Raw genomic sequence first — 144179 nt, forward strand, 5'->3', positions numbered from 1 at the left:
ATCCAGTCCTGGCAGCAAGGGATATTTTTTTCCCTACTTCCAGATTACTGGTCCAAAAAGTATCTACAATGTTTTTCTGCTCTCTCCAAAAGCTCCTTGCCTCACACTGTGAAACAGGAAACATATCCACCTCCTCATTTGTCTACTGTGAAACAGCCAAGACCTCATGCTCATTGGGGAAAATATATATCCCCTGAACCTGCCCATTCCCCAAAGAGGGATCCCAAAATGTACAAACCCTGCTGGAAACTGGGTAAAACTGTAGCAGGTGCTACAACAACAACTGTAGAATTTGGAATAAAGCCCCATAAAACCAAGCCACTAAAATTCGAAATAGATATCCCCATTTCATCCAGTGAAATTGTTTTTTCTGTGTCAAAGCAGGGTTGGAGTGGCAGAGATTCTAGATAATTTCACACATGCAAGAATATTTTTTGTATGTTAGTATTAGTAATGGGTATGTTAGTAATGGCTGTTTCACAAAGCCCACTTGGTTTTCTGAGAACAAGGAGGGGAAAAAAGGGGGTCAACCTATTTACCATGACTTTGGCAAGAAGTTTAACATCAAAGTTTAAGAGGGAAATGGGCCTCTAAGAGCCTGGCAAAGGTGGAGTCTCTTCCTTTTTTTTTTTGGTAAGACAGTGATGATGACCTTATTCATTTGGTAAGGAAAGGTTTCGTTTTCTAGTAGCTGATTATATAACGAAAGTGAAGGGGCAGCGATCCAATCAGATAAAAGTTTATAATAGCTCCAAACCCATCAGGTGCTAGTGATTTTCCTAATTTAATTTAACCACCTTTATATGCAACAATTTCCATATTGCTGCCTGCTGTATGGCCACAGTTTCTGAGACTTAGAAGGGACTCTTCAGTTTTAGCAATTGTTCTGGAGACAGCTTTGGTAGCTTCGGCCATCCAAAAAAAATGATCTAAAGATGCCAGATTGGGTGAGGTGGATTGATAAAGAGATTAGTTAAAAAAAAAAAAAATTAGCAATCTCTTTATTGGCATTAATTAGTCTTCCCTGTTCATTCTGAAGAATGAACGCACAATTGCGTTACATGCAGAATATAAGTATTTATCAATAAATACATAAAATTATTATATTTAGAGCCTGTCCAGGTTTTTACCACAGATGTCACTAAACATTCCCAATTTGTTACCAAATTTGTTTAGTTTACATCTATAATGGAGTAAATTCTTTGAAATTCATTGATGAATCAGGCTATCAGCCCCTTGGGTCACTATAAACCTTTCCTTGTTTTGCACCTTATTGTTTGTCGCAAGATCCCGCTTGTTCTTTCTCAACTGTTTTTCTAGACAAATCAGGTGTTTAGCCATATCTCTTTTTCTTCCATATACTAAAAGCTATTATCTCTTCTTTGATTGCTGCTTTCACAGTCTTCCAGAGGGGAAAGAAATGCCTCCTTGAGAATTATTGGAAACAAATAGATCCTATTTTTGCTGTAAATATTTATGAAATTTGGGATCATCAGCTAAAGAGGGAATTTCTTTGATGCCCCAGAAGCTAACCCAATCCAAATCTATCCATACAGGCACATTTATTTATTTATTTAAAATCTTTTCTATACCGTCGTTAAGCAAGCTGCCGTTACAACGGTTCACAATAAGGCACATAATTACGTTTGCTTAAATGTGTTATAATATATTAACTAAACAGGTGCCAACAAGTACTGTAACATAGTTTCATATTAAATATTACTTAGTGGTTGTGATAAGTCATGTCTATTTCTAACTATAGCAGCTATAAGATAAAATTCACACTTAAATCTCATCCTATGTTGTTGCAATCTAATAATCACATAGTCTGAGACAGCTATGACCCCTCAATCAGCAGCAATTACTGTAAAAAAAATAAGAGGTTCTCACCAGCATATAATCAATTCGAGATAGTGAAGAGCTTGCTTAAGCAAGTTGTGTAAAATCGGTCTAATTGGTGCAAAAGCTGCCATGTGTCAAATAAATTTAGGTGATCACATAGATATGGGACACCTTTGGTAGAGTCTCCCTCACAGGCAAGGAGATCTATCTAGAGTTGAATTGAGCATGCAGTTCAGATCTTCCACCAGAAAAAAGGGGTGCCTCCTCAATAGGAAATCATTTTTCATGATAGTCTCAAAAAAAAGAATGGTCATAGGTATTAGGAGCATAAATGATGCATAAAATTGGTTGGCCAAAAAAGCTTTGCTTCCAGAATTGGCCTGCCGTATCTTTAATTATATTCACAGCTTCTAAAGATACAGAACTATGTATAAGGATAACCACTCCAGCATTTTGTTTGGGACAGTTGCAAACCATATGGCTCTCACTCACCAGCATTTCAATTTCTGGTCTTCTAAGTCACTGAGATGAGTCTCATGGAGCAGCATGATATGAGCTTTCAGCCTATTCAAGGCACTCACAACGTTTTGTCATTTAACAACAGAATTAATACCTCCCAAGTTCCAAGTGATAATCTTAAGTGCGAAACTACCCATTTTCCATGTTTAACTAATAATCTAGAAGCAACAACTCTAATATGTCAAATCAGGACACACCAGCCTAGGCTCCCCCCGTTATCCCTTTGCCCATTGTCAAACCATAAATGTATCCTACCCAATTGACAAAGACCCTCATCCTGTCCCTCCTCACATTTCATCATCCCCTTTTATGCTCCATTTGCCACTCCCTTCCCTTCCTATAAGCCCAATTATATTTTGTCTCCTACCATCCATGTTAGGAGATCATATATGTGAGGCAGGGTGTCATCCCATTATATCCCATCAGACAAAATCCCCTCAATAAAATTGGAAAAAGGCAACCACGAGAAGCAATCATAGTCTCTAAAAAGGGATGCATGAGAAAATATTAATATAATAAAAGCAGAAGCATTGTGTCCCAATATTAGTGAGCCAAGAATGCCAAAGCTTAGAACAGATTGGAGCAAATTCACGACACAGGCTGCCACTTAGTTGACTAGTCTTGGAAGATGAGGATCATCTTGTTGTCTTGCATCAGCTGCTTCCCACAACAAAGAGCCTGTAGAATAGCTGTTTTTGTGGCTGAAATTAAGCAGGCATGCGCTATCACCATGCAATTGACTTGTAGCCTTCTTGCCGTTTTTACCTTTCTGTATCAGTGCTTGGGATATCCAAGCCTCAGGGAAACTCTGAAGCTTCATATCTGCTATGCTGTCTGGCAGACCAATGAATTACAGATTATTATGTCTATATCTATTATCCAGTTAAACTAATTTGTCTTCAAATTTTTTTGCCAACTCCTTTCACATTATCATTCAAATCAGAAACATGCTGCTCTACATCAAAGACCTGATTCCCGAAGGAGGACAATGTTGCTGTTACTTCATCTAGTTTCCCATAAAACATCTCAAATTTGGCTTCTAACAGAACCATCACATCTTTGATTTCTGAAAATGCCATTTCAGTTGGGTGACTGTCATCGCAAGATGGTGGATTCTTCCATCATTTTGAGGTCAGCATGCTTCTCTTCTTGAGGTCAGTATGCTTCTTTGTCTTTTTTTTCTGCAAGGTAGGTGGTGGACGTAACTGGGTAAACTATGCACTGTCAGCTACCCAAGCTTTCAGCAGTCAAGAGAGAGTCCTTTTAAACTGGTTGCATAAAAATAGAAATAGTTAAGGCAGATGGAGTAGGAAGGCACCTGGAACAGCAGGTTCATACGTCCTGCTTAGCTCAGGTCCATCACATGATTCACAAGGAAGCATTTTAAAGGAAATTTTCTTTTTCCAAAATTGGACCAATGATTACAACTGCTCTGAACCTCAAACAAGTCATTTAAGTGCCTGGATCCAGCATATGATGGTCCTTATATAATACATATATTTGAGAATGCAAGTTTGATTTATTTTTTCTGATATATAGTTTATTCCAAACTTACACAGTATTGGGATTTTTTTCATATTAGTGTTTGACATAACATACCATAAGAAAAGATATTTGCCATGGACATACAGAGGTCCTTATTTAGAAGCATTTAGCCGGCTAACTCAGACGTTTGCTCGCTAAATGAATATTTGGATACCTATTCAGTTAAATTCATCGCTGAATGATGAATCCAGCAAAAACAGGGGGGCGAGGGGAGGGTGGTGTCTTTGCTGCCGGCTTTCACACCGAATAGTGCCACCGGCAACAATAACGTTACTAAACTTATCGCCACCAGCGAAGACACCGCTGAGGCCGCCCCGAATCGATTTTGCATGCTATCACATGCGAAAAGGGCCTTTTCACATGCAATTAGAGGCTTATCGCACGCAATACGGCCATATCGCGTGTGATAGGTCTTTAGAAAATAACCCCATAAGTTAGGCGTATTCTAGGGGCATAACTGGGAGGAGCTCATTTAGCTGGCTAAGGTAACAGGCTAACTTTAGAAGCATTATTGAATATGCTTCTGAAGTTAGCTGGATAAGTTTATGGGACTAACTTTGCTATCCAGACTGTGTCTGAATATGGACTGCCTCCTTTCTGGCTTGGTGAGAAAACACCATAAATTATCCCCCACAGAAATTATTCCAGTATTATAGCACCACCGAGTCCCTCTGATGTGATATGTACTGTGAGTTAACAAGAAAAGCTGTTTTGTTTTTTTAATGATTTTATTACTTTGAAAAATACAAGGTGCGATGCAATTCCAACTACAGTAATTATAATACTGATGTGTTAAACAGACTTTGCACTTCACACAATGATCATATATAACCATGCAATAAAATATTTGTTATATAACACTCCATTCTTATAGATTACATATTTGCGTTTTGTTTTTTTTAAAGTGAGGCTCTCCTGGAGGATACTGCATCTCATATAAATACACATATCTAGAAATTTTTCAGTCCCTACCTTGCAGACCCAGTTAGTTTGAATAACAGTTTAAAAAAAAAAATTGGTGCTTGTAAATGTGCAAAAATCCCTTGTCTTTCCATTTTTGTTTGTAACATCAGAAATTGATAATGTTCTACAGTCAGGAAAAATGAATGCTATCTAAATAGCTAAGGGGCCATCCATATCACTAAGACAGTATACTGCAGGAGGAGGCCCAGCTAAATTTTACCTGAGCACCTACTTATATTACACTAAACAAATCTTCCCAAGGCTTGGGGCCAACTTGTAAAAAGGTCTCACTGGGTAGTAAGTCAGCAAAAACCATACACCTTAATTTACAGCTCTCAAAACAGTTGTGCTTTGGGTGCTCTTAACGCAAAATATTCTTCTGGAACCACAAAAAAAAAAAAAGAATTGGTAATTCCAAATAAAAAACAAACATTTTTTTGTTTGTTTTAATTAGGACAGGGTTGCACCAAGAGAAAAGCAAGCCTTTTGGCTTAGGGCAGTCTGATGATGGTTTTACTGTAAGCTCGAGAGCTTGCTTTGCACATAGCAGAATAATGCACAAATAATGCAAAAGCCCCTTTGTTTGTATATGCATCACTTTTCTTTTTACTTTGTTATTCAAAAGCCATTAGTTAACCTTTGTGAAATTATCAAAAATTCAGCCCAAATGCCTCTCAATACCTAACCTGAAGATGTTCAGGATTTTCTCCACCACTGAACCTAGCCTGCCTAGAATAGTGAAATAGTTGTCTTTAGACTACTAACACTGCAATATAGGGGTGTGTGTGTGTGTAATCACAGTCAAGGTCGGGAGGAGTGTGGGCAGTGTTAGGACCCGGCAGCACCGCGGGAGATAACACCACCTTTTCCCATGGAGCTACGGGAGCAATAGTGTGTGGCATGGCCATACCGCAACAGGCGAAACCGCACCACCACAATGAGGCAAGCTGCAAGCTATCAACCCACCCCCTTTTCTGGCCACGGCTCATCATTCCCCTATATTTATAGAGGAATGATGAATCTAGGCCAGTAAAATGCTCGTTAATCTGTTATTCAGTCTAATAGGGTCATTTTATATATTAATTAATTTAATTGCAGTAGTTTAATGTCATCACATCTCAGCCTTAAGACATGGCAGTGGTCTCTTTTTTTTTTTTTTTTTTCTTTCTTGCCCGTGTCATCCCTTTTCATGATATTCACCTGAAATTCTTGAATCATTTTCACGTATTTGAAGAGCACAGTCTACCACATGTTCTAGAGACACTGAAATCTCTGTTTGTGATATTTTCACAGAGGTAATGTTTTAAATGCATTACATTTGATATATTTAAATATCACTAATAGTAATATAATAAATGTATTCATCTATTGTAAACATTTTTAGATATAAAATCTTTCTATCAAATATTCAGTGATAAGAATATGCTAATTATTGCTTGAAGATCATTTGTGTACCAGTTTGCATGGTCCTGACTTATTCTAACAAAAATGTTTTACTTATTTTCCCCTCTTATATTTTTGAAATATGTCATTTGAATGCTGTGCTACACAGGGAAGGATATAAATACAACTTGCAGAACAAAGGAGTGGAGGAGTAGCTTAGTGGTCAGAACCAGAGTTCAAATGCTTCTGATATTCCTTGTGACTGCTATTGTCTGAATGGAAACGTAGATTGAAAAGCCCCTTCTGGGCAATGGAATATAACGATTATACCTTCCTCTGAGCTCGAGTTTAAATCCAAAAGAGGTGATAGCACCTCTGTTGAAATCACTGCTGTGAGCTCTGGAATACTGCATCCAGTACTGAAGGCCAAACCTCCAGAAAGATACCCGCAGAGTACAGGCGGCGAAGGGGCTTTCTAAATAGTGCAGAGCTGTACCACGTGCATTAAGATGTAAGAAGTAGGGACCCTAGAGGGAGGGATAGGGGAAATAATATTCCAAAGACATTCTCAAACATATCTGAAAGGTATAAATAATGCATTAAAAGTAAGGATGTTTCAGTGGAAGGGAAATCTTTAAACAAGAGGACATAATATGGGCCTAGGAGGAGTCAGAAGTAACATGAAGCATTTCCTCACAGAAAAGGTGATGGATACAGGAAGCAACCTCCCAGTGGAGATGGTAGAGGTAAAAAAAAAAAAAAAAACAAAAACAAAAAAAACCCAACAGTATTAGAATTTAAGAAAACATGAGAAGGGAAGGTAAAGTTGGAGATCAAGTAGGGCCAGTGGTATTGCAAAAAAAAAGTGAAAATGGCCTTGTAGTGACTAATTGCCATCATAGTCTGTGTGTGTGTGTAATCTGAAGGCGAAAACGTGGGTGAAACAGAGAACAGCAAATCATCGAATGGAAAGGTAAACCACAACACTTATGTCAGATGAATACAGGCTGCAAGGTACGGCTTATATCCTTTGTCTTTTTTGGGTATTTTTTCTCCTTAAATATCTTTTCCACAATCTGGGCAAAGGATATCATCTCTTTCTGTGAGGAAACCACGGCCCACCAAGGAAACAGAACACTTTGTACAGTTAAAACAATCGTTGTGCCACTGCCGTTCTTCAAAGGAGATATACTTAGATCCTCCAAGCCCTGTCAACAAGAGAAGAAAACAAAAACCATCATTAGCCTAAACAAGGGGTATTGTGGTCCCTGCTAGGTGATCCACCTTATTCTCTGCTATAACTCCTGGCTGAAAGATTTTCTTCTACATGCCTAGATGTGCCGATTCTTTAACTGAGGGTTGCAGCCCTCAGTTAAAAGACATGTAATGGACGTACAGTACATTCAATGCAGGATTGCATCAGTAGTTTTCATTTAAAAAAATGATTTCTTGGGATCCCTAACCATATGTTCTCAACAAGAAGTGTAATTTCCATGGGAAAGATGGCATTAGGATTTTGGAATGCTGACCTTGCAAGGAAAATCAACATGCACACATGCTCTCACACTCACACAATAGGACCCCAATTATTATTTGAAAATAACAGGATCACAATGACTACATTCAATTTAAATGAAAGACTAGAAATTATTTGAAATATGTCATACTTACTAATAATGTGATATTACTAGGCCATATCTTTGAGTGTTTCCCTGCTTTGTGCCACTATACTAATGCTGTGAATATGGCAGTTCATCTGTGTAGTACTATTATTATACATTCACAGCATTAATTTCTTGATGTTATGGATGCTTTTCAGAAATTTGCTTTAATTTCTGATTAATATTCCACCTTTAAAATAATTATATTGAGGTACCATAGGAATTTCTCTGTCACAAGAGGGTTTGCAATCTAAAGGATTTATTTACTAAGTCGCATTAGCAATTACCATAAGGTAAACTGTGTTTATCGTAGGTTAAATGCCTTGTGGTAGCCATAAAGCACAGAATTTTAAAAACCATGTATGATTTAGCCCAAATATCACCTAAATGGATAATGAACTGCTGTGTATGCAAATATTTTGCAAATGCATGCAAAACAGCTCATTACTAGGCAATTTTATGCAAATAAAATAATGTGCCTTGCCCGAAAAATCACAAGCAATGTTATTTTCCCTGAGAGCACCGGGATGCTAATGCACAACACATCCTGATGCTTCCAGGCAGTTTCTTAAAGGCCCTTAGCATCCCAATTGACCCCCTCCCCCCCAAAACATATGAGATCCATGCCCATTCACCTCTAAAGTCAGCTGTAATGTAAAAAAAAAAAAAATTGTTGCATTCGCAAACACCCATTCCTCTTCCCAACCCAGTCCTTTTGCAATAAAAGACACTTCCCCCCCCCCCCCTCTCGGGTGCCTAGCCCTAACCCCTGGCCTTAGGACACCCCCCCCCCCCAAGTTTGGGGATCCTGCATCATCTGAATCGAAATGGCACCAGCTGGCCCCCATACATGTTATTCCCTGTCACGTCAAAGGGGTACAACCTCTGTAGCAGCCAACCAGCACCATTTTTATTCAGCTGGCGCAGGGCCACGAGCCTAGGGGGCTATCTGAATCCCACTAAGCCACCAGCTTTTTAAAGGTATGCCTGATGGTGGGTTGGGGGCCGAAGGCCAGAGATGGGGGCTTGATGACTGGGGGGGGGGGGATTTTATTGCAAGAGGATGGGGTTGGGAATGGGAGACAGGTATTCACCGTATGAGTTTCAACTTAAATTAAAAACAAATATTTACATTAGGGCCGCCCCTTGAGGCAGCAGGAGGGGGGGGGTGGTGGATGGTGTAAGACTCAAAGACCCCAGAGGGTTTCAACACTTTAAGCAAGGAGGTTTTCAGGACTCTATGGCTCTTTAACATTTGGGTCCCGCTAACCCGCAACATTTTTCCCAGTGTTATTTCACCACTGAGGAGAATACTTCACCGTTTCCTAGGCTGCGACTTAGTAACTAACCCCCTAAGGGGGTCATTTATCAAAATGCGGTAAGGCGTTTTCGCATGCGTTAAGGGCTTATCGCATGCGAAAAAGCCCCGTTTTCGCATGTGATAGGCCTTTAAGACATGCGAAAACGTGTTTACCGCATGCGATCGCACCATATCGTATGGTGCGATGCAAATGCAGAAACAGGGAGGAGTAGGGGCGGAGAGAGGATGCAAATGCAAAACCTGGGCGGAGAGTGGGCTGGGTTAGCCTGCCTGCGAAGAGGTATCGCAGAGCCATAACGCCAATTTTAACAACACCTCTTTCAGATGCGTTAGGCTCTGCGATAGCAGCCGGGACCATGCGGTGAGTACCTTCGCCATTTGCGATGCGGTCCGTTAGCATACACCACGCCCCTTTTGCTATCGCATGCGGTACCTACCGCATTTTGATAAATCCACCCCTAAGTTTGTACCTGAGGCAGTGGAGGGTAAAGTGACCTGTCCAAGGTTCTCAGCCTGCTGTTCTAACCACTACGCGAGTCCCCCATTCCAGAAGAGCGCGGAATCACCGAATAATGAGAAGAACTCTGTCACTCTTGGTGCACTGGTTAACCTTTAATCTTTGAAGGGGAAATATGCCCTCTAATTTGTAAACAATAGGCAGCACTATTCAGTGCAGTTTGTCTGGCTAAATTCGAACAAACACTGACCGGCCCCGAGATAGCGGGATAAAATATTATTGACTGAAAAGTTACCTGGTTAGTTCATGGTGGGGCAGGGACATTCCAGAGTGAAACCAGTTATCTGTAACACCTAGAGCCACTAAATCGCTATCTTTTTTTTTTTTCCCTCTGCTGAAAAAGCATCACGGCTCTATGGTACTTTGTTGGGTCTCATGGCCAAACACCGTGGCCCTTTAGGTGCGAAGACAGCCCTGACCTCAAGTGACCGCCATCGCCTTAAAAGGGCCGGCCATTTAAAAATAGCCTAGCAAAAACTAAGAGTTGAGCGGGGGTCAGAGCTGACCACCAGCTCAACCTGGGGCCACCATGAGAGGAGGCCTCGACTGTTAAAACCTTGAAACTTACCCCCGCATGGTTTCCTCCCCAGAGAGGACAAACAGCCTTTTCAGTTTCAAAACATAACATTTATTAAGTAGCTTAGAGATCTATAAGAGCTGGCGGGATTTGTTTATTTCATGCATGCATGCAAAAGTTAAAATAGAGGAAACTGTAAGGAAATCAAGATTGTGTTTCCTTAAGGAAGTAAAGGGAGCCCAGCTTACAGAATGTACTGTTTTTCTGAGCAATGCCAGTTTACTCATCGTTTTAAATTTGCCTTAGTCTTTTATACACTGTTAAACATGGCTCACATATGCTTCCCCCTCTCTCATCCCCTACATGGTTCACATATGCCTCTCCTCTCTCATCCCCTACGTTTGCTGGTACTTTTCCTTCCTGCGCCTCTCAGACATCATATATTATGCTTACTCAGTAGTTCTTTTGTTCTTGTCTTGGCACCTTTTTTATCAGGAATTCACTCTGCACTCAAGAGTTGAGCGGGGGTCAGAGCTGACCCACCAGCTCAACCTGGGGCCACCTTGAGAGGCGGCCTCGACACCCCAAAGTTAAAAAATAAAATAAAAAAATGATACATCACGTGTGGTGATAGACCCCCCCCCAGTCCTGTTCTCACAAAATATAGTCCCCCCATTCCCTATTCCACATGCATACATCATGACACTGGACCTCCCCCACCCCAATAGTGATCTAAAATCATCGGGGTATAGTGCTCCCCCCTTCCCCCTACCTCTCCCCAAGGCAGTGTGTCAGGTTTTTATTGATTTTAAACAGCACTGAATTTAGTTCAAAGTATTAAATTAAAAGTTGTGCTTTCTGGAAGAGGCATTTATGCAAATTATTTGCATATTACATGGACATTTTTGTGTAAAATGCACATTTTCGTGTATTTGGAGAATCCTTAAAACTGTTTGATCCTTTGTAATCCCAGCAATTACATATTACCATACTTTATTACAGTAAAATATTATTTAGGCCACAGGTTACTGGTTCTGCTAGATCACTTGGCTTAGTAAACCCATTTTCCACATGCACAGCCATAAAACTGTATGTGTTGGTCAAGAATGTGGTGTCCCTGGTTGAGGATCTTCATGAGCAAGTGATCCTAAGTACCAGTTTCCATTATGGTTTGATTTTGCATTTACTGTTGACTTCGGAGTTCTGGAGAGATACTTTGGTCTAAGATATATTGAATTTTGTTGACAGGAACAAAACGTTACTTTCAGCTCTCTGTAATTCTAATGTGTGCAGCAATAATGTAGTTACCGCTGATGGGGTTGGTGCATCCAGCACATTTTTTGGCATATAGGTTGCAGAAGCAGTTTAGACAGTAAGCAAATTCATCTCGAGAGGTGAAGCGTTGTCCAGACAACTGCTTCTTGCATCCAGTGCAGACAAAGCACTCCTTGTGCCACGGTTGTTCTCTGTAAGTCACTCCACCAGTAGTGATGGCCTAAAACATTAAACAGTGAAAAAAGGTTTTAAAAAAGTAAGAAAAAGAAACTCATTAAGTAAGGAACAGAGGATTTCAACCTGGCTTGCTGTTCTGTGCTCTAAGCACCACCCACTACAATACACTGATTATCTAAAGATAAGTTTTCCTTAAAAAGACCTTTTTTCTGGTTAAAAAATGTGAATTTTCTCACAGTCTATTTTAATTGTGCTGTTATGGTGTCTTCTTTCACTCTCTTCCTCAGTACAGATATGCCTGTGGGTTGTCTCACTATTTAGAAATAATAACTTGATCAAGATGCAGTAAGATAATTATATGGATATACAGTGATGGTCATTTCCCCCTGGATATCATGTAGAGAGAGAGTTGTTAGTTAATCAGAAGAAATATTGACTCAACTGACCTCTGGTCTTTTTTTCAACCTGGTCAACTATAAGGGGAGATTGATTCATCCCTGGTTGGAACTTAGAAACTTTTCTGTCAAATTCAGCTGCTATTTGAGCCAATTAAAATGAGTCATTTATTTATTGAGTTTTATATACCGTCATTCGGTTTCGCCATCACAACGGTTTACAAAAAAATACGAAGGTTTACAAAATTAATATGCTATATTTGCAAAAAGCGGTGCCAAGAGGTCCCACGTATAATCAGTAAACCCAAACATCCCTCCTCCCTTTGTAGGTTAGGCCTGCCACATAATACATTATTGACATCATTATAATATGCACAAAGCTCATTCTCTTTTTTTTTTTTTTTTTTTTTTTTTTTTTACAGAGGAAGGACTGGCAGCAAAGCTCTCAGATGTTGAGAGTGGTTCAGTAGCTTCCAATGAAAGAAGTCAGGAAAAAGGACATAGAATTTACATTTTTGCTACCAAACTTTTATCAGTAACATTTTTATTTTTTGTAAGAATATACGATGTGGTGAGATTTTTTTTTTTTTTTTGTAAGTCTAACCTGTGGGCGAGTATGAATGAAGAGTGTGAGTGTAAGAGAGTGCTGCCATCGGCTATGTAGAAAGTAGTTCTCTCATTAAAAAAAAAAAGTGCTTTTTTCTTTTCCCTCCAGGAGAGAGCGCATTCAGTGATTTTAGCCAAGCTGAAAGATTTGTTCCCTTTCACTTCCAGCCAGGAGAAAAAACGGCATTACGTCTGTCAGCTAAATTTGCTGATTTGGTCAGATGAGGGCTCAGGGAGATAAATAGGATCTTTGATTGTAAAGAAGTGAAGGGACGTTTCCTGCTCATTATACATTTTTCATTTCTGTTCGCTGGGTTCTAGAGACCAGGTACTATGTACCACGCTCTTTCACCCATTGGAAGGCTATAAGATAAATAAACGATGATGATGATGATGAAGGGAAAGCCAGTGATCAAGTGAGGGCAATGGTATTGTAAAAGGAAGACAGTAGACAGACTAGATGGGCCTTATGAACCCTATCTGTCATTACATTCTGTATTTGTACAGTGCTGTGTATATTGTGTAGTGCTATAGAAGTAGTAGTATATTCTCTATTTCTGTGTGTCTGGATGAAAAAGCCCTTGTAGACTTCCATGGGTGAAGCAGAAGACATAATCAGGAGTGTATGGTGGCTCTGCCTCCTGCACTCTCTAAATATCTTTCTTGAGCCTTGCTGAAGGTTTATTTACTTCCTCAAATCGTCAGGTGATATTCCAAAGTCCAAAACGACCATGGGTAAATTGGTCCCTATGTAACTATGCAAAGAGACTTCAGATACTTCAGTCTCTCTCATCTGACGTGTTTCGCACATCATGGTAGCATCCCAGTACTTCAGATCTACAAAGCTTCACGAGTGCAGATCCTCATTCACCCAGAAGAGACGTGCAGTTCTACATTAGGTAAATCAGTCAGCGCTATGCACAGTGGGAACTAAAAAGAAATCTAAAAGTGGAAGAAATTTATACTCGATTAGATGCGCAAACTGAGCTAATCTGAATGTTTTTCAAAGAAAAAGATATATTTGGTTTTGTGCATTCGTACTACAATGTGAACAAAGCACTCAGTGACTGTAATATGAAACCAATTTATCTGTAAGGTAAATTAAGATGGAATGGTACCTTCTTGCACTGGACACACTGCATAGCAAATTGCTTTTCATAGCAGGGCACACAGAAGTTCTGATTGTCCTTGGGGATGAAACTCTTTGTTCCAATGGGCTGTTGGCAGCGAAAACAAATGAAGCAGGTCTCATGCCAGCTACTGCCCTTGTACTCCATCTTACGGGTTCCTGTTGTAAGATCAAAGAATATCATTTATTTTCTATCCATTTTTATGCGCACAAAAAATGTGACGATCTGAGGAACGCACCGTGACAGCTTAAAATCACTACTTTCTAGCCAGTCTCAGTTTTAGTTGCCAGCGATGTGAACACATGCTGGCCACTGACCATTTAATTTGTCTCTGAGACGAATTTTCCTGGTAGTGACTCTGTGTTGGATGTACTAAATCGTTTTCCTCAATTTGTGCCTATGGGAAAAATGTTTAATGTAGAGACCCCTTAAGTTTACCAAATTTTGTATGCTTTATTTCATGACCTATAGGACCATCACTCATGATCAGCAGAGTTGTAAGCCAATAATTCAAGACCTGACTCGCTGAAAGGTGAATTTTAAAAGCCTGGTGCATGCATCAATTGTGGGATGTGCGCCGACCGAATTTTAAAAGCCACCCGGATACGTGCACATCTCCCGCTGCGTGCACATCTGAAAGTTTTCAAAAAGAGGCGGGGTGTAGGCATGGTCTGGATGGGGCGTGGCCAAGAGATGTGCACGTAAATTCTTGTGTGCCTGGGCGTACACCCAGGTCTATTATGGAGGAGGTGTAAGTAAAGTAAAATAAATAAATAAATAAAAAGCCATAACTAAGGTGTTTTAAGGATCTGCGGTAACTGGGGGGGAGTGACTGTTATTAAACTAGGGAGTTTAGAGGACCTAGCTGTTGATTGGGTGAACTGATGGCCGAACTGGTAATAGCGAGGAGGCGTGCCTCCTTTTAAAATCTCTCAACTTGCGCAGTAGAAGCGAGATTTGTGTGCCCATATGCAAGCTGGATAGGCTATTTTAAAACGTGCACATATATGCACGAAAGTTATAAAATGGCCATGTATCTGAGCGTGCGCCAAAGAGTGCAAGCACGCTGGTTTGAAAGTTATAGTCCAAGCTTTTTTTCCATTCTGCATCTATAGGAAAAAAGCTTAAATGAATCAGGCCCTTAACCATTCATAATGAATAAAATAAAATGTGTGACTGCTTGGAGAGATGGGGGAACAAGGCATCTTCCCCCCCCCCCCCCCCCCCCCCCAAACTACATACAGCATTGTACAAGGCAAATCTAGAAAAGTGAAAATATGGATCACAAAAGTATAATAAGTGAGCACCTTAATGCAAATAATCTACATAAAAAGCTAGATCTAAGAGTGTCATAACAATGAGAAGTGGTAGCAAGAATGTTTATCTGGGTGTTTACAACACTAAAACATACATAATCTTATAAGATCATAATAAGACATATAAATATCAAATTTCACCCATACTAAACAAACACCATAGATACCCTTTTTCCAGTATTTCAGTATTACCATGAAAAATCACAGCTTAATATAGTAATCCATGAATGTGTCTTAATCCTCTTAAATATTGTTAGTCAACCATCAAATGCTTGAATAAACAACCAAGCTTCAACTCATTTCTTGAATTTTAGGTTATTAACGTCTATGTGGATGTCACATGGCTACATGTTCCAAAGATATGGTGTCTGATAGCTAAAAGCAGTTTGATGAGCACATTCAATCTAATCTCTCCACTGATGGAGGGACCCTCAAAAGTTAATTTTGAGAATATCATTGTATTCTCTGATTCTGAGAAGGAATTAACAAACTTGATCCATCTGCATAGCTCAAAAGACTTGGGCGAATGATCTTAAATCTAGGTCTTGGAAAAAGTGGTGCAATAGTAGGCCACAACAGATAAGGAAAGGGTAAGTAGAGATTGGGTTCTGCAGGTTGTGAAGTGTACGAAGATGGGATTTAATGGAAACTAATGAGTTGTCTCTTAAGGCAAGCATTTGGTGGGACTTGGAAGCAATGAGAAGGAGATGATGTCATGAACATCAAGAAAAAAAGGTTTGGAGAGAAGAAAAAGACAAGGAGCCTGTGTAGAGCTGCTATAAGAAATGAGGGCCAAGATATAGAGAAGGGGCAGCACAGCCAAGCAGGACATTGAAAAGGAAGTAGAAAAGTTTAACTTTAATGTAGAAGAATTCAAGGAAGACGCTTACAGAGATTCATTGGGGAGAAAAATTATCATCGCTGCTAAATGAAGAAAGGGGAAGATGGGAAATGAACAGGCTAGATGATAGGAAATAGGGTTGAGCAGGAACTTTCAATGAAGGCACTTAAAAATCAGAAAAATTTCAGGCAGGTATTTTGATGAAGGCTGAAGTTTACTGCACAGAATCTAGATTGGAGTGGATCAAGGTGAGCATGAAAGGAGAGGAAACTAACAGTGCAGAATATTCAAACTACTGAAGGAATCTGAAGCCGACTAGAAGGAAAAATAAGTGGATAGGAAGTGAGAAGGTAAGAGGTCAAAGGGGTAAGGCTTGACTGGGATGATTAGGTTCCCTTTCTTCTTTACCTTCAGACAAGGAGAGAGTGAAGAGGTAGGTAAAGAGAAGACAGTAGTGTGGAAGAGACTGCTGAGCTGGTAAAGAGAGCATTAGAGGGGAATAAGAAGACCAAGTTCTATGACAAAGTTGAAGATAGCTGGGAGGATAATAGAGAGGATGAAGACTTCTTACCAAGCCATGTCATAATAAAGTTTGAGAATTATGTGTATGACTATTAACAAAACAAATTATGTGTGGTGTTCAGCAAGAAAAAGAATATACTGTAGCAGGCAAATGGCAAATTTATAGTAAAGAAAGGTAACACCACAAAAGTCTTGTTGATCGGGAGGCAAAGTGCCTCCATGTTGCCACATGATACTGCATCATGTTCTACCAGGTAGCACTTTCACTATGTAAAAAAACAAATTTTTAACATTAGTTCATGTTTATAATAGAGAATTTGATTTACACGGCATCTTCCCTCAAAATAGGATCTTAATGTGCTTAAGAACTGAATGCCTCAGGAACATATGTATACCTCAGTAGTGGATGAGCAGGGACCTTCATTTTCAGTTTTTATTTTATTTTTCCTGGTCATTTATCAGTATTTATTTCAACAATAACGAGAGAGTTTAAGGGAAAAATTATTTATTTTTACAGGTAGATATCTTTTTTTTTTGTTCTTGTAATAAATGGTGATAAATTCCTAGGAGAAATAAAATAGAAACTGCAAACGAAGGTCAGTATAGATGACCTTGCAGTACAGATCTGGCCCAGGCCACATGAAGGTTCTCAGGAGCTGGATGCTAGAAGTTTTTCAAGTAAAAACAATGGAAGAAACCTTAGGGGTAGATTTTATAATGTGCAGGCGGTTCCCGGCACGCACACATGGACGTGCCAAACTTATAATCTGTGTGCGTATGTGCGGGTGGCATGCGCAAGGGGTGGTGAATTTATGCAAACTCCGCACGGCGACGCGTTCGGGCCTTCCCCAGTTCCCTCCCGGTCCACCTTGAGGGACCTTCCCTAACCCCCTGCCTAACCTTCCTTCCCCTCTCCTCCCCCCCCCCCCCCCCCACCCCTAAAGCTACCTACCTACCCTGAATTTTTTTTATTTCATTACTTCTGCTCCTGAGGAGCAGCGAGTAATTTACGTGCGCCAGCCAGTAGCTAATGGCCGCTGTCCCGGCCGCCTCCTCCCCACCCAGACTCCGCCCCTTTGACAAGCGTACCGGGGTTTATGCACGTAGCCGGGCCCCTTTGAAAATTTGCCGGCGCATGCAAGGCCCGGCCACGCGCGTAAAACCCTGGGATTTACGTGCGCAGGCCTTTTAGAATCCAACCGTTATAATTTTAATTGGGGGGTTTTTTCCCCATACCTTGCCCCTGGCGATACACTTTAGAAGTAGAGTTCCTAATATTTAACAGGTAATTTCATAATGTGTGCATTCGGGTACAGTCTGCATATACCTTTAACATGCAGACTTTATCCCAAATTTTCAAAGTGGATTCATGCATGTAAGTTCATTATGAAAATTTGCGGATAATGGGCCCAGTACGCGCATGGATCAACTCTTCGCAGGGCATAAGTTGTACATGCATACTTTTTTTTTTTTTAATTTAAAAATTATGGGGTCAATTTTCAAAGAAGCACGCGTGCGTCCATGTGCGTGCGGTTCCCGGAACACACACACGGACGTGCCGATTTTATTGCGTGCGTGCGCTGGCACGCGCACGTTATAAAATCGGATGGCCACGCATACATGTGCACCAGATTTGAAATCTACGCTCGCATGTGTGGGCGGTGTTTGCTGTGGGGGGGGGGGCACGAATTTTCTGTCAATACGTTCAGCGACGCAATTGGGCCTCCCCCAGTCAGCTCCAATTAAGGAGCAGAGTGGAAGGGAACTTCCCTACCCCCCTGCCTAATCTTTCTTCCCTTTCCCCTCTCCACCCAGACCCCTAAATCTAGCCTAAATTAACACTTTTTTGTTGTTTTTTTTTGTTTTTGTAACTTACCTGCTTACGTGCGCTTCCCCCGGGACAGCGTACAATGGTGGCCGGGCCCATTTTAAAAAGCGTGTGGAGCGTTCGAGGCCCAGCCACGCGTGTGTAAACACTGCTTTATTACGCGCGTGGGCCTTTGAAAATCCACCCCTAAGTGCAAAAGTTACAACTCCTCCACAACTCCGCCCCTCTCTGTGGTTCATGTAAAAGTGCGCACTTAACCAGGTTATGTGTACAGCGCTCTGGGCTGTTTTCTAGCAGCCACTTATGTGCAGAAAACATGGTTTTTATGTGCGTAAGTGGCTTTCAAACTTCAGCCCTTGACAGCCAATGAGTTCACCGGTCAAAAATTAACTTTCATCTTCATGGATCTTCATGTATAGTATTATAAGCAGACATGTATAGCAGCTTCATGTATAGTATTATAAGCAGACAGTATAAGCAAGAGTATCTCCACTCCAAAGAATTAGCTGTACTAACAAAATCAAATTTTTAATACTGGCTTGAGTAAACTTTGATTTCTAGAATTCCTTCCTTCCTTCTAGATGAAGCAGTTTAGACATTACTGGTTGTAACACAGCTGTAATGTCTTACAATTTGTTTTTCTTCTCTTTTTTTTTTTTTTTTACTGTGTTTGCTTGACACAGCTGTTGCAAAGTAGTGTGTGAGCGTCACGATGGAGTCTAACCTGGCATGATCGTCTTCTTGCATTCGCTGCATTTGGATGAATACTCATTGGAGTAGCAATCGGTACAGAGTAAGTGATCCTCTTTGGCTGCAAAAGGCTTGTCCACCAGTGAATGCTGGCACTGGAAGCAGTGGAAACAGGACTCATGCCAGTGGCGATCTTTATAAGACAGATCCTGTTGAAATTCAAAACCACACTGATAAGCAGGAGAGAATGTCTCTGATGGATAGGATAGCGTGCAAAAGCTGGACACTGGAATAATTTTGCATGCCAGAAAGCAGGATTTATGATCAAACAAGAATTCTAAAAATACAGTTTCCTGACTACAAAGTAAAGCAGGTAAAATGGGTGTATTAGACCTCTTGATTGCATGTTGCATTCTAGAGTATTAATTAACATTTTCATAATTGCTGCCTTGTTATTAAATAGACTGGGTTTTTTTTAATTCACTGTAAAACTTTATGGGAATGGGATGCTCAGCCAGTCCAGCAATCTGTTTGGCTGAATATCCTCTGCTGTGCTGTATGACCCGTACAGAGTAATACTCTGGAAAAATAAAATGAAATAGATTTACTGTTGTCTTCGCCAAAAATGCGCAAGGAAATAGAAAAAGCAAATGTGGCTTACCTGTAACAGGTGTTCTCACAGGACAGCAGGATGTTAGTCCTCACATATGAGTGACATCACAGGATGGAGCCCAATCACGGAACACTTCTGTCAAAGTTTCCAGAACTTTGACTGGCCCCTACTGGGCATGCCCAGCATGGCACTAACCCTGCAGCCAGCAGGGGTCTCCCTTCAGTCTTGTTAAAAAGCTACAGGTAGTGCCGAAAAGAAAATAAAAAAACATTACAAACCCAACACCGCGGGGCGGCGGGCGGGTTTCATGAGGACTAACATCCTGCTGTCCTGTGAGAACACCTGTTACAGGTAAGCAACATTTGCTTTCTCACAGGACAAGCAGGATGGTTGTCCTCACATATAGGTGAGTACCGAGCTGAGGATGTCCGAGTATGCACCAAATGTACCCAGGCATGCAAGGCATTAGGCCTGGGATGAAATTTGGCCGAGGGCATCCTGAACCCCACCGGGCAGGTGGAAGGGTGTTGGTACATCACGTTGTAAATAGGTTGCGCAAGACAGACTGGCCAAATGATGGAATCTTGTCTTCCGGCTTTATCGAAGCAATTATGGGCTGCAAAGGTGTGGAGAGAACTCCAGGTGGCAGCCCTGCAAATGTCAGGAAGCGGCACCGATCGTAGGTGTGCTACTGAAGTCGCCATGGCCCTCACAGAGTGCGCTTTAACACGGTCTTGAAGTGGAATGCCTGCTTGCTGATAGCAAAAGGATATGCAGTCTGCTAACCAGGAGGAGAGAGTCTGCTTACCCACAGACTGCCCCAATTTGATAGGATGGAAAGAGACAAACAATTGAGTGCTTTTCCTGTGGGCAGCTGTTCGGTCTAGGTAGAACGCTAGAGCCCGTTTGCAGTCAAGAGTATGCAGAGCCTGTTCTCCTGGATTGGAATGGGGCCTGGGAAAAAAGGTAGGTAGGATAATGGATTGGTTGAGATGAAACTCCGAGACTACCTTAGGTAAGAATTTAGGGTGAGTGCGGAGTACTGCCCGGTCCTGCAGAAGTTTAGTGTAAGATGGATAGGTAACTAGCGCCTGTAATTCACTAACTCTGCGAGCGGAAGTGATTGCCAAAAGGAAAATCACTTTCCATGTGAGATAATGAAGGTCACAGGATTGAAGAGGCTCGAATGGTGGTTTCATGAGCCGACCCAAAACTAGGTTGAGGTCCCAAGAAGGGGCCGGAGGACGCAGAGGACGCTTGAGGTGAAGCAAGCCTTTCAAAAAACATGTTACAAGGGATGGTACCGATATGGGAACATCCTCGACACCTTTATGGAAGGCGGCTACCGCACTGACATGCATCCTGATGGAGGAAGTTTTTAGACCTGACTCTGACAAATGCCAGAGATAGTCCAGAAACTTCGTGATTGGACAGGTAAAGGGGTCAAGGGATTGAGAAGCGTACCATGACGTGAACCTGGTCCATTTGTAAGAATACGATTTCCTCATGGAAGGCTTCCGTGAAGCAATCAGGACACAGGAAACTGGTTCAGAAAGGTTAAGTGGCTGAAGGATTAACCTTTCAACACGCATGCCATCAGGAACAAGGCTTGAAGATTGGGGTGGTGTAGGCACCCGTCGTTTTGAGTGATTAGAAGCAGGTCCTTTCCCAAGGGAATGTGCCTGCGAATTGAGAGATCCTGAAGTATTGGAAACCACACTTGGCGCGGCCAGTGAGGTGCTATCAGGATCATGGTTCCCTTGTCCTGACGTAACTTCACGAGAGTCTTCGAGAGAAGTGGAAGTGGAGGGGAATGCATATAGGAGACCGGTTGCCCATGATAGGGAGAACGCGTCACTTGGCTGATAGTGTTGGCTGCGAGTGAGAGAGCAGAAGTTGTCTACTTTGTGATTTTGAGGAGACGCAAAGAGGTCTATTTGAAGTTAACCCCATTGTTGGAAGATCGAGTTCACTACTGAGGCATTGAGAGACCACTTGTGCGGTTGAAAGGTGCGACTCAGCTTGTCTGCCAACACATTGTCCACTCCCAGCAAGTAGGTGGCCCTGAGGTACATCGAGTGGGAGAGGGCCTCTGCCCATATCTGTGCAGCTTCCTGACACAGAAGGTAGGAGCCCGTCCCTCCCTGTTTGTTGATGTATCACATGGCCACTTGGTTGTCAGTCTGGATCAGGATGACTTGATTGGAGACGCGATCCTGAAATACCCTGAGAGCATATCTGATTGCTCGCAGCTCCAGGAAATTTATTTGGTGTTTGGCTTCCTCTGGAGACCAAGATCCTTGTGTTTGCAGATCAGCCACGTGGGCTCCCCAGCCAAGGTTGGAAGCATCGGTGGTGAGAGTTATTTGAGGGTCTGGAGCCTGGAAGGGCAAGCCTTGGAGGAGATTGACCTGATTTCTCCACCAGGTGAGAGACTGACTGAGTGAGTCTGTTATGTGGATAATGGTCGACAGGGGCTGAATTAATTGAGTCCATTGTGACCTTAGAGTCCACTGCATGACCCATTCTCAAAAAACCTAATCTAGATCCTAATGAACTAGCCAATTATCGCCCAGTATCAAACCTCCCATTCCTCTCCAAAATACTGGAAAGGATAATCAACAAACAACTTACTGAATACATTGAGGAACACAACATACTCTCCACATCCCAATATGGCTTTCGCAAACACCATAGTACAGAAACGTTACTCATCACCCTCTCAGAATCCATACTTAAAGCCATGGACAACGGACAATCCCACATACTTGCACTATTAGATATCTCTGCGGCGTTTGACACCGTCTACCACCTCACACTCATCAAACGTCTCATGGAAATTGGCATCGCTGGCACAGCCTTACTATGGTTCCAATCATACCTCTGTGACAGAAGCTACAGTGTAAAAATTGGTTGTAACAAATCCAACCCTGTCAAGCTATCTCAAGGAGTACCTCAGGGTTCATCCCTCTCTTCTACACTCTTTAATATATACCTCCTCCCCCTCTGCCATCTCCTCTCTAAACTAGGTATCCAGCACTTCATATATGCTGATGACGTGCAGGTACTAATCCCTATCACTGATTCCATTGAAAATGCAATGATGATCTGGAAATCTGCACTAGCTGAGATAAATAAGTTGCTCTCCGATAACTTCCTAGCACTCAACACCAACAAAACAGAGATACTCATTCTTTCCCCCCCCCCACTCCCTACCCCTGCACTACACAGTTACCCTACCACCCCACAAGCCCGCAACCTTGGCATTATGATAGACAACCAATTCAACCTCAAAAAATTCATTTCAGGGACCATAAAAAGCGGATTCTTCAAACTCCACACCTTGAAGAGAATCAAACCTCTCCTTCACACCTCTGACTTCCACACAGTTCTGCAAGCTATGATCCTATCCAAACTTGATTACTGTAACGCCATCCTCCTAGGATTACCAAAAAGCACTCTACAACCTCTACAGCTATTACAAAATGCTGCCGCACGTATCCTTACAAACACTCACCGTCATGACCACATCACACCCGTCCTTCAATCACTACACTGGCTCCCCGTAGCCTCAAGGATTATATATAAAGTACTCATGCTCATACACAAAGCCATTCATAACCAAGACATGCAATGGTTCCCAGAACATCTCCTGCTCCACACTCCAACAAGACCCACAAGAACACATCACCAGGCCAAACTCCAAATACCCTCTCCTAAACTCATGAAGCATTCCACCTTTAGAGATCGATCTTTCATCATCACAGGAATCGCCCACTGGAACAAAATGCCTTCCCAACTACACCAAGAACCCTGCCACAAAAAATTTAAACACAACCTTAAAACATGGCTTTTCAAACTAGCATTCCCTGACTAACGAACTATCTCTCACCAAAGATACCTCCTGACCACCTGACCGATCCCCCACCTCGCCTCTCCTTCCCTACCCCCCACCCCTGTAGGTATTCTCCTCCTCCCCCCATCCATCCATCACTTTCCCACCAAATACCGTCACTGCCTTATTTAACTCATTTGTTAAAATTAACATGTACATTTGTATATTATTCCTGTATATAATTCATGTATTGTCCCCTGTTAACCCTCTCCCTGTTAATGTTAATATTGTAAAGCTGGTTGCTAAGTTATGTTATATTGTGAACCGAGGTGATGTTTTTTTTTCAAACGTGCCTCGGTATATAAGAAACCTCAAATAAATAAATAAATAAATAAATGACTCTCATGGCCAAGCAGGCCATTGGCGTGACCTGAACTGAGGATGCCATGTGTCCCAGGAGGATGAGAAAGTGGTGTGCAGTCGTGGAGTGCTGAGACTGCAGCTGGTGTGCAAGAGACACGAGAGTGAGAGTTCGCTGTCGAGGCAGAAAAGCCTTTGCCTGCAAGGTGTCCAAGTCTGCCCCAATGAACGATAAGGTTTGAGATGGGACTAAGTAGGATTTGTCGTAGTTGACAAGAAATCCGAGTGAAATTAGAGTGTGTAAAGTAAGATGCAGGGACGACAGAGCAGCTTGCTGAGTGGGAGCCTGATTAACCAATCGTCTAGGGGTAGACGTGACCATCTTGAGTCCTGAGGAAGGCTGCAACTACTACGAGACATTTTGTGAAGACTCGTGGTGCAGACATGAGGCTGAATGGAAGCACTCGGTACTGATAGTGCTTGGGGCCTACTAGAAACCTTAGGTATTTGCGATGAGATGGAATTATCGCTATATGAGTGTATGCATCCTGGAGGTCTAGAGAGCAGAGCCAGTCTCCTCTTTGTAGAAGAGGAAGAAGAGAGCCCAAGGTTACCATTTTTAACTTCTCTCTCTGGAGGTACTTGTTGAGGGCATGTAGATCCAGAATTGGACGAACGCCTCCCAATTTTTTTGGGGATTAGAAAGTATTGGAATAGAACCCTGGGACGTGCTGAGAGTAGGGCACTGGTTCTATTGCCTTGGCCTGGAGGAGGAGGGAGATCTGTTCCAGAAGGATGGAATGATCGGATGTTCTCCTCGTCGGTAGAGGTGGGGAGTCCGGTGGAATGGAGAGAAGTTGAGATGATAACCTTGAGCAATTATCACTAGAACCCACTGGTCTGAGGTGATTGAGTGCCACTTGTTGTTGAAATGGCACAATCGACCTCCCACTGGTATGTGGGGCAATGGAAACTGCCCCACATACCATATGCAGGAGTCAAAAACCGGAAGCAGGGCCCGGCTGAGGAGCTGCTTGTGGTTTTTGTTTTCGAGTCTGACGAGACTGGGCTTTTTGAAACGGTCTCGTAGAATGGGTTCTAGTTGGTGGCGGGTAGGACTTCTTCGGGCGGAAGAATGACTTCTTAATAGTCCTTCCAGAAGGGCTGTTTTGAAGAGTACTCAGAAGGCATCAGAGAGAGCTGTCTTAGGGTCTCATGATGGTCCTTGAGTTCCGCCACTGTTCGTTGAATCTGCTCGCCAAACAGATTATCTCCCACATAAGGCAGGTCGGATAATCTGTCTTGTACTTCAGGGTGAAGGTTGGAAGACTTGAGCTAGGTCCATCGTCTTGCCAAGATAGCAGCTGCAGATACCCTGGTAGCAGTGTCAAAGATATGGTAAGATGATCTGATCTCATGCTTCCCTGCCTTAAAACCCTTGTTTACTAGGGTTTGGAGTTGCTCTTGAAATTGCTGAGGCAGGGAGTCTGTTAAGTCTTGTATCTGCTTAATAAGACCCTATTATATTGGGTCATATAGAGCTGATAAGAGGCAATTCTGGAGATGAGCATTGATCCCTGGAAGATACGGCGACCAATGGCATCTAGAAATTTCTGTTCCTTGCCTGGGGGAAAGGACGTGTGAGGTTTTGATCTCCTTGCTCTTTTTTGGGCAGATTCGACAACTGCAGATTGGTGATCTAATTGAGGTTTGCGAAAGCCTGGAGCTGACTGAATGACATAGGTGGTGTCAGCTTTCCTGTGGACTGGAGCAACAGAGCCAGGATGCTTCCAGTTCTTTTTGAGGAGATCCAGAAGAACCTGGTGGATAGGGATGAAGGTTATTTCCTTGGGAGCATCCAGGAATTGTAACAGCTCCATCATTTGATGCCTGTCATCTTGTTCAGTCTGCAATTGGAAGGGAACCAATTCAGACATCTCCTTCACAAAATTTATAAAGGAAAGGTACTCTGGAGGAGAACACTTTCTGCTTTCAGTAGGTGAAGGTGGTGAAGGCAAATCATCGGTGTCTGGTGAAGAATCATCAGTCCAGGTGTCGTAGGGATCAGCACCTGTTCCTCTAGGGGCTACAGGAGGACGGGACGTGGGATCCCTGAAGGTCCTGGTCGAGGCTCCGAAGGACTCAAAGGAATAACTGGAGGCACCAATGAGGGCATCGAAGGCAGCTGTGCAGGCATCGAGGGCATCAATGGATGGCTCGGTTGTGCCGAGGGTCGTGTCGGCACCAATGGGTGGATCGGTGGCACCGACGACGTATCGGCATCTGCTGAGGCATCGGCAGAACTCCCGATGGAGGGATGCGGAATGGTGTTTCTCCTCCCAATGACCAAGCAAGCGGGGAGGGCACCGAGCCATCTGTGACCCAGGGTCCATCGGTGGAAAAGTGGCCATGAGCGCTTCCATCCTCGAGAGCAGTGGTGCCAACGCTGCTGGAATTGGGTCGTGATCAGTTCCGCAATCGGTACCGGTGTCTGTGCTGGAGGAACCTGGAGTTGATGCATCGCCTTGTCGATGGCCTCCTGAACCATCCGGTCCAGTTCTTCTCAGAGACGTGGAGCAAGCAGCCCTGGCTCTGGAACAGAAGAAGGAGGCAGAGGCATAGCTGGAGGGACCACCATTAAAGGCGGAGTCGCGGATCCCGATACCCTGTCGGGTGAGGGTTGCCTCGGTGACCCGGTCGCCAAAAAGGTTGATGCCTTTTCTGGACGGGGTTTCTTCGGCGGCTTGGATGATGGCGAGGTCGATGATTTTGTTCTCTTGATGATCTGAGACTTTCGATGCCAGTGGCGATGTTTATCTCTATGATCCCCTCGATCCTGAGGGGGAGTTGAGGGTGTCAAAGGCCAAGAAGTTGTCGATGCCAGATGGACACCAGCCGGAGGTCAATGCTGGCGTGAAGTTGACGGTACCGGTTCTGAAGACGTCGATGCAATAGACGGCATCGGGGTTTGAGCAAGGAAGAGAAGTTCCATCTCCAGTCTAGCCTTGTGACCTTTTGGTGTCATGAGGGCACATTTGGTGCAGGTTAGGACATCGTGCTCACATCCGAGACACATTACACAGACTTTGTGAGGGTCTGTGATGGACATGGTGCGATTACAGTCCAGGCACCGGCGGAACCCCCGATGCCATGGCCATGAAAAAATTGAGCCGTGGTATGGTCGATGGCCAGTAGGCTTCGAGGGCCAACCTCAACAGTAATCGATGGAAAATGGGTAAAGAACTTACAAGTACAGCGGCTTGAGAAAGTTGAAGGAGGGACCCCTGTGGGGTAAATTAAATTTTAGTAATTCCGTGAGGAAAATTCCTGTCAGGAATCTCTGCAGAGCTCCTTAACTGCGTGGCTACTGCTGCACGGAAAAAAGAAAACTGAAGGGGGAACCCTGCTGGCTGCAGGGTTAGTGCCATGCTGAGCATGCCCAATAGGGGCCAATCAAAGTTCTGGAAACTTTGACAGAAGTGTTCCGTGATTGGGCTCCATCCTGTGATGTCACCCATATGTGAGGACTACCGTCCTGCTTGCCCTGTGAGAACAGTTTTGTTTAATTTCTCTGAATATCATAATTTTGTTTCTGCCCACTAGGTTTAATCCAATTTTGAAAACATAATAATATAATCTATTGCATTTTCGGGATGATAACATATAGCCCATATACTCTTCAGAGTGGAAGCGTCAAGATGCCAAGATTGCTATTGAGATTGAGGATTATTCGGACTACTGTGTTTATGGTTGGGTGTTCTGGCTGGGAAAGGTGTTTGATCGTGTATCAACTTTTTTTTCATTTCATCTCCCCAGAAATTTCAGTGGTAAGACTGATTGAGGTTAAAAAAATGGGTCAATATTGAGCTGCTGGGTGGCTGGCAGGTAAACTTATCTGGCTAAAACTTGGGATATTCAGCGATGCAGGTGCACAACAAAATATACCCAGCTATATCAAAATTAGCCGGATGTTTATCCACCTAACTTTAGAACTGGTCTTAGGCAGTCTTTAGCCAGATAACACTGAAAACTGGAGATATTTGGCTTCCTCAAACACTCCTGACTACCTGAATCACCCCTGGAATACTTCCGACTTATGCAAACAAGTTTTAGCCAGATAAGTCCTTAGCTGAATACACTGATAAATCAGAGGCATTGAGAGCAGAATTTTTAAAAAATGAAAGTTTGTACAGTCAAGTCCACGCTTAGCTGGACAACACCTTTTGAATACTGCCTGCAATAAGTTGCACATCGGCCTGGATTTAGACATAGGCAACTGCCCACCAAATTTTGTTAGGTGCCAGGGCACTGCTGCTGCTGCTGCTCTACTTCTATGTGGGGGCCCTCCCGACCAGCCACTTACCTAAAGTAGCAGTGTCCTCATCCTGCGGCAGCAGCAACTTGAAAAAAATAAATAAATTCAGTGGAGGCCTGTAGCTGCCCGTAGCATGCTCAAGGCTCTTTGCAGAAAATCCTTGTGGGAGGGGCGGCCTTCTGTGCAATGGGTAGCTGCAGGCCCCACACTAAATACATGTTTTCAAGTTGCTGCCGCTATGGGATACAGGGACACCACCACTTTAAGTAAGAAGCTGGGAGGGGTTGAGTTGGGAGTGGATACCCCACCTTTTATCAAAGGGGAGGGAAAGGGGAAGTTTCCACCATGCCGTTCCCTGCCCCCCCCCCCCCCCCCCCCCCCCCCCGGCACACTACCTATGGGTGACAGAAATGTAAATGCAGCCTTGGTTACACACAGGACTCATGGAGCCTACTTTTCATGACATGGGAGCATCCATGGATCCCTAAAAATATTACCCCTGTCTGCTCTTCTGAAAAATTTGGTGTGGCTGGGACACTAAACACAAAAGTTATTGGTGGTGGGGGTGAGGAGAGGATGAATACGGGCAAACACACTTTTCTTCCTTCAGAAACCGAGCTAAAAAAAAATGAAACCATGATCTAAATCTATAAAGAATTTATAACACACACAGATTATAATGATATGTTTATATGATGCTTGTCACATGCTTCTTTCTTTCCTCCACACTCAGCTGAAAACATATCAACAAGCACATCCTCTGTGTCCCTTGGATCGCAGTTGCAGTGCTCTCAGAGAGATTAATGATTCACCACGGCTTTTGTTTTTTTTTATTTTTAATTCATAGGTGTACAAAAATATGCCTACAAGTGAATTTCCACAAAATAAATATCGCCCCCAAGCCAGCATGAAATCCCCCCCCCCCCCCCCCCAGCATTAAAAATAATGCCGTGGAGATATGCAGCTAATTGTGCAAAACAGAGGCCCATGGTTACAAAATGCTTTGACAGGAAGCTGCTCTGTTCAGTGTCACCAAAATCGTTCTGGCCCAAAACAGAGAACTAATCTCTAAACAAGATGAAATACATCTTGAAAACATTACTATTGACATGATTTTTTTGCAGCAGGAAACTGAGGAATGCAAGCCTGATAGGGGAGGATTAATTTCTTTTTGAAAAAATTGTAAGTTGGGGCCGAGGGGGACGTTTCCAAAGAATGCAAATGACCTGCTGGAGGCAGAGACCTTCTATTTAAATTAAATTACTGTTATTCTCACTTCCCTTTTCCCCCTTTTCTCATTTGCTATTCTTTTTGCAAAGTTGATCCATGTGTTAGTCGAGGACAGTAGAACGTTTTTGTTTTTTTTTGGTTGGATGGACAAGCTAACCAACCCCCCCCGCCCCTCCCCTTATTCTTTAATTTACATTTACACTTAAGAAAGTCATTTCCCTGTGTACATGGTAAAGGGCTTTCTGAAAACTGACCCAGTCTGAAGGTTGATAAATGTAGGTGGATCGCTCCATGATGCGCCTTTTACTGGTATTTTTTTGTGGTGCAGTTCCCAGGGCAGAGTTAACCGACACAGGCAACAGTGTGCACTGATTTGTAGTTTAAAAAGCATAAGGTGAATTTTAAAAAGCCCAACATGCGCCAAAACCGGGAGATAGTCAAATATCTTGGGCTGGCGCGTGCCGAGCAGATTTTAAAAGCTGCTCGAGTAGGTCAAATACCATGACCCGGGGGGGGGGGATGTTCAAGATGGCATCCTGAGCTCCAGCGTTTCCTCTTTTTTACTTTGCATTTTCTCATTTTCCTTGACGCTATGGGGAAGAGGAAAGGGGCTTTTACAACTTACCCCTACGCTGGAGCTACGCGGCAGACCACCACGCCCGAGTTCACACCCGCATTACCCTTCCAGATGTCAACCGCAGACTTGGCCGGTGGGGCTGCTGGCCCATCGATTGCTGAGGTGTCGCTCAGCTCGGTTGCTTGGTCATCGCCGCGGCCACCTGGATTCGCCGCCTGTGTGGGAGCAGACTCGGTGGAGTAGGCGCAGTTCTCCGGCGTTTCTCCAGCATTATCAGGCGGCTTTTGTGTTTCTGCTGCCACTGAGGGACTGCAGCTGAAAGCGGAAGAGCAGTTCCAGGTACTCCAGGAGGCAGATGGTTCATTTGAGGGAGTGGTTCCTGGCGCTCTGGTAGCAGGTGAAGTCCCCTCACTTGGCAAGGTCTCTGGTTCACAGGAGATTCGGGACGCATTCAACATTCTCCAGGTCAGATCTGCTTTGATTTAAACCTACCCAAGTGACTCTGGATAGTTTATGGGGCGTCCTGGCATCATTTGAGAAGTCTGTTTCATCCCTGGTCACCATAATATTAGATATTTACACTCAATGTTTGAATCAAGAATGGATGGCTACATGTGAAGGTCTCTCTCTAAATTGGAGACATCAGCCTTTGAGATTAAAGAATTGCAAGCTAAACAAGTAGTGAAATCTACTGTGGTATCACAAATTAGAAAGCTTGGAGAACACTTAAAAGAATTTGAATCTACATATCTTGAATTTTCCTCAAATTCCATTACTTTCTCTTATTGAAATGTTTAAGCTTTACATGAAAGAAGTTCTGCAAATTCAGGAGTCTGCTTATCCCCCATCTACTAAGATCTATTAGTAAAAATTTGTAACCTATCATTAAAATCATCCATTGTACCTGAAGACTGGAGGATAGCTAATGTAACCCCAATATTTAAAAAGGGCTCCAGGGGCGATCCGGGAAACTACAGACTGGTTAGACTGACTTCAGTGCCAGGAAAAATAGTGGAAATTGTTCTAAACATCAAAATCACAGAACATATAGAAAGACATGGTTTAATAGAACAAAGTCAGCATGGCTTTACCCAGGGCAAGTCTTGCCTCACAAATCTGCTTCACATTTTTGAAGGGGTTAATAAACACGTGGATAAAGGTGAACCGGTAGATATAGTATACTTGGATTTTCAGAAGGCATTTGACAAGGTTCCTCATGAGAGGCTTCTAGGAAAAGTAATAAGTCATGGGATAGGTGGCGATGTCCTTTCGTGGATCACAAACTGGCTAAAAGACAGGAAACAGAGAGTAGGATTAAATGGACAATTTTCTCAGTGGAAGGGAGTGGGCAGTGGAGTGCCTCAGGGATCTGTATTGGGACCCTTACTTTTCAATATATTTATAAATGATCTGGAAAGGAATACGACGAGTGAGGTAATCATATCTACAGATGATACAAAATTATTCACAGTAGTTAAATCACAAGCAGATTGTGATAAATTGCAGGAGGACCTTGTGAGACTGGAAAATTGGGCATCCTAATGGCAGATGAAATTTAATGTGGATGTGCAAGGTGATGCATATAGGGAAAAATATCCCATGCTATAGTTAGGTTCCATATTAGGAGCTACCACCCCGGAAAAAGATTTAGGCATCATAGTGAATAATACATTGAAATCGTCTCAGTGTGGTGCAGCAGTCAAAAAAAGCAAATAGAATGTTAGAAATTATTAGGAAGGAAATGGTGAATAAAATGTAAAACGTCATAATGCCTCTGTATCGTTCCACGTTGAGACTGCACCTCGAATACTGTGTACAATTCTGGTCGCCGCATCTCAAAAAAGATATAGTTGCAATGGTGAAGGGCGACCAAAATCATAAAGAATGTAGACACTGACCCATGTGGGCTCTCCCAGCAATGTACCGGAGTCAGACAATACAGAGTCCAGTAACCCTGTCCAAAGTTGGTCGGGTCATGGAGTCTGTGGCCCATCCTACTCCAGTGCCTATAATTAAAGTACTAATATTCCATGAGGCACTGTGCTAGCATGCTTATATAACCCTTCTTGTTAATTCATCTGATATTTTTGGGTAAGTTCTGTGTGGGAATACGCTGTACTCATGGATAAGATACTATCTCAGCTTTTCCTTTCTTCCGCTTCCATGGGGCCATCGGGGCTGACATGCTACATTAGCAGCTTCATCCAGAGAAACGGAAACAGTTGATTTGCAGTGGGCTTGCCATGGGAGTTTGAATCAGCCCCACATAGGGGTAAGATTTTAAAAGGTGCCGCGCTACCCGGCACGCGCACATGTACATCAGATTTTATAACTTGCGTGTGCAGGCGCGCGCAAGTTATAAAATCAGGGGTCGGCACACGCAAGGGGGTGCATCAAGCTAGGGTGAGATAACATAGTACAAAATGTAATCTTTGTGAGACATTCATGACTCCAAATGAGGTCAAATCTTCACCAAGATGTACTGTGCTATTCATACATCTTACTCTACATGCGAAACTGGCCCCTAAACCACCACCAGCACCTCACCTCGACCTATTATAGATGGTCCTCCTATAGAGATATAAATACTTTACTATGAGAACCTTGTAGATAGTTTCTCTTTCTCTCAGCAAAATCACGGGTGTTACTAACACTTTTTGATGAATCTATGTAATAGATTGCCCCATAAACAAATGTTAACTGGCCTTTGAAACTTTAAATCTTTTCCTTGATTCAGCCCAAATTTTTGTTTACTGTCTGTCTGTCTTCACAGGGACTCTTATGTGCATCTGGGCAGCTCTGTCAGAGCTTACACACTGTAACACTTTATAAATGTTTAGAAGCAGCAGCAGTAGTATGCAGTGAGTTATGGCGTACCTAATACAGTAGATGCTTTTTCACTTTGGGCTTGATTCAAACCCTGATTCGGCAATTTTTTTTTTTTTTTTAAATTTCAATTGGGCTCCATTAACCCTGTCCACATACCCATACCTACAGTAAGATATAGGCACCTCCTCCTCCTCCAGAGGGATACTACTCAACAGGCAAAAATTCAGTGCTCTGATGTAGCTATTATTTAGTGCGAATCTCAAAAACTATCAGCAGGATGTGATAAAAGTTTACACATACTGACTGTAAAAGTGGCCAATATTCAAAGGAATCTAAAACGGACAGGTTTTCAGGGATATTCAGCAGGATAAAAGTCCTACTTTATATCCCCCGAATAAAGTTATCTGACTACCTTTAGCAGGTTAACGTTGACCCTAACCAGCTTTCATTGAATATTGCCAGTTAGGTTTAAAGTCATCCAGCTGAAGGAAGATAGATAACTTCAGGCTTAACCAGCCATATTCAAAAGAATATGAGAACATAAGAACACAGGCCTCAATATTCAAACCGGAGGCGGTAGTTTTCAAACGGGCATGCAGGCACACATGTATATGTACGTGTCGGCGCGCATCCAGAGACACGCAGTTTTATAACATAGGCACATACATTATAAAATAGCCTCGGTGCATGTTTGTGCACACCTAATATTGCAAGTCAGCAGGCACAACCACGCATGGTCATATTTAAGCTGTGCCAAGTTGGAGAACTTTAAGCTGTGCCAAGTAGGAGAATTTTATCACAGGCACGCCTCCATGATCAGTTACAGCAGTTCATCCACCAGTTTGCCCACTCTAGAGCTAGGTCCTCCAAACCCCCCGCCCTGGTTTTTTAGCCTGCATTCCCCCCCCCCCCCCCCCCAATTACCCCTGAACCCTTAAAACACTCAGGGATGATTTTTTTTGTTTTTTAACTTGCACCTCCTCCATAGCAGAAGTAAACTTACGCGGCACTGGTCCTGGGCATGTGTACAGGTACTCTCTTGTCCATGCCCATGCCCCACAACATTTTTTCTCCGATGCGAAATATGTGCACGTCGGCACATGCATGCACATACCCCCACTTTATAAAGTTGGGCGGACACGTGCATGTACTAGATGCATGCCCATCTCCCGATTTTGGCGCGCGCATCTTTTTTTAAAATTCACCTCTAAACGTGTAAGCGCTGTCCAGCTAACTTGCAAGGGATATTCAGCAGCATGAGTAATTACTTATGTAACTTAAGTGGAGACCACTGAACACAGCCGGATATTCAGCTTCTGCCACTTAGCCGGATAAGTCGCTACTTATATGGCTAGAGTTGAATATTGGCCTCCCAGAAGATAAGAACTGCCAAACTCGATCAGATCAAGAGTTCATCAAGCCTAGTATCCTGTTTCCAACAGGGGTCAATTCAAGTCACAAGTACCTGGCAGTAGTTAGATGTTAATAGACACGATGTCAATCTCAGTACACTCCATCTACCAGTTCATCTGTATCTACATGCTTATTAACCCCTTCAAAAAATGTGAAGCAGATTTGTGAGGCAAGACTTGCCTTAGGTAAAGCCATGCTGACTTTGTTCCATTAAACCATATCTTTCTATATGTTCTGTGATTTTGATCTTTAGAACACTTTCCACTATTTTCCCTGGCACTGAAGTCAGGTTAACTGGTCTGTAGTATCCTGGATCGCCTCTGGAGCCCTTTTTAAATATTGGGGTTACATTAGCTACACTCCAATCTTCAGGTACAATGGATGATTTTAATGATAAGTTACAAATTTTATTTTTTAGTTCCTTCAGAACTCTGGGGTGTATACCATCCGGTCCAGGTGATTTACTATTCTTCAGTTTGTCAATCAGGCCTACCACATCTTCTAGGTTCACCGTGATTTGGTTCAGTCCATCTGAATCATTACCATGAAAACCTTCTCTGGAACGGGTATCCCCAACAACTTCTTCAGTAAACACCAAAGTAAAGAAATTGTTTAATCTTTCTGTGATGGCCTTATAAGTGCCCCTTTAACCCCTCGATCATCTAATGGTCCAACTGACTCCCTTGCAGACTTTCTGCTTCGGATATATTTTAAAAAGTTTTTACTGTGAGTTTTTGCCTCTACAGCCAACTTCTTTTCAAACTCTCTTAGCCTGTCTTATCAATGTCTTACATTTAACTTGCCAGTGCTTAAGCATTATCCTATTTTCTTCTGATGGATCCTTCTTCCAATTTTCGAATGAAGATCTTTTGGCTAAAATAGCCTCTTTTACCTCACCTTTTAACCAGGCCTTTGTTACGGTATACCACAATTAATGGTGTCTTGTCATTACTGGGATTAGAGGAGTTAACCTCCCAGTGTTACGGGGAGCGGGGGGGGGGGGAGAGAACAGGTTCAGGTGTGGGAGGGTCTGGGATGGGGATGTCCTGGCTGCCAATGTTATTCATATTGGGGGGGGGAGGAATACTATTATTCAATAAAATGGTTATCGTACTAAAGATGCTGGAAAGTTCCAGCCTATCATCTTTGTCATCAGGATATGCAATCCATCAAAATTACAGCAAATGTAAGAGGGATAGGAAGAAAAACTTCACTAGAAAATCTTGTGACCAGCCTATGCCCAGAATGGAACCAGAGATCTTTAACAGTATTTGCTATCAACTTCTTACCAAGGGGCAACTGGCAGACTTAAAGCAAATCATAGGAAGTATTTTTTCCACTCAGCGCACTATAAAGCTATGGAATCTGTTGCCAGAGGATGTGGTCAAGGCAACTAATATAATGGGATTCAAAAGAGGGTTGGACAAGTTACTGAAGGAAAAGTCCATAAACAGTTATTGACCTGGAAGACATGGGAAAGCTAGCACTTATCTCCAGGAGTGAGGTACAAGAAATAGATAAACTGTTGGGGATCAATCAGGTACTTGTGACCCAGGCTGGCCACTGTCGGCAGCAGAATGCTGGTCTCAGTGGAACTTAGTCTGACCCAGCATTGCACTTACATTCCGTTGTTCCAAGGGACACTCATAAAATAGCTCCTGGGAGTCCCTCCAAACATATCTGACTTTTAGTGTCTTATTGCATGAATCACATGTATCCAAGCTTGAACTAGGAATCTGGAGTTTGTTTTTCATATATTTCAAAACTTTATTGAAAAATTCTGCTATATATAAAACCAAAAACTTCACAGCATCAAACAAACAAAAGGAGAAAAAACAAAATCTGGAAAAAGAATAACGTATCCATCTTAAGGACTAAAAAAAATAATTATAAATCTCCATTCCAAACCTAATCTAAATCGTAATGAGTAAAAAAAATGAAAGCTGGTTTTGCCACCATATATTTCCTTGGATTATACCGGCAGTTTGAAGAAAGATCTTTATTTAAAGTATGGAATATTCCAAGGAGAGTGCAAGATTACCAGCAAGACAATTCAGAAGCAGTCTCAGAAAGCATTGTTTATACAACAGATTACATCCAATTTACACACCAATGAGTTAGTTTGCTTTCATAACATTTTCCTCCATTACCATTCTCATGTTAATGAAGCTGGGATTCTTGTAAGTCATGTGATTTCTAGTAAATTGAGCCCAGAGGGCCGGATTGAAACTTAAGACTGAACTGAACATACATTTTTACTTTAGGCCTACATTCTAGCATTTCAGCATATTTTGTCACGTTAGCAATCTCAAATAATTCTACGTCTAATCAGTGTGCATTCACAATGCAGTAATAGCTTCATAGGAAAACCTTTTCAAAGCACCCTAACAATATAATCCCCATATCAGAACTCTCTATAATATAAATAATAGAAAACCATAAATGTAACCCAGGGGAAGTGCTAATTTAATCAAGTTACATATTTCAATAACCTTTTAGCTTACTTTATCCAGAAAGAGTCTCCAAATTCACGAAACATCAGGGTACCTGTCTATAACCTGGTAAGTTAACTTTTCCATAGCACAAATGTTCCATAAAAAAATTTTGAAACAAGAAAAGAGGCAAGGTCTACACAGAGAATTCAATGGAGAGCAGAAAGACTTCTAGCAGTCACCAACATATGGGTGACCAATGTAATACAGTTAGCACTACTAGATATAAAGGTATTTAACCTCTATCTCAGCAACACTACTACAAGATCTGGCAGTAGTTTAATTTTAGTTATCTTATAGATCCACAAAACGAACTCTGCCCAATATATTTTAATTACAAATCATAACCACCAAATATGCAAAAAAAAAAAGTCCCCTTTTCACTTCTCCAGCAAAAGTGATGTCTTTTAATTTCTATTTTAGGAAGATTTACCAGCATATAATACCACTGGAAGAAATTCTTATATCCATCCTCCTTAATAATATCACTTATGCAATTCCTTCTTTACAGTCTGAGAATTATGTTTTAAGGTAATTCATTTTGTACTCTGATACCCTATCAAATAAAATGATAAGCAGCCATCACTGCCTTTTGAATGTAGTATAATTTTGGGGTTTTTTTGTAAATAAAAAGAAGCATGTCATCAGCAAATAAGTCAATTCTATTATCAGATCATCCATTCCCACAATACCTGAGAAATTTGGGCGCCTTGTGATCAAAACTGCAACTGGTTCCATAACTTAAGACAAACAAAAGGGGCGAAAAGGGAAAATCTTGTCTTGTTCCTCTATTTAGTGCAAATCTCTTGAGATGACATACTATTTATCCTAAACTCTGGAACTCTCTCCCTCCTGACCTGAGATTGGAACAATCGACTCCCACCTTTAAAAAGAGACTCAAGACTTGGTTGTTTAATCAAGCATTCTCCTAATCCCAATAACTATTCTGATCTTTTCAATATTCGACCTCAGGCCCAACTCATTCAATTCCGAACATATATTCTCCTAAATTATTTTGTTGTTTAAATTGTACTCTCCTTACTCCGTTGAAGTTATTTATTGTTCTCATTAAGTTATTTTATTTTTCCAAGTTAAATCTTCCCTGTTCTCTGTAAGACATTATTCTACATTCTGTCAATTTTATTGTTACAATGTAAACCGAATTGATTAGTAACTTTGTTGCTAGAACTTCGGTATATAAAACTGTTAAATAAATAAATAAATTTGTGCATCAGGATTCTGATATAGGCATTTAACCCATTTCAGAAAGTTGTATGTCTTCTTCCCACTCCCTGAATCCAAAACTTTTAAGGCGTGAATACAGATAAGGCCATTCTATGTTACTTGAAAGCCTTTTCAGAATCAAGAGAAACTAGTACGGCACCCACAATATATCAATATATTACATTTAAGAGGCACCAAATATTATCTGCCCCATGTCACCCCTTGATAAAATCAGTTTGAGCTCTGTGAATCAGAGACGGAAATACATGTCCTATACTTAGGGACCTTCATTTTCAGTTATTTTATTTTGCCTGGGAATTTCAATGTTAGGGAAAAAAAGAGAAATCAGTGGTAAAATAACACTTTCCCACTGATTTTTCTTGTATGTGTTATATCAAAGTCATTTTCCACTGATTTCTCTTCTCTTATAATAGTGAAATTCCCATGCAAAATAACAAAAAATGAAAATGAAGACCTCCCTACTCATACTGCATCTTAGCTAATGTAATTTAAAAGGGAGATCACTCTATAAGAGAGGTACTTAAGGTTTTTCCCATTTTATGAATTACAGAAATCGCAGCCAATAAGGTACAGCACTGAAGGGAACGTTCGTTTAAGACACTGTTATACATCGCTGCTAATTTTAGAGCCAATGATTCAGAATAGGTCTTATATAATGAAAAAGGGTAACCATCCTCCTGCCGAGTATTAACACTATTTGTAATTTTGTGAGAGGTGACCAAAGACTAAAGTTTCAGAAATTTTCCTTGGCAGCGCAAAAAAGTCTAAAACTTGCAAAAAAAATTAACAGTTTCATCTTCATTGGCTATTAATTCAGAATCATATAAAGATGTATAATAATTACAAAAAGTCTCTCAAATTGGTTTATTTTCATAACATATCTCACCGCTGATGACCTAATTTCTTTCACATAATTTGAATTCGATGTAGCTTTCAACTTACAGACTAAAAATTTATCAGCTTTATTCCCTTGTCCATAAAATAACTGCATTGCCTTTCTCAGATCTCTTCCCACTTTGATGGTAACTATATAGATTTTAGCTCAGCTCTTTTATGCCTATGACCTCCTTTAAATATGTGGAATAATATCTCATATTCAAAAATCCAACCTTCGTCAATTCAATCCTAGTTTTTTTCCTCTAATTTGGTAAAGTAATGTTTTCTAGCAGCAGCCAACTATATTACCTTTCCTCTAGCAGGTGCTTTTATTGCTTTCCGTAATGAATGCATGGATACTTCTCTTTTATCATTTATTTAAAAAATATTCCTCAATAGCATCAGTCACAGATTCACAAAAAGCCTTCATCCCTCAACAGACATTTATTTAATTTCCCCACCCTCTTAGTGTCTGGGCCTGAATATCCATTGCACACTTCAGCACAATTGGAGCATGATCAGACCATGTGGTTAGGCCTCCCCAATAGGCAGAGCTAATTGTCGACGATGTTCTTGTGTCAATAAAAATAAAATCTATCCTCAAATAACAACTAAGAGGAAAAGAAAAGTGAAGTCTTTTTTTTTTTCTTTTAATCATGATACAATTAACTCCACTGATCTATCAGCCCACTTTCATTTATCAAAAGTTAAAGCAATATTGTGATTGTTCAGTCCAGGTCTGGTCATATCAGGTTGCTTCACTGGTATTCCAGTTCAAAGTCCAGGCAATACCCTGCGGCAAAAGAGCTTTACTCTCCGGTGCCAAAATGCAGCCCTCGGCCATTGTTGCCTGAACACCGGGCCTTTCCCAGAAGCCCCCTTTTTCTGAGCCTCCCAAGAACCAATCCATGTCCTCAGGAGCAGCGATGTATTCCCAGCTGAGGCTGTCTAATTTACAGTCATTCTGCGGCCTCACTCAGAGGGCACTCATTTCTAACCAGCAAACCCCGATTCACAGCCACCAAGCATAATTTGTTTGCCCTGATATTCCCCTCCCTCTGAAATCCTTTTTTTTGGGGGGGGGGGGGCAAAAAAAAAAGAAAAGGGGGGGGATGCAAAAATCTGCCATCATTCAAACCAAAGCAGCCTATGTAAACGAGAACGTGTTAATATTTTTTGGAATAATACAAGACATTCCAGGAACAAAGTTTATTTTATTAATGCAAGTCATTGAGAAACTATATGAGATGCAAATCATAAGTCCACTGTGAAAGAGGGTTATTGGCTTTGAAATGCGAGCTTTTATTTCCTAATAAGGGACAACCGATTGCACAAAGTTGTGTTGACATATGGATAATACGGACTGAATGAAAGATAAACAGCATACATTATTAATAATGTCTGCCAAAGCCTTCCGCCACAGGATCTGTGAGGTTCTGTAATCTGCCCATCAAGAGTTTTATAAACATTGACTAGGAATAATTGGCCTTCTGCCAGATACATTATCAGGACCACATGTTCATACCATTTAGTTAACAAGATAGATGCTAAACCACTGGATACTGATATTGGGCATTTCATCTTAAAGGCATTTGCTTGGATATTAAATTGTATGAACTATTTAACGAAAGCATTACAGCTAATAGAGCTTGCCACCGGCTAAATTAGTTTTCTGTTTGAGGAACAAGCCAAAAAAAAAATCAAAACCCAGTAAATCCTGCAGTAAGATTGCTATCTCTTCCAAATACTTACCTTAAGAGAGAACTGTCTTGGCTAGTAATTGGGCAATGTAGAACATAAGAACATAAGAAATTGCCATGCTGGGACAGACCAAGGGTCCATCAAGCACAGCATCCTGTTTCCAACAGAGGCCAAAAACCAGGCCACAAGAACCTGGCAATTACCCAAACACTAAGAAGAACCCATGCTACTGATGCAATTAATAGCAGTGGCTATTCCCTAAGTATAATTGATTAATAGCCATTAATGGACTTCTCCTCCAAGAACTTATCCAAACCTTTTTTGAACCCAGTTACACTAACTGCACTAACCACATCCTCTGGCAACAAATTCCAGAGCTTTATTGTGCGTTGAGTGAAAAAGAATTTTCTCCAATTAGTCTTAAATGTGCTACTTGCTAACTTCATGGAATGCCCCCTAGTCCTTCTATTATTCGAAAGTGTAAATAACCGAGTCACATCTACTCGTTCAAGACCTCTCATGATCTTAAAGACCTCTATCATATCCCCCCTCAGCCGTCTCTTCTCCAAGCTGAACAGCCTTTCTTGTTGTCACACGGAGCCAAAACATCCATATAAGACCTTCCATCAACACAGAAAATAACTGCTGGCAAGAAAACTGAAACCTCTTTTACCTGTTCGATATTTATTGAAGAAGAGATTGGTGAAAGGACCACCGATTATTGGCAAGGGCGCAGCTGGGAGTGGGTTAAATTCTGCTCTATTCATGGAAGAGTCTGTTTGTGAGGAGCTAGCAAAACTGAAAATGGACAAAGCCATAGGGCCAGATGGGATTCAGCCTAGGAGAGGAGCAGGCAACTTCGGCCCTGGAGTGCCACAAACGGGTCTGGTTTAGGGCATCCCAGAATGAATATGCATGAGATAAGTTTGCATTCAATGAAGGCACTGCATGCAAATATTCCTCATGAATATTCACTGTGGATGTCCTAAAAAAACCAGACCTGTTAGTGCCATTCCAGAACCAGAGTTGCCTACCCCTGTCCAGGGATATTAAGGGAGCTGAAGGAGGATTTTGGTGGGTCTATTGAAGGACAGGATCTTTAGGGACGGGCCTGATCCTGCAAAACTGGAAAAGGGCAGAGGCTGTCCCTCTTTATAAAAGGTGTAATAGCGCCAACATGGTGCCTCAGTGGATCTACACAAGGAAAGAAAAGATGGGGATATGATAGTCCTATAAATGTATACATTTATTTATTTACTTCAGCTTGTAGTCTGATATAGAGTCTAAATAAGAATGGTTCTAGTAGGTAACAGGAGAAGAAAACCCGTTAGGTGTAAAAATATCATAAACAGTAATAGAAACCAGTGCAATCAAAACATTTCCATTCTGAATATAAAATAAACCAAACATTAAAGGAAAATAACATCCACCATAATTACCCTAAACTCTTAAAGTACAATGTTAAATAATCCCCACAGTACTTAATTTTAAATGTAGAGCATTTCAGATCATTGTGCTAGCACAACTAAAGAACTTTTCCCTTGTCTCAGTATGTCTTGTGGTTTTTAATAAAGGAACAGATAATCAAAAGGTCGTAAGGAATGGAGTAATGATAACAATGAGGGTTGTAGCATAAATGCCTGGAGTCAGGTGGCACCTTATAGACTAACCAGCTTATTGAAGCATAAGCATTGGAGGACAGAGTCCACTTTGTCAGATGCATGAGGGTTGTACTATGGGTGGCTGGTGGGCGTGAGGATCGCCTGGTAACTTGCCTGCCTGGTGTGAAGGAGGCGGACCTCACACGTCACCTAGATAGGATTACAGACAGTGCTGGAGAGGTCTGTCTTGGTACATGTGGGCAACAATGACGTAGGAAAATGTGGGAGAGAGGTTCTGAAATCCAGACCCTCCAGGGTGGCATTCTCTGAAATGCTCCCTGTTCCACGTGCAGATCACCAGAAGCAGGCAGAGCTCCGGAGTCTCAATGTGTGGTGGAGACGATGGTGCAGGGAAGAGGAATTCAGTTTTGTAAGGAACTGGGCAAACTTTTAGGGAAGGGGGATACTTTGCCAAAAGGACGGGCTCCACCTTAACCAGAGTGGAACCAGGCTGCTGGCACTAACTTTTAAAAAGGAGATGGAGCAGCTTTTAAACTGTCGGAAAGCCGACAGAAACTCAGCAGTGCATGGTTCGGAGGAATGTATCTTTGAAGGATACTAATGAAACAGGAGAGTTAGGGCATCCCAACAGAGAGGTTCCAAACGTAGTCCATGTGCCTAAAAGTAAAAGAATCATCTGAGCTAAAAAAATTCCAAATTATCCCTATCAACTGAAAAGCAGGTTGTTAATACAAGCAAAAAACACACTTTGAAATGTCTGTATGCCAATGCCAGAAGTCTAAGACGTAAGATGGGAGAGTTAGAGTGTATAGCAGCAAATGATGAGATTGTCATAATTGGCATCAGAGACCTGGTGGAAGGAGGACAACCAGTGCTGTATCAGGGTACAGTGCTGTATCAGGGTACAAATTATACCACAATGATAGGGAGGATCAACTTGGTGGGGGTGTGGCACTTTGTCTGGCAGGGTAAAGAATCCAACAGGATAAAGATCATACAAGAGACTAAATGCTCAGTAAAATCTATGTGGGTAGAAATCCCATGTGTGTTGGAGAGGTTGGTGGTGCATGGCACCTGGACAAAATGGTCAGACAGATGATGAAATGCTAAGAGAAATCAGGGAAGCAAACCAATTTAGCAGTGCAATAATAATGGGAGATTTCATTTACCCCAATATTGACTGGGTAAATGTAACATCAGGACTTGCTAGAGACACAAAGTTCCTGGATGGAATATACAACTGCTTCATGGAGCAATTGGTTCAGGAACCAATGAGAGAGGGATATATTTTAGATGTAATTCAGGAATTGGTGAGAGAGGTAACAGTGACGGGGCCACTTGGCAACAGTGATCATAACAAGATCAAATTTAAACTAATAACTGGAAGGGGGGCAATAAGTAAATCTACAGCTCTAACACTAAGTTTTCAAAAGGGAAACTTTGATAAAATGAGAAAAATAGTTAGAAAAAAACTGAAAGGTGCAGCTGTCAAGGTTAAAAGTGTTCAACAGGCTTGGACACTGTTTAAAAATACAATCTTAGAAGCACAGTCCAGATGTATTTCACACATTAAAAAAGGTGGAAGGAAAGCAAAATGATTACCGGCATGGTTAAAAGGTGAAGTGAAAGAGGCTATTTTAGCCTCTAAGGCCAGCTTATTTTTAAATTCTTTTTTAGCCTACCTTATCAATGTTTTACATTAACTTGTCAATGCTTATGTTTTTTCCTATTTTCCTCAGATGGATCCTTTTTCAATTTTTGAAAGAAGCTCTTTTGGCTAAAATAGCTTCTTTCACATCACCTTTTAACCATGTTGGCATTCAATTAACCTTCCACTTTTTTTTAAATGTATGTGGAATACATCTGGACTGCACTTCCAAGATAGTATTTTTAAACAATGACCACACCTGATGTAAACTCTTGACCTTTATAACTGCAATTTTCAGGGTTTTGGTTTTTTTTTAATCTATTTTCCTCATTTTATTACAATCTCCCTTTTGAAAGTTTAATGCTAGAGCTGTAGATTTACTTAATGTCTCCCTATCATTAAGTCAATCTGATCGCCCCACAACCTGTGTTCCACTAAGTGTTAGGTCTAAAATGGCTCCCTCTCTTGTTGGTTCCCAGAACCCCAACTGATCGATTTAGGAGCCGTTAATTTTAATCTAGAAACGTTACCTCCCTAGCATGTCCTGATGTGACATTTACCCAGTCAACATCGGGTAGTGGAAATCTCCCATTATTGCTGTGCTGCCAGACTTGTTAGCTTCCCTAAACTCTGTTATCATTTCATTATCCGTCTGTTCATTTTGGTTAGGTGGATAGTAGTATACAACCCCCCCCCCCATCGCTACTCTCTTCCCCATCATTCATGGAACTTCCACGATTAAGGATTCTCCTTTTTATTCGGTGTCCTGCAAGATTGTCATCCTGTTGGACTCCGTCATCGTTAACATAAAACGTCCCACCCCCCACCCCGCTAAGCTGATCCATCCTGTCATTACTATAATAATCTGTACACTGGTACTGCATTGTCCCATTGGTTATCCGCTTTCCACCAGGTCTCTGAGATGCCATTATGTATACCTCTTCATTCAGTGCTACACACATTCTAGCTCTCCCATCTGGCAGTAGCATACAGACATTTCAAAGTACGTTTTTTTGTTGGTATTCACAATCTGCTTATCAATTGACAGCAGTATTTTGGAATCTGTTAACTCAGGTGGTTCTTTACTAATAGGCACAGGGGCTACTATTGCTTTTATCGGAACCTCTCTGTTGAGATGTCCTAACTTTCCTGTTACTTTCGTATCCTTTGATCCCTTCAAATGATAGGAGCCAGCTTTGGAAAATGATTGGGGATGCTGAACTCAGTGCAAATTACAGCGCCCCCAGCAAAAAAAAGAAGAAAATAGAACACCGTGGGTTATGAGTGCGACTGACCAGCCTGCATTTAAATGTCCAGACAGAGCAGGTAGCGTGGACACGAGGAAGACTCGTGTGGCCAAAACAAAAGCCAACGAAGCACTCAAAGTCCCAAACTCATTCTTCGCCCCCATGCCATCTTCTCCCCACCAGTCTCCTTCCTCCTGCTCATTCCCTAATCAACAACCCATCCACCTCACAGTCACCACCCCACTCTCTCAGCTTTCCTTTTCTCTCATTCCCTCTCCCCTTCTTACTCCCTCTACACTCTTAATTCTCCCCCTCTTACATGGGCATACTCTGAAGTTTATATTTGGGGGAAAGAGTTTCATTCTTCTCTTCCAGCTCCACTCCTTGCATCCCATTAGAATGTTTTATTCCTCATTTCCCACTGACCTATCCTTCCCTGTTCTTTTTGCCACCCCTGCACTCCCCAGCAGGCTCCTTACCCCTCCCCACCTCTGCAGGCTTGGTTCACCCATACCTCCACTAATCCTCATCAGCATATTAGGCTTCCCAACATCGGCAGGCTCAGCCACCCTCTCAGTTTGTGATTTTCTCCTCCTCCACAGACTTGGATCACTTGCCTGCTCTGTACTCCCTGAGACCCAGGCACTTTTTTTTTCCCCCCAGAACTGCTCCTGCCTCTCCCCCGCCCCCCCCCCCCCCCCTCCCCGGCAGCACTTTCAGATTCCAGGCCAGAGCTAGCCCCATGTCTGAAGAGTCCATGTAATATGTTCTACCCCTTGCATGTCCTTAGCCCTAGCAGATCAGCAGTCAGTATGTCCCCAGCATGTAGTGCTTCCTACTCTCAATTTGGAAACCCCACAGATAACTGCTATTTTATGGGATGTAACAAGGAAATATTTTATTTTTATAAACAAGGGGGAAATTGTTCATCTTAATTCAAGTCCTGACCACAGCTGCCAATTATTAAGAACATTCGACCTGCCATACTGGGTCAGACCAAAGGTCCATCCAGTTCAGTATCCTATTTCCAACAGAGACCAATCCAAGTCACAAATACCTGGCAGAATCCCAAGGGGTAGATAGATTCAAAGCTGCTTATCCCAAGAATGAGCAGTAGATTTCTACAACTCTACGTTAATAATGGTTAATGGTGTTGCGTCCGTCGCTGCTTGACGCCCTCACTCCGCCCTCTTTACCTCTGTGGCGACTCCCTCCGGGTCTGATGGACGGTTAGCTGCCGCGGCATCTTCTTTCCGTCTTCCTCCAGTGTGCCCGGACCGGCTCGACGGTACGGATCCGCCATGTTGCCTGATGATGTAGGGCGCGTGTGCTCCGATTGATGTATCAGCATGGGTGCGAACCTCGGAGGCGTCCCCTGAGATGACGTCATCCGCTTCCAATATAAAAAGGTCTCAGTATTCACTAACGAATTGAGTTAGCAAGGGGATTGCTTTGGCTTTACTCCCAAGCTTCTCTGCCTCCTTGGACTTACCAGGGGTACCTGCTCCTTGAGGGCCTCGCTCTTTCTTTATTTCAGATTGCAGATAGGAACCGGTACTCACTCCTCAAGGGCCCATGTTCCTGGACACTCTGAAGATTCTCTACTGCCTGGAAGCTATCGCAGATACAGACTTTTGTGAGTTACCATCGCACTCTCAGAGCTTTCCCTGGAACCAGGTACTCGCTCCTCGAGGGCCTAACCCTTTCCAGCTACTGAGCTTCCTAAAGACCTTATGTGAGTTTTGTCATCAGTTCTGGCTATGAACACAGCATACCCTGTCTACTCACTATCTATAGTTTCTCTACAGCTCAACAATCCTGGGATCGCTGTTCCAGTACCTGAGGGACTTCAGCCCTGCCGAGCATACCAGCTCACTACTGCCACCTCTGGTGGTTCTACCAACCTGACTAATAAAAGAATTATCTGTGTCTGTCTCCATACCCAAGCCTAGCCGGTGGTCCCTCTCAGGATATCCTCCTGAGGGCGCAGGCATCTGCCATCGGCCCAAGGATCCACCTATCTACATTCCTCTCCATTCCTCTCCTCTCCATTCCTCTCCATTCCTCTCCATTCCTCTCCATTCCTCTCCTCTCCATTCCTCTCCATTCCTCTACAACTCTCCATTCCTCTCCAAGCACTCCGCTGGTAACAGATTGCTACTCCTTCTCCATCAGGAGTCTTTAGCAACAGATTCATAACAGATTGCTACTCCATAGTCTAAAAAATCTAACAGATTATTTACTACTCCCTCCACTCATGCACCCATTTTATCTCACACACACACACACACACACACACACTCTCACTCACTCTGTGTGGACTGTAGTATACATGCTGTTACAATTTCACCTGCTACGCAGCCTCATCGTACCCTGACTGTGTCTTCTCCCCACCAGCAGAGGTCTCTTTGAAGCTCCATCCCATGCTGTCCCCATCAGCGCCTCAAGACTCATCGAGCTCAGCTTGTGGTACAGTCACCCAGCCACCGGGAGCCCTCAGTGAGTCTGACCGCCTGCCCTGCCAAGCCCCTCCTCCTTGCCTGCACCACACCCAGACTCCAGCCCTACATAACCCTGCCTTACCAAACCCAAGATGCTTCCGCATCGAGTTGCCCTTGGCCCCATTCCCTAGCCACTCTTGCCTTGTGGCCATCCTGTCCTCATTTTGTGGCCATCTGGCCTCTGCTCCCATCGAGCTTTGCCTTGCCTTATTGCTCTTTCCCCTGACCTGCGGCATATCTAGACCTCTCCTTGCTCGCCCTTGGGGCCTTTCCTTGTCTAGTTCCTAAGGGCTTCCTGTATCACTGCCTTCGGGCCTGTATGTTCCATGTTCTGTCTTGTCCTGTCCTGTCTTAGTCTGCACTTGTCCAGTTCTCAGTTCCAGCTTTAACCTTGCATGCTGTTCCTGTTCAAGCTTTAATTCCAGCCTTACCCGCACTCTGTTCCTGTCTAGCCTTGTTCCAGCCTTACTAGCCTCTCCAAGCCTTGCTCGAGATTCACCATGCTGGCCTTCCATTGCAGACTTACTGGCCCCTGGACCTCAAGGTCTCAACCTATGGGGGAGGGGGCTGGGTAGGCAGAAGACCAGCCCTAGCTTTGTCCTGCTGGTCCTGTGCCACTCCGAGGGTGGTGTCCCCTACACTCTGCCTGGACTGGATCCATAACATATGCAAAAAATAAGCAAAGCAGTAGGGGGATTAATCCACATGGATCTGTCAGGTTTTTTGTATCCCCCCTCCCCCCTGAGTTATTACTCCATAGATAATGCTAGGCTATATTGTAATATTTTGCACAAAGCTAAGGAAGTGAACTATGTTACTATGATGTTCTGGCTGTAGAAATTTCTTTAGATGCTGAAAAGGCTTTTGATTGAGTGGAATGGGAGTTATTTCCTTCAGGTTTTACATTGGTTTGGTTTCGGATAATATTTTGTGCACCATAACATCTCTTGTAAAGTGTGTCAGTATCATACTGATAACATCAAGTGAATGTGAAAGGGGTATCTCGCACATGAGCATAATCATTCTCCCTTTGCAATCATATCTGCAAGTGCAGACCATATTAACAAGACACTTCATTAGCTTGGCAGTCCCTCCTCTCACAATGTTCAGTCCCGAGCCATATGCGAGATCCTGGACTGAAGAAGGAAGACATGCTACAGCTGACATTAGGAGCCAGGTGAGAGAAGGAAATACGTACGGAAACAAAAGTGATGCAAATGTGGAGCATCCTCGAGTAGCTTTTTATTAGCCTTGGTAGATGGAGATTAGGAGTGGGGGAAAGTGTAGAGGGCACCTGGAAATAATCTACTAGAATTTGAGCCCTGATCTCGGGCAATGGTTCAGCCCTGGAACTCATTTCTATCTTTCTCAATACATTTTTTTTAAGTCCTATGTGCCTCTGATTCCTTCCTTGGTGAGGGATTCTATACATGTGATTAGAATTCTGGATGCTGCTTTGGATGCCGTCAGGGATGCTCTGATGTCTCATGAGTTCACGCACTGAACTCATTTGTGAGATAGCTGGCTGCAGTTGCTTTGTATAACAACTTTTTTCCCCCTTGATGGCTTGTTCTATCAACAAGTAAACTGAACCGCAATGGGTGCTGCAGGGGACCCAGATATCATGAAACTCTGGGGCCAACTTTGAATGGGTATGATTGGAGCAATCCCTTTAAAAAGAAAGTACTTTTTCAGAAGAGTTATACAGTCAACAATGTGTTCTGGTACCTGCTGATGAATGGACTGATTTTCATTCATGGCTGAACGGGTGCAATAACAATCTGAGATTTATTATACACTCTGACACAGGAGAAATACCCTTGGATGTAAGATAAATATTGTTTGGTTTCTATAAAAACAATTGTTAGAAAAGTTTCTGATCAGAATACACCGCTGCATCAAAACAATTTGCCTATCAACCAGTATTTTTCAATTTTAGAGGTTATGCTGTGACACGGAGGAAGACGAGGAAAAGTCCTGAGATTATCTTCTTTATATCATGGGGTGTAGTTAAGTAAGCAGACACTTTACTGTCTGTTGTCAAAACATCGAGGCGTGTGATACTAAAAATATCGATTGAGAGAGATCAGGGCGTTTGTTGCTAAAACATTGTTTGAGAAACATTGGGGTGACTGGTATAACAAATAGTGCTTTGTAAAGAATTATTAGCTGTTCAATAACGTTATAAAATTATTATATATATATATATATATATATATATATATATATAAACATATGATAATATAAAGGATGTTATTTTTATGGGGTTATGGTTTTAAGTGGATGAATGAATTGAGTGCGAATGTGTGATATTAGGGGGTTAGGGTTGGGATAATGAGATGATTATGAGTTAGGACTTGTCCGGACCGGGTGTATTCAACATTGTGATTTAACATTGAAATTATTGAAATAGACATTGTGATAAATTACAGGAAAGTTGAGGGGTATTATATTTATGTATGTATTATTGAATATCATGTTATTAGAAACAATATATTTAATGTAATTTAAATTATGTATTTAATGATTGTTTTATTAAATATGAGATAATATATGTTTATGTGACATGTAATAATAAAGGATACAAATAGTTGAAAGGTGATATGTATTTAATGATTGTTTTATTAAATATGAGACAATATATGTTTATGTGACATGTAATAATAAAGGATACAAATAGTTGAAAGGTGATATTGAAGATCAATTTGATTTGTGATAATACTTTGGGAGTCCCCAAATGTGCTGGATTGTGCGATATATTAAAACACCATAGTATGCTGGCCCCTTTCTGCTCTGTATGGCAGTCAAAGGGCTCTGCTTAAAAACAAGGAAGTTATATACAGAACAACAACATTTATACTCCAAAAATCCATAAATCTGAGTTGAAAAGTTCAGTCTGATTAATACTGAATATTTTTTTTTTTGCCTCAGATTTCTTGAGCACAGTCCAAGTGCTTGGATTCTTAAAATGTCAACACGGCAGAAATGTGTGCCGGAGGGGACTGCGAACAAGGCCTTACGTTAAAGGAACGTGTACGTCAGCACAAAGAGGCCGCAGAAATAAATATTCCTTCAGCTTAATCATCCTTTCAGGCAACATCACCCTTCTCCCATTCCTTTCGCTATAATAAAAGATCATTACTAGTGGCAGAAGGATGGCACTACGCTTCTACAGTTGCTCCACAGTTTTCCCGGCTTTCCTCTCACATGTCCAGCCTTCCACCCCTTCTGACCCCTGCAGTCTCGACTATTTCGCACCGGTGCTGTCACGGCAGCGCACGGCCCTCATGCACAAACAATTGCTTCACTGAGTTTTCAGTAACTTAAAAAAAAAACATGCACATAAAATAATTGTAAATATCCTGTTCCAAAAGTAAACCCCACCCTTCTTTAGCACCCTCCTTCATCCTCTTCCTCAAGGGGGAACTGTCCTTACTCTCTCACTAGCATGCCCGCGCCATCAAGACATCAGTGCGGTATCCACTGCATCTTATACAAAACTGAACACAGATGTTTGTGTTTTTCTAAAGTAGCTTATTATTATTATGCCAAAAGGAGATCCACATACTTTTATTTTTTTGGCCCCGGCAATTTTCTTCTGCTTCTCTGGGATTCCAGATCAATCAGAACCGGTTTCCGTTAGGCTGTGGTGCCATCAGTCTTCATTAACAGCTATCAGGGTTTTCCTCCCTATTTTACATCACACATCCCCCACCCCCCTCTACCACCGGCAAACTCATCCACGCCATCGCAGCCAGAGTTATCTGCAAGGGCGCCACAAACTGTAACTTCACCAGAATCTGGCCCCTCTGGAACCTAAGCCCAAGTACCAGGTGTCACTACTGCATGAAGCCTGAGCCCACCACCACCATCACCACCACCACTTCCAATGGCTGTAAATGCTACCTCTGCAGCATCCCAGTAAGCAGAAGACCTGACCCAGGAACTGAACTCCCCGCACAGCACTGCCGCTGAGCCACCGCTTCGGTTTGAGAGACTCGCCTCCATTAAAGTGAGCAGGACAAGCTAGACCTCTCCCTGTCAACTCGCGCGCGTTTGTAGCTCTCTTCCTTCTTGTTCAGTCTACCTTTTTTTGTCCCAATAGGCTTAATGTCTCATATATTTTTATAATTTTTTTTCCCCCTTCTTCCTAAGCTTAAAAAAATAACAGCAACAAATTGGCGTGTCTGTAAAAATATGGACTTAATAAACTGAACTTAGCCCCGGGTTTAAAGAGGCACATTTTGTTCTCAAATGTTTTCATTTTCATGACTATAGATTTTTTTTTTTTTCTTGTAGAATTTATTTTCCATGGACAGCTAAGCCTGGCCTGGACACCTGCCCTGACACCAATGTGACAAACCTAAATCAAGCTAATGCACTGAACAGAGCTAATAACTTCTCTTTCTGTTGGCTTAGGCTGGGATGACTTGACTGTATTTTCCTCTGGTCTCAGGGCCGGTGCTTCTATTAGGCAAACCGGGCGATGGCCTAGAGCACCAAGATTTTGGGGGCGGCAAACTCCCGCCAGTGTGATGCCTAGAGGGATGCTGTACCACGGCCAATACCGTCAAAGAAGGGAGTGCTGTGCTGGTGCCACTGTCACCGGTAGTTACGTTGGGGGGGGGGGAGGGAGGGGATGAATGAACAAAGGTTCGTCCTAGGCCAGCGGTTCCCAACCCTGTCCTAGGGACACCCCCCCCCCCCTCCCCAGCCAGGCATGCAAATTTCCTCTCATGCATATTCATTGTGGATATCCTGAAAACCCAACTGGCTGCGGGGAGTCCCCAGGACAGGGTTGAGAACCACTGGCCTAGGGCAACAAATATACTTGCACTGGCCCTGTCTGGTCTGGGACAGTTTCTTATGTGAGGTGAAGGGAGAGGGGAGCAGTTTTCTCCTTTCAGCTCAATCAGAACACAAGGGTGGAAGTCAGCTCCTAAGCCTTCATTTGCAACTAGTTAAAGAGATTTTTCCCTCTAATTTATACTCCCAGCTCTTTTAGCCCAGTTATCACAGTGACAGTCTTCAGCTGGGGGGGGGGGGGGGGGGGGCATGCACCAGGGCTCCTTCCAGGATCCTACAATCATGGGCCCTAAATTTGACCACTAGTTGCCATGATTAGGGCTCCCTCTCCTCAAGGGGCTGTAAGTGATGCTTCCGCAGCATCCCGGCCCCGGCTAACCCGGAAGGTCTGACCCAGGAATTTAACCCAGCAGCACTGCCACTGGGCCAGAGCCCTGGGGTGAATTCTTGAATATTTCTTTTAGGGAGAATGCTGCTTGTCCCCAGTCATATATTTGCCTACTGGCCGGTTTCACAGAGACAAATGGCTGTGAAGCAGTCGTGTGACATACAACAGTTCTCATTAGGTGTGGCCGGAGTGACCACACAGACCCAAATCGGTTTTTTCAGTTCCTTGGGGGAGCTTATCTAGCACAGCCCGAAAGGAACATCCCTTTATCAAAGACCCTGCAAATCTGCCCACTCTCCTTCACATATTTATAATTGTCATGCTTTAGAATTCGACTTCTGTGTAATCAGGACAAACACATGCTCTGGCCAGTGCTTCTGCTGCACAATACCCCATCTTTATAAAAAAAAAAAGGAAAGTTTTGTATGATTGTATCAATCTGATTGGTGCACAAAGTGTCCAGGTGCGTGTTTATATTGTTTGTATAGACAGCTGGGGAGCTTATTACATCACAGATCACCTTACTGTTCAGGCAGTGTCTGGAATGGGATAGCCTTCCATCGCTGACTAAAATCCAGAGTGGAGGAAAATTGGACTCTTTTCAAAAAGAAAAAAAAAAAGTGTCCAGCTAGATTAAAAAGTCTTGAAACTTTAAACTCGAATGCAATTGGAAAAAAAGAAATTTAGTTGGTTTTTTTTTTTAGTCAGGTTTGTATACAACTAATCATTTCTATTGCACTACTATGTTACTGTGTAATCACACTCCAAGCCCATCAATTTTTAAACTGCCATTCGGCCACTTGCACTCATTGGCAGAATTTTCCAAACTGAAGGATTTGTGTTATGAGGAAAGATTACCTTCACTAGAGCTTCTTCAAAAGAAGGAATGTTGAAGGGACAAGGAGGATTGAAATCCATTTGTGCAGAAGCCAAAATCAACGTAATGATAACATCCATAATATATCGGGCTTGGTAGTGTGTCCGTCGGTGCTCGCGCATGTTCCCCAGCCCGCCGATAGATGGCGCAGGGGAACATGCGCCATCTATCGGCGCATGTTCCCCAGCCCGCCGATAGATGGCGCAGGGGAACATGCGCCATCTATCGGCGCATGTTCCCCTGCGCTGTACGGCGCATGTTCCCCTGCGCTGTTCCCCTGCGCATGTTCCCCTGCGCTGTTCCCCTGCGCATGTTCCCCTGCGCTGTACGGCGTGTTTGAGCCTTGGAGGCTCAAACACGCCGTACAGCGGCCATGTGACAACACCACCTACAACAGGTACGAAGGACAGCGGCCATCACGGGACAGGCAGAATATAGCAGCGGAGACCCCGGCATGCCGCGAACGGAGCGCGTCCCGCGGCACACGCTCCGTTTGCGGTGAGGCTGAAGGCCCGGTGCGCCGTTCACGGCGAAAAGGGAAGGCCCCCGTGTGCCGCGATCGGCGCGCCCAGGCCTTCATCTTCGCCGCGAACGGAGCGTGTGCCGCGGGACGCGCTCCGTTCGCGGCATGCCGGGGTCTCCGCTGCTATATTCTGCTCAAGGCGAAAATGGAAGGCCCCTGTGTGCCTCGAACAGCGTGCCGGGCCTTCATCTTCGCCGCGAACGGCACGGGTCCCGCGGTATGTCGGTGAGAGAGAATGTGTGTCAGGGAAGGGGAGGGTGTGAGAGAGAGCATGGGGGGGGGGGGTATGTCGGTGAGAGAGAATGTGTGTCAGGGAAGGGGAGGGTGTGAGAGAGAGCATGGGGGGGGGGGTATGTCGGTGAGAGAGAATGTGTGTGTGAGAGAGGGGGGTGACAGAGAGCATGGTTAGTGAGAGGGGGTAGGGAAGTGTGAGAGAGAGCATGGGAGGTAAGAGAGGGTGGGTGGGGGGATGCTTGAGTGTGGGTTTCAGAGAGAGGGAGCCTATATGAGGGGAGGGGGGATCCCGGTGAGAGAGAATGTGTGTGTGTGAGAGAGGAGAGGGGGTGTGGGGGAGTGCGAGAGACAGCTTGGTTGGTAAGAGGGGGAGTGCGCGGGATGCGTGTGTGTGCCAGAGAGTGAGGGAGCCTGTATGAGGGTGTGTGTATGTGGAAGGGACACTTAGTGAATTTCTAGGGAAATTCTGCTCAAAACAAGAGCAGATGTGCCAATAAAAAGGCTCGCATCCCGGGCGTAGAACAGGTAGAGTTGATAGTATAGATATATATAGAGAGAGAAACGTGGACCAACTGGATTGCAGAACTCAGTTTGTCAGTCACTCTCCATGGTTCTTGTTTATTTAGTTATAATACAAGATACAAGACATAGCCCAGTCAGTTCCCTTGCAGGACTGGATGGGGAGTTGAGAGGATGAGAGAGAGTTTTAGGGGTTTTTTTCTCAGTTTTTGGAGTCTTTTTTTTCCTTGGCAGACCTGTGCCTTTCTGGGCAGTTGTTTGCCCTGCCCAGGATTCCCGGAAGAATTTGTTTACCTCTTTGCTCAGACCAAGAGGAGGTTGCAGCAGTGCCGATGCGAGGGTCTGCAGCTGCCCTAGGCGGCGACGTCACCATGTCACATGGTGTTCTCTCTCTCTCTCTCTCCTCTACCACACGCGTACCGCGTACCTCCATCCCTTCCGCCCGATTCGGCTCTCATCCCTCCTAGGTGCATTTGAAAATTGGCACCCTTGCATGCCCCTATGACACTCTAGATGGTCGCCTAGTCCCACCTAATAATCATGCCGGGCCTGGGTTGCAGTGACCAAGAGGTGAAAAAAGAGTTTTTGTATACCTGAGTTAGGGAAGGACATTCTTTTTCCTACCACTCTTCCTTACCCTAGAGCTGGAGAGAGCTTTAAGAACTGTTTTCCAGTGAGAGCCCTTTCCCTCAAGGAAGGTCTGCATCCATCTATTTTTGGAGGAGGAGGAGTTCAAGGGAGAGAACAGGAGTGAAGAACATCTGGAGAACCCCAAAGGAATTTCCACTGGCGGACAAAAGGACACGGCCAGGTTGGAACAATTAGGAGTTACCCTTGGACCTCAGGTACTGTGAGGAGGGGGATCTTATCCACATCTAGGACACCCCAGCCACTTTGGGACACTTGTCATGCCACCCTTATGGAGGAGAAGCAAGCAAGTCTCAAGACCCAACTCTGAGGGACATCTCCATATGGATAGAAAAACTTAGTTTTTGGGTACTTGCCAGGTTCTTATGGCCTGGATTGGCCACTGTTGGACATAGGATATTGGGCTTGATGGACCCTTGGTCTGACCCAGTATGGCATGTTCTTAACTATACCCTCATACCACCTTAAACCTAAAAGTAACTGGACATTATATTATTTATGCATCTTAATTATTTTACAATAAATCACAGTAAATTTTTATTTGAACACCCATCCAGTGGGTCCAGCCTGGCTTGTCAGTGCACCTGCCCCAAAGAGCCATAATAACACATAGGATTTCACCTTCCCTACAAGAGATCAAGAACTCACACTTCAAGGCAAAAGGAACAGTAACTGTAATATTAGGACTTAGCCCTGGGATTGCTATGGACCCAGTAAGATTTCGTCCATACACTGACTTGGAGTTTCACAAGAGTGGATTAAGATGATCTTTTACTATCAGAAGTTCATAACACACCTGGGCTGACTGAGGTCCTCACTGAGGAGTCCATGAGCCACCCTGAATTCCAAGAGCTTAAGATATCCAAACCTCCCATATTGTCCTTAAGTCCTTCTATTTCCAGGATTCCCTTTCAGGGGGAGACTAATCTCCAAGACACTGAGCATTGAATAATGCTTCAAAATCCAGGTATTTTCTGGCTGGGTAGGGTCAAGATTATCATGGATCTGAGAGACAGAAAAAGATATGAATAAAATTAGGGCATAAATATGTTTCTGTAAGTATCAGGAATGTAATTATTAATATCCCAATTGTACTCAATTTAATTAGATCTTATAACTAAATAAATAAGAACTATGGAGAGTGACTGACAAATTGAGTTCTGCAATCCAGCTAGTCAACATGTTTAGTTTGTTTGCCAGTTCGTGATGTTCTCACCAGAGAGGGGGGGAGATTTGTACTAAATCAGTCTGGGTGATTAATGTGGTTCCAACGTAACTATTGATAATTAATGTAGAAATGAAATTGACAATATACAAGTCTTTGATCCATGAAATCCATTACATAGTTCACTTCCAATAGTTCCAATTACAGGGGTACTTTTGGAACGCCCTCCCAAAATTGGTGGAATAGGATTCTTCACTGAATTTCGATGGTATTCAGTACAATCCTACTCCTTATCCAAACTCCTCCAGTATATCCTGATGACGTGTGGTGGTCAACACCAGACAGATGCCCCAGTTCTCTTTTCTTCCATTTTCTATTCACCTCCCAGGAATGAATGTGAATCCACTCCGCAGGAAGATCTTTGATAGGTCCTTGGATCTCTCTGAGTGGGCAAAACTTCCTTCAAAGCAAAATCCAAAAAGGAAGTCAAACAAGTTTCTCAAAAGAGATAATGAGGTTACCCTTTCTTCTTTCCAACCCAGACCTAAAGGATGAAGGGTACTTCCTTCTAAATAAAAGGAACAAAACTGGTGCAGGAAAACTCCAACCTGCCTCCTCATCGGTCAACTAAAAAAATCCACACCATTTCTAGATGATTCTCCTTTTTATGGTAGTAAAAAGCAACCAACACAACTCGCATGGCGGAGAGCTGTACACCAAATAAAGATTCTTCTACCTACACAGTTGGTATAATCCTACTAGTAGAAGAAACCCAGTGGGGTTCTCCACATATAAAATGATTAAATCCCTGAAATTGGGGACTTTAATAATGCTTCGAAATCCTGCCCAAAATCCAGGTATTTTCTGGCTGGGTAGGGTCAAGATGATCATGGATCTGAGAGTCAGAAAAGGATATGAATAGAATCAGGGCATAAATATGTTTCTGTATCAGGAATGTAATTAATATCCCAATTGTGCTCAATTAATTTAATTAGATCTTATAACCAAACAAACAAGAACTATGGAGAGTGACTGATAATTGAGTTCTGCAATCCAGTTAGTCAACATGTTTGGTTGGTTTGCCAGTTCATAATGTTCTGCCCAGAGAGGGGGAGATTTGTACCAAATCAGTATATAATTTTAATCTAAAAATCATTATCCCTGAACTACAATATACTGTAAATCACAAATACTGACCTGCTGAATCACAACTGGCAACACACGTTGCACAGTTCCATTCATATTACTCCCACTGTCAAATTTAGGTTAAAATCTGTTATTGTTATTCTTTTTGAGTAACATAATACTATTATGTAAATATGAAGAGATTATTTGTTATGCGTTGATCTATCCTCAGGATATTCAAGTCCCCTGTATTCAGCTAGCACTTTCTTACTTCAACATGTGCTCTCTTCTACCTTTTAATAGGTCCACACTTTTTAAAAATTCAGGTTGAAAAAGTTTACTAAAAAAGTCAATCATGCCATACATTGGAATATATTATTCATAAAAATGATAAACTGTTTGTTTCATATCTTTTTACGCTACTAGAATCTTGTTTCCAGAACTGAAACTTTTTTTTTCTTCAGTTACTTAAAATTTGATTGAAAAAGTTAACACGAATTCACAAAATAAAATCATGAACTCTAACTCCTCGAGCTCCTACTACAAACCTCCAAAGGCTTTTTCTTCAGCAAATTGTTCACATGCACTAGACATATCTTCATACATTGGGCAGGGAGTGTTCTACCACATCTATAGTGGTAAGAGAAGGCTCCTGGTTTCTTTTGTCTTCCTGGGGGTAACCTGCACGGAGCGGCAGTTACTACCTTGGGAAGCTTGCTGGGCAGGCTAGATGGACCATTTTGGTCTTTTTCTGCCGTCATTACTATGTTACTCTCATGACTTCTTGGGCCTTCAAAGCTATAAGCCTTTGGTAGTATCTGTACAATCCAATGACCTAGCTATCTCTCTTTGGAGCAGCAAAGATGTTATAAAAGTACAAACATTTATTGCTTTAAAGTTATTGATACTCTAAGGTGCTTCTTATAAAAAATCCCTTAGTTTCTTCTTATAATTTTGAACATGTAACTCTGTCAAAGATGTAACAGATTTTTGTCTCTGGTTTTGATTGCTGTTCAAACCAGTAGCACATGGTGAAAAACACTTAAAAACATAGCACTTTCTTTAGTATGTGGATTGCTAATTTTAAAGCTATTGCCCCTATGTAGACAAAGATATTCATTATCTGCAATACAGGAGAATATAGTTTTGGGAAATGCGGAATACATTTTGGGGTGGATTTTAAAAAAAGCGAACGCACACAGATGGAAGCGCCGATTTTATAACATGCACGCCAGATTTTAAAATCCGAGCGCACATGTGCGGGCAGCGCGCACGGGGGGGGGGGGGGGAATTTTAGTAAATTACGCGCGGCGACGCAATCAACCCCCACTCCCCGCCAGTTCCCTCCCAGTCTGCTCCAATTAAGAAGCGGACTGGGGTGGAAATTCCCTACCCCCCTATCTAAACGTCCTCTCTCTTCCCCCTCTCCTCCCCACTGCTAAAACCCTATCTACTAATTGTTTTTCTGGAGCAGAAGTAATCTCACGCCGGCCGACTGCCAGCGTGCGCTTCCCCGGGACAACGTAGAATGGCGCAGTCCTGCCCACCCCCCCCCCCCCAATCCGCCCAGATCCTGCCCCTGGCCCATCCCTTCAGAGAGCCCCGGCACGTGTGCATGTACCGGGGTTTACGAGCGTGGCTGGGCCCGTTTAAAACGCGCGCGGCGTGCGCAAGACCCGGCCAGGCGCGTAAACCCCAGTTTTTATGTGCATGGGCCTTTTAAAACCCGGCCTTTTGCGAATACTGCAGAGGGAAAGAAAGAAGATAAACGAGCTTGTGTCTGTGATTTTTTTTTTCCTTGACAGTAGTTTTTCTCTCTTCTGTATAGGCTTCCTGTAGTATTTTGCAAGTTCTAGAAGTTGCTATGTCAAAGCATGAGCTTGATGGGAGAATTTTTTTGCAAGTAAAGGGTGGCTATTATCTGTGTTCCATCAGCATAAAAGAAAGGTATTATGCTGAGTCGTATCATATTATTGTAAGATTACAGAGGTGTGCTTGTAATCTATGTCAGCAAGTTTTATATATATCTTTTTTTTTTCCCCATCTCTATTACATTAGTTGTTGTTTGTTGGATAATTACAGAACATGTACTAAAATAGAATTTTAAAAATGTATATCCGGCATACCTTTCCATCACAGCCAATCGGTTGCTTGCATTCCTCACAAGGGTTGGAGTAAAGGCTCTCATAGCATTTCACACAGTAAGGGTTCTCCTCTCGCAGGATGTACTTCTTGCCAAACAGCGATTCCTTGCAGTAATGACAGTCAAAACGCTCCGTCATATTGATACCAGGGGTTTTTTATTAACCTGCCATTAAAAAAAAGAGGCATTAACTTGATAGCCTTAGCAGAAAGGGAAGAAAAACCAGTTCTAGACAATAAACCAGCATCCAGTGGTTATGTTAACCTCCTCATTCACAATGATCTTGAAAGAGAATATTTTGTTGAGATTAATATAGCTAACATTCATTGCATTCCCTGTACATACAGAAGATAAATTTGCACCTCTTTTCCATGAGATTTTCTTGACCCTCAGAATGTAGAATCAGGCGAATTTAGCTTAGTTTGTATTGTAGTTTCTCAGAAGGATGTGCAAGGAATGTTTTGGGTATTTTTTGTTCATTTCGCTGGGGGAATTTTTTTTCTGTTTTTTTGTTTTTAGTGTCTGTTAAATGACAACGAATAAACAAAATGAAACTGTCTGATTTTTCTTTTGTTTTGTTTTGAAAATGACACAAAACCCAATTGTTGTTGCTGTTCCCATGTTGTTTTCAAATGAAAGCACATTCCCAGTTTCTCATGGTCACAGGTATGGCAGTGGAGCTCAGAGGAAAGGCTTTTATGGGGTTTTGTTTTGTTTTTTTACTAGGTTCAGTGCTGTGAGACAAAATTCAGTGCACAGCAGACTGTCTCTAGGTGGCTTATTATCATAGACAACTTCCAGTTTTCAGTCATTCCTATTTATGTAGGCATGACTAGTGCCATAATGGCTTTATATAGAACACTGTTTCTTTTTAGTATGTATCTGTAAATATTCTTCCTCATGCTGTGTCTTTAGAAATTAGAACAGCAAAGCTAGTCTGGCCAGAATATTTAGAAATATGGTTTGTCTGAATGTCTACAGCACTGAGAGATGATAACTAATAAATATTTACATCAGGAAATTTATCTTCTAGCAGGGCATATTGAAAAAGGGGTGGGTGCAAGAACATCGTTAAACATTGTTCTGCAAAGATTTAGCTGAAGAATGAATTGGTACAGGGACATTTCATGATATTTTTGGTTTGAGGTATTGGGGGGTTTAGGGTTTGTATATAAGTAACCGCTGTTGAGTGCTCCCCCTTACTGGTGTGGCATGAGAGCTGTGATGTCAACCACTTTTCCCCATCTAAAAGTCCTCAAGCAGAAGGAAATTAATATTTCATGTAAAACATGGATCTCTTTGCTGCGCTTAAATCAATTTCTGTTCTAACACAATTATGCAGTAAAAGATGCAATTTCCTTTAAAATATAAAACTCAATAAAATTATACATTTACAGATCACCCTTAAACTCCAATCGCTCTCGCTGAAAACGAAAGGAGAAAAGCAGGGATATGCTGCCAATCTTATATAAAAGGGTTCTCGTGAGCTCTCTTCTGCTTTTTGGGGTTGATTTATTAAAGAGATATATGCCGGTATTGCTCTGGTGAAAAACCTGCACCGTATTTATTAACAAAAATGTCCCATTACTTCCAACAGTCAAACCTCTGGTACAAAACTGAGCAACGCTGGCTCAAGCCATTAATAAATCAGCTCTTTAGTTTTCCCCAAAATAATTTAACAATGGACACACCACTGAAGGAAAGAACCACTGATATAAACTGAAAATATATGTTCTGAACTGACTGTAAAAGTAAAAAATGTGTTGGTTATACTGGTAATGACAACTTTCCAAATATTGTATGTTTATATAACAAAATGATTATCCTGGTATTAGTAATTCAATCATTTGTTGCATTTCAGTAGCAGTACTGGAATTTTTCTAGGTTGTGATATTTTAAGAGGCCAGCAAAAAAAAAAAGCTGTGATGCATTAGCTTTCAGGTCCACACAAATGCCTTTTTCAGCTTCGTTTTTTGGACCTCTAAAAAAGTATCACAACTTACAAGGACTTGGTAATAATTTTGCATTTCTGTTCTGCCTTTTCAGAGTAAACTCAAAGCAGATTACAACAATTCAGGTATGATAATCCCTTTCTCCCAAACTGATTACAGTCTAAGTGGCTACCAGAAGCAACAAGAAATAATGACGGTAACTCTGAAACAGCCGAGTGTGCACACACGTATGTGCATATGCTGGTTCATGCCAAAGGACGTGGCCGTAACATACATGCGTGTATGCACGCATGGTATAAAACAGGCTATCCGCGTGTACATGTGTGCGCAATTTTATATGGCCACGTGCATGTGTGCACAAATGCAGCCTCTACCGTGTAAGTGGGGGCATTGTAGTAGACATGCATGCCGACGCAGTTACCAGTTCATTCCCAGTTGGTCCAGGTAAAGGATAGGACTCCCTATCTCCCATAGTTAACTAGCCTACCTTTTACCCTGTAAGCCCCAACCTTTAAAAACCCTGCTAGTCTTTTCAGATTTTTTGTTTCAGAACTTAAGTGCCATCCATAGCAGAAGTAAAGTTACACTATAGGGGACCCCAGCGTGCCCTTGTGCATGTAAATACTTACGTGCAGTTCAATGACAAATCTAGGAATGCCCACACCCTGCCCCTTTTTTTCGGAAAAAAAATGTTGCGCGCCTACCAGGAGATACACATGTACTCACATGCTTTTTAAAATCTGCACGGCGCACACTGGCCCAACTTCACACTTTGGCGCACGTAGGGCTTTTAAAATTCTCCTTAAAGTGACTTGCCCAAGGTCACAAGGAGCGTCAGTGGGAGAAGCCGGATCTGATCCCTAAGGATCCTTGGTTCCCAGCCTACTGGTTTAATCATTGGGCCTCCTCCTTCAGTTTGCTCCAGTACCGTTACTAGAATTATACCCTGTATTAGTAGAGAAAAATGCATTTAGTAAAACAAAAAGGGTCGATTTTTCAGAGTTATGCATGTAAAAATAGGCACAAAGGCATGTTAGTAGCATGAACTCGTGTAACTGCTATTTTATAAACATCGAAGGTATGCATGTATTTTAAATTTCGTGTGCACATACACATGCAAAAAAAGGGGGTGGTCTAGTGACATTCTAGGGCAGAGCCAAGTTGCACACTAAGTGGCTATTTTATAAAAGACTTATGTACATACATTTGGCAACTTACTTGTCTAAATTTACATCTGCTAATTATCTTGCATAATTGAAAGACTTGTTGATTGTGAACTACTGGCTGGATGGCAGGTCTGGGAGGAGTTCAGGCTGAAGAACCAGTAGGGTCTTGATTACCTGGAAAAGGATGGGGCAAATGGAGAGGCATCAGAAAACTGGTAATTTCTATTAGATGCGCACGTTTTAAAATATACCAACTTCTGCATGTAAACTGGTTTTACACAAGTCCTTTATTTTCGTGAGTAAAATATATGCATGTATATTTTTAAAATTTGTAGGAAAAGTAAGTGCTTTCAAAGCAATGAAATACGTGTTCTCAATGCGTATTAATATGAAAGCATATATATTCACGTGTATTGCGGGGTAGAAATACATGTATTTTATAATACGCGTGTACCTGATATGCACGTGTTAGAAGGTACTAATGTACATCTCTGGGAGGCCATATGCACACCTATAATTTGAAAACTATCCTCCTTCAACTTTATTCAAAAGGTTTTTTTGTCTATTCTTTATTGAATAAAGCCCGAAGGGGCCAATGTACCAAACTGCATTAACATCAGCCATTAATGTGCCTGTACTAATGGATAATGACATGTTAATGAGGCAAATGATATAGTATGCTATGCATGCACTTTAAGCATGGATGTTATCGCAAAAAGTTAACTACACTTCCCTGCAGTGAAGTATTTTGCATTATCTGCGAATCAATTAGCATGCTTACTCTTTTGCTGTGCTACTAGGTAATGAGTTGTCTTGCAAAGTTCTGCATTTCATTAACTCATTAGCATAGTTTTTGCATTAAAACTCTTGCAATTTAAATTTATGCACATTAAAAGCTCTGTTAACACACAGGAAATAAATGGCTTATGTTAACATTTGCAAAAGCATTTGCACACTTTACCACCCTGGCCAGGGGCGGTTCTATAATGAGGCAGGGTGAGGCGGCCGCTTCAGGTGGCAAGATTTTGAAGGTGGCAAAATTGCCCGCCTGAAACCTTCCTGCCACAGCCGCCTCACCCTGACTTTATTATGCCTGCTCTTAGAATCTGAAAATGGGGGGGGGGGGGGGGGGGGGAAGATTGCCCTATCAGGGGGGAATTGGGCTTCCCCTGGTGGGCCGGTCGCTCACGGCCAAAGAGAAGAAAAGGGGCTGCTGGCACTGCAGTCCAAAGAGAAACCTGAGAAGTCGTGGCAAAGCCATCCTGCCACAGCTGGAAGACAGCCATGCAGGGCCGGAAGAGACTGCGGCCAAACGTGTGCGGTAAGGTAGAGAAGAGGAAGCAGGTGGGACAGTGAAGGAGGGAGGGCGCCATTCTGGGTAAGGGTTCTAGGAAAATGAGGGGAAGGGGAAACAGAGGTAAAGGGGAGCAGAAACAGCACAATGGGGATAAAAGAAAGCTGGCAAGAGAGAAGAAGGGGTAGAAGAGGCAGTAAACTTGGAGGGGGGGGGGAGGCGTACTGGAGTAAGAGTCACCTTGTTTTGGTAATGGCTTTATAAAAATGAGAGGGGGAAAACAGAAAAAGGGGATGAAACAAGGGAAAAGGCAGCACAACAGTCACCACGGTGTGAAAATTAAAGTAGTTGAGGGCGCCACCCTCTAGGTTATGCACTTAGACATAGGACTGGAGAGAAACACAGAAGGAAAAGGGGGAAACGATGAGGCACAGCTGGGATGAAACAAGGGTGTGGAAGAAAAACGTGAGAAGATCTGGGAGAAAGAAACAAAGTGCAGAGAAAAGACTAAATGCAAAACACTACACAAGATGCAAACAGATAAGGGGGGTTTTCTCCAGCGTCACGTAAAAGTGAAAGTGTTTCCTGGAGAGGCAGTCACATAGTGCACAATTTGATAGAAAAGACCTGAAGGTGTTAGGGGCAGAGCTGAGGCCACTCCCATTAGGTAGCACAGATACTTGTGCGTACCTGCTGAATGTGAAGGAAACCCTGAAAATACTTTTTTTTTTTTAAGTTCAAAACCCCAAATATCTCTTAATATTTTCTTATTTCCACCAACTCCGCCAGCCTGCCCCCTAAATTTGGCAGAATCAAACCCAGAGTGCATAAGAACACTGACTGCATTATTCACTATTTTGCAATTTGCTCTGGTGGTGTTGCTGGCAAGTGAACAACCAGATATCTAAGTGATGCTTGAATGATGCATGCTGCTGTGGATGATGAACAGCTTTCTGGCACTGTTCTACTACGTACATTAAGCATATTTTTCATCCCATGTGTGCAGATACCTGAATATCTGAAATATGGTCGTCATTTGACATGGGAGCTCAATCAATAAACATATTCATAATAATTACCTGGAATCACAAATGCATGCAAATGAAATGCTTTTTGCATATATGTGTATGTTATCAAATTAAGACTACTTATCTCACATGCCACGGGACAAGAAGATTACAGTCTGGCATTTATAAATTCCATTTATAAAACCTGACTAAAGATTATGGCAGGGCCATAGCTAGCCTATGGCAGACATGGCCATAGATGCCAGCCACCATGGAGCGCCATTCACAGTGTGGCTTACAAATTGCCTTCCCTTCTCCCGATAAAAAACCTTGGTCCTCTAAACTCTGCCGCAGCTGAGAGAGGATGCTCAGTCTGCTCATGGTGTGTTCCCCTCCCCTCAGCGTCCTCTTTGGAGAGGGAGGCAGGAAAATGCCGTCAGAACACAACATACAAAACGCTACCACTCAGCCGAGGCAGCTTGCACAGGACACGCCTTCCTCTGCAATCAGTCATGTGCGTCTTCCACCTGGCCCTCAGCAGCAGAAGGAACAGCACGGGCCACGGGGGCCACCAGAGTAATTGTTTTTCACTCCTCCCCCTGCAGTCAGAAGCAGGAGGAACAGCATGGCCCGCCGGCCAAAAGATGTAAGCTTCAGTCAAGAGCAGGGCAGACTTGAGGCTAGGAGGGCTCTGGGACTGGAGGCTGCTGCTCTGCTCCTTGTGCTTCCAGAGGGAGGAAATGAGAGAGGTGTTTGTGCATGTGTGATTGAGCATGGCACACAGAGAGCATTTGTGCGATTGAATATGAAAAAGAATGTGTGTGCATGTGATTAAGCACTGCAGAGAGCAAGTATGTGTGTATGACACTGATCAAGTGTGTGTGTGTACGTGCTGAGGGGGGATATGATAGAGATCTTTAAGATCATGAGAGGTCTTGAACGAGTAGATGTGACTCGGTTATTTACACTTTCGAATAATAGAAGGACTAGGGGGCATTCCATGAAGTTAGTAAGTAGCACATTTAAGACTAATCGGAGAAACTTCTTTTTCACTCAACGCACAATAAAGCTCTGGAATTTGTTGCCAGAGGATGTGGTTAGTGCAGTTAGTATAGCTGGGTTCAAAAAAGGTTTGGATAAGTTCTTGGAGGAGAAGTCCATTAACGGCTGTTAATCAAGTTTACTTAGGGAATGGCCACTGCTATTAATTGCATCAGTAGCATGGGATCTTCTTAGTGTTTGGGTGATTGCCAGGTTCTTGTGGCCTGGTTTGGCCTCTGTTGGAAACAGGATGCTGGGCTTGATGGACCCTTGGTCTGACCCAACATGGCAATTTCTTATGTTCTTATATTCTTATGCATGAGACTGAATGTGGCAGAGAGCATGTGCCCATGCATATGTGTGTGTGTGTGTGAGAGAGAGAGAGATTAAGTGCAGCAGAGAGTATGTGTGCGTGCATGCACGTGAGATTGAGCATAGCAGAGATCAAGCCTGGAAAATAGAGAATTTGGGTGCAACAATCCCCTACTTTCCCCTGTTAATCTATGATAAATATCAGGGCATCTGGAAATCAAGTTCCCAGGTATGAAAAGTGAAAGTTGTTTTTTTTTTTTTTTAATTCTTACATTTTTTAAATATTGGGTGTTATTTGATGTGCTGCTGTTTTGAAATAATTTGATGTTTGGAAAGGTTTTATAATTTTATAATTATTGTATGTTCTATTCATCAGCTGTTTTGAAATATTTATTATTAGTATGGTTTTACTATTATGATATTTTATATTTATTGATTTTAATTTGTTTTTATGATGAATAGTGATTTTTCTGTTTTTCTATTGTTACACTACCTACAGAGTCTGGCTTGTTGTAGTTTCCAGTTCAGATTTTGTCTGCATGTTTCTATTTATATTTTATAGTCTCTTTATTCTGTATTTGAGAGTCTTTGTATTCTGAATGTGTGACTGAGGTAAGGGATTCTTCTAGCTTGTTGTTTCTGTATAGAAATCTGTAGTAGATTGGCTTGTTCTGTTTTCCTAATAGAAGGTGTATTGGTGTTCCAGGACCTGGTGTAATATTTTGCAGTGTTGTTACTTTTTGAGTGCTGGCAGTTAGTGCTGTTTTGGTACAGTAGGTTTACTGTATGGTATTGTAATTCAGTTTACTCATAGCATTCTCAGGGCCAAACACGCGTTATGATTGGCTTAATACTATGTGGGATCCAAGATTCTTTTTTTTTGCAGGTTTGGCACCACAGCAGAGAGTGTAAATATAATACACATGTTGTGTGTGCTATTTTTGACTCAGAAGACTACTTTGAATGTTCTTTTTCGTGTATTCTAAATGAATAATTTTTAATTCTCTGTGGGGAGAGTGTGACTGGAGCGTGGCGCAAGGTTTTAAGGGTTAGGGTGTAACTGGCAAGCAGCGTGCTGGGATTTAATTTTGAAATTCCCGCATGTGCTTTATGATAGCAGGTGCAAAGTCTGTGGGTGTACCCCCAGACTTTCAAAAAGAAACTTTGTGAGCAGTCGCCCAGCTTCTTACATTAGGTACATTGGATATGTCTGATATTAAATCTTCTGATCTCTCCATAAAATACAGATACAATTATTTTCCATGCTTATTATTCCAGCATTAGAAACCTAATTTAAATATGGTGAATATTTGAAGCATGGATGTATATAAATATTTGTCTTATCTGGTAATCTTTTGATAGTTATGAGTTGTAATCTTTATGCAATTTTGCATTCCACATAAGGCTCATGGTGCCGGGATCCCCATACTGGGTCCAATTGAACTGAAAACACAAAGGAGCAGGAGTATACTACTGGGTTAAAATTAAAAATAGAAATTAAAGCCTCCTACATTTAACAGAGGCTCCCACCTTGTGGTGTGGTATGTTGTGTTCATGGGGAGGGCACACTTTTTCACTTGGCCATAGGTTCCAAATGGGCTGGCTACAGTTCTGGATTATGGGACTTTAAAGCAGGTGATGGAACTAGCCCAGTGGCTTGTGGTAGTGCTGCAGAAGACTCAAGTTCAATTCCCAGGCTAGGCTTCTGCTCCCTAGGCCAGACAGGGCTGGCAATGCTGTGGAGGCAGCCTTCACAGTCCATTGCTGAGGGGATCTCGACCCTCACTCAACTGATGATACCTATTGACCACACTTAGGGTCCATAATAGCCCAGTTGTAGAAGCAAAGGGGAGGCAAATGGGCAACTGCCCGGGGCAACGGGTTGAGGAGGGGGATGCCATATCACTCTTTTGAGTCAATCTGTGAGCCTGGGAGCCTGAAAGGAAAGGGGGATACCGAAAGCAACCCTTGCCCAAGGCGCCATTTTGTCCGAATTCTCCAGCCAGATGGAGCTGCAATTTGTGGCCCCGGGTTGAAGACTGTCTCTGTGATGGCTGGACTGAGCTGGGAGGGGCATATAAAAAACAGGGAGAAATCCCCCTCCTCCAACTGGATAGTTGCAAGTGAAGGCTCAGTGCTGTAGCCCAACAGATGTCGATTCTGATTAAACAGGAGAGCGGGAGAAAAACAGCAGGCAAAAAACTCCCAATAATTGCATAATAATGTATATTTATGTACTCAGTCATTCAATTTGATATACCACCTAATATAAAAAATCTCTAGGCGGTGTACAGTTACAGTAAATTTGATTCTCTGCCCATCCTTCAATTTCTACCGTATATCCATTCTAATATAGATATATTATTCATTGGAAAACAAATGCATGAAGATTTATTATGGCCTTCAGAGTTATTATGCACTGACTGGAAAATAATTTCTTTTTCCAATAACTTAACAGTATAATGCTTCTCATTCTTTGAATGACATTTTTCCAGGAGCACCTTAAGAATACCATGACTGTCTAAAAGTTAGTTTTGTTAGAAGACTAGATCAGTCAACCTTTGGTGGTTGGTTATCTGATCTATTTTCAAGGTTCTGATATACAATTTGCACTTCTAGGCTCAGAGACATCAGAATAGAAGGATTTAGGAGTATAATGCTGCTAACACTTTCATCCTCCCTTAGACAGTCTACTCAATATTGCATCTGAGCTTGAAGGAAAGATATCATTAAGTTCAGCAAGTGCTACATTTGTTTCAACATCCATCATACCAATATGATTTCTGAATATTTAATTGAATAACTTTATGAAAGTTGACCAACTATCCTGTACATGGAGGAACAATTTTCATTTTGCTTTAAAATGACAGAGGGGTTTTTTTCTACTCTTTCCTGCAGAGAAATCCATCCATTCCAGTGAATTAAGAACATAAGAACTTGCGATGCTGGGTCAGACCAAGGGTCCATCAAGCTCAGCATTCTGTTTCCAACAGAGGTCAAACCAAGCCACAAGAACTGGCAAGCCCCCAAACACCAAGAAGATCCCATCTACTGATGCTAGTAATAGCAGAGGCCATGCCCTAAGTCCACTTGATTAATAGCAGTTAATGGACTTCTCCAAGAACTTATCCAATCCTTTTTTAAACACAGCTATACTAACTGCACTAACCACACCCTCTGGCAAAAAATTCCAGAGCTTAACTGTGTGTTGAGTGAAAAAGAATTTTCTCCAATTAGTCTTAACATGTGCTACTTGCTAACTTAGGGGTTCATTTATCAAAATGCAGTAAGTACCGCATGTGTTACCGGTTTTCAAGGGGGGGGGAGAGAGAGAGAGAGAGAGCCTGGCCATGATAGCATGTCCCATACATAAGTATTTATATCCCTAGGATAGGCCCACCTAGTAACTCGAGGTGGGGATTAGATAAGGGTGTAGGGGGTTAGGGGCCACTGTCACATTCTACATGAGACGTACGAACAGAACAGTGGTCTCTTGTGAAGATTAGCTGGCCTTCGGAGTGAGGTAACTCACTCCAAGATGAGATTTGGGCAAGGGTCTCTCAACCTACCTTGATGGACTCTCTACCTGGGTAACATCAAGCTAGGCTGAGAGACCCTTGGCCAAATCTCATCTTGGAGTGAGTTTCCTCACTCCGAAGGCCAGCTAATCTTCACAAGAGACCACTGTTCTGTTCGTACGTCTCATGTAGAATGTGACAGTGGCCCCTAACCCCCTACACCCTTATCTAATCCCCACCTCGAGTTACTAGGTGGGCCTATCCTAGGGATATAAATACTTATGTATGGGACATGCTATCATGGCCAGTCTCTCTCTCTCTCTCTCTCTCTCTCTCTCTCTCTCTCTCTCTCTCTCTCTCTCTCTCAAGGTTTTCACATGTCTAAAAGGCCTATCGCATGCAAAAACACCTTACCACATTTTGATAAATGACCCCCTTAGTTCTTCTATTATCCGAAAGTATAAATAATCGATTCATATCTACTCGTTCAAGACTTCTCATGATTTTAAAGACCTCTATCATATCCCCCCTCAGCCGTCTCTTCTCCAAGCTGAACAGCCCTAACCACTTCAGCCGTTCCTCATAGGGGAGCAGTTCCATCCCCTTTATCATTTTAGTTGCCCTTCTCTGTACCTTCTCTATCGCAACTATATCTTTTTTAAGATGCGGCGACCAGAATTGTACACAGTATTCAAGGTGCGTTCTCACCATGGAGCGATACAGTCATTATGACATTTTCCGTTTTATTAACCATTCCCTTCCTAATAATTCCTAACATTCTGTTTGCTTTTTTGACTGCTGCAGCACACTGAGCTGTCGATTTCAAAGTATTATCCACTATGATGCCTAGATCTTTTTCCTGGGTGGTAGCTCCTAATATGGAACCTAACATCGTGTAATTACATCAACGGCTATTTTTTCCCTATATGCAACACCTTGCACTTGTCAATATTAAATTTCATCTGCCATTTGGATGCATAATCTTCCAGTCTTGCAAGGTCCTGCTGTAATGTATCACAATCCATTTGTGATTTAACTACTCTGAATAATTTTGTATCATCCGCAAATTTGATAACCTCACTCAACGTATTACTTTCCAGATCAAAATTGGAAGAAGGATCGAACAGAAGAAAATAGGATAATGCATAAACGTTGGCAAGTTAAATGTAAGACATTGATAAGACAGGCTAAGAGAGAATTTGAAAAGAAGTTGGCCGTAGAGGCAAAACTCACAGTAAAAACTTTTAAAAATATATCCGAAGCAGAAAGCCTGTGAGGGAGTCAGTTGGACCGTTCGATGATTGAGGAGTTAAAGGGGCACTTAGAGAAGATAAGGCCATCGTGGAAAGATTAAATGATTTCTTTGCTTTGATGTTTACTGAAGAGGATGTTGGGGAGGTACCCATACTGGAGAAGGTTTTCATGGGTAATGATTCAGATGGACTGAACCAAATCACGGTGAACCTAGAAGATGTGGTAGACCTGACTGACAAACTGAAGAGTAGTAAATCACCTGGACCAGATGGTATACACCCTAGAGTTCTGAAGGAACTAAAAAATTAAATTTCAGACCTATTAGTAAAAATTTGTAACCTATCATTAAAATCATCCATTGTACCTGAAGACTGGAGAATAGCTAATGAAACCCCAATATTTAAAAAGGGCTCCAGGGGCGATCCAGGAAACTACAGACCGGTTAGCCTGACTTCAGTGCCAGGAAAAATAGTGGAAAGTTAAGCTCTGGAATTTGTTGCCAGAGGATGTGGTTAGTGCAACATGGAATAGACTTCGGTTTTGGGTACTTGCCAGGTTCTTATGGCCCTGATTGGCCACTGTTGGAAACAGGATGCTGGGCTTGATGGACCCTTGGTCTAACCCAGTATGGCATGTTCTTATATTGAAAAGTACTGGTCCAAGTACAGATCCCTGAGGCACTCCACTGTTTACCCTTTTCCACTGAGAAAATTGACCATTTAATCCTACTCTCTATTTCCTGTTTTTTAACCAGTTTGTAATTTCTGTGGAACTTTGACAAATCTTCTTACCATAAAAAATGTCCCTCAAAACAACATTTGAGAATTGGTCACCTTCATAAATTAGTGCCAGACCCATGTGTTTATGCCTCTAGAACCAAGGTATAACTGTTTTTCTTTTTGAAGAGTTTTAAGTTTTAATATTTTATTGAAAATGTAACAGTTCATCAACAAGAAAACACAAAACAAAAAATATAGGAGATTACAAATAATCATAACCATCTATTACAAAATTTGGACAAGGAGATTTCAAAATTATTTTTAGGAATTTAGATAATCTAACAAGGGTTTCTAGATTATGTAAACTTGTTTCTTTTAATTCAATTTTATAGCTACTGCATTTCACATTTATGCACCATAGATATAGTATTCCAACAATAAGTACTACTTGAGGTCACTATTTTTCCAATTATTCAGAATCATTTGCAGGGCACATGCTAGGAGAATGTCTAATAATTTCCTCTGGTTGATGGTAAGTGTCCTATTAATAGCATGGGACCACAAAATTATTATTTTATATGTTATAGGTATAGATAGTGGAAAAATTTAAATTTGTTCCCATACATGAATCCAAAAAGGTCGTATCTTAATGCAATCATATAGCATATGCTGTAAGGTGCCTCCTATTTGCTTACAGTGCCAGTAATTACCAGAGTTCTGCATGGATGCTCTATACAATTTCATCGTGTCCAAAAAGCCCCATGCATTAAAAAATATAAAGACTGTGTAAGACTGGCTGAGTATGGAATTCTCTTAATATGCACCCAATAATTTTCCCAGTTAAAATTTCCCCTCTCTAGTGACAGTTCCTTCTCCCAAACTCCCTCTAGTCCTGAACACTGGGAGGCAAAGGAGTTATGGAGAATCTTACAGAATTTGGATGCTACATGACCACCAAAGTTGAATTTTAGACAGAGAATAGAGCTCCGGATTTTCGGGTAATGTATCTTTCATTTTGAGACTCTGTTCTATATGGAGCCTTAATTGTATCCATTTATATACCTGAGATTGAGGCAACTGAAATCTTTGGGTAAGCCCTTCAAAAGGCCGTATGATTCCACAATATGTTGACGTGACCAAATTCCCTTAGCTTGCTATTTAACCCAGTTGATTATCTTTCCATTAATAAGTAAGAGCGAATTGTACCATATTGGAGAATGTTGGCTTGGGTTCCATTCAATAAACCATCTATGGCACCTAGGACCAAGTATGTCACATTTAAATTTGGAGCATTCTTAACTGAGTGGAAAATTTTCATCTCAGGCACTAAGCTAACGGTAATGGTGCGACATACTCTTTTCAAGAGTTAGCCAGTTTGGTATATAATGTAGATCATCATCGTTTAAAAGCCATTGAAATCCATGATGATATTTTTAAAAGTCTGGGAATCCAATTTCACCTTTTCCTTTATCTTGCTTCAACTTTTGTAACGCTATTTGAGGGGGTTTCTTTCTAAACAAAAACAATATTAACATTTTTATCTATCTTGGCATAGAATGTTTTAGAAAAAAGAGAGGGGGACAATACCTAGGATTTGAGTTGTCCCTTCTAGAATCTTTGTGATTGACAACAAAGCTTCGAGTGTGAAATCAATGTCTGACTTAAACATCACCCCTAAATATTTGAAACCATTAGAGAACCACTTAATATTTAAATCAAGAATAGAGGATTGGACACACAAAGTATTAAGTGGCATAAGTTCAGTTTTATCCCAGTTCACTGGAGAATGTAGAAAATTCTTGCATTAAATTTAGCAATTCATTAAGGGGAAGATTTTAAAAGCCCTACGCACGCCGGGCCTATTTTCAAAAGATCCGGCGGTGCGCATAAAGCCAAAGGACGCACATATGTCCCGGGGCTTGAAAAAAGGAGTGGGGCAGGGGCGGTCCGGGGCATGGCCAGAGACCTCCATACGGCCACTGGGCCGGTGCATACAACCTACGCCTGCCCAGAGGCAGGTGCAACATAAAATAAAGGTTGGGGGGGGTTTAGGTAGGGGAAGGGAGGGGAAGGGCAGAGGGAATGGGGAAAGCCAGCAGGGCTTCCCAAGGGCTCAGCGTGCGCAAGGTGCACTATTGTGCACCCCGTTGCGTGCGCCAACCCCAGATTTTTGTAACATGCGCGTGACTGCGCATGCAAGTTATAAAATCGGGCGTACATATTAAAATCCGGCCCTAAGGGTGTCTTCAGGATGAGATAGAAATAACAGTATGTCATCAGCATAGGCAGCAGCCTTATACTCTCGATCACCTAATGGGACTGACAATTCTCTCATTTTGTTGGATAGTGAGCAGAAGCAGTTCAAGAGTTGTAATGAATAATAATAATAAGAGTTGTGGAACTCTCTTCCCGAACAAATCCGATTGTTACCAAATCACAAAGAGTTTTAAAAAAACGCTGAAAAGTTACCTGTTTAATAGCGCCTATAGAACATAATAATCTCAGTTATATATTACTATGAATATAATACTACCAGAGTCTAAATCTTAATGTATGTATTTTAATTGTGTTAATTTTGCTTTTTATTTTAAATTATGTTTGTATTCTTGTAAACCGCCTAGACGGACATATAAATGCCTTATTGTGCGGTATATAAAAACTTTTAAATAAATAAATTAAATAGTGGCGATAAATTCTATTCTATATTCACCTGTTATTTAATGATTTGTCTACTTGTTTCAATGTAACGCCATAGCTGCAACTGTTCAGTTTCAATGGAAACCGATATGATTTGATATTTTTATCAAGAATGTCAGTATATAAAAATTCTAAATAAATAAATAAATAAATAAATAAATAAATAAAAGACATCCCTGCCTTGTTCCTCTGCTTAAAGGTAAAAGTATTAGAGTAAATGCCATTGGCTAAAATTCTTGATTGTGGAATACCCCTGTATATTTAGTAAAATACTATCCAAAACCAAACCATTTAAGTACTCTAAACATGTAGACCCATTCAACACGGTCAAATGCTTTTTCAGCATGAAACATTGCCATTATTTGATTCTTTTGAGATTTGGCAACTATGATAAGATCATAAAATATTTGAGAATTATCATAGATTGGTCTACCCTTCATAAAACCAACTTGGGTCTAGATGAATCAAGTTCCTTAGTACAGAGTTCAACCTGATTGCTAAAACTTTAGTGTATATCTTGTGATCTACATTTAATAATGAGATGGACTGTAGTTGTGAACTTGTAAGGGATCTCTACTGGGTTTTTCTAGTAAAATTGTAGCCTTCACAAAATTGCTCAATATTTTCCCTTTCTGAGAGAAGTGAGTATCATTTTTAGCCTAGGTAAAGCTGTTTTTTAAGTATAAAAAAAGACTGTTTACATATAAGCCAACAGCACAAGACTCTTTAACATCAAAATTCAACTGTGATGTACTCTGTCTTAAATTAAGAAACTGAATATATATTAAAACACCGAGTTAAAAAAAAAGATAAGATTATAAAATAAATGCAAAACTACGTATCAGTTGATTTTTGAAGGCCTGATGCAAAGAGGCATAAACTGGTAATGTTCCCATCTCTTTGCCACTATCAACAGGATTTATCATCCCTTCATGGCCTCAAGTGTTAACCTCATAAATATGCTCATGAGACAGTTAAGTCAAGCAGGGGGTGAATCTCTATCATGGAGATTGCCCTAGAAAGAGAGCTTAGGCCTGGATTCACCATTCTACCGCAGAATAGTGAATCCAGCGAAAACGGGGGGAGGCGAAGGGGGGGGGGGCGGGCCTGCGAAAGCCGGCAGCCATCGCTCCCAATAGCGGTGTTATCGCTGCCGGCCTTCGCACCCAATAGCGCTATCGTGAAAGGTGGTGCTTGCTATTGGGTGCACTGCTGGCGATGATAACGTTTCATACCTTATCGCCGCCAGCGAAGACATCGCAAAGTCCACCCCGACGACGCCCCGACTCCTCCCCTCGCCCACCCAACTCCGCCCCTAGCAAGCTATCGTACGCGATAAGCTTTAGAAAATGACCCCCTTATAGTTTAAGAATTTGCACAGCAAAGGACCTCATTTTCAGAAAGATGTATTCAAATAAGTAATGTTTCTCTAGCACTATAATATTATAAAAACTGATTTATAAAAAGTATGTATCAGTACTATTGCATTCAATTGGACCTCTTCATTTGCACATAAACTGAGAAAATATGTAAATCACTACAATGGTTTGCTTTAGTGCTAACTGTGCAGCACTACTATTGTGCTTGTTATCCACACCCTACAAATGGTGGGTTCGTACAGTCTATTTGCTTTTGTACATTGGAGATATAATGGTAATATCGTTGACTGCCATCTACAGTTTTCTATGTAGTAGATCAGAATAAAAAAAAAAAAAAAAAGATTCTGCAGAGAAGCAAAAAAGTAACCACACTCTCTCTGGAGCCTATGCAACTTTCCTCAAAAAAATAAACAAAAACAAAGAAGTACCCATAGGTGAAGCAACAGAGATTACGGAAGCAAGTCCCTCTTCCCAGAATACAGCACATTTAGGACCAGATTTACTAAGGCTTTTCTCCCCCGCTGTGTCTATGGGAAAAAATGCTTAGTAAATGAGGCCCTTTAGTTCTTGAAACTCTCTAGGAGAAATACGTCATGGAAAGAGAGAAAGAGAGACTAGAACAAGTCAGGAAGGGAGTAGTGACCAACCAGACCCCCTCAGGGTTAAATGAAGCAAAAGAATCATATATAAAAAAAGAAAAGATAACATAAGTTCCAAGTAGTGAGAGATTATTTTAGAGACCTTCCTCATGGGGGTCACCTGACTTACTGAAGGAAAAGCATGGAAGGAATCTGTGGGACTTTAATTCCACACCACTAAAAACTGCAGAGGAAGAAAAACAACCCTGCTTCTAAAAACAAGTCTTCAACATCTGGGTTCCCAAAATCCCTTTTTGTGCGAGTCAACACTGGAGCAAAGAAACCCAATGCCTTTAATTCTGTGACTGGAAAGGGAGGTTTGGGCATACAACTTCTCCTCCTGCAGCATGAAGCGAAGGGGCTGAAGTAAGAACCCTGCCTCAGTTCTCATCTAAAAGGTTAACTGCGCCCCCCCCCCCCCCCGAGACCCCAAAGTTATGCATTAATACCAAAAGCAATGCATTCCATATTCCATCTCCCCCCCTTACCTTTCTGGTTTTAGGTTTCTAAACAGATGCAAGATCCCTAATGCTGTCCAAGAATTGTCGGTCACAGAATAGCAATCACACTTTTTTTTTGTGGGCACTGAAGATTTAAAGAATCACCTCACCTAGGGGCATGTGGTTATTATAACACTAGCCCCACTCCCTCTTGCTATTGCTTGCATGGCCTTCTGACCCACATGCAGTAGTCAACTAGGTCTAGTCCTAGCCACAGGAAAGTGCATCTGCCCTGTGCCACCTGCTTCCTGCTGCAATTACTGCAGATGAGGAGCATTGACTTGTACTTGGTTTATACAAATCATCGGTTGTAAGGGGAAAATAGAAAACACATTCATATTTTTTTGACAAAAACCCCCCCCCAAAATAATTTAGAATTGTTTTAGAAACCAAAATTGTGTATTTAAAGTTCCAGAAAAGCAAGAAAAAATCTTAGAAAAAAAAAAGGTATGTTTTATGTAACTATTTCATATACTAAAATCAATTTAATTAACTCAGATCACCCTACAGGATAATCAACAATTTTGACAACCCATCAATTTTACAATCTCTTTTAAACTGGCAGGCGTACCCATTTATTCTCCACTGTTAAATTACCATCGCCTTTTCCTCTGTTCCAAGTTGCATTATGTCCCTGTTTTATTGTAACTGCCGTTTTTTTCTCTTCTTTTAGCACTTGTTAATGTTTTATCGTTATCACTCCTTGTTAATTGTAAACCGGCATCATGCGATTCCCTTCGCGAATGCCGGTAGAGAAAAAAAACCTCAAATAACTAACTAAATAACTAACTAACCACTGCTAATTCTTACATTGGATTTGGAGTTTTGGCAAAACAAGTGAGGGAGACACCGCTGGCGCTCACTTATTTTACTTGCTCTGCAGAACAAGTAGTTTCACTGTTATAAGCAATAGAAAAGACTGAGATGGAGGGGGTTTTTTTTTTTTTTTTTAAGAAAAAGCTTTCTGCTTTGCTATGGGCTCCGGTGGACTTGTCAGATTGTTAGTGCAGAATAATCACGGCAACAACGAAACGTCCTCACCTTGCCGACCTGTTCCCTTCCCCGATAATGATCTTATTTACGTCCAGGAGGATGACATTCTGGCCATGCCTTTTCTTGGGGGGGGCTTCGACCTTCCTTGCTCTTGGATCCTAGTGGTTTGAGCAGTGGGCTCTGAACCGAGGAAGCCAATGTTTAAATCCCGACTGCTCCATTGCCTCAGCTACAAACTTGGATTATGAGCCCTCTGGGGAGCAGGGAAATACTGTCCTGCAAGCACCTGAATGTGATCTGCTCTGAAAGGTGGAATAAAAGAAGCATGTGGCTCCCCCACAGCACCTGTTCAGGATCAATCCTCGGCACCATACTCTTTCAACAAAGAAGAAGAAAAAAAAATAGTGTATCCAGTGCAATGGGGAGAGAGAGAGAGAGATAAAAAGGAAATGTCTTACTCACCGCTCGGCAGCTGACACAGTCCGGCGCTCCCGGCAAGCCGAGCAAGAAATGCCAGGCAAAGGGGGAAGGCGCCGGGCCCTGCTCGCGCGCACAGCTGGCCAGCTGCGGCTGGGCGGGAACGGCTCCTGCCTGCCAGAGGCGCGCGAGGCCGCCCGTGTCCTCGCGCTCTCTCTCTCTCCTCTGCTTGGAAGCCAGCACGCGGGGGGGGGGCGCGCGCTCTCTCTCACAACCTCCCGAAACCCCCTCCTATCATTTTACCATATAAGGAGACAAAAAGCAGCCGAGACGCTCTTTTTTTGGGCTTCGCTGCAGCTGGCAGACGACACTTTCTCTCTTCCAGAGGCTGGAGAGAGAGAGAGAGAGAGAGAGATATGTGTGTGCGTGTGTGTGTCAAGCTGGATCATTTAAAAAAAAAAAAAATAGTCAGGTTCCCTTCACAATCGCCTGTATCCGCTGCCCTCCCCCTTGTATTTTTAACCCTGCCTTAAAATCTCTGTGGAATCGATGCAATGCGAATTTCCAGAAGGAATGCCTTACTATCATCCACATAAAAATGTTCCTAAATCTCTTCTCTGCGGTTGCCCTTCGCCCCAGTGGAACGGAGGAGCTCATCCCTCCGGCCTCGCGGTGCGTGTGCTCGGACCCTTGCCCTGAAAGGAGGGTCCGAGCGCCGGCCGGCCCTGCCTGTAGAGCATAATAATAATAATAATAATAACATATTATCGTCATTATTTATTACCTGTTGGAATGTAAACCGGAGCGATAAGTAACTCTGTTACCTGAACCTCGGTATAAAAAAAAAGTGATAAATAATAAATAAATAAATAAATAAATAGAGATCCTGCAGGGATGGAGGCGAGCTGGGGAAAGGCGGGAAAAGAAAAACATGGCTTCCTTCTCCAATCGGGGAGGCTACCGGTTCGTAAACGCATTCGCCCACTGAGGTGTAATAACAGTAGCACTTCTGACCAGAAGCATAGTGAGGTGACAGAAAAAGTGGCAACATGTGCATGCGTGTCTAAGACGTTATATCGAGATGTTCTGGTACCTGGGCAATTTCCTACAAGGCTTGAGGCTTTAATCTATACCTCACCCACTACTTAAAGTTCAGTTCTGGGATAGGTTACTGTGCTGTGTGTGGATACTGATGACAGCCCTCTAGAAATAGATTAATATTGGAATATAGTTGACTTTGCCTAACTCATCTTGGCTTATTGAAGAGCCCTCTTCTCATCAACAAGATTGCTGCCCCCCATAGTATTTTTCCATCTATTTCTGCTCTGATCAAAAGCACCACGTAAATAAAAGTAAAATTAATGTATCCATTTTACCCTGCTACTGGGTCACTTATCAGTCAGCTTTTAGTGACTGCCAGTTGCTTTGTAATATTTAAGGGGGTGTTGCCATTGTAGTTGATGAAAATGATTAATGGGATGGGGCTACCTTTCCAAGAGGCTATTAGCCTTGCAATGAGGGTCAGTGAAGAGCTAGGTGGATAATTGCCACCCTAATATCTATATTATCATGGCAATAATCCACATACCTCTTCCCTGATTCTCATTGCATGGCTGACACCCTCATGGGAAGGTAGCCCCATATTATCCCCTTATCTATGTTATCTATATTAGGGTGGCAATAATCCACATACCTCTTCGCTGGCCCTTTTTATATCCTCAATTCACAAATTACATGTTAGGTACAGATGGATAAATGTATGCATCTGTTTTGCCTCTAAATTACCTCTATAGGAATGTGGTTCGAGCTCTGTATTTTTGGAACCTGAGCACACCCTGTAGGGAGGTGCATGGCAAAACATTTTTATTTTGTTTTTCTTAGTTTTGTTTTCTATAATTTTTTTTGTTGCGCACTAACTCAAATAGCATGAATTAAATCAAATTAGTGCGCACCAGCTCAAATGGTGTGCGAAATTGAAATAATATGCACTAACTTCAAGAAATACTTGTTAATGCACACTATTTGGGGTTAATGTACACTGAGTTCATGTGCACTGTTTTGATGTAGTGCATGGTATTTCGAGATAGTGTGCACTATTTTGATTTAATGTATACTAAAAACAAGAAAAAAATTATTTCATTTAAAAAATAAAACAGCATGAAACAATGTAATCAATGTTGTTGACATTGCCTATGTTGTTTCAAACTAAAGCACATCCCTAAAAGAGTGCAGAAAGTATTTTACTTTGCTACTAGAATTTATGAGTTGCAAATCAAACAAAAAAGACTCTTAAAGAATGAAAAATAGTCTCTTGTACATCTCTCTTGCATGACAGGTCGTCCTAAAAGCTTGCATCCTGAAACATTTCTTATCAAAATACATTTTCTACCCAGCTACTTTGTTGTTGTTTTTTTAAATCTACAGTTAAGTTTATTTCGGATGATAACAAAAATATTTTATTTATTTATTTATTTATTTAACACTTTTTTATACCGACCTTCATAGTAATAACCAGATCGGATCGGTTTACATTGAACAAGGGTATAAACTGAAGCGACAACTAAAGTAATGAAACAATAGAGGTGAAAAAGGCAAAGTTACATTCAACAAGGAGTAAGAACTTGGAAGCTTAATAGCTGGAAAGAAGGTGAGGCAGGTAGTAATTATAAAATAATACAATAGAGAATACGGGTTAAAGCTTAATGTGCTTTAACCTGGAAGTGCCAGAGTCCATCATAAATACTTAATTTCTGCACTCCTGTATGGGAGAATTGCTTTCTAGACTAGCAAAAGCAGAGGTTCTCAATGCACCCAGCCAGTCGGGTTTTCAGGATATCCACGATGAATATGCATGAGACATCGGCTTGCAGTGGAGGCAGTGCTAGGTGTGTCCAGGGGACTGGCTTGAGAACCACTGCTTTAGAGAATGCCAGGCATCCTAAAAAGATGCTGAGAGGTTGGTTTTTTTTTTTTTTTATTCCTAATGAGAAATGGTGCGATGGAGTGTAGAAAGCCATCAATGGGGAAAATAAGAAGAACCTCAGAGGAAATTCAGAGCACAAATCAGCCGGTAAAGCTCCTGGGGGGGAATAACTTGCAAATGATCCAGGCTGTATCCTGTGAATTTCTGAAAGGTTCCCCCCGGGGCAATATTCTGGAGTGTGGGTGGGCCAGAACTCCTACCTGGCCTGGGAGACAGAGATTAATAGTAGCCAGCTGGGTTTAATCGGAGGCACGCTTTAAAAACAGAAACCTCTGAAGCAAAACACAGATCAGTTGATCTCAGGAGCTGGGAGAAAGGTCAGACTTCTGGCTCCAAACGGGAATGGAAAAGGAAACTTTTCCTACCCCTCCCCCACGATAGGGAATGATTTGTCATTCATGTTTGTGGGTCATATTAAAAGTTTTAGACTGCAGCACCATTTCCTTTTTTTTTTAGCACCCAACAAGCTGCAGGATTTTTGCATCTTAACTTTACCCTTCTGTGCAAAAGAAAAAAGCTGGAATAAAACTTATTTTGCGAGTCAGATTGTAGAAGTAAAGACCCATTTTCAGGCTCGACTGGAACTTCTCTGCGTTGATGCAGACATTGGTGGATAGTTTGAAAACGGCAGATGTTTACATCAATGAAAAAGAATCCAAACAACTTCTGAACATCACAGTCAGATTTGAACAAGGTCTGTAGTCAGTTTTGTGCTCAACACTCAACTGCCCTTGAATCCATTTGGTGTTTACAACTGCTGCCACATTCCCCAAAATTTTACAAATGGAGGCTGACTAGTGTTGTTCCAAAGAGGCACAGTGTGATGCGATGGCATTGATGTATACCAATAGGCAAATGGATTCTGGTTCCTCAGCACTTGTTGCAGAATATTCCAGATGCAGATAAATCTGTGCTGAAACACGTCCGGACTGCAGGTCTTATCTTTCACTTGCTGCCTCCATGGATTTTGCAACATGGTTTGAAAAGCGTTTTTTAAGATCTGAGTTTTGCAACTTTTGTTGTGGTTCAGTATGTTGAGGGGGCACTTCTGGGCCATGCCTTTGCTAATAGGTTGGGATCAGCAAGAGCCCGGCTAGGGTTGCCAAATGGCTCCATACTTTCAGGGCAGACTGACCTAGCCCTGCTTTTACCCCACTGCATACTCTACATGGATTTGTAATCTTGCTTTTCTTAGGCAGTACAACAGGAAATCAGAACTACAAGTCCCTGCATGCAATATGTTGATCCAGTCCTGGTTTTCCTCTCCTGAAAATCTGGCAATCCCACTCTTGATAAGGAGTCAGTAAGCACACCAGTGCTTCTGTTTGCATTAATCTACTCAGTTTTGACTTTGAAGATAGTTTATTTTATGATGGAGGAATACAGTAAGTCCAAAAAAAGAAGTGATAGAATAAAATAAGACATTAATATTTTGATTAATTCTTCCAGTACATCTATATTAAGTGACAGATCTTGCAGTACTGAATTATTTATTTAAATGTTTTTATGTACCGGTATTCGTGTATACATCATATCGGTTTATACATCATATCGTGTATACATCATATAGGTTATAACAGAATAGTGTCTGCTAGTCTGCTACCAAGAGAACTATCATTGCTTTAATCAAAATTAAAATACCAGGTAAGAAAAAACACAAGTTGCAATTTTTCTTTTGAGATATCAACCATGGAATTTGACCACATTCTTTCACAGGGATGCTCTTGATTTAAATTCTAGCACATGACAACACACATGAATTGACAAGCCACATTTTTTTTTATAAGAAAATGCTCTTGGAATTAATCATATTCAAATATTTTTGTTTTAATGGAATGCAAAACTGATTTTAAAAAAACCAGATAAAGAATGGAAGCTACGATAAAGAGTGAAACAGACTTCCAGAGAAACCGACTTTGTGAGCAACTAGGAAGCTGATGAAGACAAATTTCATGAAAATTGCAAGGATTTATTGAAATCAATTCCTTGCAAAATGCCTCTAGAATTGCTTTGAGTTAGAGCTACTGTCCCGGTGCTTTGCCTCCTCACAGCTGGTGAGCTTAGTCTCCTGAGTTGTGCACTCAGCTTTTGTGGGGACAGATAGTCTGGAGCCTGATCAAATGCACATGCTAGGAAGCTGCCAAACATTTAGAAAGGAAGCAAACACTATACCATAGGGGGAAAAAAAAATCTCCCAAATGCAGACAGATCAAAGCATGGAAACACAGAATCTGACAGGAGATAAAGACTGTAAGGCCCATCTAGTCTGCACATTTTCCTCTTCGGTTCTATACCACAGTCTGCTAGAAGTTTAACTTTACCTTCAGTTCCCTCAACTAATGATCCAATGTGCCTATCCCATGCTCTCCTAAATTCAGATAGTCTTTTGCCTCTACCACGTTCCCTGGGAGGCTGTCCCCTCCACCTGTCACCTTTCCTTGAAGATATTTTTCCTTATGCTACTCCTGAGTCTATCCCCTAACTTGTGGCGGTCTGAAAACCCTTAGGGGTAGATTTTAAGAAAATGCATGCGCGCGCACATGTGTGCACGCTAAACGGCGCGCACCCATGGTCACGCGCTTTTATAACATGCGCGCGCCAGTGCATGTGTGTTATAAAATCAGCAGCGGCACGTGCAAGGGGGTTGATTTGGTCCACATGTGCATAGCGACACATCAGGGCCTTGCCCAGTTCCCTCCCAGTCTGTTCCAATTAAGGAGTGGACTGGGAGGGAACTTTCCTACCCTCTACCCTAACCTCCCTTCCCCTATTCTACCCACCCCTATCCCTATCCTAGAGCATCCCCCCCCCCCCCCCCCCCATTTGTTTTACCTTTTTTTTTGCTCCTGCAAAGAAGCTGTAGAAAGTTGCGCGTGCTGGCACACGATCCCCCGGCACAGTGGCACATGGCCGCCGTAGTGGGTGCCTCTAGCCCTGCCCCGCCCTGCTCCCCTGGACTGCCAATCTGCCGAGGCCCGGCTCTTGTGCGCGTAAAAGAGGTTACGTGTGCGGCTGGGGTCCCTTTTAAAATGCGTGCAGCGCGCGTGCAAGGCCCAGTCACCCGCATAGCCCCTGTGTTTTATGTGCGTGGGCCGTTAAAAATCCGGCCTTTAATATACCAGTACTTTTCCACTGACCCTGTGCATTTCCTAAATCACCACTTTGTTTGGGAACCATTTTTTCCTCCATATTTTGCTTGACCTCTGGGTAGCCGATAGGCTTTTCCTGTTGTATAATATTAGCCAGTTATCAGAACATAACCCATGCCGGAGGGTTTGTTTTTAGAATAATGCAAACCATCCCTTCACGCCAAAACCTGTAGAGCACAAGCCTTGATAACAGATATGCCGTGAGATTTAAGAAGGCCTAGCGCTTAACCAGCATTACACACTGCTTAAACCATATGCTACTCATTAATGCCAAAAGTCAGATGTGACGAATATTAAATGTTTCTGAAATTAAGATGATCTTTAATATCAGCCTTCTGACCTTCAGTCACATCTGAAGAAGAGATCCCCGGGGGTCTCAAAAGTTCATGTGCTACATTTGTTCTGGTACCTTAAAAGTGGTATCACTGACTACGATGACACCATTTTTTTTTCCAGGACTATACAGCGACTAGAGCACTATTAAAAAAACAAGAAAAAGAGCACATTGTGCAATCATATGAATGATATAAACAAGGAAAATTCTGGGTTGCATGCGGGAAGTTACAGTAGCCAGATGTAGTCAAACTTCCTCTTTTTTTTAGGGGGGGGGGGAGGTGGATGTTGGCTGTTATTGCTTCATCATAGCTAAGATATTCCATACTCCACAAAAGAAGAATGTTGACCAGTTTTGGGTCCTTCCAGTTGCCCAAGATTATAGAAATTGTGCTTTGTATAATTGTAGATCTCAGCATTACTGACTTGTAAGATATTCATATTATTGTTATTAGTAAAAAAAAATCTCTGAATAACAAAGTCAAATGCACTCTAATCTAGTGCAGCAATTGAGAGTCTCAGTCCGAATTTGTACGTTGGTTGTGTGCCATATGGCTCTATGAGCCAGAAAATGAGACTGTGACGATCAGCTGATTTGGCATTCTTAAAAGAATTTTTCCAGAAATAACTCCAAGGAGATATTTAAATCATGTTCTCACTCACACACACACACACACACACACACACACACAATGCAACACATCTGGAGCTGAATGTGGTGAAAACCAGGAGCAAGCAATTCATCTTCAAGAGAAAGATGTATTCGTGCACTCATACATTTCCAATGATTCACCAAGACTGAAGGTCTAAATCTTCTGGTACAGTTTTTCAACTGTAGATGTATAAACACTTCATAATTAATATTTTTTTGGGAGGAGGGAGAGAGTTTTTAATCTGCTTTGGGACAAAGTGTGTGCATACAATTTACCAGTGGACTCTGCACCAAGTTTCAGGGAGAAGATACATGGGTACTTTCCCTTTGAAATATGTTGCAGGTACAAGTTTGCACTTTCTGTAGGGGTAGATTTTGTCTGGAGAATAATGCTCAGAACTGAAAATGCACTTGACACATGCTTTCCAGTTCTGCCCCAAACATGCCCCTGTAACACCTTCCTTAAACTCAGCTACAATTACAAACTCTGTGGAATACTGCACTTATTTTTAGCTGTGTTGAGGGAAGGCAATTTTTAGACAGCTAATTTACATGCACGAATCACCTTTTGCCCACATAAAAATGGCTTTGAAAATAGTATCTTATTCCCAATGTTCAATATCTAACACTTCTGTTTGGAATAGTAAATTGCTGAAAATACACCAATTTTAATGCTCAAAGCTTGTTCAAAATGTTGCAAGACCTGACGTATGCTTTCAATAATTGGGTTATTATGAACAATGTTTCTGTATGCACATGGATAGAATGTGTTTTCGGAGGGTTCATGATGTGTTTTCTAAAAGAATCATTCTACCGTTCTGAAAACCACCACCTTCGTTGGAAAAACTCTTGAGAAATTATCTTCATATGCGGCTTGGGCAATTATATGCTTTTTTTTTTTTTTTTAAGTAATTCAGGAGTGTTGATATTTTCAGAGGATCTGGATCAGAACATTATCAGTTTTCTTAAAGAACTGTTGAGAAGAAAGGAGCAATAAATGCAAGTGGATCTGTTGTAAGAGAAATCAACGTGAGGGCCGTAGCTGCATAGCTAAAGTGAAGAGAACTGAGTGGCATTACCTGTGATAAAGGGATCCTGGTCTGGATAAAAGGAAATATCTTACAAGATGATGATGATAAGACCAGTGCCAGCGTATGGAGCAGAGTATTGGAGCACGAGGAAGAAAGAACCAGCACTGGGTGTAACTGAAAAGAAGATGCTGTTCTGGAGGCTTGGGATAACAGGAAGTGACACGGTGAGGAATGAAGAGGTGAGGAAAATGTTAAAGGTGGCCGAGATCGGGAGAAGATGAGGGAACGGTGGCTGGTGTGGTCAGGTTGAGGCATTCCTGCAGATCATGAGTCTCCTCTAGAGTATAGGCAGAGGTTTAGTCAACGGCATTTAACCTTTCAGGACGAGAAAACACAATACAATAGGCTCACTGATGAATATATTCGGGGTGGACCGGAAAGGGATTAAGCAGCAACCAAAACAGCAACCTGACTTTCATTTGTAAGAGTATACAAACACACGGTCCAAGATCCAGTCCGGTTCACTTATCATACTTGACAATGTTATATACATTTCACAAAACTTTTCTACTTATAGGAACAGGTACACCGATAGGTATGAGCACTCACTGATCTCTTTGGGTCAAGTGGCTCAATTTAGCTTGGTTCCAATAGCCATAAATTTGCCAGAATATGGTGTTCCCAGCAATCCCTTTTGAACTCCTGAGGACCAGTCTGGATGTGCCAGGATAACAGTTGTCTGAGTTTCTGTGGTTCTACGTACAAGGTACCACCTTCTCACCAACCAAACCCCAGGTTGAGGCCCACCACAGCAATTTTTGCCCTGATACTAGGCTAGGTGTAGATTTTTGGAAACGTTAAAAAAAAAATCATACTCAGACCAAATGGTGGATGGTAAAAAAGCCTAGTATTATTTGAGAAATAGCCTTTCAAAAAATGGTCTAATCAATATGCACAAAATTGGCCCAACACCAAAGGGAAGTGCATGGCCAAGTTGTTTGCAAAGATTTAAGATCTATAACGGAGACAATTGACGGTCTCTGTTTCCACTAATATTATAAGTGCTTTATGGAAAGATGTCATAAGTCATTCTGAAGAAATTTGTGGCACATGAATTTGAATGTGTTAAAATTCATTGGTAACACCATCTTGTCTAGGAGCTTCTGATATTTAGGGATTTAATAACTAAATTAATTTTCTCCATTGCAGTAGGCTTATCCAAATTAGATCTGGACATATAAATAAAAATAAATAGTTACATTCTATTAGATTTAGTTCATGACTTTTCACGTGAAGCTCAGGCGAGTTACATTCAGGAATCACAAATGAAAAGGGAGTGAAAAATGTGAATGCATTTAATGAAAATAAAGCAATATTGCACATTCAAAGTTTGCAAATTTCTTGTTAGACAGACATCATAAGGCATAATAACAAAGACTGTCATAACACCCAAAATGTTGGAGCAAGTATTTCAGCTTCCACATATAAGACGGGTCATGTATAATCATCGGTCTGCAAAACATAATCCAAATAAATTTTTAAAATTTTATAATGCCAATAAAAACAGTCACTTCCTTTAAAGATGACTGCTAGAGTTGCGCCAACTTCAATGAAAAACCAATCCCGACATAACATTATGTTTTGAGACGAGAGAGGCTCTGCATCAAGGGTTCTGAACTGCCATGATGTCCAGCATTTAGTGGCAATTGTTAACTTTTGTTGAAAAAATTCTTATAGCGCAGAAAAAAATGAACCCCTGATGCAGAGCCTCTCGCTTCTCGAAACATAACGTTATGTTGGGTTTGTTTTTTCATTGAAGTTAGTGCAACTCTAGCACTCATTTCTAAAGGAAGTGACTATTTGCATTTAGATGAATATAATAGATTGGGTGGGTTCTGGACTGATCTGTGGTACTACAGGAACGAAAATTAGCAGGTAAGAACCAATTTTCCTTTCTCTGTGTGTACCCAGATAAGTCCAGACTCCTGGGATGTACCTAAGCTCCCTAACTAGGGTGGGACCTGGAGAGTCTCTCGCAAAACACTCACCAAAGGACCTGGACGCCAGATCCACAACATCCAAACAATAGTGCCTTGTGAAAGTGTGCAGAGACTTCCACATCACTGCCCTGCAAATCTCTTGGAGAAACTTGCTGAGCCTCCGTCCATGAGGCTGCCTGAGAGCTCATTAAATGGGCTCTCAGGCCATCAGGAACCAGATGACCCTTAGCTATTTATATCTAACCAATGACCTCCTTAAGCCAATGTGCAATAGTGATCTTAGATGCTTGACAACCTCATTTTGAACAGCTCCACAAAACAAACAGGTGATCCGACCTTCTAAAGTCATTAGTCACCTTGAGATACCTCAACAAGGCTCTCCACATGTCCAAGCTTAAGCTCCACCGTTTGATTCACATGAAATTCTGAGACCACCTTAGGCAAGAAAGAAGGTATTGTACGCATAGACACCCCCGAGTCCGAAATCTACAGGAAGGGATCCTGGCAAGACAATGCCTGTAGCTCTGAAATTCTTCTAGATGAACATATGGCCACAAGGAAAATGAGCTTAAGGGTCAAATCCTTAAGAGTAGCTCTCCTGAATGGTTTAAAGGGAGCCTCACAAAATCCTCTGAGAACAAGATTAAGGTTCCAGGATGGACAAACTCTCCTTACTGGAGGGCATAAATTCTTTGCCTCCTGGAGAAACCAAATTACATTAGGATGAATGGACAGGGGAGACCCCTCTATCTTACCTCGAAGACAACCCAGAGCAGCCACATGGACCCTAAGAGAGTTAAAGGCCAAACCCTTGACCAAACCCTCCTGAAGAAAAGACAAAATATGAGACACTGTAGCTTTGAGAGCTTGTACCCTATTAGCGATACACCAGGTCTCAAAATCCTTCCAGACCCACACATACGAAAGAGATATAGACTTTTGCCTAGCCTGTAACAGAGTAGTAATAACTGCTTCAAGATGCCCCCTGCATCTCAATCTCCGCCTCTCAAAAGCCAGGCTGCTAGATAAAAGTATGCTGCATAGTCCGAAAATATGGGGCACAGACAAAGAAGATCCGCTAGATGGCCAAAGCATAGCAGTCTGTCCATGGCCGAGTTGATTATATTGAGAACCAAGGCCGGTAGGGCCACTCCAGCACCACCAAAATTATGTCATCTGGATGTTTCTCTATCCAACGCAACACCTTGCCTACTAGAGGCCAAGGAGGAAAAACAAAGTAGAATCTCCTGAAGCCAAGGGACAACCAGAGCATCGACATCCTTGACTCAGTATTCTCTCCGCTGACTGAAAAACTGAAACGTTTTAGCGTTTTGACAAGTCTCCATTAGATCTATTTGAGGACAGCTCCACTTCTTATGGATAAGCTGCATCGCTGTCTGACAACTTCCACTCTCCTGGGTCTAACACTCTGCTACTTAGAAAATCCACTTGGACATTGTAGACTCCTGCAATGTGTGATGCTGCTATCCTCTCCAAGTGTTGCTCTGCCCAAAGAATCAACTCCTGAGCCTTCTGGGCTACTGCCAGACTCTTGGTTCCTCCTACTAATTGATGTAGGGCACCTTCGTTCCATTATCTGACAGGACCCTCACCGACTGACTTCTTACTAATGGAAGAAAAGCAAGCAAAGCGAAATGCACCGCTCTGGTCTCTAACAGATTGATAGACCAAGAAGCCCTGCATTGACTGGTCTTTCTTGGACCACCAGCCTTGCGTTGACTGTTGCTAACAAAACTACCCCTCAAATAGACAGACTGGCATCAGTGGTAAGAATCACCCAATCCATAACCTTCAGCTCCACACCATGGTCTAGGCTGGAATGAAGAAGCCATCAAGACAGACTGTCCCTGCCAACTCTCTCAAGTGGTATGGCAAGATGAAACTCCTCAGAGAAGATTCCAATGGGAGAGAAGAGCCCTCTGCAGAGACTGCATAGGCCAAACACCCACGGCACCAACTCCAAGGTTGAAGCTAAGGTTGGACCTGCAAATAATCTCAGATCTTGGGCACCACTAGTCCCAAAAACTGACGAACTTGCCCCTGGAGCTTCTGCATGCTCTCCTCTATGAGAAATACTCTGCCACTCTGTGTGTCAAATCGAGCCCTCAGATATTCCAAGGACTGTGAGGGAACCAGGTGGCTCTTTACCAGGTTCAATACTCGAGCCGCCGGAGCACTTTCTGAACTGATTGATGACAGAGGGCCTCTGACTTTGCCCTGATGTGCCAGTCATCTATATCGGGGTGTACCATGACTCCTTCCTGACGTAAATAGGCTACCACCACCATCATAACCTTGGTGAAAGTGCATGGTGCCATAGCCAGTCCAAAAGGGAGAGCCTGAAACTGAAAATGATGACCTAGAACCATGAATTGTAGAAACCATTTATGCTCTAGATGGATGGCTATGTGCACTAGTGATGTGATTCGGCTGAACCTTTTGGTTTGGCCTTCATTATCGGTCCACCATGGAAAATTTCATTTCCTCCGATTCAGGCCGTTTTTTTTTTTCGGCTGCCCCAAACCGAAAAAAACCCAAACCACCCCAACCCTTCAGATTTAATTACAACCCCCCACCCTCCCAACCCCCCAAAACTTGCCTAAAGTCCCTGGTGGTCCAGAGGGGGTCCCGGGAGTGATCTCCCACTCTCAGACGATCAGCTGCTAGTAAACAAAATGGCGCCGGTGGCCCTTTGCCTTTACCATATGACAGGGGCTATTGGTGCCATTGGCCGGATTCTGTCACATGGTAGGAGCAATGGACAGCTGGCGCCATCTTAAAAAATGGCATAGGCCATCCATTGCTCCTACCATGTGACAGGGGCCGGCCAATGGCACTGATAGTCCCTGTCACATGGTAAGGGCAAAGGGCCATCAGCACCATTTTGATCAGTGGCAGCCGATGGCCCGAGAGGGGGAGATCGCTCCCAGGACTCTGCTGGACCACCAGGGACTTTCGGTAAGTCTTGGAGGGCGGGGTCGCAATTAAATTTGAAGGGTTGGGGTGGGTTTTGGTTTTTTGTTTTTTTTTATGTGCCCTTTCTCCCCCCCCCCAAAAAAAATCAATAAGAAAACCATACAAAATTTCATGGGTTTTCCTATCGTTTCAGCGCCCCCCCCCCAAAAAAAATGTGACAGAATAGGGAATATAGATGATATTTCCTATTTCGTCGCAAACGAATGCACATCCCTAATGTGCACATATGCTTCTGCCAAATCTAGAGAAGCCAGAAACTCGTCCTTGTGCACCACCACTATAACTCACCTCAGGGTCTCCATTTAGAAACATGGAACCTTCAGAGCCGCATTTAAGTCCAAAATTGGCCGAAAGGTGCCTTCCTTCTTTGGCCCAATGAAGTAAATGGAATACCTTCCTGTGCCTTGTTCTGCATGGGGAACTGGGATTACAGCACCTAATCTCTGCAATCAGTCCAGTATTTCCCTAACCACTAGCTGCTTGTCGAGTGGACCGCAGGGGGAAGTTAGGAACAAATCTCGAATGGGACGAGCAAATTCTAAAGCATAGCCATCTCTTACTACACTGAGAACCCACTGGTCTGTGATAGTTTTGGTCCACTCCCCATAAAATCACACCAAGAACCTCCTATAACTGAAATGGACCAGCCTCGCCTCATTGTGAGGACAACTCCAGCTGCGCTTCCCCCTGTGGTGTCCTGGAAAGGTGTCTGGCTACCTCAAAAGGACTAACCCCAGGACTGGTCCCTGAGAGAGAACTGCTTCTGTGGATCTGAAGCTCCGCTTGCCGGGTTAGACCTTCTATTATCCCAAATATGGGATCGAGCCTGAAAGAATCTTTTGCCCTTAGGCTTATCCTCTGGCAACCTATGCATCTTGTTTTCTCCCAGATGCTTCATTAGCTGTTCTAGGTCCTCGCCAAACAGGGGGAGGGGAGGGAGGGGGGAGTAAATGGAGGTAAAAAGTATATTGGCTGTTTATGTATCATATGTCAGGTTCAGTGTTCATTGAACATTTACAATGCTGTTCTGGCTTATTATGTACTGGCTAAGTATGATGTCGACAATAAAAATTTAAATTAAATTAAAAAAAAAAAAAAGGCAGAGACCACAACTGCAACTTGGACGAAAGATTCGCCAACCAGTTACGCAACCATAACAACCTCCTGGATGATACCGAAGACATCATGATCCTAGAAGATGTTCTTAACAAGTCATAAAGAGCATCCGTTCCGAATGCCTCAGCCACATCCAAGAGCTCAGCCTTCTAATTCTTCTCGCCTGACTGCAGCTGAGTGTCCTGTAGCTGCTGCACTCAGTGCAGACAAGCCTGCTGCATAAAACTAGTATGAATGGCTGCTCGTAAGCTCAGAGCCGATACCTCAAAAATCCTTTTGAGATGAACCTCCAATTTCCGATCTTGAACGTCCTTCAAAGCAGCAGACCCCGCAACCGGAATAGTCATCTTCTTAGTGACTGCCGATACTGAAGCATTGACTTTAGGAAGGGATAGGGGCTCCAACATCTGCCTGGGCAAAGGATAAAGCTTCGCCATAGCCCTCCCCACTCTCAAGCCGGCGTCAGGAGTTCCCCACTCTCTGTCCATCAGCTTTTTCATGGCCTTGTGGTATGGGAAGGCTTTTGCTGGAGCCCTCAGCCCATTCAGGACTGGATCAGCCCCTTCAAAATCCGAGTCCTCCTGAGAAACCCTGAGACTGAGCTCCTAAGGAATCAAGGGCCACAGTTCTTCCTTATGAAAAAGATGGACCAACCTGGGGTCATCTCCTTTGGTAACTGGAATCTCCTCTGGATCATCTACCTGATCCATGCCACCAGCATCTGTATCAACTGCTGATCAACTGCCGGTAAAACCCCCGTCACATCTGGGGCATCATATGAGTCCTCCGACTCATCAACCGCATCTCCGGAAGCTGGAGAAAGGTCCAACACAAGCTGCATGGTAGAAGGTTGCTTTCTCTTCTCTTCACCTGCCCTGGTTTGAGACCCAAAGCCAGACCCTCTGAAGGCCGGACCCAGGTTCCCAAAAGTGAATCTGTAGCATGTTGCTTAGTTATGCAGGCCTCATGTTACAACAAAACAAAGTCCATGGAAAAAGGCCTTGAGGAGCCAGATATTGGCTGAGAGGACTTAGGAAACAGGAGACTAGGAAAATCCTCCCCTTCTGAGCCCCTCTGCTCCCCCCAGAGTCTGAACACACTAGAGATAGCCTCGGAGAAGAATTCCCCTTTCCCCCACCGACGCAGCAAAGGTCACTTTATTCAAAATGGCTGCTGTTCCCTGACCTGGCATGAACCCTGACACAATTGAGGAGCAGGAGCAGGAGCCTGTTTCTGCTTTTTTTGCAACGGTAGGGCCAACCGATGACCCCTCCCCATCCGACAAACAGCCCAAACACAACCCAACATGATTAAACGACTGAGCCAAGCTGCAAGCACCGCACACTGAGCCATACACCTCCAACAGCTGCCCACCTCGCATGCTCTGCCACTGTGAAGCAAATACCCCAGCCACCACAACAGGAAGGCAGGAAAGTCATATTTTATTATTTTCTTCTCTTTTTTTTTTTTTTTAATAACTTTGTCTACAAAAACAACTGTGTAATATTTCCCTGGGCAGGTTGGAACACAGAGCTGTAAGGGAAGGACTGCCAAACAGCTTTGCAGAGCCTCAAGCATCCTCAGCGGCCTCGCGAAGGTGAGGGATATGGACTACCAGATTTACACCCCACAAAAGCAAGGACAGAGCCTACTAAAAGGTCAGCAACCCCAAGCTCTTCCACCTTAACAGGGGGATGGTCCCACCGGGACCTAACAACCCCCTGTGAGCAAGACTCTCAATCCAAATACTTTTTCTAACTGCAGAACTGCAGGATTCATACCATCTACCATCTACCATCTGCTGGAGACAGAGAAATGCTGAGGAACTGCAGGTGGCACTCGGGATTATGTAACATTGTCGGTAAAATTTTCTGTCTCCATCTGCTGGCAGGGATGCAAAATCCAGGAATCTGAACTGATCTGCCTACCTACAGGAAACATTTCATCACTTCACTTAAATCAAGCTCTGCAACAAAAGAAACTAATAATGTAGAACTTTCAATAATCTCTAAACTTGAATTTTCAAGGAAAACAGTTAAATTATCCATAGCATTAGTCTGAACAATATGAGATTGAGCATTAGATCGATTGGTTACTGGTAGGAAATAAGTTTTATTAATAGAAGGATTTTTAGCAGAGTCAAAATGAATAACCTCAAGAAAATATTTCCTTAAGGTGAAATATGGCATGTCTCCCATCACTTTTGGAAAATTCAAAAGTCAGAGATTCAAATGTCTTATGTGATTTTCTAAGGATTCAATCCTCCTGGAAAAAATGTTTTGATCCTCGACGTCAGTAAGATTGAAAGTCTGTGTCTCTTTGTTAGCTGACTCTATATCTAACATTTTAGATTTAATATCTAAAGTCTGAGAGTCATATTTGGACTCCATAAACCCAAAATATTTGGATAGTCAATCAATCATGTTACAGTCCTTTAAAGAACTCCCAAAGCCTATCAGTAAATCCCAAATAGAGTCTAGTGTGACTAGTGCTGACTTAGGGGTAGATTTTTTTTAAAAAGGTGCACGCATCTATGTGCGCTCACTTCCTGACATGCGCACATGGACACGACTATTTTATGGCACGCACGTGTTATAAAATACAATATACGCACGCACATGCGCAGCGTAGTTTAACATCTGCACGAGCATGTGCGGATAGGTGGCATCCTCTGCACGCTGGGGGGGGGATTTTAAAAGACAATGCACGGTGACACGAGTAGGGTTTCCCCAGTTCCCTGTACCCCTACCTAACCTTCCTACCCTTTCCCCTCTCCTCCTCGACCTATAACCCGTTCCTAGCTATAATAATTTTTGCTGTTTTTGACCTTGCTGCTCCAAAGGAGCAGCAGTAGACTCCGCGCGTCGGCTGGCTGCTGACGCGTGCTTCCCCGGGACCGCAGCTAATGGCACTGTCCCAGCCTGCCCCTCCCAGACCACACTCCCGGCCCACCCCCTTCTGAGAGACCCAGCACTTCAGCACACACTGGGGTTTACGCACGTGGCCAGGCCGTTGTGAAATGCACGCGGCGTGCGCAAGGCCCGGTCACGCGCGTAACCTCCTAAATTTCCGCGCATAGCCTTTTGAAGATTTTACTTGCCAGCTGGTGGATAGGACTCGCTGGGGAGCTCATCATATTCACAGTATGAAAATTCATCTGGCGCCAGTCCTGATGCAGTCACTGACTCTCTCTCTGACCCTCCATGGGGTTAGTGGAAATTGGACACACACCAAAACTGTCTCCCCTGGATCATTCTGGCAGTGAGGAAGGCAAACACTGCACAAATGCCGAATTTCCACAGGCCCTCCTCCACCTCAGATGCTGGGTTTGCATCATCATCATCAACCTGCACTGCTGGCCATTGTGGGACAGCATTTCTGTTGGCCGGCAGAGGTCTCCAGTCCAAGGGCTGAGTGAAACCTCTCCAGGCAGCATAAATTGCTGTCCAGGTAAGAGAGGGATTTCAGGAGGAAAAACTTGCACTTTACCTTTGCCATTTGGATGGCATAGCAATAACACAGCAAAACAACTATAAGGAAAGGCACAGCGCAGTAGAATATGTCCTGAATGGAGCCGCCATCTTGCCCCTCTCCTGTCCTACTGTATATTGTTCTTTTAAAGTAATGATTAGAAGATTTATCTTTGTTATCCAGTTCATTGTTCTTTCAAAGAGGCTGGATAAACCAAGATCAACCTTCAAATATTTGCTTTCTTAACACGATGGCATTGCCTGAACATATGGTCTGTAATAATAATTCCACTGCTTCATTGAAATGAGACCGCATCGCATGGTTCAGTAATTCTTAAGAATGTATATTTAAAACAAACAAAAATATTAGCACTGAACTAGCAATGTCATGCAATGTGAATACTTCCTGATAACTTGATAAGATTATTCGAGTGAGTCTACTGGAAAGACATGCTATAATAAAAATAGTGTTCCCTTTTTCCAACAAAATGAAAAAATGCAACAAAAAATTGTTATTAGAAAAACAGCATGAGAAAACTGTGCCAAAATTCCTTTGTTTTAGAAATGAAAATTAAAATAAGCACCACTGGCACTTAAACATTAATCCCCCCTTCCCTCAGGATATCACTCCATCTGTGACGTTCCAGTAGTCCAAACTGGGTAGGAGTGATCCCCAGCCTCTCTCTTGACCCACTGAGTCCCATTCTCAAAATGGCACCAACCAGCCTTCTGGCTAGGATCATTTTATTGTAGGATATATAACATATAACCTTACAACAAAATGGCACTGGCCTCAGGGGCCAGCCAGTGCTATTTTGACCCCATGATGGCCCTGAACAAATCATGTCTGGTCTTTAGACATCATGTCTGGTCTTTAGAAATCATGTCTGGTCTTTAGAAATCATATTAGGAAGAACCAGACTCAATCTTATGACTAAAATAGATGCTAATAACATATCAATAAGAACCCAGATTTAAAGGGTCTTTCCCATTTTTTGGAAGGACTGTAATAAAGAAATGGTTCATACCTGTAGGGAAAGAACCAGATAAATAACAGTAGTTTTCTATCTCTAATAAAGGGCCAGCAATAGGCTCAGCCAATATCTTGTAAAACTCAGACCCTAATCCATCAAGGCCTGGTGCTTTTGCCAACTTCAATTTCTTTACAGCGTATTGTACTTCCAAAATAGTAATGGTGGAATTTAACAAAGTTTGATGCTGATCTGATATCTTTGGAATAGGAAGATGTTTACAAAAGGCATCTGTGCTTCCCCCTCTATCTTGTTTTTTCGAGTAAAATTGAGAATATAAACCAATCAAAATATCAATAATCAGAGGTGAGTTGTCCCTGTTGATCTCATAATGCACAAATAAAATGTGGTGGTCTGGTGCCATGTATCGAGTGAGCCAACAAATTGCTGGCTTTATTCCAATAGCAAAACATCTTACTTTGAATCTGTAATCTGTAAAGCCCTTTGATGGAACAACTGATTCAAAGTTTTTTTTAATGCCATCAGTTTGAGATTTAATGTGTTGTTGAAGAGTAGCCACATGTCAGGATTTAAGTCTGGTCAATTCCCCATTCAATCTGAGAATCTCAGCATCCCGCTCCTTATTTTTATGAACAGCATAGGCAATTATCTCCCCACACTTAACAGCTTTCCTGGCTCCCCACAAAATCTCAGGAGTAACTAATCGGAGAAACGTTGAATTCCATACATTCCTGCTATTTGGTAAGGAGAAACTCTCTAAACATCTTGTCATGGAGCAATTAAGGATTAAGGTGCTATTTAAATGCTCGAGAAAGAGGCATGCCCAAACGTACATTAAGAAAAGTGGGAACATTATCCGAAAAGATAAAATTTCCAATGTGTGCATCAACTACAATAAAATAGTGTTAGAAACCAAAAAAATAGTATATACGGGAGTAGAATTAATAAGAACAATCTTGCTCTCTAGGATGCAGAGCCCTCCAACCATCAAGAAGTTGAAGTTCTTTCTTAAGAAAGGGGACTCCAGTTGTTTGCGTAAATCATTTACCCATCCTAGTTGGCAATGCATCAATGCTTGGATCTGCAGGAAAGTCTCCACCCACAATCATCCTATAATTTGGGAATTGACTAATTAAAGTCACCAATTGGGTATAAAAGCCATGACTATTTACATGAGGTGCACAAACACTGCAAAAAAAAAAGAAACTTTGTGGCATAAAATTCCCACCAACAAAACATATATCCCTTCTGGATCACTTATTCTTTCCTGCATAAAGGACAACCCTTTATGAAGTAGAATAGTCACACCTCTTTATCTCCTATTAGAAGAGGAAGAAAAGATGTGTCCAACCCAATCAGTTTGTAGTTGGGGTTTTTTTTAATGTTTAGCATTGCTCAAATGAGTTCCTTGAAAAAAAAAATCTGGGTTTTTGCCTTTTTAAAAAGCATGAGTAATTTCTTTTGCTTCATAGGGGAATGATTGCCATTAACGTTTAAAGAAAAGAATGTTAGCCATTGTGATAAGAAATACATATTTTATACTAGTTATGAACCAGAGCATCCCCTAGTCTAGACACTCCAATCCAATAACCTGATCCCATATTCCAGCTAACAGTGAAATCCATGAACTTCCAAATTCATTCATACTCACAAGCACACACCAAACAGACAAAGACCTACATAAACACTGACTAAAACTTCCAAGGGACTGTAGCTTCCCACCCTATACCATAGAATACATAACAAACATATGTCTCTTCATGAGAGAGAGAGAGAGAGAGAGAGAGAGAGAGAGAGAGAGAGAGACTAGCCATAATACCCTGACACTAGATTGGTATTTATATCTCTATGGGAGGTCCACCTAGTAACTCGAGGTGAGGTTTAGGTATTAGTGTAGGGGTTAGGGGCCACTTTGGCATTCAAAGTGAGACGTACGAACAGAACAGTGCTCTCTTGTGAACATAAGAACATGCCATACTGGATCAGACCAAGGGTCCATCAATCCCAGCATCCTGTTTCCAACAGTGGCCAATCCAGGCCATAAGAACCTGGCAAGTACCCAAAAACTAAGTCTATTCCATGTTACTGTTGCTAGTAATAGCAGTGGATGATTTCTAAGTCAACTTAATTAATAGCAGGTAATGGACTTTTCCTCCAAGAACTTATCCAATCCTTTTTTAAACACAGCTATACTAACTGCACTAACCACCTTTTCTTTTACATTTTATTTCTTTTAAATTGTATTTATTTACTGTATTTAAAACTTTTATATACTGCCACCTACAATAGTAGCTGGGGGCAGGTTAGAAAGACAACACGTAATGAATAAAAACATAAGTAACTTATTTCTGTTTTCGTAGAACAAGTTAGCAAAATTTTCACACTCTAGGTCAGAATATGAGAAAAGGTAGGTTTTTCACTAGAGAAAATAACTGATGATTTTCCATTATTCACCGTATTAGCTTGGCCTAGATAAAGGAACATTTCACCAGAGTCGCTGCTTTATATGTTTTAGAGGTAAGACAATTTTTTATTTTCTTCAGTGCCTTTCAGCCCTCCACCAGATGCATTTCAAATCCCAAAATTCAGAATTGAACCATGGGGAAGATTTCACCTGGCCAACCATATGGGGGTTTATTTAAAGCCAATATATCAAAAAAAGGTAAGAGATGTATTGGTTCCAGTTTTCAATCAGGTTTTCAGTAGAACCCTGAAGATCAAATGAAACCAGATTAATCTTATCTATAAAAAATACCAAGGATGACCTGTTTTTCTAAATTCTATCAAATGATGACTGGAAAAACCATTAATCAAATAAGATGCCCATGAAATGATGATTTGATAAACATACTGTATCTATTTCTACCCCCAGAAATGTATTTATTTAAAAGGTTTTTATAAAGTCTAGCCAGTAGATTCAAGGTGGTTTACAGTAAAACATACAAATCAACCACAGTAAAAATGAATAAAACAAAAATAAATGTCATAAAATACATCATAAAATGACTAAAACACAAAGAAATAAACATCATATAATAAACTAAGAGCACTGAGGAGTGAAATCAATCAATAGGACCTGCAGTAGCTTAAGGTGGAAGGCAGAATCAGTTTTGGCCTTTGTTACTTTCAAGATTAAACATCAGTTTAAAAAGATGGGTTTTTAACATCTTCTTGAATGTTTTAAGACAGGTAATATTCCTGAGTGTCAGAGGCTCAGAGTTCCACAAGGTAGAACTGGTGACCAAGAAGTCGCATTCTCTTGTCTCAGAGAGACATGCCAGTTATAAGGATGGTACAGTAGGAAGTCTTAAGAACTTAAGAACATGCCATACTGGGTCAGACCAAGGGTCCATCAAGCCTAGCATCCTGTTTCCAACAGTGGCCAATCCAGGCCATAAGAACCTGGCAAGTACCCAAAAACTAAGTCTATCCCATGTCACCGTTGCTAGTAATAGCAGTGGCTATTTTCTAAGTCAACTTAATAGCAGGTAATGGACTTCTCCTCCAAGAACTTATCCAATCCTTTTTTAAACACAGCTATACTAACTGCACAAACCACATCCTCTGGCAACAAATTCCAGAGTTTAATTGTGCATTGAGTGAAAAAGAACTTTCTCCAATTAGTTTTAAATGTGCCACATGCTAACTTCATGGACTGCCCTAGTCTTTCTATTATCCGAAAGAGTAAATAAGTGATTCACATTAACCCGTTCTAGACTCTCATGATTTTAAACACCTTTATCATATCTCCCTTCAGCTGACTCTTCTCCAAGCTGAAAAGTCCTAACCTCTTTAGCCTTTCCTCATAGGGCAGCTGTTCCATTCCCTTTATCATTTTGATCGCCCTTCTCTGTACCTTCTCCATCGCAACTATATCTTTTTTGAGATGCGGCGACCAGAATTGACCACAGTATTCAAGGTGCAGTCTCACGATGGAGCGATACAGAGCCATTATGACATTTTCCGTTTTATTCACCATTCCCTTTCTAATAATTCCCAACATTCTGTTTGCTTTTTTGACTGCCTATGCTCACTGAACCGATGATTTCAATATGTTATCCACTATGATGCCTAGATCTCTTTCTTGGGTGGTAGCTCCTAATATGGAACCTTTGTGTAACTATAGCATGGGTTATTTTTCCCCATATGCATCACCTTGCACTTATCCACATTAAATTTCATCTGCCATTTGGATACCCAATTTTCCAGTCTCAGAAGGTCTTCTTGCAATTTATCACAATCTGCTTGTGATTTAACTACTCTGAACAATTTTGTATCATCTGCAAATTTGATTACTTCACGTCGCATTTCTTTCCAGATCATTTATAAATATATTGAAAAGTAAAGGTCCCAATACAGATCCCTGAGGCACGCCACTGGCCACTCCCTTCCACTGAGAAAATTGTCCATTTAATCCTAGTCTCTGTTTCCTGTCTTTTAGCCAGTTTGTAATCCACGAAATGACATCGTCTTGCTTGTAATGATCGAAGCAACCTAGTTAGAACATATATTTACAATAACGAGTTGTTTCATGGTTGTTTGGGACTGTTAAGAAGTTTATGAATTTTACTAATTACTTTGTATTGAATATGTGATACTATGAGTAGCCAATCCCTAAAAATAAAAGGATCCAATGGATCTCAACAACTTTAGACCTATTGCTTCACTTCCCTCTCTTGCTAAACTCTTAGAATCTGTGGCTCTTCATCAGCTCAGACTATCTGTCCGACCATGATATTCTACATCCCTATCAGCACAGTTTTTGCAAAGGCCACTCCACCAAAACACTACTCCTCTCTTCTTTTGATTCACTGCTATGTGGTTTCGACTCTAACACTGACTTTATTCTAGTTTTCTTAGACATTTCTGCTGTTTTTAACATGCTTGATCACCAAATTCTTCTATCTAGCTTATAATCAATAGGTATTTCTTCAATAGTACTTCACTGGTTTTCATCATTTCTATCCAAGCGAATCCAACAAATCAATGTCGGTGCTCCTTCCTCTAACCCCTACACAGTTTCTTCCAGTGTCCCTCAAGGTTCCTCTCTTTCTCCGATTCTGTTCAATATTTATTTACTTCCTCTTTGTTATATTCTCTCTGCTTTAAATATTCAGTTCAAAATCTATGCTGATGACATTCAGTTTTTTTGTCCCATTCAACAACATCTGGTCTAATACTCTCTCTACAGTTGCTTTATACATAAACACTATCAACACTTGGCTTTCACATAACTGTCTTAAACTTAACCCTACAAAAACAGAAATCATCCATCTAACTTCTATCACAAATCCCACTAACAGTCCACCTTCTCATCTTTCTCTAAACAGCTTCTCTATCCCTATTTCGACTCAGGCACACAGTCTTGGGGTGCTAATAAACTCGGATCTTTCCCTATCAAAACACATTTCTGAAATAGTATAAAAGTCTTTCTTTAAATTACATATACTGAAACGCCTCCATCCTCTGCTCTTTCATCAAGATTTTCACACAGTTCTCCTTTGGACTCGATTATGTTACGATCCAGCCTGTGGCCAGTGCCACGAGCCACCTCTCACCTCACTTTTCCCGTGGCAGGGAGTCGCTGATGCCCTCACCGCTCCACAGCCCGGACCGCCACCATTGCTACCTCCTGGCAGGCCAGAAGGCCTGGTGCTGCACTGGGGCTCACCTACGCGGCAGGAGGCCGCCGGTGACACCTGTTGCTCCGCGGCCTGGAGACCACAGTCCCCGGACTTTCCTGCAGCAGGAAGCCACCATCAGCTGCCTCTTCAGTGGCTTGGAAGCCGCCTCCCTACATCAGGGCCTTCCTGCAGCCCAGCTCAGCTCCTGCTCCACAATGGCAGCATGGCCACTGTCCAGGGACCTGTCCAGCTTCCTTCTAGGGGTGGGCCCATGTCTACTCACCAGATTTAAAGGGCTAGTAGGGAGCGGTCCCACTGGCTCCACCTGGACTCCTCCCTGGGCGTCTTCCTTCTTCCAGCCCTATAAAAGGGCTTCTCGCTCATTCAGTCCTTGCTTTGGCAAGGGGCTTAGTCCTCCCAAGGACTCCTCATCTCCAGCTCCTGCCTGGCAACTCTGATCTTCATCCATGGATCTTTTCGTATGTTCTGTTCAGTCCTGATGTCTCATCCTGGTCTGATGCTCCAGGTTCTGAACTACCCATGCCTTCGGAGATTCCTTGCTTTTAATCTGAGTTCCAAGTTCCAAGTTCCACGTTTTATCTGCTCCTGAATCCATTCCTGACTCTGGAGTATCCAAGGGGTTGCTTCACTCCTGTGCTATGAGACCTCCCGAGCCTGTCCCGTTCCCCACATGGTCTTCGACCAGCCATTGGGCTGTGTAGGGCGCCTTGGGGACAGCGTGGTCCACGACCAGCCTCCAGGTTGTGTAGGGTGCCTGAGGGCTTTGCTCGTCCCCTCTGTGTCTTTGTCCAATTCTTCACATCTGTTCCAAGTCTTCACGCCTGCTCCAAGTCTTCATGCCAGCTTAGGAAATGTATGCAGTATTTCCCTGCTGATATAATAGCACCAGGATAAATACTGCAAGTGAAGGGGCTGCCATCTTGTTGCAGGGCCCGAGAGAACCCCCAAAATGTCCCAAGACCCCAGGGGTCTCATGCGCCCCTGGTTCCACCATCCTCACCTCTTGTATAAGTGGCACCAAGGCAGTAAAAAATTACAAATAATGCAGTGAAAGCCCCTCCCCTCTCACCTCAACCACTATATCTTTGTTAGAATTGCCACCCAGCCACCAACTCCTCCCAGTCCTCTAGACCCTCCTCTAGACATCGTAACTACCACATTCCAGCCCACCCCTTAGATCCCCCATCATACCTTATTTATTTATTTCATGATTTATAGGCCATATAAAAATGGTCTATAACTCTAGGTGGTTTACATCAAATAAATACATAACATCCATAAAACTAACAAAATCAAAAGAAAATATGCCAACAGCTACTTTCCCAATCAAAATCATTGATCAGAGCTTTAATTATCGAAAGCTTGATGAAAAAGATGTTTTCAACAACTTTTTTAAAGTTTTGTACACTCCATGGTCTGTAAAGGTAACGGAAAAGAGTTCCACAGGATGGGATTGGCAACAAAAAATAGCCTTTTGTGAGACTCAGCCAACCGAACTTGTTGAATCAATGGTACATCTAGCAGACCCCTCTGCAAAGACCGGCGTTCACGAACAGTGTTATAGATATGAAGTATTTGATTTATCCAAGGTAAAAAATCCAATTTCAGCATTTTTTGAATCAATAAGGCAGTTTAAAACTGTATTCTTTCCAAGATAGGAAGAGAGATGACGATCTTTCCTGGAGAAATGTGAGATCTTTAACTTGGCCCAAAAAAAACAGCAGTTGAATTTTGGAGAGCTTGCAAAGCACAAATTGTATTCTTCGGTAGGCCAATCAACAGGGCATTGCCATAGTCCAAACTAGGCAATAAAATAACCTGTACTACCAACTGAAAGTCTAAATACTCTAAAAGGGATTGAAAGCGTGGCTCCAGGCCTTACACTGTCTGAAGCAAGATGGTGCTAGCTGGCTGTTATTCTACTTATGGAAGCCTCGTTATTTTATGGAAGCCTCGTTATTCTACTTATGGAATATTCTACTTATGGAAGCCTCGTTATTCTACTTATGGAAGCCTCGTTATTCTACTTATGGAATATTCTACTTATGGCCGTTATTCTACTTATGGAAGCCTCATTATTCTACTCATGGAAGCCTCGTTATTTTAATGAATGCAAAGCAGCTCCTTTCCATTTTAGCGATATTTTGGTTAAAATAATGCATAATATTTGCTACTGCAAGGTGTATATCGCCAGGTAAATGCCTAACATGCTGGGGGGATTCATCATTCCTCCATAATTATGATGAATCCCCCAGCGGAATGATGAATCGCGAAGAAAAAAAGGACGAAGGGGAGATAGTGTGCACCCAGTCGCATCGAGGCGGTACGTTTTCGTCCCCATAGCACCATCCTAAAAGGTGGTGTTATTTCTGGCACTACTACTGGCGATAATGTCTATCGCCTGCAGCGGCATCAGAAAAAAATGTTTCCCCTGCCCTAACTCCGCCCCTTTCCCTAATTTATATCTTACCACCGCAATGCGATAATTATTGTGTGCTGTAGGGCGTTATCGCACCGATAAGGCCACATGCATTTTAAAGAATGAGACCACCCCCCCCCCTCCCCCAGGGCTTGTTAAATGATTCCCTTGGAGTCTTCTGGGGACAAGGAAATACCTAAGTTGCACAATATAATTGCTGTGCAGTGTTAGAAAAAGAGAATATACATTTTAAAAAAATTTATAAAGAAAATATTAAAGTTTAAAAAATGGCCAAATCATTTTCTTTTTTGGGCTTTGTCTGAAGGATCATTCCTTGGGCACAACTTTTAGTGGGATAATAGAGACTGACGTGTATAAAATACAATCAACAGATCTCCCCAAGTCATGGCAAATATGTGGGGGTTTTTTTTTTCCAGCACTTCACACACAGTGACACTGCTTAATTGGTTTCTTTGAATAAATGTTATTATGTTTACATTATCTCTAAGTCTAATGCAATCACGTAGTGCTCATATCAGCTACTCCTGCACCACTTATGTCGCGCTGATTGGTTTCAGGATATTAGTAATCAGTGCCTTTGAAGCTCCTGTTAATCTTTGGAACATGTCCTAAATCTGTGCTCAGAATTTATTACCCAAAGGCTCTGAGCCAATTCAGAGATGTTCTTTTCCAGGATTCGTTGGCACGCTAAATAGGTGGGAAGAAGTGTGTGTGTGTGTGTCCTGTGCATATGATATTTCTATTTTTGGGAAGACAATTAGCCCTGGCATTAAATTTAGAAATGACCTTCGCATAAGGACATTTCTCGAGTTCTTGCTTGGAGAGAAAAAAAAATGCATTTTGAATCATTGTCTATCTCGATGCGAAGCAGACGAAGAGAATGGCAACTATGAAGGTGCTGTGTTTCCATAGAAGGCTTTTTTTTTTTTTTAACTTACATTCTATTGCTCTCTTTGGTTAATTTCATGAAATTTCATGGGGTGGTCAGTACATTTGTTTCTTTACCTTTCAGTCTTTCCCCAAACAGAAAATATGAGAAAAGGCAATCTAGTCTAGAGAAGAGCTGTTAACTCATCCTACCTGCGATTCCACTGTTTTCAAATAGAAAGATTCTGATCTTTAAACAATTTGCTGAGTAAAATAGAAGAAAATGATTTTTTTTTTTTTTGTAATCCGTAAAGGGAAGCCCATGCTCTGGCTTATTGCGCAGCCAGGGCAAGTGGATTGTGAGGTATTTGGAATACGTTCCTTTCATTGTTTCGGGCGAGGAGCAGACCGGCCAGTGACATCACAAAGCTGTGACCACAATGGAGAATGCTTTCTGACATCACTCCGGTGCTGCTGCTGCTGCTCGAACCGAGCCATGGGGCCAGATGAGATGCAGCCTAGAACGCTAAGAAGGTAACTTTCAAACCGGCGCGTGGGCGCACATTTGCACACATGTGTCAGCCTGGCACCCAGGGTTGCAGCTATTTTATAACATACGCACGCATACGCGCACATGTTATAAAATAGTCAAGATAAGTGGATGTTATTATATACTAGTATTATTTGAAAGAAAAAAGACATTGTTTTAATGCACAAGAGCACTTTATCACAAGCAACAAAAAAACATATGGACTGACCAATGATTAAAAATAAGGCAGAGTGAGTGAAGGTAGATATTACCACACAATGATGCCTATTATGAAGGTCATATAGTAGTTGCGTCGTTAACTTGCATACAATTGGGTAAGGGGTATTCATGGGTGATGATTTGTAGTTAACCGACCCCCACCTTATCATATTCAGTCATCGCTCTAAGTGGTTTTTGGATAAAATAGTCTGGCCATGTGCATGTGTGCCCTAAATTTTAAGTGGGCATGGGCGTGCAAATCTCGCTTCTACCGCATAAACTGAGGGATTTTGAAAGGGGCACGCGCCCATGCCATTCCTAGTTTACCAGTTCATCCACCAGCTAGCCCAGTTAATATGTCCTCCAACCTCACCTGGTTTGATAGCCTACACTCCCCCCCCCCCCCCCCCAATTACACCAGACTCTTTAAACCCCTCAGAAATGGTTTGATCCTTTTTTTTTTTTTTTTTTTAACTTCCACATCATCCATAGCAGAAGTAAAGTTTGCATGGCAGTACGCGCCAGGGCACGTAGCTATTTACACGAGCATCTCTGGTTCATAGCCCGAGACTCCCATACTCGCGCCCTGCCCCCTTTGAAAACTTTGGAGATGTGCATGCTGCGGGAGATGCGTGCACGTCCGGGTGGCTTTTAAAATCCGCTCGTCGGCCTAGCTATAGGATCGCTTCCTGCCGCACCAAAGTGATGGTTTCCTTTCAGTGACCCTGCTTCTCCAAAGTAGTGAAAAGGCTGCTACTCTACCATAGCCCCGAGGGTCTCCTGTATATACATTTGTGTCTGCCCCGGGGGTCCTCCAGGTCTGACAAACTGACCTCCAGAGACCGGACTCATTCTCTGAGAGTCGGGAGCGCTTTGCACTTGGGTGTACAAATTCAACCTCATGCCAGCAGGTTCTCGGGGCAAAAGACCGGAGAGCCCCCCCCATCTCGCTGCTGGACTACAAGGGTCAGCGCAGCTCCTGCCGCTACTGCTGATGCTCCAGCCTGGTCTTATGCAGCAGTTCCACAAGGAATGGGAAATTCTTTTGGGAAGGGCTAGATTTGGCAACCCAGCGTCATGGGACCCTTAAGAACATAAGAACATAAGAAAATGCCATACTGGGTCAGACCAAGGGTCCATCAAGCCCAGCATCCTGTTTCCAACAGAGGCCAAACCAGGCCACAAGAATCTGGCAAGTACCCAAAAACCAAGTCCACTCCATGTAACCATTGCTAATGGCAGTGGCTATTCTCTAAGTGAACTTAATAGCAGGTAATGGACTTCTCCTCCAAGAACTTATCCAATCCTTTTTTAAACACAGCTATACTAACTGCACGAACCACATCCTCTGGCAACAAATTCCAGAGTTTAATTGTGCGTTGAGTAAAAAAGAACTTTCTCCGATTAGTTTTAAATGTGCCCCATGCTAACTTCATGGAGTGTCCCCTAGTCTTTCTATTATCCGAAAGAGTAAATAACCGATTCACATCTACCCGTTCTAGACCTCTCATGATTTTAAACACCTCTATCATATCCCCCCCTCAGCCGTCTCTTCTCCAAGCTGAAAAGTCCTAACCTCTTTAGTCTTTCCTCATAGGGGAGTTGTTCCATTCCCCTTATCATTTTGGTAGCCCTTCCTATGTAACGTACAGCAGGGAGCGGGAGCAGGCAACCTCCAGTCCTCATCCAGAGCTGTGCAGAGGAAGCATTTTCACTTCATGTTTGCTTTGTAAACTCTTTCTTTTTTCTTTTTAGGTGTTTTTTTTTTCATGTTTTGGGGAAAAAGTGCAAGATATTTGCAAATATTGGGGCGGATTTTAAATGCCCTGCGAGCATAAATCTGGGTGGATTACGTGCGCAGGGCCCTCTCGCGCCGGCGGCCTATTTTGCATAGGCCGCCGGCGCGCGCAGAGCCCCGGGACGCACGTAAGTCCTGGGGTTTTTTAAAGGGGCGGGAGGGGGCGTGTTGGGGTGCGTGACCGAATGACGCGGCGTTTCGGGGGCGTGACGCAGCGTTTTGGGGGCGGCGACGCGGGTGTGGTTTTGGCCCGGGGGCATTCCGGGGGCGTGGCCGCGGCCTCCGGACCAGCCCCCGGGACCGGAACACGGAGTGGGGCAGCCGGCCGACGCGCGCAGATTTACATCTGCTTTTCGCAGGCGTAAATCGTGGAATAAAGGTAAGGGGGGGTTTAGATAGGGCCGGGGGGGTGGGTTAGGTAGGGGAAGGCAGGGAACAGGCAGCGCGCGCTGGGCTCGGCACGCGCAGGTTGCACAAATGTGCACCCCCTTGCGCGCGCCGATTCCGGATTTTATAAGATACACGCGGCTACTCGCGTATCTTATAAAATCCAGCGTACTTTTGTTTGCGCCTGGTGCGCAAACAAAGTACGCGATCGCGCAATTTTTTAAAATCTACCCTATTGAGTGCTATTTCCCAATACCTAAAAAAAAGTTAAAAGAAAATGAAACCTGATTGCCTCGACAAACATCCCACCCCAGGGATCTCCGAAGACCTCCTGTGTCGTCCCCCCCCCCTCCCCCGCCATCTCTGGAGGTGGCCGAAGTTCCCCCAGGCAAGTTTATACTTAGGAAAAAAGCCCCATCACAGGTCCTGCCCCCAAACCCTCAACCCCCTCCCACTTTGGAAGTTGGACCCTCGTTGCCTATAATAGCCCCCCCCCCCCAATCTTCCCTGGTGGTCTAGTGGGGGCCCAGAATGACTCGTACGCTCTAGGCCTGGCGGCCACCATTTTTCAAAATGGCATCAGCTGACGCCTTTGCCCCAATCATTTGATAGAGACTTTGATCTGGGTCTCAAGGTATTTTAAACTGATATTATTAATATTCTCTATCGGTTCCTTTTTTAATTCTCTCTCTCTCTCTGGTGTCCTTTTTATTTTTTGTTTCAGGTTTTTCCTTTCATTGTCTTTTTCCTTCACAGTGGATATTTTAATACTTCTCTTTTTTACTCCTGCTTCTCTGCATTCTTCTCCTCAGATCCTGCCTGCCTGCTTGCCTTTCCCCATTTCTTCTCCTTTCTCTCCTCTTTCCCTCTCCCGCATCTTTCTGGATCCCCTCTCCCACCCATCAAACACTGAATCCTCTCTCTATCAGCCCCATCACTGCTCCTCTCTTCTTCTCCTTCCATTCCCCCCCCCCCAGCCCCAAGGTATTTGCTCCCTCAGTGCCCCTGTTCTCCATGGCCTCTGTGCCCCATCCCCACTCCCTGATCCCTTCCCTCCATCCTGGGTCCTTTCTTAATCCCCATGTCCTATCTCTCTCTCTCTCTGCCCCCGTTCCAGGTTCTATGTTCCTTCTCTTCAGTTCCCAGAATGCCCTCCCCACGTTCCCTTCCCACCTTAGAAGCTCTCCCTACATCGTTGTCCCCCATATCTCCATCCCACCCCTAAGAAGGCTCTCCCTGCATTCTCCTCCTCGCCCTGAAAGTTCTCCCCCATTTCTCCCCCCCCCCCCCCAACAAGCTCTCGCACAGCTCCTCCCCAGTTCCTCCTGTTCCTCGCTGCCATGTGAACCCCAGTGCAGAACGGCCACCTCCCGCCCCTCCCCATTCGTCATAAAGAGCGGGGGTGTAACATGGCGTCGACTTCCTCTGCCATGTGGGTCCCAGTCTAATGATATGAACCACACGGAGTGAGACAGGTCCCTCACAGCACAGGAAGATGACACCATGTTAAGCGCCACTGCTACTGACAGCCAGGGGGATGGGAGGGGGGTAAGTGGAGAGTGGGGAGTGGTCTGGATAAGTCGGGTTTTGTGCTTTTTCAGACTCCATGGGCCCGCTCTTCTGTGCGAGGCCTCCTCCTTGTAGCTGCTGCCCCGTGCAAGTTCACAGTGGGTTGCACTAGCCCTGCTCCGTAGTCCCAAAGTTTGCATCTTTGAAACATGTTTATTAAAGTTTTTTTTAAATTTCCCTGGCCCTGCTATGAGCAATGAAGAACAAAATTCTAGAAAAAAAATTATAAATGTGATAAAAAAAAAACAATAGAAATTCATAAAATCAAATATACAATAACAAATATTATACAAAATGTTTATGAAAAGAAAACAATTGAAATAAATTAGCCAACAGTTCAATACATGCACACTCCTCCCCTGATATCAGATCTTAAACTGTGTCAGACTCCCCCCAAATCAGCAAGGTATCCTTCAAATAACTTAACAGTACGCCAGCTGAATTAAATGCACTTTTAAAAAGTGCCTGAACAATTAGCGTTTTTCCAGCCTCTACTCCTTGGGTGAGAAGTTCTAGAGAGCCAGAACTGCACGCGTAAAAGCCCAGGCCCTTGTTGCAGCCACCCCATGTTCCCTTTATAGAAGGTGCGAAAAGAAGACCCCCTCAGTTTCTGACTTTTAAGTGCCTACCAGGAACGCAGTTTGACAGTTTTTCAGAATGACCGTCTGGCATCTGATTATCCAAAGCCATGAACCCAAGGCAACTAACCTTACATTTGACTCTGCAATAGGCCGGGACCCAGTGAAGGTTAAAGCTAAACTGGTGTTCTATGTCCTCTAATCCCACACCCAGAGATCAGCCTTCTGGCCTCATGCTGAAGGGTCTGCCTTCCCGTGAAGCTTTTCAAGGGAAGCCTCCCAAACAGAGTTATAGTAGCTCTAGGTTAACACTAATGACTAGACCTCAGTTTGGAACCGTTAGACGGAGAAGAACGATTTCAATGAACGCACAACTTAAATCAAGGCTTTTCACAGAACGGAGCCGATGCGGCTATCCAGAGCTATCCCCAGGCTTTTTAATCGGCATTTTCAACAGGGTTGCCATCCCTGATGATCTGAGAAGCAAGCGGATGAACTGCAGAACCTCAGTTCCAGAGGTATTCGGTGATTAATGACCGTTCCGGACAGTCTGGCACGTCTTCCCCAAACAGACATTAATCGTTCCCACAAAGTCAGCCCAGTTCCTGTCAAGAGGAGAGCAGAGTTACCTGTGTAAATCATCAGCGTTAAACACTTGCACCCGGAAACCAAAATGGCTGACGGCATCCAAAGCTAGGTGCAAAACAACGTTGGACAGAGCAGCGGGGGAAAAATCGCGCTCCACACCACGGACTGAACAGCTGTAAACTGATGGTGCAACTGGCTCCCGACAACTGCTTGGTTAAAAGAAAGCCAACATCAACAAAAATCCTCTTGGGATGAGAAAAAGAGAGAAACTTGCAGAGGAATGAAAATATATCTTTAGAGGGGACAGGAAGAATTGAAAACTCCACAGATGATACCAGATTAAATGTAGCTAATAAGGCAAAGAGGTTGTATTTTTTTAATGAAATAAGTGCGCTTATGTTACCAGGATCCGCGTCTGTGGCGTGATATCACAGGCAGGGACTAGGGCTGGCGGGTGGCAGCTCAGGGCACTGCGCGCCCGGCTGCCGTTTCTTTGCCGCGCTGTCGTGCAGGTTTGACCCTAGAGGGGCGTGAGGGGGCCCCCGGGGTGAACGGGGCAGGGGGAAAGGAGTCATCCACGCCCCTCCCTCTCCCCCCTCAGATGCAGGGGTCCCGCTAACCCGGGAGTGTCCACCAGGGCAGGGCTGGAGGAGGAGGCAGCCTGGAAACCAAGAAATAGTGTGCAGGAGCCAGCACGTTAGACAGCGTCTGCTGCATCAGCTCTGGTCTGGACGGACGTGGGGACGGGGCCACCCAATGCACTGAGCCCAGGGAGATTGCCCCCTCCAGGTTCACCCCTATATAAGGACAGCCCTGGCTCTCTGGGGCCTTATTTGCAGGCCAGCACCAAGCCCAAGGGGGTGCACATTTGTGCGCCCGGCACGCGTTGCCTATTCCCTCCGAGGCCGCTCTGAAATCGAAGTGGCCTCGGAGGGAACTTTCCTTCACCCTCCCCCCACCTTCCCCTCCCTAAACCCCCCCCCCCCCCGGCCCTATCTAAACCCCCCCCCTTACCTTTGCTGGAAGCAGGCGTAACTTTGCACGCACCGGGCCGGCTGCCCCGCTCCGTGTTCCGGTCCGGGGGCTGGTCCGGAGGCCGCGGCCACACCCCCGGAACGCCCCGGGGCCGAAACCACGCCCGCGGCACCGCCCACGAAACGCCACGTCACTCACGACACGCCCCCGAAACGCTGCGTCATTCCTGGCACACCCCCGACACGCCCCTCCATGCAAGCCCCGGGGCTTGCGCGCGGCGCCAAGCCTATGCAAAATAGGCTTGGCGCGTGCAGGGGGGGGGTTTAGGGTAGGTTTTCGAGGGGGTATGCGCCTGTCCTACGCGCGTACCCCCTCGAAAACCTACCCGAAGCCATTAGACCCGTTCAAATGGGCGAGATTTTGTCGGTCAGAGCCGCTCTCTTCTCCCCAACGTCTTACCCTTCCCACTTACTCATATCCTCTTCCCTTTTCCTTCCATCTCTTCTCATCTTCCCTGTCCTTCCCTTCTCACCTCATCCACAAACACCTTCCCTCTCCCTCAGCCCTCCTCCACTTCATCTTTTTCTCTTCTACAGGGCCGGCTGTTGTCCCTTTGCGTGATGGTTAAAATGGGCGAGATTTAGCTCTGCCCCGGCTGTCCCAACTCCCTCCCCTCTTCCCCGGCGGCGGATGGACGGGCTCGGTGACTCTTCTGCCCTGTCCCTGTGCGTGACGGTTTGGCCGTCCCTACTCCCTCCCCCCCTTCCCGGGTGGCGGAGGGACGGGCTCAGGCTGTTAACATGTCGGAGGAGCCGTTTCTCGGAGCGGTGGCTCGTCTGCCCTTTCCTCCTCCCCTCTGTGACACCCTGGTCTGATCTCTCTGCCTTGTGCGTAACATCAGCACGTCGCTCAGAGCTCTCTGTTCCTCACATGCGCGGTAGAGCTGCTCTCTACTGCGCATTTGCGGGCCGTCGGTCAGAGCCCATTTATATTGTAGATTAAGGTATGATGCATTGGCCCGTGGGCCAGAAAGAGGAGATGGTAGTTTGTAGCTGCCCTTTCGTCAGCTGGCACAGAGGAGTAAAGTTGCAGCAGTGGACCGGCAGCATTATATTTAAAAGGAGGGGAGGAGGGGGAAAGGAGATTGCTATTGACGGGGACGAGAAGGACGGTGGCAGTCAGTACTGACATAATAAAAGGGGGCCCACTCACAAACATTTGCCCGGTTTCCCTTAAGCAGCTGAAGCGTGCCTGGAGAGTAGTCATCCCCATGTATGTCCTGTATGCATGCAAGTTTACCTGGACTGAGGGGGGATAATCCTGGGGATGGGATTGGGGGAAGGGTTTGCACTTCTTTGCATACTTTTTTGGATTTTCTAAAGCAAGCATGTAAAGTTTGCCGACTGTGTTCATTTTAGCAGCTGTAACTGTGTGTGGTTAAGTGCTGGTGGGATAATTTTCAAAGCAAACATATGCACGTAAGTTTACTTTGCTGTAAATGAGGTGCATTTTTGCCAACTTTCTTGTGCAGGTTGCAAAAAAAAAAAAGTACCCATCTCCTTGTCTTCCTTTTGGGAGACTGGGACATCGGCAGTACAGTTTAAGCAATTTTTTTCCCAAACTTCAAATACATTTTTTTTTTCCTTTTCTCCAAGGGCAGGCAAGTCCAGAAGACCTTCTTCCCACACCTTTATTTCCTTTTCAAAATTAGCAAACCTAAAGCTAGACTACCACTGAAAAATGAAGGCACTGGAGTCGATTTTACACTGACCTCTTCACATTCCAAACCTTGGCAAAACAATCCCGCAGCCAGCGGCAGCCCTTAGAATAAACGACTCCCAGGAGGGCATTCTGAATTTCCTCTGCTCCAATTAGTTGCTTTTCAGCGCGCTGCCAAAGCTAACATTTGGAGGGAAAGACACTTTTAACAGCACACGCCCTCTGGATCATTGAAGCGGGTTTGTGTAGGATCAAAATTAATTTGGCCTACTAGAACCATGCCAGATTTTTATTTTTTTTTTAAGAGTAAAACATTCCCCAGCATTACTCAGATCCTGCTGTAGCTGCTTGTCGTGGGGCAAGGGCTCAATAAAACAATCTGCCACTACAAATATTGGCTTTTGCGCACTGGACCTTTCCTCGGAGCCCAGAGCAAGGGGAAAGACTGATAATTCTAAATACAAGCTATTTAATTCCTAACAGATGTCATTTGCTAAAAAAAAAAAAAAAAAAAGATCTTTTAGTGCGAATTGCTGATTTCATAATAAATATCGGTGTCGGTTTCCTTTTTTTCTTAAGCAATATTTATGTTTCGAAGGAGAAAATTAATCTCACAGCCCCAACAGAAAAAACGCAATTTCCAGAAAGTGTAATATTGTTAAAAATGAATTCAAAGTTACCTGCGTCATTGTCATAAACGTTTATACATTAAAACATAACTTTAACAACTGCATTCTATTTTTCAAGATTTAATTTTGAAAAAGAAAGCAGACGCGGGGCAAAATAGAAAAAGTTAAAAGGCGAAATCCTGGTTATTTGAGGAGGCCTACGGTGTTTTCTTCTGGCTGCCCCTCCCCATTGGTTTTCTGTTGCTGTTCTGTAAGGTTTACTTTGCCTGGTTTGCATCCTTCCTCCAAGATTGTATCCAAGCTATCTCTATGGGGGACGGTGGTTTCTGAACCTCACTCGCTCTGCTGCAGAATACCTCAAGCTCCATCCTTTCCCTCCCCACGCTGTTCAACACCTACCTAACTCTTCTGGGACTGCCACATCACCCGCTATGCCTATGCAGATGATATCCAACTCTTAATCCCTCTGGATACAAATCAGGATCAAGTCATCACTCACCTCAACGGTTCCTTAGAGAAAACCGCCCACCGGCTACATTAAAATCAACTAAGTCTCAATCCTAAAAGACAGAGGTGCTCTGGATTGGGGGGAAAACACCATACCCACTCTCTCTTGAAATCGATCCTTGGAGGAACAACTCTCACACTCAGCTTACAAGTCCAAAGTCTTGGCTTCATGCTAGATACCCAGCTTACAACCAAAGCCCAGGACCTTGCAATAGCTAAAATGGCTTTCTTCTACCTTCGTCAACTGCACCACCAACTGGACAAAGCTGCCTTCATAAGTGCTATTTGTGCTAAGGTCATCTCGCATCTGGACTACTGTAATGCATTATATGTAGCACTCCCCAGCACCCTAAATTGTTGGCTACAGCTCATTCAGAATGCTGCTGCTCGCTCGATAATGAAGGTATGTACGTTTGACCACATCACCCTAATCCTGAAAAGCTAAATGCCAAATTCTGTCTATAGTCTACCATGCCAGATTGAGAATCCTGACTGACCTAGAAATCTCTCAGTGGCCTCGCCGCATCCTACCCCAACAGCATGATCACCTGGCCACGAACCCTCCCACCCACTCCAAACAGTGTCACAAGCCCCCTTTAACACCCCACCTCTTATAATCATGCACCTCGCCGGCACCAAGAACTCGCTGGGCCCCCAACTCTTTGGGACCCCTGCCTCCTTTTATCAGGCTGGCCCCTGACCTCCTGTCATTGAGAAAACTATCAAAAACATGACGGGAGGCAGTGTTCAGTACAAGCCACTAACATTCTGCTGTCACTTTTGTCCTGATCATCCATAACCTTCGTTCAGACACTGGCACTTGCACCTCTTCAGACCGGCGGTATAGCCTCACTCTTCCTGCACAGGGCACAACGACAATCCAGATCTACCAAGAAAACCACTGACGCAAATCTGCCATAGTCCTCCCCTCGTCCCACTGGATCACCTTGATCCATTTTTTTTAGGCGTTCGTATAAAGCTAAAAGTATTGTTATGTTTGTCTTACTCTGATGCACTGTACCTGACATTTAACTAATTGTAACTCGCTTTGCACTCTCTTAGTAGAAAAGTATGTCATAAATAAACAATGATGTTGATAATGATGATGATTTTTTTTCTCATTGGGGTCTTTTATGGATTTTTTTAAAATCTTTGGCTATGTTTGGTATTTTTATTTTATATTGCATTCTGTTTTATTTTTTTATCTATTTTATGATTTGTATTACCTATTTTCAATGATGTTTTATAATTTTTCATACTGTTAATCGTTTTGAGCATAATGGAAACGTGGAATATGAATAAACTTATGGAATGTTCTGAATTTAAAATAACTTTTTGTTTTATTTGCTCCATTTTTGTGAGGAAGTGAGTGCGTTACATTTATGTTATTAGCAATCCTAATAAATACCCATGAATATACATTATTTATCAATTTATTACACAACGCAAATCTCTAAACACTGGTAATCAGTGAAAACGATCATTCAAGTGATTGGCTAGAAACAATCTCATTTATAGATATACAGGTAGAAAAATAAGATAGCAACTCAATGTTCTTATGGCTGATATTGGGATTAAATCTGTTATGTTGTACTAAGGTTTTTGAGATCTATAAAATAATTACACAGACAGTAGAAGACAAAATAATAAATAGTTTCATTTAACAGTGCTGAGTGGTAAAATGAACAAAAAAATGAATTATTCCGGTTCTGCATAGAGCAGGATTTATCTCCTATAATTCCTCATATGTAGCATGCCCTTTCTGGTCAGAGGAGAGAAAGCCGGCAGTGAAACAGAATCAGGCGTTGGTCCTTACCTCCCTGCAGTTTTGTGGTGCCTCGGCTTCTCTGCCGAGAGAATGAGAGAGCTGAGGCACAAGGCTTATTGCTTTATTGGATTCCTAAACGCTGTATTTTGTAATTAGGCAGGCGGGCATCCTTCTGCCAGATGAGCTATAAATATGGTATCTCCCAAGAACGAGCGTTTCACAGGCGATAAGCACAGTGCCTCCCTGAAAGTTGGCCTTTTAAGGCATCCTCCAGCAGTGCAGGACCTATAATAGAGAGGATGCACCCAGCTTTCCTCTGCCTTCCATTCCCTTACTTCAAGGGCATCTTTAGTTTCTTAGAAGCGCTTCAACCAAAAGATACGGCAATGGAGTGTTTCCATGGTTTATCTTACCAAAGGCTTGAATTACTAATAATCTAACAACATAGTGCAGTTCTCCCCAATGCCACCCTTAGTCAAACATTTTCTACTGATCTGCAAGCAGTTGTTTCCTTTCCTCTGTGGTTGAAATAAAGCAGTGTGCATTGTGTGACTTAGTTTTTAAACTGGCAAAGCCCTGTTTATATAGTGTAGTTCTTCTTCTCATGCACGCATGTTAAGTAGCCTGACTTGTTATCACTTGGCCTCCTCTTTGCTCTCATCTGGCACTCCTAAGCCCCTTTATTATGCTCATCCCCTGCAATCCCTGCAGACACAAAGGGGTAGATTTTATAATTTTGCGCAAGCGTGTATTTTTGTTCGCGCACCAGGCGCGAACAAAAGTATGCTGGATTTTATAAGATACGCGCGTAGCCGCGCGTATCTTATAAAATCCGGGGTCGGCGCATGCAAGGGGGTGCACATTTGTGCAACCTGCGCGCGCCGAGCCCAGCGCGCGCTGCCTGTTCCCTCCGAGGCCGCTCCGAAATCGGAGCGGCCTCAGAGGGAACTTTCCTTCCGCCTCCCCTCACCTTCCCCTCCCTTTCCCTACCTAACCCACCCCCCCCGGCCCTATCTAAACCCCCTCTACCTTTATTGGCAGATTTACGCCTGCAGAAGGCTGCTGGCGCGCCATCACCCGACCCAGGGGCTGGTCCAGAGGCCTCGACCACAGCCCCGGGCCGGCAGCACGCCCCCGGGCCCGCCCCTGAAACGCCGCGTCACTCGCGGCACGCCCCCGACATGCCCCTCCATGCAAGCCCCGGGAATTACACGCATCCTGGGGCTTGCACGCGCCGCTGAGCCTATGCAAAATAGGCTCGGCACGCGCAGGGGGGGTTTGGGGTAGGTTTTCGGGGGGTACGCGTGTATCGTATGCGCGTACCCCTTTGAAAATCTACCCCATAGTGGGTAAGCTTCTAATAGCCGGCCTAATTTAGGTGGCAAAAAAGCATGCAAGTTGCACCAACTTTTCGTTGCGGTACTCAGCTGCGCTTCCGTGGCAGGAACGCTGCCAGACCCAGCCACCACGCCACCTTGCCCAGGCCTCCCTGAAAGCGAGCGCGTGGCAGGAAGGAATGGGCCGGCGTTCGTTGATGACATCACCCGCCGGCGCTGCTAAAGCCAAAGCCCCGCACTGGTTGCTCACCTCGGCAACAGGGACTCCTGATGTGCCCTGGTCCCAGTGTGCGTCGTTCTTGTCTTGCTCCTTGCTGGTCCTCTGCCTTCTTCCTTGCTGTGGTTCTTGTCTTGTTCCACATCCCCTCCTTGCGTTGCTCATTCCTTCTCGGAGTCCTTATCTTCCTCGTCTTCATACCCTTGGCTTGACTTCCTGGATTCTGACCCGGGCCTGGACCTTCCTTGATCGCTGCCCGGACCTGACGGGGGAAATCAAGATATAAAGTCTACACAAACAGTCACAGGGAGAGAAACTGTCAAACAACACCGCACAGCCCCTTATATGCGCCTATGTAACTATATAGAGATCTACTACCATTAAATGGTCAGAGAGTAGGATTAAATGGTCAATTTTCTCAGTGGAAAAGGGTAAACAGTGGAGTGCCTCAGGGATCTGTACTTGGACCAGTGCTTTTCAATATATATATATAAATGATCTGGAAAGGAATACAAAGAGTGAGGTTATCAAATTTGCGGACGATACAAAATTATTCAGAGTAGTTAATGTTGCGCTCGGGGGTGAACCCTTGTCCTGGAGCAGTGGAGAACGGCTCCCTGGTAGGAACCAGGAAGCACCTGCCCCCAGGGGGTGAAGCACTGGAGACTAGGATAAGCTTCACCACTAGAAGCTCGCGGTCCCCCCGAATGGACCCCATAGGGACCCACAGTTTACACAGATCATAAAAATCTGGAGTTCTTGTGTCAGTCACAGCGGTTGAATCCTAGGCAAGCCCTGTGGTCCCATTTCTTCAATTGCTTTAATTTTACACTTCACTATCGTCCAGCATCCAAGAATACCTGAGCGGATGGAGCTAGAAGAGGAGGAGGAGCGTCCCCAGTACATCTTGGATCCAGCAAAGATCAACTTAGCTGCCGTGGCTGTAAGTTCTCTGGGAAGGGCAGTAGTCCCAAAGCGTCTCCGAAGGAGAGCCTTAATATTGGCCCATGACTCCCTTTCTGGCGGCCATGCTGGCCGGGAGAGGACATTGGACTTGTTGAACCACTACTATTGGTGGCCAAACATGAGACAAGATGTTTGCACTTATGTGAGTTCCTATCCCACCTGTGCCAGGCAAAAACCTTGAATAGGTCAACCTTGGGGTTTGTTGCAACCATTGCCTGTACCCACAGAACCATGGACTCATATAGCCACGGACTTTGTAGTGGATTTACCTTCGTTCGACGGGAAGACAGTCATCTGGGTAACCGTGGATCGTTTTTCCAAGATGGCCCATTTCGTTCCACTTCCCAAGTTGCCATCTGCAGCGGAGCTAGCGCAACTTTTCACACAGCACATCTTTCAGACTCATGGACTTCCGCAAGACATTGTTTCAGATCGGGGACCCCAGTTCACAGTCCGATACTGGAGGGCATTGTGCAAAAAATTTGGAGTTCAACTTAGTTTGTCCACAGCCTTCCATCCCCAGAGTAATGGCCAGACTGAACGCATGAACCGCTCATTAAAAATGTTCCTCCGCACCTTTGCTCCTGGGAGTCAAAACAACTGGGTAGCGTTACTACCATGGGCTGAATTCTCTTATAATAACCATACTCAGTCACTGTGAAATCACCCTTTCACATAGTGTATGGTAAGCAACTCAAACCACCCTTACCTTTGCCAATAACTATTCCTTCACCGGCGGCTCAATTTGTCCGTTCAACAACTGCGAGATCTCTGGAGTTCCATTCAGGTTAAACTCTCCAAGGCGGTGAGCAGAGCTAAGTCTTGTATGGATCACCACCGACAACCTGCACCTGTATTTCTACCAGGTGACAAAGTTTGGTTAAGTACTAAGAACATTCACCTTCGAGTTCTTTCTCGGAAATTAGCTCCTAAGTGCTGTGGACCTTTTCGAGTTGCTGAATGAGTTGGTCTCGTGTCATACCGACTTCGCCTTCCCACTACTCTATGCATTCATAATGTGTTTCATGTCTCTCTACTTAAACCAGTGATTCTTTCCAGATAACATTGTAGATCGCCTGAGTCCACCAACCCGCCTGCTCAGGACGATCTGACTTATCTAGTTCGGGAGGTCCTGGACGTCCGCTTTCACCATCGGCGATGGGAATATCTGCCAGCCTGGGAAGGATGTGGTCCTGAGGAAAACACCTGGGAGCCTACCTGTAACATCCTGGACAAGTCGCTCCTGCGTTGATTTCATGCTGATCATCCCGGTAAACCTGGTCCCCTGAGGAGGGTCGTAAGAGGGGGGATACTGTTGCGGTCCCGGTCGCAAGGTTCGTGACCGGGTCCTTACCTCTCTCTCCCTCGGGCACCCCCTGGCAAACCCCAGCGTCCTCCGAGCCTAGGCAGGCCGCTCCGTGGCGGCGCCTCCATGAGGGAGACGCCACCGAGCTCCGTTTCGTGGCTCTGCCCCTCCTAGGCGCGTGCGCGAGGGGGGAGCTTTTAAAGGGCCAGTGGCGCGAAACCACGGCCCGTCCTCGGAGGTGAAGTCAGATGCTGGCGGGGATTTAAACCCAGCGTCTGACTAGCTTCATTGCCTTGCAACGAGGTTCTCCTGTTTCGATGTCTAGTTGCTGTTCCCGCTTTCTTCGCTGCTCCGTTCCAGCTCCAGTCTCCATTCCAGCACCAATCTCCATTCCTGCTCCAGTCTCCGTTCCAGCTCCAAGTCTGTCTCTTCTTCGGATTGTCTTCTTGATTTCTGACTCCGGCTCATCTCTCCGCACCTCCTGTTGCCGCCTGCCCTGCTATTGGACCGTCTCGACACTGCTCTCCGTCTTCTCGAAAGTACCCGCCTAAGTCCCAGCAGCCCGGGTCCTCATGGGCTCCTCCCGGGGGGGGGACCTCGGGTTTCCAGGGTGAAGATCCTGTCTAATCGCCTGGCTCGGAGTCGCCTCCCAGCCTGCTCCTTCCCCGCAGAGTTCTCCTAACCATCCTTCACTCTCTGCCAGGCCGGCCCAAGGGTCCACCTCTCCGTCCGCAACAGGAAAAGTCCATTAACCATTATTAAAGCAAAGTTGCAGAAATCCACTGCTTATTCTTGGGATAAGCAGCTTGGAATCTATGTACCCCTTGGTATCCTGCCAGGTACATGTCCTGTTTTTGGCCACTGTTGGACACAGGATAATGGGCTTGATGGACCTTTGGTCTGACCCAGTATGGCAAGCCTTATGTTCTTAGCTACAGTGCTTCTTAATTTGCATTCATGGATTTTATTTTTGTTTTTTAAACAATTAAAACGTTCCTTTGATTTCATCTACAGCATCAGGGAAACGCTGACTGTTATTCCACAAAGTTCTGAATAAAGCTCCTGGGAGTTCAATGTAGCCCACAGGTTTTTCTCCCTCTGTTATGAAAAAGCCTTCGCACGGAACTTTGAAGCTTGGCACCAGTTTGGAAGAAACTTACAGATCCTCACAGTTTCCCCAAGGGGGATACAAGAAAAGGCCATGCTGACTGCCCGGCAGCCTGTGTGGCTCTGTTCAATTAGACTTCAGATTGGCAGCCATACAAGAAAAAAAAAAAAAATCAGCCACAGGGGAAAAGTAAACACACTGGGAGGTTTTGCTGGCACATATACCCTGAAGCAATTTGCAATTCAAGTAGTTTTGGATGTAGAGAAAAGTATTTCTTTCCTAGCCTCGTTATGCATGCAAGACCTGATTAAGGAGGGTTTTTTTCACATTCATACAGAATGGGAGAAAAACCTTGATAAGCTAAGCATATAGTTTATTGACACTATTTTTAAACTGTAGCATTCCCTGAGTAACCAGTGGTGCTGAAGGTATTCTCTAATTGCATATTAGTGATTGAAGTGCTCCTTTGCATCTTGGCATGGAAGTATACATGGGCAAGGCAGCATGAGCGGGGAGACTCTCTAGCAAAGTGAGATACTTACAGAGAGTTGGAGAGTTGGACCACCATGAGGAGCTATTTACATGTTCCCTGTTGCTGCTCTTTATCATTTCACCATCCTTTGTTTTTGAAAGGAAAAAGTAGGATTTTCTCGTTTGAATACAAAAGCTGCGGTTAAATAAAAGCTTTAGCTTGAATTAAATATTAGGGCTTCCCTGAACTGCAAATGGAAAGAGAGAACGCTGATATTAGCATCTGTGTATCTCTAAGTCATCAGAGAACCGACAATATACTTTTCTGAGAGACGCAATACCGTGTACTTCATCATAAGGTAGTAACCCCCTTGAGGGCTTGTCTCATTGAGAAGACTTCTTCTAGTCATAAATTTGGGGATGATATTTTGAGGTGTTTATCTAACATGACAAAACAAGCTTTACCCTTGTCTGCCCCTTTATGCATTTTTAGGTCATTTGCCAAGGACTTATTTGATAAGTCAGGTACATAAACTGTTTTTGTCTAAAGCGTGTATTACAGCAAAATGTTTCATATTATTGTACTGGCTAAAAGACCGACCCCTTGATGTAGTGCTTTGAAAAACAAAATTATATCACATGTTATATATGGAATTTTGTACAGCAATCTTGATTTCTAAAAAAGTGAAAAAAAACCCCAACCCAATATTACGCTATCTGGGAATCTCTTTCATCGGTCATGTCTGTTATGGCAAAATGTAGCTTGCATTTCCCTGTCAGCTGACTTATGTAATGTTAATTCTAATGCCAAGCCAGTCTTTTTCATATCATCTGGCCGCATTTCGCTTGTGCTCTGGAGTGGTTTATTCGTACTCACATCTGTATCCGCTACTCATTGCTTTCTACTCACTGATTGTATGGGGTTTCTTATGGGGGGGGGAGGGGGGCAATTGGTTGTCTTTCAATATTTATACAACAAAATATTAGGGCTTTCTAGCCTTACCAGGACTGAAACAAGTTGGACAACATACCTCAACTGGGTACTGTGTATGTATGTGTGTGTGGTTGATTAGTTACCTCATCCTTGATCAGGGGCTTCAAAGAAGTTATTTAATCCCATTAAAGAACAGGATGGGGGCGGGGGGGGGGGGCTGAAGCCTAGCTGGTAGTACAAATTCAAATATCTCTGTGAGAGCCCTCTACTCAAGTGGAGCGAGGCTCTGGCAGAACGAGCTGTTGAGGCTTGGACTACCCTGAGAGCTAGGCTACAGGGAAAGGAAGTTAACGGGACTAGACACTGGGCCTGATTTTCAAAAGCATTTACATGTGTAAAAATAGGTCTTATAGGTGTAAATGCAATTTACCCATGCGAGTAGGCTTTTGAAAATTGCTACAATATATGCCATTGAATTGCCTATTGGATTTATTCACGGAAGTGCACTTTACCCATGCTACATGTAAATTGCTACAATAATATGTTACATTTACACATGTAACTCCTTTGAAAATTCACCTGTAAGCTATTAAGCCTAAATTGTATCAAATCCTTGATAGGCTAGTTGTATTAAATGCCTACAAATAAAATTCCTAACCCAACATTGAAGACCACACAATTTACTATTTTAAGGAACATAGGCATTGTTAAGCATTCCCTATTTCCTTGTAATAACTATATAAGAAAAAAACAGAGATGCAGCCTGTTCTGCCCCCAGCAGTGTGTACACATTTGCATTTATTTACCTTGTGGCTGTGGACTGAGTTCAATGCTGCAGTACTGCCTTACAACTGCAAAAATTGTATTGTGGGTAACGTAGTCTTTTACATTCTGCGGCTAACCTTGCTAATGTACATACTGTGTCTTGTGGGCCTTTGTCTGCAAGGCTTGATCATTGACTCCCTGACTTAGGTCCTCCAGATATGTTTCCCAATTCAAAGACTAACTGGATGAACCCAGTATCACATTGGTCTTAGGCCACACCATTGGCCACACCTTTGACCCCTGCCCCTTGAGGAGGCTGGTTTCCTACTTCCTCTGACCATGGGCTCTTTGCTATTCCCTAAAGCAAACTGGCTTTTCACCTTTCCTCTTTCCATTAAATCAGCCTCATTCTCCTGATAAGTATCCTTCTCATCTCTGCAATAAAGCCCCACATCTCTCTAAGAACATAAGAAAATGCCATACTGGGTCAGACCAAGGGTCCATCAAGCATAGCATCCTGTTTCCAACAGTGGCCAATCCAGGCCATAAGAACCTGGCAAGTTCCCAAAAGCTAAGTCTATTCCATGTAACCATTGCTAATGGCAGTGGCTATTCTCTAAGTGAACTTAATAGCAGGTAATGAACTTCTCCTCCAAGAACTTATCCAATCCTTTTTTAAACACCGCTATACTAACTGCACTAACCACATCCTCTGGCAACAAATTCCAGAGTTTAATTGTGCGTTGAGTAAAAAAGAACTTTTTCCGATTAGTTTTAAATGTGCCCCATGCTAACTTCATGGAGTGCCTCCTGGTCTTTCTACTATCCGAAAGAGTAAATAACCGATTCACATCTACCCATTCTAGACCTCCCATATTTTTAAATATCTCTATCATATCCCACCTCAGCCATCTCTTCTCCAAGTTGAAAAGTCCTAACCTCTTTAGTCTTTCCTCATAGGGGAGCTGTTCCATTCCCCTTATCATTTTGGTAGCCCTTCTCTGTACCTTCTCCATTGCAATTATATCTTTTTTGAGATGCGGTGACCAGAATTGTACATAGTATTCAAGGTGCGGTCTCACCATGGAGCGATACAGAGGCATTATGACATTTTCCGTTATATTCACCATTCCCTTTCTAATAATTCCCAACGTTCTGTTTGCTTTTTTGACTGCCACAGCACACTGAACCGACAATTTCAATGTGTTATCCACTATGATGCCTAGATCTCTTTCTTGGGTTGTAGCATCTAATATGCAACCCAACATTGTGTAACTATAGCATGGGTTTTTTCCCTATATGCATCACCTTGCACTTATCCACATTAAATTTCATCTGCCATTTGGATGCCCAATTTTCCAGTCTTAGAAAGTCTTCCTGCAATTTATCACAATCTGCTTGTGATTTAACTACTCTGAACAATTTTGTGTCATCTGCAAATTTGATTCCCTCAAACATATTGAAAAGTACGAGTCCCAATATAGATCCCTAAGGCACTCCACTGTCCACTCCCTTCCACTGAGAAAATTGTCCATTTAATCCTATTCTTTGTTTCCCGTCTTTTAGCCAGTTTGTAATCCACGAAAGGACATCACCACCTATCCCATGACTTTATACTTTTCTTAGAAGTCTCTCATGAGGAACTTTGTCAAACGCCTTCTGAAAATCCAAATATACTACATCTACCGGTTCACCTTTATATGTTTATTAACTCCTGCAAAAAATTGAAACAGATTTGTGAGGCAAGACCTGCCCTGGGTAAAACCATGCTGACTTTGTTCCATTAAACCATGTCTTTCAATATGTTCTGTGATTTTTGATATTTAGAATACTTTCCACTATTTTTCCTGGCACTGAAGTCAGGCTAACTGGTCTGTAGTTTCCCGGATCACCCCTGGAGCCTTTTTAAATATTGGGGTTACATTAGCCACCCTCCAGTCTTCAGGTACAATGGATGATTTTAATGACAGGTTATAAATTTTTACTAATAAGTCTGAAATTTCATTTTTTAGTTCCTTCAGAATTCTGGGGTGTATACCATCTGGTCCAGGTGATTTACTACTCTTCAGTTTGTCAATCAGGCCTACCACATCTTCTAGGTTCACCGTGATTTGGTTCAGTCCATCTGCCATCCTTCAAGGTCCTTTTTTCTTCGTAGGAGCTCCCTTGTCTTCATCCGTTGTTCCTGGTCTCTCGTTGGATCCTGTGTCCTCATCTGTCCCATGTCCTGATGTTTCAGTTCTACAATTCTTGTCTTCAGATGTTCCTGTCTCAAGATGTCCTCGTCTTTTTCGGTTCCTGTCTTAGATGTTCCTGTCTCTGGATGTCCTCGTCTTTTTCGGTTCCTGTCTTAGATGTTCCTGTCTCTGGATGTGCTAGTCTTCTTCGATTCCTGTCTTTGGATGTTCCTGTCTTCGGATGTTTCTGCGTTCAGATGTTCCAATTCTTCAGTTCCTGTCTCCAGTTGTTCCAGTACTTTGGTTCCTGTGTCCAATTGTCCCTGATCCTCTAGTTGCTGGCTCCAGGTACCCAGCCTTGTCACAACCGACTGATTTCACCTCCAGATGACCATCTTGTGAGTATATTCGTATCTGATCTGATGTCCTATTCCTGGTCATTGGAGCCCTATTCCAGGTGGATCCTTTTTCAAGTGCTGCCTGGATTCCTCTTTCAACCTGAACTTCAGTCCTGTGCTTGTCCCGCTCTCCAAGTGGTCCGCAACCAGCCTCTTCAAGTTGTGTAGGGTGCGCAGTGGGACAGGGTGGTCTGCGACCAGCCCATGGGGGGCTGTGTAAGGTGCTCTGAAGGGCAGTGCCAGCCTAAGTCTCCAAGTGCCTACGTCTCATTCAAGTCTTCACCTATGTCTTGTCCAAGTCTCCAAGTGCCTACGTCTCGACCAAGTCTCCAAGTGCCTATGTCTCGTCCTTGTTCCAGAGTCATCACCTGTCCTTGACCTCTGTCTGTCCTGTCTCACCTGCCATTCCCAGGCAGCAGGTCCGAAAGGGTTATTGAATGGCCGGAGGGTTACCCCAGAGACCAGCATTGCGTTGCTGGGTCTTTTCTGGTGCGTTCAGGTTTGGCAGAGGTCAGAGTGCTCCAAGTCTTCAGCCTGTCTGCCCGTGCTCGGATATGTCTCGCCTGCCTCGGCGCTTCTCCAGAGGCCTCCTCTGGAGCCGTGCCATGGCCCAAGGGTACACTCTCTTTCCTGAATAGGGACCGCTCCAAAGCGCTCCCAACAGAAAGTTGGGGAAACTGGGTATCTCAGAGTCACAGTACGCTTCTACTGGAGCCCACTGTAAACCATTTATAACTGGGTTTCTGAATCTTCTGTAAGAGTTGGGAAATATATTCTGGATGCTGCAAGGAAGGGGAGATTATTTGAATCTTGTATAATGTCTTTCAGGTGCATTAGCTCCTTATTCATGGCAGAGAGCCAAAGGCAAATTAGACAACCCTTAATTCTCCAAATAATAGGCCTTGGGATATAAGCAGTGAGCACCACAGTTGTTTCACTGAATAAAATATATTTTGCTAATAGTGACTAATAAGCTAGTTGAGAGATTGGTACCTCAGGCCTATATTAATCAATTATCCTGGGTCTTTAGAAGACTATTTAACAAGGAAACACTCTAGGGGTTGGAGGGAAAGGGGAGTGTGGGAGGAACTATACAGCAGAGATAAAGCTATCAATATTGGGAATATACACAATAAAAGTTAGATTCAATTATATTTAGCCCAAGCAGGAGCCCAGGAGCAGTGCTGGAACAAAGTGAGCTGTCCTAGAATTTTATTTGTAACTGGATTTTAGTAGTGCTTGGCTTAATTACCCCTCACTGTGCAACTGATTATACCACACACACACACACACAGAAACTCTAGTAAGTAGAGTCCTGTGTTCCTCTTTTAAAAACACACAGGGGCAGGTTTTAAAACCTACGCGTGCGGCCTACATTTGTGCGCGCTACCCGGCGTGCACAAACGTACACCCGATTTTATAACATGTTTGCCTCTGGCAGGCGTAACTTGCGCTGCCGGCGCGCGATCCCCCGGCACAGCAGCAAATTGCCGCTGTGCCGGAGGCCTCGGTCCCGCCCCCGCCCCAGACTTCCCCCACCCCTGCCCCGCCCCCCGCCCCTTTTTTCAAGCCCCAGGGTGTACGCGCGTCCCGGGGCTTTACGTGCACCACCGGGCCTTTTGAAAATAGGCCCGACGCATAAATCCTCCTGGATTTACGCGCATAGGGCTTTGAAAATCTGCCCCACGGGGTTTAAAAAAAAAAAAGACTAGCAAAATATTATATTACACAAACACACCAGACAGACAGAGTAAAAACCTGCAGAAATAAGATTACTATCTGTTGGAGAATTTTATTTTTTTTTGTTATATTATTCAGTCACACACAAGACAGAAGTAGAACAGGAGAATTAAGCAATGTCTATTAGAAAACAATAATCTTGCCCACCACAGGAACAGATTCTAAACAGCAGAGACAAAGAAAACGATATTGGGAATATCTCTGCCTCCTGCCCAGGCTCTAGCATTGCTAACACAGCTGCTCTGATCTTCAAATGTACGTGGTCCTGCAGGTTGCTCACAATCCCAGCCATATCCTCACAACACCTTTCAACATGGCCTTGCCTCGTCCCCTTACTTGGAAACATGACCAGGAAGGGAAAGAGGGTGAGGCCGCTGCAGTGTCACAGATTATCACACTACAGCCCACAACTTCCAAGATAGCAGTGAGGAACAGAGGAGGGCAACAATGAGAAGCTCGGGGGTGCCATAGAAGACTAGTGTGCACTAAAAATGAAAGAAACAATGGCATGAAACAATAGAGACTTTTGTTGACATTGTCCATGTCGTTCAAATAAAAGCCCATCCCTAACAGATACCCAACTGGTATACAGAGGAGATTCAAGAAGGTACATAATTGGTACAACAGAGTACAGGAGAATTCAAGAGCAAACATTTGAATCCCAGGTATTTGAATGGAGAATTAAATTGGGAAGAGGACACAAGGAGGTTTCACATTCAGTGTAAAGATAAGGAAGGGACCCTGAGGATTGGATCAAGGGATCACGGAACCACAGAGTCCCAGATTTACACTTTTGACTTGCATGATGGAGATTTCTTGGAAGAGCCCCGTACTAAGTGCCGTGCATTTTCCATGTTTGAACGTCTTCATCAGTAACATTGTTTTGGAACACAGCTTTGCGCAGCTTGGTTTTTGGCCCTCACAACGGACAAAGTTAACCTCCTGGGCTCTGGGCTTTACTTTTCTCTCCCCATCCCCACCCTCTACCTTATAAAGACTCCTGTAGCTTCAGTCCTAAAATAGACTGAGCAATCTGGAAAGGACACTTAACCCCAGTTCTGATTGTGCCCCCCTTCCCCGGATTCCTAGAAAGGACCCCAATATGGGGGTTTACATTGCATATTCTTACTCTTCCTTCCTACAAGGTAAAAAAATATATATCTTTGTTCCTCTAATGTTGGAATGAATACCTTGAAATGACCATATCTCATTGCAACATGGCATGCTGTAGTTCAGGCTACGTTTCACTGGCTGCAACCTTATTATATCACCTGCATTTAATAAAATACCTTCCCAGATTCTATTAGTTGCACAACACATAACAGACTGAACAAAGTGCCATTTCAAACCTAAAAAAAAAATGTTTGCAGGCTTATTTCCTACTGGTTTATCTTTTCTGTTCAGGTCTGTGATCAAATATTCATTGAACAACTATTGACAGAATTAATTCAGCTGCTGGTAGACTTCAAAAGCAACAGGACGAATGCCATTAAAACACTCCCTACAGCAGTGTTTGATATTATCTGACAAATCTAACAAACAAACTGCCCCTCTAGCTAATGCTGGCTTAAAGATAGTTGAAAAGGAAATACATTGATTAACTCAACTGCCTATTTTTTTAAATTTAGATAAGAAATGAAAACTATAGCCAGAAATAACTGATCCTGACAGCTTAGTCAATAGTAGTAGGCCTTTAAACTCCAACAGAATATGAAGATAAAGGCAGAGACACACGAATATGACAAAAGCTTGGCTGCTGGAGGCAATACATTTGCTAGTCACCTTATATTTATGATGCATATGAACACAATTTCAGAAACACAAGTCTGCATGGAAAAGCTTTTACAATCTTTTGCTATTACATTATCCTCAGAAAATTAAGGCTCATGGCACAAGAATGACCTCAGTCTTAACACTTTAAAGAGTCTTGGCTGTTGTTAAGTATACAGGTGATGAGGATCAGCAATCATCCATGTAAAAATATATGAAATGATTTTAATATTGCTTGTGGTTAATGGATATCTAAGAAGATGTTCTTTCCTGGAACGCCAGGCTATAAGTTGTTTTATTGTGCAATGTTCAGTATTCTTTAAAAAACTTCAAAAACTTAAAGTATAGGAAAACTGAATATAATGTTCTTTTTATATTTCAGAATATTATTGTTTAATTTTTAATGTTAATATTGTTTAATAAATTATTAAACAATTATTAATATTAATTAATAACTAATTAATATTGACATTAATATTAATAATGTTTAATATTTAATGTTAATATTTCCTTAATTCTTTATTTCTTCTTTTTTATTATTTTATTTTCAAAAAGTATTTCAACTTAATAAAGGCACATTGGGAGGTTTTTTTTCAAGACCAATGATTGGCTCACCCGTAAATGAGACATGAAGACTCAAGACGAGGAACTTGGAGACGTGAAGACACCGACGAGAAACTTGGGACGTGAAGACTCGGACAAGAGGCTTGAGTACGAAGACTCAGGATCAAGGATCAGGAACAAAGTCAAGTACTGGGTTGAGGCTGCGATGCAGCGCGCCCTACACAGCCCACCACAGGGCAGACCTACAGGACTGGTCATGGACCATGCTTGATTGCGAAGCAGACTCCAGGCGAATACATGGAAGATGAAGCCGGAACATGGCAAAGATTCAGTAGAAACCTGCACCGAGACATGCCCTACACAGCCGCCCATGGCTGGTCACAGACCACTCTGGAACGGAGCAGGTTCAGTCAGAGTCTTAGGCATGGATGGAGCAGCCACAAGAACATCCGAGGGCCGAAACAAGATTCAGGGTAAGGGACCAAGACGCGACTTGGCTTCAGGTATGAGACAGGGGACCAAGACGAGACTTGGCTTCAGGCGAGAATGACCCTCCGGAGGCTTGTGCTGCAGACGAGAAGACAGGCTCATGCATGAGGTGATGAAACATAACATGACACACCAGAAGAGATAGCAATGAGGAACCAAGGGTCCAGAAAGCAGAAGCGGAGATGAGGCATCAGGAAGGAACATCAGGAAGACCACGAAACCTCAGGAAGACCACGAAACCTCAGGACAAGATGAGAGATAATCCAGAAGAGACCACGAACATGAAGAACGTAAAGGGAACCCACTAAGAACAGGAAATACCAGCAGGAGTTAAGACAAGAAGTCCTTGAGAGGAACTAACTCCTTGCGAATACCCTAAAGACTGAAAGCTGAGCCCTTAAATAGGGCTGAAGATCAGGAGACACCCTGGGAGGAGTCTAGGTGGGGCCAGGAGGCTGGCCCTTTAAATCACTGAAGGAGGCGTGGCCTGTACCTTAGGAGACAGGAAGCAGGAAGTGCAGGACCCTGGACAGTGGCCCTGCACAGACGCTGAGGAGACGGAGCAGAGCTGGGCCAAGGAAACAGGCCCTGACGTGAAGCAGTGGCGTCCTGCTGCTCGAAGAGGACTCGGGGCGGCTCCTGCTGCACAGGCGAGTCCGGGGACTACGGCCTCCAGGCCACGAGGCTGAAGAGGACATCGACGGCACTCCCTGCCGCGTGAGGGTCTCGATGAGAGCGGTTCCGTGCCGTGCCAGGAAGCACCGAAGTCCATGGCTTCTTGCCATGGTGAAGGGAGGCTGACTGCGACTCCGTGCCGCGAAGGTAAGTGCCTACTCGCGGTTATATTTTCCTTTTTCCCCCATATAATTCCTGATAATATTCTATATCTTTCTGTGATACTCTTAGTAGTTTGAAGAGACTTCCCAGATTTCTCTCTAAAACTTGTGATATAAAACCATGCTTCCTTACTTTCACTAAGTTAAATTTGTTTCTATATATATAAACTTGTATTTATATTATCTTAATGATTTTGCTGCTCTCTGATGCAGCAGATGGTTAAGTGCTGTCCATGCTTGTGTTATTATTTGTAAGGGTTTTGGGTGGATCCCTGGACCCGTGGCAAATGACCACTCCCACGGGGGGGAAGGTCCGTGAGGGGCCACAGGTCAGGCTCAGCATTGGAGACACACACACATTAGTTCTTTTATTATACAGGATAGTTGAACCACCAGACGTGGCAGTAGTGAGCTGGAAAGTAGCCCGGTTGGGCTGTAGTCCCTCAGGCTCTGGAAGAGCGATCCCACAATGGCTGTGCTGTAATAGAGAGAACTGATATTGTGAGTAGTAGCAGGATATGCAGAGTTCAGGAATAGAGCCTCGTTGGTAATGTACTCACGCAGCGGTCTCTCAGTGTGGAGCTCAGGAGCTGGAGTAAAGGCAGGCCCTCGAGGAGCGAGTACCTGGTTCCAGGGAACAGCTCTGAGAGATAAAGATGGTAACTCACAGATGTTATAGGCAGCGGTGTCTTCCTGGCAGAAGTGGAGTCCAAGTAGCGAATCCAGGAACATGGGCCCTCGAGGAGCGAGTACCAGTTCCAGACTTCGACCTGAAAGACAAGAAAGAGAGAGAGGCCCCCGAAGAGCGGGTACCCCAAATAGAGTAGGTCTGAAGGAGGCAGATTTGCACGTTACGGAGAGCGAATCCCATCCATTAGGAAACCTGTTGCTAACTCGATTAGCTAGCAATCGCATAGGCCTTTTATATCCTGGATGCATGATGTCATCACAGGGGGACGCCCCTGAGGTTCGCGCCACTGAAGGTACTTGAAGCAGGGCCACGCGGTGCACACGCCCTAAGGCAGCTGAACAGCATGGCGGGAAGCAGCGCCCAAGCCGGTCCGGGGACGCCGGAGAGGACGGCAGGCAGACGCCGCGGCAGCCAAACGTCCGTCAACTGCAGGAGAAGTCACCAGAGAGGTAAGGAGGGCGGAGTGGAAACGTCGGGCAGCGACAGTCGTAACAGCTTGGTCCAACACTGACTTCTTCTTATTCTCCGAAGGTCATCAAATCTTCACAAGAGAGCATTGTTCTGTTCGTACGTCTCACTTTGAATGTCAAAGTCGTCCCTAACCCCTACACTAATACCTAAACCTCATCTCGAGTGACTAGGTTGGCCTCCCATAGAGATATAAATACCTATCTAGTGTGAGGGCATTATTGCTCGCTCTCTCTCTCTCCCTCTCCACACTTATTTGCCAATAAAGACAGAAATAAGTTGTAGGACTTCTATATTTCAAAGATTTTTTTCCTCTAAGGAAATAACACAGAGATACCTGTGATTAAACACTGTAGCACCTTTATCTACAGGTGGAGTGTACACAATTTGAAGTCTCTGGGACTTAAAAAAAAATTATTTTTGTGGTAGTATGTGCTTCAATTAAATCAGCTCAGAATAAGACTAATCAATCATCCACTTTTCTCACATCCACTTATCTATCAAAGCTAGCATAATACCGTGGACCAACTATAGAAAGTTAGTCTTAATCTTAACTAATTCCTTTCCTCAAAAAGGATAGAATTATAATAAGCACCACTTTCATACACTATCACACTCACAGCTAGTGTTTCCTACAGTGCTTGGGTGCTCTTCCACTTAGTCTAGGCCTCTGTAACAGGAGCCTGCAACCAGGTCTCTCCCCTGAAGTCTCCAGCACAGCTGTCTCTCAGATGTCTGCACAACTCCCTTCACAGTCTCTAGCACAACACTGCCTCAGATTTCAGCATAGCTCTCTCTGCAGTTTCCAGATTAGCTCTGCCTTAGATTCCAGCACAGCTCTCTGTGCAGTTTCTCAACGTGGTCTCAGATAGATGTTAAAAGAATGGCCGATAATGTAGAGCCTTCTGGATCCCCAGTCTCCAGAGGGTACCAAGAAGAAGCTAGCTGGTCTAACCTAACTTGTTATACCCTGTCAGACAGATATGATCAAACCTACTCCAACACCATATTCTTTATGCCTATTGCAGCCAATCTGTTGCGCTGGAGGTGGACCCTTGGCCTGGTGTAGGATTGGTATGGCCCTCTGGTCAGACCCAGAGAGCACCTGCCACCAGGAGGCGGAGCACAGGAGTAGACAGAGGCTGACTGGAGCTTCGCCAATAGCAACCCGAGGTTTCCACAGGTTGAGCCCTTGGGTACCCGGGCCGCCTGGTCTTAGGTGGACCTCGCAGTGTCTCCTAGAGAGGAAGCGCAGGGGAGTGCCCATCACAAACAAGGGTGTGCGGTCAAAGTCCAAGAAAGCAAGTCCAGAGATCACAGGAGGCCAGAAAAGTGTCCGAGTGGATAGTGAGGATCAAGGCCAGAGTATTAGTCCAGAATGGTCAGCCAAAGCAGGGGTCAGTACCAGTAGTCAGTCTGGGCATAGTCAGGTCAGATAAAGGTCAAGTTCCAGGCAGCAATCAGACATGGTCAGTAGACATGGTCAGTAGACAGGCAGTGATCAGACATGGTCAGTGGATAGGCAGAGGTCGGTTCCAGGCAGCGGTCAGACGTGGTCAAGAACAGGCAGAGGTCAGTACTGTAAGATCAGTCCGAAGGGTACTACCAGGGAATTGGAAAGACACTGGAACAGGAGACACTGGAACAGGAGACGCTGGAACAGGAGACGCTAGAGCAGGCAAACAAACTACACCGGAGTGTTGACCCGATTGCCAAGGTGAGAAACAGGAAGCAGGCCCTTGCCTTAAGAATCCGGCATAGATGACGTCCTCGGGAGGTGCCCCCACGGGTTTTCCCACCGTTGGCCCTTTAAAGGGCTGCAGGTCGGCCGCGGGTGCGCCTAGGGGCGAGGCCGAGGACGCAGAGCCCCGACGGGAGCTCCGCTGTGAGGCCTGCACGGGAGACTGCGAGCGGGGGAGCTGGGGATGCTGCAAACTGGCTGCGGCAGCGGAGGAGGAGTGCCCGGAGCTGGTGGAAGGGATAGCGAGGTGAGCAGGGGCGGCCGCGGTGCGCAACACAATCTTGACAATAGGATAGTGTGATCGAGAGTGCAGAGATGTCTAGGCTGCGATAAGGTCTAAAAAGACCATCACATAATCAACACCTTTATCAAGATCTGTGAAATAAATCAAGCGGAACAACCGCTGTACTTTCAGACCATTGTTATTCTGAAAACCAAATTGGCAATCATCAAGAATCAAAGTCATCCAAATAGCTGATAAGGAACACCACTTTTTCTAAAAATTTTTATACAAATGGCAGGTTAGAAGCTAAGCAGAATGTAGAAAGAGAGAGAACCATAGGCCAAAGAGGAGTTTTTTCATTAGTGGTTTTGCAATGTTTTCCTTAAATGCTGAGAAAACGATCGTTCACTAAGAGAAGCATTAATCAATACTCCGGGTTATAAAATCGCTTCTCGCCTGCTCAAGTAGTCATGAAGGATATGAGTCCAATAAACAGAAACTTGGTTTAATCTGTGCTAAGAGTAACACAAGCTTAATACGATCAGTCAAATCAAATGAATTACAGGAAATTCCTGAAACTACATTGAGAGCCTCAACTGGCTCTGCTTTGAGTTCTCTATCCAACTCCTCACAAATACATAAAATCTTACCAGAAAAAAAAGTGCAAAAGCAAACTGTTTGCCAATTTAAATAAATCTTTAGGTTGATTTTGAGAAACAGAGAAAGCTTGAGAATAAAATGCCTTCTTAGCCTTCCAAATCTCACTATTATATTTTTTCAAGCGAATCATAATAAGTTAATTTGCCCTCAGGTGAAAACGAATTTTTTCCAATTCTTTTAACATCCCTACTTACCTCTGAAAACCAGGGTGTTCTAGTAGCAATCTTACATTGATGAGATTTAATTGAAGCAATGGAATTCAAAGCTTTTCTGATTTCAGGTTTTAAAATATGGACTCACTAGATATATCCACCAATTTTGCCAATAAGTTACCCAAACTGTCATCAAGTTAACGGAATTTATCAGTTCCTAAGATAAAAAAAAAAAATAACACAAGAGCCCTCAGACTTATTCACTGGAAATCCAATTTAAAGGAAATCAAATAATGATCTGACCAAAAAAGATGAGTAATATTTAGGTTCTTGGTTACCATCTGAGACACAAGTGAATTAGAGAGAAATATAAAGTCTATCTTAGAGCTGCAATGTGTGTGTGTGTGTGTGGGGGGGGGGGGGGGGGAAGGGGGAGGGGGGTGTCCAGGGGTGTAGCCAGAACTGATTTTTTAGGTGGACTTGGTTAACATGGGTGGGCGCTGTGGCCAACCTGCCGCCTCCACTCCTTACTGCGTCCTATGTAGGTTTCATGGCATAGACTACAAAATCCTTTTGATTTCTGGCAACAGTCTCCTGTTTTTTCACGTTCTCCCTATCCTGGCTCTGCTTTCTCACTTTCCTTCTGTGGATAATGCAGCTACATTATACAAGGTTAATCTCTCAGAATGCTGAAGAGCAATGATGTAAATGGACTTCCACCCTTCCACCTAGCCAGGCATTCCAGAACATTAAAGGGGAAAAGAGGAAGGGAGAGGTACTGCACACCACAGTGGCAAGCACCCTTGCCCTCCGTCTACGGAGCCTTTGAAGCATAAACTCCACTGCCTGTTTCTTCTGAGGGAAGTGGCAAGGGGACACCATGAACACGTCCCGAGGAATACTGCAAAATTCCAGTGCATACCCGTCTCATATCACCTCCAGGATCCACTGTTCCGACCCACCTCCGATAAAAGAGAGAGAGACGTCCCCCTATTTCCTGTTCTGGAAGGTAGATCGGCAAACCTTCATTGGGAAGCTCGGGAAGATCTGCCTCCCGAGCCCTCTTCTCTCTTGGGCTGTCGGGGATGAAAGGACTACTGAAAGGTCTAGTCCATGGAAAGGTCGACCCTCTGTAGGGATGAAAGCGCCTGGAACCCCGGAGACAACCCCTCATACCAAAGGGGCACTGTAACTGCTTCTTATCCTCTGGCAACCGAGGAACAGGAGACTTGCCCCACTTACTGGCCAGTTTCTCCAATTTGCTCCCAAACAAGAGTGAGCCTTTAAAGGGCATCTTGGTAAGAGTGGCCTTGGAAGCTGAGTCAGTTGACAGATTTTGCAACCAGAGTTGATGCCTGGCTGCTATCACCACAACCACTTCTTTGGCTGAGGTCCAAACCAAATCACAGCCTGCGTCTGCTAAAAAAGGCAGCAGCAGATTCCATAACTGCTCTGGAATTCCCTCCAGACTCATCAACTTCCTGAGAGAGAAACAGACAAGATCTCGCCACTAGGGCGCAACAGGAGGTAATCTGTAAAGTCATCGCCACTGCCTCAAAGGCTTGCTTAAGAATAGCCTCAATCCTTCTATCATGTACATCCTTCAAGGTAACTCCTACCTCTATGGGGACAGTCGTCTGCTTAGAAACAGCACATACCAGAGCATCCACTTTGGGAAAATGCAAATGCTCTCTCACAGCCGGATCCAGGGGGTACAGACATTCCAATGTCTGACTCCCTTTCAGATTTGCCTCTGGGGCATCCCATTCAAGCTCAATCAATTCCTGAATGACGTCCATAACAGGGAAAAAACAAGAGGCTTTACATAAGGAAACCAAAATGGGATTCTTCTTCGGCTCCTACTTAGCATTCAAACACAAGAAAAAGCTGTTTCAAGGTCTGGGAAATCAGGGCTGGCAATTCATCTCTATGAAACATCCACAAAATGGTTTGATATGGTTCCAGCCCTGGAGGAATTTCCCCATCTTCCAGGGAATCAGGATCAACCTCATCGTCAATGCCATCTGGATTCCTGTCGGGAACACCCGCAGTAGCTGGGGCGAGTCCCGGCGCTTAAGCATAGGACTGGAAGAGGGAGGAGCCACTGGCTGAGTGTCCTACTGGACAGAAATGGGGGAGGCGGAAGACTGTGCCTGAAGAAAAGCTTGTAAGCATCCGGGTTCAGACCAAGCCCAGAAGGAACTGGAGCTGGTCCCACAGACTGCCCTCACCAGCGGAGGAGCCAGTCAAGGGAGAACCAAGATCTGGCGTCCCCCCAGTCAAGGCCGTGGCAAACACATCATCAGAATGGGAAGAGCCAGGCTTAGCAAAGTCCAAGGAAGACAACTCTCCCTGAGCGTCTGAGCAGCGCTGACACAGGTTAGAAGTCAGGTCATGATGAGAAGCCCTAATATGACAGGAAACACAAATGGGAAGATGCTTAGGCTTCTTGATTACCGGCACCATTGCAGTGGTAAGTGTTTGTTGGAACGGTTCGCGCTCAAAAAGAAATGTGCCCAAAAAATAAGAAGAAAGTGCGTCAAGGCTCATGCACAACCTGTGCGACAAGTTAAGCTCATAAAAAAAATTGGTGCTTGTAAATAGCGCACCCAAAAACTGAGAACACACAATGCATGCACAGAGCTGACATACTACGCACACCGACGGCCTATAGAGGACAGTAGCACATGCACAAGAGCATGCGAAAATGGCCACCACAGCCTACCATGCGGCATGCAAGAACAAAGCCTAAGTGCGGGTCCTAGCTCACCGGGGGCCACTCAACCCGCCAGGCTGCCCAATTCCCCAACCCCAACGGGAGCGGGAACAAATGTCGGTACGCTGTGCCGAGAACGGAGACCGGAGGAATTCCTGAAATCCTAACTTTCTCTGATTCAGATTAAAACTTTCTTTTTTTTTTTTTAACCTTACCTGAGCTCAGTGCTTACCGACTAAGTGCAGAGACGGTCTCTGGCTGTGGGGGGAGAGGGCATCTGCCGTCACTGCAGCACTTGGCCTCTTGCACCCACTGCCTTTCAGCTGAACTAGCAGCTAAGTCCACGCTGGCAAACCCAGCTACTGGACCAAGGAACATCTCTGAGGGACCACGGAAATCACCACAGGAGGGACCTTTAGGTATTACCGCAGGAGAGCGAGGCTTCCTGAATTTAGAATTTCAAATTTCTCCTTCCAAAAAGCTTGAAGCAATCCCCATAGGGAGATACACATTCACCATCTGCTGGAGACAGAGAATACTGGCAGGCTGCAGTCACTGCAGGGTTATATATACTGTGATGTCAGCTTGTTCCGACTCCATCTGCTGGCAGGGGAGCATAAACCCACTGGTGAGTCTATCTGTCTACATGCTAGGAAATTTATGTTTATGAATGTGAGCTTGTAAACTGCCAAGAATTGTAGAATGTACAGCCTATAAATCCTTAAATAAATAAACAGAAAGACTTTCATGACCTTAAACTTGTACATGTCTTGCCCAAGGGCAGTGATGTTTCCCCATTCAAGTTATCTTTCTTTAAGGCACAGGGGATCTTGGCCTGGCAGTGATTACAATGCCTTCAGGCTCTCAAATGCCTGGACCTTTAAGGAGACATGCAGGGGCAGTTCTATAATGAGGCAGGGTGAGGAGGTTGCTTCAGGTGGCACAATTTTGAAGTGGCAAAAAGTGCCCATCAAAATTCTTCCCAGCCCCCGCCTCATTCTGCCTCATCCCCCCCCCCCCCATCGCACCACCCTCCCAACCCCCCCCCCCCCCCCAAGACTCACAAAAATCCCTGGTGGTCCACAAACCAAAATGGCTCCAGTCATCCATTGCCCCTACCATGTGACGGGGCCAACCAATAGCACCAGTAGCCCCTGTCACATGGTAGGGACTAAAGGCCACAGCGCCATTTTGGTTAATGGCAGCCGATGGCCCGGAAGCAGCAGATCACTCCTGGGCCCCCGCTGGACCACCAGGGGTTTTTCTGAGAGTTGGGAGGGGGGTCGGGAGGATGGGGAGATGATTTTATTTAAATTTGGGGGGGGGGGGGCATGTGGTCAGGCGCCACATTGCCTTGAGCCGCCCCTGGAGACATGACCCTGCTTGTAGGGGTGGGAGCCTGAGCCAAAATTGAGAAGGAAGAGACCCCCAAGACCCAGCTGTGTGGGTCCATCAATTTACTGTTGAAAACCTAGATCTGTCATATATCTTATAAAATTAATTACAGCATTACTTGTGGACCAATCTAAATGTAAATTAAAACCATCCAAACATGATCTTAGTGTGACAAGGTGATTGAGAAAACTAATAGTATACTTGGTTGCATAAAAAGAGGTCTCACTAATAGAAAAAGTAAAATATTGTATTACCATTGCACAGGACTCTGGTAAGAGCACTGAGTACCATTCTGGAGAGGACATCTATGAAGCGACATTGATAAAAGGAAGGCAGTTCAGAATGCATTGCTTGCATTATAAGCCATACATAGATTAAAGAAGATAAAGATATTCTCTTTAGAAGAAAGAAAAAAAGAAGATACAAATCTTCAAAGATCTAGCAGGCTTCAATAAAGTGCCTGAGGGTAGCATTTTCCAAAAAACCAAGGAGGCATCATAAGAAACGGGAGAGAGATTCAAAAAGAACGTGAGAAACTAATATTTTTTTCTCAGAAAGGGTGGACACCTGGACTAGACTTTCATCAGGGGTGGTGGTAGGAGCCAAAAACGGTAGCAGACACAAAGGACCCTCCATGGTAGGAGGAGGGAATGGAGAAGGCCTTCAATCAGCAGTCAGAAACGGACAGAACTGGGTAGGCCAAGTGGTCCTTATCTGCAGACATCTGTTTTCAAACAATTTTAGGATGGGCTCAGAACGCAAAAACTGTTTTTTTTCAAAACATCCCGACGCAATTTTTGCGTACAGAGTCTGACGTCCTGGCGCAATTCAAAATGCGCAGCCAAGGATGGTTTTGTAGGTCCTGTCACAGTGCCACATTCCCCGAGTTTGGAGACAAATGGAATATTTCCTGAAGATGCTGGTTTGGAGACAAACTGTAGTTCCGTTTTTAATTATTCAGTATGAAAGTAGGAACTGCATGTTTTCCACAAATAGAAAGGACAGGAAGAAAATCTATGTGATTTCTATTTTTCTAACATAAAACAAGCTCATAGCTATAAAAAAAAAACCATTTAAAAAAAAAAAAACGTTTGTAAGCAGTAAGCACATTTTGTTGAGATCACAGGCAAGCTTTTTACAAACATCCTAAAGGCGAAGCCATGATATTTTAGGGGTTTTAATTCAAACTAGCTGCATCAGTCTGCCTATGTGTGTGTCATGCAAAGCTCTGGAAACTATGTGCATACCATAGATAATTACATTAGGCAAGCAGAAGCAGCCAGTAAAAACGAATGCGAGGAAAGGTACAGTATGCTGACTCTTCATGTCCTGTGGACGAATCATGGGGAGGAAGAAACTAGAATGATGCTTTTTTCCCCGTTCTGGACAGGAGTGAGAGTTTCAGCTGTGAAAGCAAACCAATGCACGCACACACATACAAAAAAAATGTTTATTTTTAAACGGAATGTCCAAGTTCCTTCACTGGAACATTTCTTACTGGTGAACTATGTGCCTCGTTTCATTCTTGCTGACAGGAGCGAAGCTAGCAGCAGCTGTATGGCCCAGAACGGGATCCTGGAAAAGAATCTCACATGAAAATCTCTTTACGTAGAGACACAAAAAAACATGACGGCAGAAAAAGGCCATTACGGCCTACCCAGTCTTCCTATGCGCACCAACGAGTCAGTTTTACAATCCCTACCGCTCCCTTGGAGATCCTCCCTGCTTTTCCCGTGCTTTCTTGAATTCATATACTATCTCCACCAGCTCTACGGGGAAGCTGTTCCATGCAGCCACCACCCTGACTGTAAAGAAATATTTCCTTATATACTGTAACTGCTGAGTCAACCCCATTTCACCCTCATCCCATGACCTCTCATTCTAGAGCCTGCTTTCCATTCAAAGAGACCTATCTCCTGTGCATGGAAACCTTGTCTCTATTGTATCTCCCCATCCCATCTTTCCTCTAAGGTGCACATGTGTAGATCTTTACGTTTGTGCCCATGTGCTTTAGCATGAAGACCACTGACCATTTTAGTGGCCACTCTCAGGACCAACTCCATTCTGCTTCTGTCCTTTCAAAGGTGCAGACTCCAGAATTGGACACAGTATTCCAAATAAGTTCTCACCAGAGACTTATACAGGAGTAATATCATCTCCTTTTTTTTTCTGTTGACGACTCCTCTCCCTATGCAGCCAAACATCTTTTTGGCTTTTGCCATCACTTTCTCCACCTATTTGGCCACTTTGAGATCAGATATGATCATCCCCACATCGTGCTCTTCTTATGTGCTTAGAAGAATTTCACCCCCTATACTGCACCACTTCCTTGGGTTGTTTTTTCAATACAGATATTTGATTCTGCACTTTTTAGCGTTAAATCTTAGCTGCCAGTCTAGACCATTCCTCAAGCTTCTCTAGGTCCCTCCTCATGTTACCCACACCTTCCTGGGTATCTACCCTGTTACAGATTTTGGCATCATCTACAAAACGACAAACCTTTCCCGACAATCCTTCCAGAATAACGCTTATGAAAATGTTGAAAATAACCAGTCCAAAAGACCGATCCCTGAAGCACACCACTAGTAACATCCCTCTCCTCAGCGTGAACTCCACTGTCCTTTGTTGCCTCCCAGACAATCACTTTAGGGCTCACGCCAAGGGCGCTCCGTTTATTTATAAGTCGCCCACGCGAAACCGTGTGAAAGGCCTTACTGAAATCCAAGCCCATTTAAAGCTCGATATTCTTTTCAATTTGTTGTGGGAAAATACACACGAAGGGCTTGAGTGCCAAAAATTGAGTGGTGTGAGGAAAATCATAGATAGAGATATTTGGGAGGGAGGCGGGGTGAATAAGTTAATAATTAGGGGCAGGAGGTGCCTATCTCAGTAGAAGTGTGTTGTTGGGGGGGGAGTGTGCATGCCAGCCTGGCTGGTACAAGTCTAACGATCGAGGACTGAGTGAACGGTACAGATGACTAAGTCAAAAGCCGGGATGGAACCAGGATTCAGTAGCTGAGCTGAGACAAAAAAAAAACCAGGAAGCCAAACTAGGAAACGTCTATAGATTTTTTTTGGGGGGGGGGGGGGGAGTTTATTTATTTATTTATTTATTTATTTATAACTTTTATATACCGGAGTTCAATCAACAGAGTTAATTACCACTTCGGTTTACATTACAACCAGCAAAAAATAACAGAGACAAAGTCTTGTTTTACAATGAACAGGGTAGAAGTAACCTGGAATA

General features: G+C 43.4%; 1 protein-coding gene across 11 annotated transcripts; it reads right to left on the reverse strand.

Moving 5' to 3' along the window:
• Window positions 1–5991: 5991 nt before the first annotated feature.
• On the reverse strand, window positions 5992–117978 carry FHL2 (four and a half LIM domains 2). 11 transcript variants are annotated; one of them, XM_029604855.1, is made up of 8 exons: window positions 117857–117957; window positions 63151–63272; window positions 62659–62878; window positions 59964–60145; window positions 19083–19257; window positions 13840–14009; window positions 11577–11763; window positions 5992–7460 (listed from the first exon to the last, which is right to left on the reverse strand). In XM_029604855.1, exons 4-8 carry the CDS (start codon window positions 60117–60119, stop codon window positions 7309–7311), a joined length of 840 nt encoding a protein of 279 aa, XP_029460715.1. In that variant the 5' UTR covers window positions 60120–60145; window positions 62659–62878; window positions 63151–63272; window positions 117857–117957; the 3' UTR covers window positions 5992–7308. The 11 variants fall into 11 exon arrangements, with proteins under 11 accessions (XP_029460715.1, XP_029460717.1, XP_029460711.1 ...); XM_029604857.1 differs by lacking the exon at window positions 117857–117957 and adding an exon at window positions 78913–79086; XM_029604851.1 differs by lacking the exon at window positions 62659–62878.
• Window positions 117979–144179: the final 26201 nt, after the last annotated feature.

The sequence above is a fragment of the Rhinatrema bivittatum genome, chromosome 5 (assembly GCF_901001135.1).
Source record: "Rhinatrema bivittatum chromosome 5, aRhiBiv1.1, whole genome shotgun sequence".
NCBI lineage: Eukaryota > Metazoa > Chordata > Amphibia > Gymnophiona > Rhinatrematidae > Rhinatrema > Rhinatrema bivittatum.

Coding starts and splice junctions, on each gene's coding strand:
- FHL2 (XM_029604859.1), bottom strand. CDS start 60,119: ATGACGGAGCGTTTTGACTGTCATTACTGCAAGGAATCGCTGTTTGGC. Junction 14,010..19,082: donor CAAGAAGACGATCATGCCAG/GTTAGACTCCAT, acceptor ATCTTACAACAG/GAACCCGTAAGATGGAGTAC. Junction 7,461..11,576: donor ATGCACCAACCCCATCAGCG/GTAACTACATTA, acceptor TCTTGTTGACAG/GGCTTGGAGGATCTAAGTAT.